We start from the raw sequence: 144,179 nt of genomic DNA, 5'->3' as shown, positions 1-144,179 counted from the left end.
TCTACAGATGCAGTGAAAAAAATATATTACAAGGGTTATTTGATAAAAACTGACAACCATGTCTAATATTTACATAGAAGTGCAAGTAATCTACAAAAGCCAAAATAGTGTTGAAAGAGAACGAAGTTAGAAGTCTCACACTACCTGAATTCAACACTTAATGTTAAGGTACAATAATAAAAGTGCTGTGTAAAGATAGACCCAAACATTAATTGAACAGGAAAGAATCCAGAAATGGACCCACAATATATGGTCAATAGATTTTTGACAGAGGTACCACACCAAAGTTGATGGTGGTGTCAAAAGAGGACAGTCTATTCAATAAATGGTACAAGAACTAGATATCTGTATGAAAAATAAATTAATCCCTTACTCATACATCATTTTCTACATAAAAATTAACTCAAACTTTGGATGTGAATGGGATTAAATGGTTTCCCAACATTGATTGACTTAAACAGTCACTTTTTGGACTAATTGTACCCAAGTAACTGCCTCCGTAGTGGTACTCTTTATTCTTCATTAATAGTTACTATTCAAAATGGCTATCATGTGCTCATCTCACCTCATGTCTTCATCCCATGCTAATGTGCTCATCCCACACCAATAACTTCTAGGTTGGTAGTCTTGAAACAACATTCCCATAACATCAATTATACTATCTTTGTCTGTTAACGTATTAGATTCTATTTGTGTCTCACCCACATCTTTACCATTTCTGAACATTCACAGCTCAATATTCAACTGCTGGCTTCTGGGTCTCTTTGCCTGAAAGCTTCATTTAACAGAACCCACTGGCATGGTTATCTATGAGTGTGATGAAATAATACCCCTTCCCCCAGGAATTCTATGTGGTCATAGTAGAGTCTATTCTTGGAATTTAGAAATTCAATAGCATTTTTGTAAGAGGGAGAATGGCCTGAGGCCTGCTTAGATAAGCTCTCTGCCTTCCTTCTATGCCCTGTACCAGAAAAACTATCTGGTCTCCTTTGATAAACAGCTGATTTTCCTTGGATTCCAGGTTAGTTGGTTATTCTCTGACCATAGCTGACAGGTTTTTTTAAAGTTATGGGTGAGTACAGTGGCTCATGCCTGTAATCTCAGCACTTTAGGAGGCTGAGGCAGAAGGATTTCCTGAGCCCAGGTTTTCAAGACCAGCCTGGGCAAAATAGCAAGACCTCATCTCTAAAAATTTTGTTTTTCAAGAACTACATGGATGAGTGGCACATGCCTGTAGTGCCAGCTACTCAGGAGGCTGAGGCATAAAGATTGCTTGAATCCAGTAGTTTGAAGTTACAGTGAGCTCTGATGATGCCACCACATTCCAGCCTGGGCAAGGGAATGAGAGCCTATCTCTAAACAAAAAAGGAGAGTGAGAGAAAGAAAGAGGAGAGATGAGTTAGGATATGTAGGATTTTATAGATTATTGGTATCTGTTTATTTCTTGTTAGGGTGTAGTAATGTACTTTCCAGAATTTAGTATCCCAAGTGGAAACTTGTATTTTTAACCTTCTATGTGATTTGAGAGGAAAGAGACAGCCAGAGAGAGTATTTCTCTAATACCTAGTAGAGAAACAGTATGATTTTCTCCTCACCATCCAATTTGATCCCTCACTATTTCATTCCTAAATTTTGAATAGCAAAGCTATTTGAGTTCAGAAAGCAAGTAATACACAATTACTTTGATTATCATTCTTATGAATTTTTAAACACATCAGTGGAGAACAGAAGAGAGTGGTCATGCTTACATTTAAAAGCATGTTTCAAGTCTCAAGCTTTAATTAATTTTTTTAAATTTCATGGTGCTCTAATCATTTGTCAGATGTATAGCTTGCATGCTGTGCATAACCAGAATTTAGAAGGAACTTAAATGAATCAGCAAGAAAAAAACCACAGTGGGCAAAAGACATGAACAGTTACTTTTCAAAAGAAGATATATAATGGCCCATGAGCATCTGAAAAAGTGCTCAACACTAATCATTGAGGAAATGCAAATTAAAACCACAAGGAGATATCACCTTACCCCTATCAGAATGGCCACTATTAAAAAATCATAAAAAATAGATATCAGCATGGATACACTGAAAAGGGAACATTTATACACTGTTGGTAAGATTGTAAATTAGACAACCTATTTTCAAAACAATATAGAGTCCTCAAAAAACTAAAAGTAGACCTACCATTCAATCCAGCAATCTTATTACTATTTATCTATCTGAAGGAAAAGAAGTCATTATATCAAAAAGACACTTGAACTTGTATGTTTACCACAGCAGAATTCACAATTGCAAAGATATGGAATCAACCTACATGCCAATCAACTGATGAGTAAATAAAGAAAATGTGATACACACACACACACACACACCAACCACAGAATATTACTCAGCCATAAAAAGAATGAACTAATGTCATGTGCAGCTACTGTGATGGAACTGGAGACCATTATCCTAAGTAAAATATCTCAGGAATGGAAAAACAAATACCATATGTACTCAGTCATAAGTGGGAGCTTAAGAATGGTGATACATGGTCATATGAGTGGTATAATGGACTTTGGAGAGTCATAAAAAGGGAGCATAGTGGGTGAAGGATCAAAAATTATCTACTGGGTACAATGTACACTATTCAGGTGAAGGATACACTAAATAAAATTTCTGACTTCACCACCATACAATTCATCCATGTATCGAAAAACCACTTGTATCCTCAAAATCTATTGAAATAAAGAAAAAAACAATTTTAAGCTAAAAGAAATTTCATAGTGTTAAATTTCTATTTGGATGTTATCTGATGATTAAGACTGGAGGATACAAGCATGCATTCTTCAGTGTTTTTTTTTTCAGCTTTGCTGCCATAACAAGAAATTCCAACATCACAGTGGATTCCTCATCATTTTGCATGTAGGTTGCAGGGTGTGGGTGGCTCTGACTAGGCTATAGTGAGTTATGATCATGTCACTATACTCTAGCTGGGTGACAGCATGTTTCATGCTGATCTTCATTTTAGGAATCTGATTGAGCAAACAGTCCCAATGTGAGAGGTGCACATTCTCATAACAGAGAGGAAGAAGAAGAGGAGGGAAAGATTTATCATAATGTATTGAGCATCATGCCCGCCCACACTCTACCAACCAAAGTATGTCATTTGTCCAAATCCAAAGCCAAATGGCAGGGAGGAAACACTCCTAACACATGAGGCTAGCAACTATTCATATCCAAGGCAATGGGGGGAAGGGAAGTGTCCAGTCCTACATAGAAAACAACTGGTAACTAATTATAAAATAGAAAACAAATTCTACCTGGGGCAGAAACAGAGAAGCAAGCATTTCAAACTTCTGTTGACACCCATTGTTTATGAATAACAGGCTATGCATTTACAGGAAGAAAGATGAGAAGTTGATGGAATAATTTGATGCCCCAAGAAACACCAATTTTATAGATATATTCCCAAGAGTAGAACATAGTAAAACAGTTTGAAAGAGTCTAAAAATTAGCCAGGTGCGGTGGCTCATGCCTGTAATCCTAGCACTTTAGGAGCCTGAAGTGGGTAGATTGCTTTAGCTCAGGAGTTTGCAAACAGCATAAGACAGAGCAAGACCCCATCTCTAAAAATAACTGGGTGTTGTGGTGGGTGCCTGTAGTCCCCACTACTTGGGAGGCTGAGGTGAGAGAATCATATGAGCCCAAGAGTTTGAGATTGCTGTGAGCTATGACCCCATGACACTCTACTGAGGGTGAAAAAGTGAGACTCTGTCTAAAAAAAATAGTCTAAAAATTCTTTTTTCTTTTTTGAAGACCATCTTGTTCTGTCACCCAGCTAGGGTACAGTGGCATAATCATAACTCACTGCAACCTCAAACTCCTGACCTCAAGCCTCAAGTGATCCTCATGCCTTGGCCTCCCAGAGTGCTAGGATCACTGGTGTGAGCCACCTTCCCTGGACTTAAAAATTCCCAATGGACCTATTTGTAGACTGCATGAAGAAGTCAGAGACAACAAAGCACAATTCTCAAGCACCCTGCTCCATCTGGGGTGCTGGGATGAAGTCTTCCCTCACAAACACACCTTGCTTTCTCCCTGGATCAGATGAACGCTAGACTCACTTTGTGGTATCACAATAAACTTAGTAAATGGGAAACTCACAATAAATTTAGTAAATGGGGAACTGAGGCATAGTCACAATAGCGTCTGTCCATTGAGCATCCTCTATGTGCTAGGCAATTTCCTATGAGCTTTAAAATATTACTTACCTCTCACATAATCTGCATAAATTAGGTAGAATTACTCAAGTTGACAGATAAGGAACATTATTATTATTATAAGATTCATTTCCCATGGTGAAAGAAGTATACAAAAGGCAAGGGTAAACTGGTTTAGGGAGAAGTTGAGCTACCAAGTCCAACATTTGAACACCTACCATCAAGCTTGATGAGGATGGTAGGATTCTTGGTGGAGAAGTTCTCAAAATCCTTACACCTCACTCTAACACTGGACCACAGCCTTGATTCTCAAAGAGTCGTCTATAGACCAGGGCCAAGAGCCTTACTATTACCTGGGAACTAATGACAAATGCAGAAGAATCTCTAGGTCCATGCCATGTTATAATTTGCATTTGAACAACATCCCCAAGTGATTCATATACACACTGAAGTCAGAAAAATTCTAAAGTAGTGTTTTTTGAACCTTCCCAATGTTAACTTTTGTGTTGGATAATTCTTTGAGGATCCTGTCCTGTGCGTGGTAAGATTTTGAGCAGTACTCCTGGATTCAACCTACTAGGTGACAACACTACCTCCCCAGTGGTGACAACTGAATGTTTCCCCAGACATTTCCAGGCTTCTCCTGAATGCATAATCACCCCCCCCCCTTGTTGAAAACCACTGATGGAGAGTGTGAGAACTAAAAACATCTTGATGAAGTGCCAACCAAAGTTCATCCATCAGTTCACACCTGTGGGCAGATCCCTTAACCTTTCTGAACCCCATTTCAGAAAGTACAGAACAAGTCCCTAACAATATTGGCCTACGTAATGGACATGTCTAAAAATTAGACAAGACAATCCAGTGGAAAGCAACTGGGGTGCAGTGATGAGGGGAGGGGAATAAACCAAACCTGACAGGGACTATGAACACTATTTGAGTGACAGGCACATCTACAGCCAGGACACAAGCATCACAAAAATGAATCATGTAATCTAAGACATTTGTACCCCATTAATATTTGGAAGTAATAATAAAAAGATTGAATGTGCCTGGTGAGATAAAGAAGGAAGACGTGAGTATGGTTACTCTTGGATTTCATATTAATACTAATCTTTCTAAGATTAAAATATTCACAAAAGAAAAAAAGTTTAGAAATGCAAAAATATATATATACTTGGAAACTTCAGGATGCAAGTATAGGAAGTATTCCATCACAAAAGTTTGAAAAGGAAAACACCTGGTGTCTAGATATTACATGATGATTTGAAGAAAGATTTCGAGGCTTGAAATAGGGAAGATAAGGCTTATCCATCCTATCAGAGATAATTAAGATTTGAATCATTACTATGGGGGCTTAGTTGTCTGCATTCGACAGAGTCCGCTGTATGTCTGCCACCAGCTTCTCTGAGTGGGTCTGTAGGAACCATGTGAGTCCTGCTTTAGAAAACCATTACTTCAGGAAAGTACCTTTGTCAATCAGATGCCATTGATTATGTACGGTATTTTAAATGGAAGACCTCCTTTAGTTTATATGTGATATGTGTAGAAAAGAGTTGAATTATAAAATTCCATAGAACAGAATAATACAGAGAGATTAAAAATCGTATTTTCTTAAGACACAAGGAAAATGATCATCATATCTGTAGTGAAAAAATCAGGATATAAAACTGTATCTGGACTCCAACTTCTTTTTAGCAAAGGACTCAAACACATACTTTGTATATAAGAGTGTAGAAGAGAAGATTTTTTAAAAAGTCAGAAAACATTAATAGTGTTTCTCCCAAAACAACTGCCAGTGATTTTTATTTTCTTTTCTATAATTATCTCTGTATTTCAAAATTTTAAGATAAGCCTGTGTTTTTTTTCAAGTCAGCAAAAAATGTTTAACACACCTTTGTGGGGAGGGACAATTAGAAGAGGGACTTTACCTAACAAATACAATCACTGTAAACTGGTTCTTTGTACCCTCAGTGATTTCCCAACAATAAAAAATATGTATTTTTTTATTTCTTTTGTTTTGCTCTTACTTTTTTTTTATTAAATCATAGCAATGTCCATTAATGCAATTATGGGGTACAATGTGCTGGTTTTGTATACTGTATCTTTAAAGATTCTTTTTTTTTTTTTTTTTAATGTTAGGGATTCATTGAGGGTACAATAAGCCAGGTTACACTGATTGCAATTGTTAGGTAAAGTCCCTCTTGCAATCATGTCTTGCACCCATAAAGTGTGACACAAACCCAGGCCCCACCCCCCTCCCTCCTTCCCTCTTTCTGTTTCCCCCCATAACCATAATTGTCATTAATTGTCCTCATATCAAAATTGAGTACATAGGATTCATGCTTCTCCATTCTTCTGATGCGTTACTAAGAATAATGTCTTCCACGTCCATCCAGGTTAGTACAAAGGATGTAAAGTCTCCATTTTTTTTAATGGCTGAATAGTATTCCATGGTATACATATACCACAGCTTGTTAATCCATTCCTGGGTTGGTGGGCATTTAGGCTGTTTCCACATTTTGGCGATTGTAAATTGAGCTGCAATAAACAGTCTAGTACAAGTGTCCTTATGATAAAAGGATTTTTTTCCTTCTGGGAAGAGGCCCAGTAATGGGATTGCAGGATCAAATGGGAGGTCTAGCTTGAGTGCTTTGAGGTTTCTCCATACTTCCTTCCAAAAAGGTTGTACTAGTTTGAAGTCCCACCAGCAGTGTAAAAGTGTTCCCTTCTCTCCACATCCACGCCAGCATCTGCAGTTTTGAGATTTTGTGATGTGGGCCACTCTCACTGGGATTAGATGGTATCTCAGGGTGGTTTTGATTTGCATTTCTCTAATAGATAGGGATGATGAACATTTTTTCATATGTTTATTAGCCATTCGTCTGTCGTCTTTAGAGAAAGTTCTATTCATGTCTCTTGCCCATTGATATATGGGATTGTTGGCTTTGTTCATGTGGATTAATTTGAGTTCTCTATAGATCCTAGTTATCAAGCTTTTGTCCAATTGAAAATATGCAAATATCCTTTCCCATTGTGTAGGTTGTCTCTTTGCTTTGCTTATTGTCTCCTTAGCTGTACAGAAGCTTGTCAGTTTAATGAAGTCCCATTTATTTATTTTTGTTGTTGTTGCAATTGCCATGGCAGTCTTCTTCATGAAGTCTTTCCCCAGGTCAATATCTTCCAGTGTTTTTCCTATGCTTTCTTGGAGGATTTTTATTGTTTCATGCCTTAAATTTAAGTCCTTTATCCATCTTGAATCAATTTTTGTGAGTGGGGAAAGGTGTGGGTCCAGTTTCAGTCTTTTACATGTAGACATCCAGTTCTCCCAACACCATTTATTGAATAGGGAGTCTTTCCTCCAAGGTATGTTCTTGTTTGGTTTATCGAAGATTAGGTGGTTGTAAAATGTTAATTTCATTTCTTGGTTTTCAATTCGATTCCAAGTGTCTATGTCTCTGTTTTTGTGCCAGTACCATGCTGTCTTGAGCACTATGGCTTTGTAGTACAGATTAAAATGTGGTATGCTGATGCCCCCAGCTTTGTTTTTGTTACAGAGAACGGACTTAGCTATACAGGGTTTTTTCCGGTTCCATACAAAACGCAGAATCATTTTTTCCAAATCTTGGAAGTACGATATTGGTATTTTGATAGGAATGGCATTGAATAGGTAGATTCCTTTGGGAAGTATAGACATTTTAACAATGTTGATTCCTCCGGTCCATGAGCATGGTATGTTCTTCCATTTGTTAATATCCTCTGCTATTTCCTTTCTGAGGATTTCATAGTTTTCTTTATAGAGGTCCTTCACCTCCTTCGTTAGGTATATTCCTAGGTATTTCATTTTCTTTGAGACTATGGTGAAGGGAGTTGTGTCCTCAATTAGCTTCTCATCTTGACTGTTATTGGTGTATACAAAGGCTACTGACTTGTGAACATTGATTTCATATCCTGAAACATTACTGTATTTTTAGATGATTTCTAGGAGTCTTGTGGTTGAGTCTTTGGGGTTCTCTAAGTATAAGATCATGTCGTCAGCAAAGAGGGAGAGTTTGACCTCCTCTGCTCCCATTTGGATTCCCTTTATTGCCTTGTCTTGCCTAATTGTATTGCCTAGAACTTCCAGCACTACGTTGAATAGTAAAGGTGACAGAGGACAACCTTGTCTGGTTCCAGTTCTAAGAGGAAAAGCTTTCAGTTTTACTCCATTCAGTAAAATTTTGGCTGTGGGTTTTGGCTGTGGGTTTGTCATAGATAGCTTCAATCAGTTTTAGAAATGTGCCACCTATGCCTATACTCTTCAGTGTTCTAATTAGAACAGGATGCTGGATTTTATCAAATGCTTTTTCTGCATCTATTGAGAGGATCATGTGATCTTTATTTTTGCCTCTGTTAATATGGTGGATAACGTTTATGGACTTGCTTATGTTAAACCAGCCTTGCTTCCCTGGGATGAAACCTACTTGATCATGATGAATGACTTTTTTGTGATAAGCTGTAATCTATTGGCTAGGATTTTGTTGAGAATTTTTGCATCTATATTCATGAGTGAAATTGGTCTGAAATTCTCCTTTTTGTTTGGGCCTTTTCCTCAGTTGGGTATCAGGGTGATGTTTCTTCATAGAACATGTTGGGGAAGATTCCTTCTTCCTCAATTTTTTGGAATAATTTCTGCAGTACAGGAATAACCTCTTCCTTGAAGGTTTGATAGAATTCTGGTGTGAAGCCATCTGGACCAGGGCATTTTTTGGTTGGAAGATTTTTTTATTGATTCTTTAATCTCAGTGCTTGAAATTGGTCTGTTCAGGAGCTCTATTTCTTCCTGGCTGAGTCTAGGGAGAGGGTGTGATTCCAAATATTGATCCATTTCCTTCACATTGTCAAATTTCTGGGCATAGAGTTTCTGGTAGTATTTAGAGATGATCTCTTGTATCTCTGTGGGATCAGTTTTTATTTCCCCTTTATCATATCTGATTGAGGTTACTAGAGATTTTACTCTTCTATTTCTAGTCACTCTGGCCAATGGTTTATCTATTTTAGTTATTTTTTCAAAAAAACAAGTCCTCATTTCATTAATTTTCTGAATGATTCTTTTGTTTTCAATTTCGTTGATCTCAGATTTGATTTTGGATATTTCTTTTCTTTTCTTCTACTGGGTTTAGGCTTAGATTGTTCTTATTTTTCTAATTCCATAAGATGGCTTGTGAGTTTGTTGATGCATGGTCTTTCTGTTTTTCTAATGTATGCATCTAAAGCGATGAATTTTCCTCTCAAAACTGCTTTCGCAGTGTCCCACACGTTTTGGTAGCTTGTGTCTTCATTGTTGTTATGCTCAAGGAAGTTAATGATTTCCTGTTTTATTTCTTCCTGCACCCATCTGTTATTCAACAGAAGGTTGTTTAATTTCCATTCGTTTGGGTGGGGTTGAACGTTTTTGTTAGAGTTGAGTTCCACCTTTAGTGCCTTATGGACTGAGAAGATACAAGGTAAAATTTCAATTCTTTTTGTTCTGTTGACATTTGCTTTGTGTCCCAGGATATGATCAATTTTGGAGAATGTTCCATGGGGTGATGAGAAGAATGTATATTCTTTATTTTTGGGATGGAGCGTTCTATATGCGTCTATTAAGGCACAGTTGTTCTAGGGTATCATTTAAATCTCTTATATCTTTGTTTAATTTCTATTTAGAGGATCTGTCCAGCTCTGTAAGAGGAGTGTTGAATTCCACTGTTATTATCGTATTATTGGATATCATATTGCTCAGACTGAGTAAGGTCTGTTTCAAGAATCTAGGGGCATTTAAATTGGGTGCATAAATATTTAGAATTGAAACATCTTCTTGTTGTATTTTTCCCTTGACCAATATAGAGTGACCATCTTTGTCTTTTTTGACTTTCGTTGCTTTAAATCCACATGTATCTGAAAATAAATCACAACTCCTCTTTTTTCCTGAATTCCATTTGCCTGAAAAATTGTCTTCCAATCCTTGACTCAGAGCTTTAATTTGTCTTTTGAAGCCAGGTGTGTTTCTTGCAGGCAGCAAATGGATGGCTTGTGTTTTTTAATCCAGTCAGCCAATCTATGTCTCTTCAGTGGGGAATTCAAGCCATTAACATTTATTGAGATAATTGATAAGTGTGGTAGTATTCTATTCATCCTATTTTGTGAGAGTCCATTGCTTAGGTTTATCTTTTGCATCCATGTGGAGGTTAGGTTATGTCCTTTAATTTCTAAGTTCTTACTTTCTGCTGATCCATTGTGATGGTCAGTGTGTAGGACATGTTGAAGTATGTCCTGTAGAGGTGGTTTTGATGTAGCGAATTTCCTCAATGTTTGTATATCCATAAATGATTTGATTTCTCCGTCAATTTTGAAGCTTAGCTCAGCAGGGTACAGAATTCTGGGCTGGAAATTGTTCTGTTTAAGTAGATTAAAGGTAGATGACCATTGTATTTTTGCTTGTAAAGTTTCATTAGAGAAGTCTTCAGTCACTCTGATGGATTTTCCCCAGTAGGTCAACTGGCACTTACTCCTGGCAGCTTGCAGAATCTTTTCTTTTGTCTTGACTATGGACAGGTTCATCACAATGTGTCTTGGAGAAGCTCGGTTAGAGTTGAGGCGACCTGCGGTCCGATATCCCTCTGAAAGCAGTGTGTCAGAATCTTTGGTGATATTTGGGAAATTTTCTTTTATAATATTCTCTAGTGTGTCTTCCATTCCTCTGGGGCATTCTTCTTCCCCTTCTGGAATTCCTATAACTCGTATGTTAGAACATTTCATAAAGTTCCATATTTCTGACAGGGAACGTTCTGCTTTCTCTCTCTTCTTTTCTGCCTCTTTAACTCTCTGAGTTATCTCAAGAACTTTGTCCTCTACCTCCAAAATTCTTTCTTCTACATGGTCTAACCAGTTGCTGATACTTTCTATTGCATCTTTAAGTTCCTTAATTGACTGCTTCAGTTCTTTCAGCTCTGCTATATCCTTTCTATATTCTTCATATCTTTCATCTCTTATTTGATTCTGTTTTTGGATTTCCTTTTGGTCATTTTCCACTTTATTAGCAGTTTCCTTCATTGTTTCCATCATTTTCTTCATTGTTTTCTTTCTTTTCTTTTTTTTTTTTTAGGAGCTGTAAACAGGAGTCATTTATTTGAAGCAAATAGGATCGTGATGCATGGCCCATGAGCACGCTGACTTCTCTTTTTTTATTTATTTATTTTTTTATTAAATCATAGCTGTGTACATTAGTATGATCATGGGGCACCATACACTTGGTTCATAGACTGTTTGACACATTTTCATCACACTGGTTAACATAGCTTTCGTGGCATTTTCTTAGCTATTTTGCTAAGACCTTTACATTCCACATTTACTAGGATTCACATATACCCTTGTAAGATGCACTGTAGGTGTAATCCCATTAATCCCCCTTCCTCCACCTACCTCCCCCGTCCCTCCCCTCCCTTTCCGCCTTCTCCCTATTCTTAGGTTGTAACTGGGTTATAGCTTTCATGTGTAGGTCCTACATTAGTTTCACAATAAGGGTGAGTATATTGGGTACTTTTTCGTCCATTCTTGAGACTCTTTACTAAGAAGAATATGTTCCAGCTCCATCCATGTAAACATGAAAGAGGTAAAGTCTCCATCTTTTTTAAGGCTGCATAATATTCCATGGTGTACATATACAACAATTTATTGATCCATTCGTGGATCGATGGGCACTTGGGCTTTTTCCATGACTTAGCAATTATGAATAGGGCTGCAATAAATATTCTGATACAAATATCTTTGTTATGATGTGATTTTGGGTCTTCTGGGTATATGCCCAGTAGGGGGATTACAGGATTGAATGGCAGATCTATTTTTAGATCTCTAAGTGTTCTCCGTATCTCTTTCCAAAAGGAATGTATTAATTTGAATTCCCACTAGCAATGCAAAAGTGTTCCCTTTTCTCCACATCCACAGCAACATCTCTGATCTTGGGATTTTGTGATGTAGGCTAGTCTCACTGGAGTTGGACGTGAAAGATCTATATAAAGAGAACTATGAAACTCTAAGAAAAGAGATAGCTGAGAATGTTAGCAAATGGAAAAATATACCATGCTCATGGTTGGGAAGAATCAACATTGTTAAAATGTCCATACTACCCAAAGCAACATATAATTTCAACGCAATCCCCATTAAAGCTCCACTGTCATACTTTAAAGATCTTGAAAAAACAATACTTGGTTTTATATGGAATCAGAAAAAACCTCGAATAGCCAAGACATTACTCAAAAATAAAAACAAAGCAGGAGGAATCACGCTACCAGACCTCAGACTATACTACAAATCGATAGTATCAAAAGAGCATGGTACTGGCACAAAAACAGAGAAGTAGATGTCTGGAACAGAATAGAGAACCAAGAGATGAATCCAGCTAATTACCATTATTTAATCTTTGACAAGCTAATTAAAAACATTCGATGGGGAAATGATTCCCTATTTAACAAATGGTGCTGTGTGAACTGGCTGGCAACCTGTAGAAGACTGAAACTGGACCCACACCTCTCACCATTAACCAAGATACACTCTCACTGGATTAAGGATTTAAACCTAAGACATGAAACTATAAAAATACTAGAAGAGATTGCAGGGAAAACCCTTGAAGAAATTGGGTTGGGCGAGTTTTTTATGAGGAGGACCCCTTTGGCAATTGAAGCTGCTTCAAAAATACACTATTGGGACTTGATCAAACTAAAAAGCTTCTGCGCAGCCAAGAACACAGTAAGTAAAGCAACGAAACAGCCCTCAGAATGGGAAAAGATATTTGCAGGTTATGTCTCCAACAAAGGTTTAATAACCAGAATCCACAGAGAACTCAAACGCATTAACAAGAAAAGAACAAGGGATCCCATCACAGGCTGGGCAAGGGACTTGAAGAGAAACTTCTCTGAAGAAGACAGGCACACGGCCTTCAGACATATGAAAAAATGCTCATCATCTTTAATCATCAGAGAAATGCAAATCCTTCATTGTTTTCATCATGTGTATTCTAAATCCCTTTTTGTCATTCCTAACATTTCTTTATAGGTAGAATCCTCTGCAGTAGCTACCTCATGGTCCCTTAGAGGGGTTGCTCTGGACTGGTTCTTGATGTTGCCTGGAGTTTTCTGCTGATTCTTCCTCATGAGTGATTTCTTTTATCTGTTTCCTTGCCCTAATTTTCCTTTCACTTCTTCTTGCTCTTCACGTTCCCGTGCCTGTGGATTAAGGTTTCAATGAGTCCTTTTGGTACAGAACCAGAAGAATGGGAAGGTTGAAGAGGAAGAAGGGATAGAAGAAAGAAAATGAAAGAAAGAATGAAAAGAAAATAGAGAAAGTAGAGGGTGTGGGTAAAAGGGAATATTGACAAAAAGAAGAGAGGCACAGAAAGAGGGAGATGAGACAGAGCAATATAGGTGTACAGTAGGGTACTTTGACACAATCTTAAAAAAACCCCAACCTCTGGGGGTGCCTGGTTGGGTGGTTCCCTTGAGGTCAGCGGCTCTTTGATAACCTGATCAGACACAGTACCCCACCTCCACCAAGTAGAGAGGAAAGTCAAAAATGCTATAAATCAAACCAAAACAAGCAAACAGAAAACTTTATGGGATAAAATTGGGTGAAAAACCAAATAATAGGGGTAGAAACACTAGCAAAAATGAAGTTGTAATTATTGAAAAAGGCAGCAATGGGAAATTGTATTTAAACCAAAAAAATGGAGAAAGAAAAAAAAGAAAAGAAAAATCTGCACAGAAAAGGTTGAAATTAAAAAACAAAACAACAAGAACAAAATAAACAAAAAACAAAAAAACAACAACAATGAAAAACAACCAAAAACAAAGCAGTATATATATCTTGTTGAATGTTGTCTGGGCAACAGGTGGTCTTCTGGGGTATGAGATGTTAATCACAGTGCTGATATGACTGGAGGCCTTCACTGATTTCTCAAACCCCACTGGGTGGACACCCTAAATCTCTCTTCAGCCCTCTTAAAAGGCACTTTAAACTTCTGAACTTGGCTAAGGAGAAGCTTTCCCAGGAAAGTGCTTGTCGCTGGGATCACTGCTGAAGTGGCTATCCACTTACCCAGTGTGCCAAACCGGTCTCACTCTGCCCCTAAGAGTTAAGGCTGTATGGCGGCTCAGTCCCCACCTTTAGTCTGCTTAGTCACTAGGTTACCAGTTCCCACCTGATCCTTGCTCTGCAACCCTGAGGGCGGAGCTTGCTGTGGCAGTTCTCTCACAATGGCTCCCTGTGGCCCAAAGCCAAACACTATTAGCTCCATTGGGCTCAGCGGCTCAGTCTGGGGCCCTAGACAACACCCAAAGTTCTCTGCACTGCTGCTCAAGCTCTTCCCAAGGCAGTTCAACTGAGTGCCAAGTCCAAAAACACCAAAACAGTTCACAGGTAAGGACTTTCTGGTTTGCAGTCTCACTGCTGCTGTACTTACAGCTGCCGGCAGGATTAGACTGATCGAACACATGCAACCACTTGCCAGTTTTCCACTGTTTTTGTCCTCCTCTTGGGGTCCAGAAGTCTCTCGCTGACTCCCTGTATCCTCAAAGGGATGATTATAGGCAGATCCTACCAGCCAGAGATGCCTGGAGTTTTATCTCTCCAGACTCACGGTTCCCAGTTGCAGGGAAGCTGTTACTCGGCCACCATCTTGCTCTCTGCTTTTTTTATTAATAAGTTTGAGTTCTCTGTGGATTCTGGTTATCAAATCTTTGTCAGAAGCATAACCTGCATATATCCTCACACCAGCTTGGCAAAAATTATATTCTACATGTCTCCACAGGGCATCTATACAACAGGACAGATTTGAATAAATGGTTTTGTAGTATGGCCCTGAGTCAGAGAGTAAATTCAATATAATGAAGTGAATTTTTAATCATACATTTTATTTTGATGAAAAACATTAATTTTTCATTCTTTATGTCTACTTATTGAACTATGGAAGACTAGTGTTCATGTATAAATAGGAATCATTATTTGTAGTGAAAGGCGGGTTGGATGCTTTTTTGCTTAATTGTTAAATTATCTTCTTTTGCTGCTAGAAAACTTCCAGTTCTATGAACCTATATGAGTCCTTCTATTGTTATCAATGAGCTATCACCCCTTTTCTAATCACTAAATGGATGGCAAATGAACCATTTCAATATCGTCTATCACAAGTCTCCTTATGCTAAGAAGTCTTTTTAAATTTTATGTCAAAGGATTCCTCACAAGAAAGTATGAATTTCTTTGTAGTAATTTAATTCAGGGTCACAATATTTCCCATACAAACATGCATATCCTTCCACCCTCCAACAATTACCTGGAGAGAAGCCTCCATTTGGCAGTAACTTTTTAATGCAATATTCCAAAATAAAGTTGATTAAGAGAATAATAAGAATAATCATAAATATAGCCTTCAAATATCAGAATAGATGTCAAAACTACAAACCAGCAAATTATTCTAATAGTTCTGTTCAGTTCAGTTATTGTATTAGAAAGCTGCTGTTATGTAACACATTATCCAAAAACATGTGGTTTAACATGATGCCTTTATTAATGGATGTGATCGTACGATGAGGAATCATTTTATGTTTCCCTGGCCTTCTCACGCATCTGTAATCAGCTGTGGGTCAGTTAGGGATGCTATGCTGATCTTGGCTGGGCTTTTAGATAGTAAGGCTCAGACAGTAGTTGGCTGATCTAGAGGTGTCTTGTCTGAAAAAAAAAAAAGTTCCTCTTCCACATATTGTTTTTGTTTATGATTTTGTCTTTTTGTTTTCATAGGGTTTTTTTGTTTCTTTCTTTTTTTTCTGTTTCTTTATTTCTAATTTTAAGGCTGCTATCTCTTATGCATGTTTTCCTACCATTTTTCTTCCTTTTTCTCTCTTTTCTCAAACTTTCCACTTTCATTCTATTTTGAACATTTTTCTATTTTTCCCTGCTTTTCCTCATATATTACTTAAATGACAGCCAAGATTTTTTTTTTGTTTCTTTATTTGGTTTGTTGGTTAGTTGGTTTAGTTTTTTTTTTTTTTCTTTTCTTTTCTGGTCTATTTTGTCCTGATTTGTTCTGTTTTCTATTTCTGAGACAGAGCCTTGCTGGGATGCTGTGGCATTGGTCTCATTCTTGGAGGCCTCAAACCCCTGGACTAGAGTGTCCCACCTACTTAACTTCCCCAAGGACTGCAGATGCAGGCCATTGCCATGTCATGCCCTGATTTTTTTTTTCTTTCTTTTGTTTTCCATATCTAGTGGTGGCAGGGTCTCACTTTTGATAAGGACAGTGGAAGCACCTGACCTCGGGGGATCTTCCAGCCCAATCCCCTAGAGTACTGTGATTCCAGGAGCAGGTCACCATGCTCTGACAGACACTATTTATTCCTCTTTCTTTCTTTCTTTCTTTTCTCCCTTCTTTTTTTGTTTCTTTTTATTGTTATTTTTTCTTTTTCTTTTCTTTTCTCCCATCTTGCTCTCTTTCCTTTTCATTCCTGTACCAAAAGGACACATCAGCACCCAGGTAGAGTGACAAGGAAATTTAAGGAGAAGGAAGAAGTGAGAGGACAAAGTAGAGGAAGGAAGTAAACAAGAAGAAAACACACTTGAGGAGGAACCAACAAAAAAATTTCTGGCAACATGATAAACCAGAGCAGATCCACTCCCCACCAGGGATCATAAAGTAGCTACTGCAGACGATACCACCTATAAAGAAATTATAGAAAAGACAGAAAGGGAATTTAGAGTATGAATGCAAAAAACAATAAAGGGAACTGAAGAGCAAGTGGATAAACAGCCAAAAGGAAATCCAAAAATGGACCCAAGAAATAAATGAAAGACATGATGAAATTAGCAAGGATACAATGAAGCTTAAGGAATTCAAGGAGTCCTTCAGAGAATTTAAAAGAAGCAGTAGAAAGTATCAATAACAGATTAACCCAGAATCTCAGAGCTAGAAGATAAGGTGCTTGAGCTAACTCAGGCATTTAAAGAGGAAGAAAAGAAGAGAGTAAAAGCAGAATAATCTCTTAGAGATTACAGGTATCCCTGAAGGAGAAGAAGGGAGACTCAAAAGTATGTAAGCTCTACTGGAGGATATCGTAACTGAACTTTTTCCAAGCATCATCGAGGATTCTGACATACTCCATTTAGATGGATATCAAACCCCAGTTCATCTCAATATAAAAAGAACACCTCCTAGACACATTGTAATGAACCTAGCCATGTTTCCAGGTCAAAATAAAAGAGAAAATTCTGGAAGCAGCCAGGAGTAAGCACCAATTGACCTACAGGGGCAGATCCATCAGGGTGACAGTAGACTTTTCCGCTGAAACTGTTCACAGAAGAGAGTGGTAATCTACCTTCAATTTTCTTAAATAAAACAACTTCTAGCCTAGGATTCTGTATCTTGCCAAAATAAGTTTCATATTTGATGCAAAAACACACATATTTTACTAACATGAAAACATTAAGGAAATTTGCCACAACAAGACGAGCTCTGCAGGAAGTACTCAGACCTCTTCTTCACACTGACCATCACAATGGACCACCAGCAAAGCAGACACCCAGAAACTAAGGGACCAAATATACCTTCCACAATAGTGGAAGGAACAAAACTGAGCGATAGGACTTCACAAAATACAACAACCAGCACTCCACCGTACTTATCAATTCCCTCTCTTTCTGTTTTTTAGATGTGAGCATCTAATGTGATAAATTTCCCTCTTAGGACTGCTTTTGGTAGCTGTGGTTTCATTGTCATTATATTCAATGAATCTAATGATTTCCTTCTTTACTTCTTCCTTGACCCAACTGTCATTCAGCATAAGGTTGTTTAGTTTTCATGACTTTGTTTGGGGATGAAGGTTTGTGAATGGCTTGAATTCCCCACTGAAGAGGCACTGTTACAAGTATGAATCTTTTCATTGTTTCAGCAAAAACTTCATGAAGCCAAGGCATTTGGTAACCATGGTTTTCCATTAAGAGAGCACAGTTCACTTCCTGGATGAAGAGGGGAATAGCAATTTTATGAAAATATCAAGATCTGTTAATGCTTTGGAGATCCAAAGGACATAGTTAAGATAGGTTCCTCCATTTAGAGTTTGGAGAAAATTTTCACTCAGACTTGGGTACAAGTGTTAACAGGTTAGATTGCTGGAAGGCAAACATGTCCATGGAGAAGAAATTTTAAAAAAACTGGATTCACCTCATGTTTATTCTGGTGTCTTGGGAACAGAAAATGCAGAGAGAATATTCCCTTTGGTGCAGGGCAAGGTCCCAGAGGAAAATGATGTGCACAGGGTTGGAATAACAAGCCAGAAATGTGCTAATGAGCAGAAATACAAAGCTGGAAATATCTCCCCTGCTGTTGTCCCTCTGCATATGCAGCCTTGTGCTGGGCAAGACATGGTTATTCCTTCTAGAGTCCTAACTCTGGCTCAGGTACCGATGCTCCACTTTTCCCTTTTGCCTTGTCTTAGGATTGAACTTCTGTCCCCATCATTGGCCTTCCAGGGTGGAATTCTTGGTTCCACCTGGAGACCTTCCTTTCAGACAACCCATCAAAGTGAGTCTGAGAATCCAATAGGTACTGTAAGAAAGGGTCAAGGAGAATGGACACCATAAACAACATGCCGTTTGGGTCACCTGAGAGTCATTCTAGACTATCCCAGAGTGGAGAGATTACTGTGGCTGTTTGCTTGTGTGCTTACTAGATTAGGTAATTGATTCTTATTTAGGAGGCTAAGAACAGGAGCAGACATTGAACCTGGCAATGAAGGGTGATAGTTGACAATTAAGTAATGGTAGTGAAAGACTGATTAGAAAGGAAATTGGGATATTTAAGATAGTTTCATTAAAAGTAGAACATATGACCCCAGGGTCTTAGCAACTAAGGGGAGAAGAGAAAAAAGATATTTGCTGTGGAGGGATATAAACAGAAGTGAGGGCATTTGCTTTTTATTTTAAACATGGGGCATATTTAAGTATGTTTCATATTGATTAGAGATCCAGACCAATGAATTCTTCCCAAATATTAATACTACCTGACAGCAGCAGTTTGGGAGACACACATATTGCAGTATCATCTCTCATGCTGGATATTCAGATGAAATATAAAATTTATATAGTAGGTGAAAAGTAATGTATTAATGACTTTTACATTGCAATTACTTACTTCACTGTGAGGCTGAATTTACTTATGTGTTTGTTAGACACCTAACACTCTATTGAATATTGTGTGTGTACTTTGCTTTTGTCTGGTAGTTTTTGAGTGTTTTTAATTCTTTTTTTTTTTTGCATTCTTTAAACATCTGAATTGCAGTTTTTCACCAATTTCAGCATTGTCATTAGCTCTTTTATGTAATTAGCAATTTATTTGAGGGGGCTGCATGAACATTTATACATTTGGTATAGCAAAATCCATCTATCAGGCATATTCTGTTCCCCTAATTGTTTTAACTTCTTTTTTTTCTCCCAAAGTCTCAAAAAATAGACAACTAATATTTATAAATAAAAATAGAAGACAATTTCAAAAAACAGATCATGCCAAATCTTACAGACAATAGAAAAAGAAGAAATACTTCAAAATCGTTCTTCTACATCTGGATATACCTGATATTAAAATTGGAAAAAATATATTATTATAAAGAAATTACAAACATGTTTCACTTATAAATAAGGATGCAATATCCTAAACAACATGCTAACAAGTTGAATTAAAAATTAATGTTCAAATAATGTACTTTGGTCAAAATTAAATGCAATTTATGTGAAAATTAGTCACTATTTTCTTTTCTTTTTTCTTTTCCTTTCCTCATCTCCTCCCTCCTTCTCTCTCTGTCTGCTCTCCCCTTCCCCTAACCCCCACCAAGTCATTAGGTGTCATCAATTGTCCTCATATCAAAGCTGAATACATAGGATTCATGCTTCTCCTTTCCTGTGATGCTTCACTAAGAATAATGTGTTCCACCTCCATCCAGGTTAATACAAATGCTGCACAATCTCCATTTTTTTAGTGGCTGAGTAGTATTCCATGGTATACATATACCACAGCTTGCCAATCCATTCCTGGCTTGAGGGGCATTTAGGCTATTTCCACATTTTAGCAATTATAAATTGAGCTGCAATACAGTCTAGTACAAGTGTCTTTATTACAAAAGGTTTTTTTTTCCCCTTTTGGATAGATGCCCAGTAATGGGATTGCAGGATCAAACAGTAGGTCTAGCTTGAGTTCTTTGAGGTTTCTCCATACTTCCTTCCAAAAAGGTTGTATTAGTTTGCAGTCCCACCAGCAGTGTAAAAGCGTTTCTTTCTCTCCACATCCCCTGATTGTTTTATAAATGTAGAAAGGTCTTCTGCATGATTTGGCTAAAAACATCCAGTCTTTTATACATACATTTACAATTTGTTTCCTTACCTCTGTTATTACTAATTGTGCCTTTTGACTTTTTGTGTTATTTCTAGAACATCTAGAACATCTTTGGCCATCATTTTAAAATCATCCAACTAAAATGATATGTGAGTTTTCTCTTAGGGGAGATTTGTCACCCAGGGGACATTGAACAATGACATACCTGGCTTTCATCCTGGTTGATAGAGAACAGGGAAGCTGAGAAACATAATACAATGCATAGGACAGACCCTATCACAATAAATGACCTGCCCAAGAATTTCAGTAGTGCCGAGATTGAGAACCTCAATTTAATGAATATATTTTTAGTATTTATGGCTGCATCTAGGTTGTTTTCCCAAGGTCTTGTAACACACGTATTTCTGCCAGCAAAATTAGAGAATACTGCTTTGTTACCTATTTAAAAGTTCCTTCACCACTCATCGTGGCAGCTAAATTAGTAAGTAGGTTGAACTGTTTGAAAGAGACTTCTTGTTTTAAATTATTACTGGGTTTGAGCACAGATTCACATATATGATCACTCCTCCTTGTTGGCTCCTACTGCTTCATTGTGTCCCCAGGGTGATGTTTTGGGTAGATTCCCCCAACCAGAGGTAGCCAAAGTCCTCTCTCCCCTGTCTCACTGAAAGTGGCTGGTAAGGAGATGTCTCTAGTCTGCCGTCTTGCTACCCTGCCCCATACAGTAGTTTTTCAATAATGTATTTAATGTGGCTTTATTGCCCTGACATTCTCTTTGTTTAGTGTCCTCGCATTGCTTTAATTTTGTTCTATAAATTGTGCACCTATTTATATGTGTTTGTGAAAATAGAAAAGTAATCAAAGCAGGTGAAGTTATTTCTCATTTGGATTTTTCATAGAATGGTGAAGACACAGTACAATGTAAGAAATGGGTGTTATGATACAATGTCGTCAGGGATAAATCACATGCAAGATTTTATTCACTCTAAAGGGTTAGAATTAAGGTGTGGGATTTTACAGAGGATGCTTTTGCATGTCAGATGACGACCAGAACACAGACTAGAGTGTGACCATTTGCTTTGTACAAAAGAGATCAAAACATAAAAAAACAAGAGAAACAAAAGAAAAGATACCATGCAAGAAAAATGAGAAAGGGGCCATCTCCTCTACTATCAGACCATATAAAGGTCAAATTGCCCAACAAAAAGTCTTCTATTATTTCATGCAAAATTTTAAAAGGCTCAAATTTTGTGGTTCATTCCATATTTCCTTTCTGAATTATTGGTTTATTCTATTTACTCATTTTTTCTATTGATGTTCTTAGTCTGTATGTGTCTTAACACAGAAAATGTACCATTATGTTTGTCATTTGGTAAATTTTTTTTGGTCTTTTATTTTTTCTGGACCTTAAGGGGAATATACCAGAAGTTGGAATATCTCCCAAACTAAGAAAGTTTTTCTTCCTTACTGCCTCTCGGGAACTACCTGAGTTTACTGGATTCTCCCCACCCTCTTCAGGTCCAATTAATTCCTCTCTCTCTCTCTCTCTCTCTCTGTTTATTGGGCAGATTTTTAAATATTTCTTTAAACATGAGGCAGAGAATAGCCATACCAAAATGGAGCCTTAAGCTTAAATGCATATGGGAGATTTCACAAAGCAACCAGCAAAAAACAAAGAGATGATGCAATGCAATTCCTGAGACCCCTTCATAACCAAATAAAGTATAAATGCCACAACTTCTGGACAGAGGAATTCCATATACATTCAAGTTTCAGTGGTTACAAGGCCACGTTCTTTCTTGACATCCTCTGACACCATCATCACTCTCTCTTGCTCATTCCCCTGCCACACTGGCTTCCTTGTAGCCTTGAACACCCGACAGAAGCACCTTCCCCAAGATGTCTCATTGATTGTTTCTTCTGCCTTGCACACAACTTCTCCAGGGAGCTTTGCAATTCCCTCTGTGTCTTCATTATGGTCTCAGTTCAATTTTCACCTTTCCTTTAGCTCTTACTTGAATGTCCAGTAAAATTTTTTAAAACACCCCATTCATGCTTTTCTTTTTACCTTCTTTCTTTTTCTTTATAAGATTATTCACCATCTAACATAGCATGTGTTTTATTTTAACTTTGTTATTTGCTTATATTTTGTCTTTGTCATTAGATTGTAGACATTTTTTGTTTTATAGCACCATTCACCCATTGCCTCTAAACAGTACCTGGAACATGTCAAAATTTACTTTATATTCCTCAAATGAATGAAATATTTTCTCATTAAAACTTTAGAGTACAGGTTGGGTGCTCATGCCTGTAATCCTAGTACTTTGGGAAACCGAGGTGGAATGATTGCTTAAGGCTAGGAGTTTGAGACCAGCATAAACAGGAAGGAGACCCTGTCCCTACAAAAAACAGAAAAATTAACTGGGCATGGTGTCACATGCCTGTAGTCTCAGCTACTGAGGAGGCTGAGGCAGGAGAATAGCTGAAGCCCAGGAGTTTGAGGCTGCAGTGAGCTATCATGACACCAATACCCTCTAGCCTAGGTGACAAAGAGAGACTCTGTTTCAAAAAAAAAAAAAAAAAACCACTTTAGAATACATACCATCTGGGAAAGGCTGAGAGCAGGAAAAGAAAACAAATTAAATAAATTAAATGAACTAATAAATAAGCTAATGAACCTATAAAAAAAAAAAGAAATTCCAAATGATCCCCTAACAGGGACCAAATTCATACCCAAAATAAAGAAATAAACTTCTTGTAGAACAGATGTTACCAGAAATTGGGATGGCTGAGTTGAGGGGTGGGGAGATAGAGGTCAAAATTATGGTTTGCTAGGAGGAGAAAGCTTAAGAAATTTATATTCACTTGTGTGAACTTCTGGCCCAGTACAATAGAAGGGTAGGTAGTAAGAGATGGCTACATTCTAGGTCTGCCTCCTGACTTTGCCAAAGTCCTCACATTGGTTAAGGAAAATGCAAAATGATGCTCATTCTGAAAAACTTAATCAAAATATATTTAAGAATGTGTGTATCCTAAAACCTATGGTCTTCTATGTTTCTATATTAATTTGTCACATAGGTTCAAAAAAAAAGAGAGATTCATAGGACAGCATGATGACTACAAGTTGATGATACATTTTTTAAAAGGGAATGTTTTATGTTCTCATCTCAAAAATGATGACTACATAAGGTAATGTAGACTGTCAATCAGCTAGATGTAGGCCTTACACAATGTATATATACTTCAGAATATCATATTGAAAAAGATAAATACTTACAATTTCACCTGTCAACTTAAAAATAACAAAAGTTTTAAAGTAGAAATTAATGTTCTTACTAAGAAGAATATGTTCCAACTCCATCCATGTAAACATGAAAGAGGAAAAGTCTCCATCTTTCTTTAAGGCTGCATAATATTCCATGGTGTACATATACCACAATTTATTAATCCATTCGTGGATCGATGGGCACTTGGACTTTTTCCATGACTTAGCAATTATGAATTGGGCTACAATAAACATTGTGTTACAAATATCTTTGTTATAATGTGATTTTTAGTCTTCTGGGTATATACCTAGTAGAGGAATTACAGGATTGAATGGCAGATCTATTATTTTTTTATTTTTTTTATTAAATCATAGCTGTGTTCATTAATGCGATCATGGGGCACCATACACTAGTTTCATAGACCATTTGACAGATTTTCATCACACTGGTTAACATAGCCTTCCTGGAATTTTCTTAGTTATTGTGTTAAGACATTTACATTCTACATTTACTAAGTTTCACATATACCCTTGTAAGATGCGCCGCAGGTGTAAACCCACCAATCACCCTCCCTCCACCCCCCTCCCCGCTCCCCTCCCTTTCCCCTTTTCCCCTATTCTTAGGTTATAACTGGATTATAGCTTTCATGTGAGAGCCATAAATTAGTTTCATAGTAGGGCTGAGTACATTGGATACTTTTTCTTCCATTCTTGAGATACTTTACTAAGAAGATCTATTTTTAGATCTCTAAGTGTTCTCCAAACATCTTTCCAAAAGGAATGTATTAATTTGCATTCCCACCAGCAGTGCAGAAGTGTTCCTTTTTCTCCACATCCATGCCAACATCTCTGGTCTTGGGATTTTGTGATATGGGCTAATCTTACTAGAGTTAGATATCTCAAAGTAGTTTTGATGTACATTTCTCTGATGATTAAAGATGATGAGCATTTTTCATGTCTGTAGGCCGTGCGCCTGTCTTCTTCAGAGAAGTTTCTCTTCAAGTACTCAGCCCTACTATGAAACTAATTTGTGGCTTTCATATGAAAGCTATAACCCAGTTATAACCTAAAAGTAGGGAGAAGGGGGAGAGGCAGGAGAGGGAGGGGGAGGATGGGCAGAGGGAGGGTGATTGGTGGGATTACACCTTTGGTGCATCTTACAAGGATACATGTGAAACTTATTAAATGTAGACTATAAATTTCTTAACACAATAACTAAGAAAATGGCCAGGAAGGCTATGTTAACCAGCGTGATGAAAATGTGTCAAACGGTCTATAAAACCAGTGTATGGTGCCCCATGATCTCATTAATGTACACAGCTATGATTTAATTTAAAAAAAAAGGAAATTAATGTTTTTACTTTAAAACATAAGTAATAGCACTTCTGACAGGTTTGGAATGCAAGTTTGTGTCATGTTCTCTTTCTCATTTTTGGTCTTCTCATCGACCAGATGGAAGGAGAGAATGATACACAGATTTCAGAATTTCTTCTTCTGGGATTTTCAGAGAAACCAGAATTGCAGCCCGTCCTTTTTGGGCTGTTCCTGTCCATGCACCTGATCACCATGTTTGGGAACCTGCTCATCATCCTGGCCACAGTCTCAGACTCCCACCTCCACACCCCCATGTACTTCTTCCTCTCCAACCTGTCCCTTGCTGATATTTGTTTGGTTTCTACCACTGTCCCAAAGATGCTAGTGAATATTCAGACACGGAGAAAAACCATAACCCATGCAGGCTGCATCATCCAGATGTACTTTTTTGTACTCTTCGCAGGGTTGGACAGCTTACTCCTGACAGTCATGGCCTATGACCGATTTGTGGCCATCTGTCAGCCCCTTAACTACACGGTCATCATGAACCCCAGGCTCTGTGCACTGCTGGTTCTGGCATCCTGGATCATGAGTGCCCTGAATTCCCTGTTAGAAAGCTTAGTGGTGCTACGGATGTCCTTCTGTACAGACTTTGAAATTCCCCACTTTTTCTGTGAAATTAATCAGGTGGTCCACCTGGCCTGTTCTGACAGCTTTTTTATTGACATGGTGATGTATTTTTCAGCTATGCTGCTGGGTGGTGGTTCCCTGGTTGGGATCCTTTACTCTTACTCTAAGATAGTTTCTTCCATACATGCAATCTCCTCAGCTCAGGGGAAGTACAAAGCATTCTCCACCTGTGCATCTCACCTCTCAGTTGTCTCCTTATTTTATTGTACAAGCCTAGGGGTGTACCTCAGTTCTGCTGCCACCCACAACTCACACTCCAGTGCAACAGCCTCAGTGATGTACACGGTGGTCACTCCCATGCTGAACCCCTTCGTCTACAGTCTGAGGAATAAAGACATAAAGAGAGCCCTGAACCAATTCTTAAGGAGGAAGCTGTAAAATAGATCATTTTGTCAAGAAGTGCCTGTGATTTCAATGCTCTAAGCCCTAGACCGAAAAATTGTGATTCATTAATCAGATTGTGGAGGTAGAATTTTCTCCTTCTATTTATTTCCCGATTTTTCAATTTCTTTGATCTTAACTGCTTTAGATAATTTAATCTGTTCCTTTATAAAGATTTTTGCTTTATGATATCCAACTGATTTTCCCATAGTTATTTTCACAGTATAGTCAAAAACTTTTTGGAGATTGCTATTTATCTTACACTGTATTAACCCTACAGAATCAACCAAATTTAGCAACAACAAAATCGTTTATATAATTTTATTGTATGTGAATATCTAATACCACAGATTTTCACTTTTGAGTTTGTCATTCCTTTCACAATAACTACCTTAACTGCTCTTCCTATGTTTTATACATAGTCATGGAATTTTATTCCCCTTATTAACACCCTGTCCTTGATTCAGCTCTGTATCCATAGTGCCTACTATATTTCCTAGCACAGAATAAGAAGACAAAATTTACATATCAAATATATATTCCAAGTGTAGTCTACACAGAAAGAAACACTTACATAAATCAATTGACTTCATAAGGCCCTAGTTTCAGAAATGATGTTAAAAATGATGAGTAAAAGTTACACTCAGACACAGAATTATTATGGAAGATTTGTTTTGCTTATGTGTATTATTCATTTCAATGTGGAAGCTTGGTATCCACATATAATAAGGTTTGTTCATCTGAGTGAATGTTTTGGTGTCATAGTCTACATTGTTTCATTGTATCATCTTCCTGTTTCCACTTAATATTTTCCACTGCTACCCACAAACACGGCTTCTTCCATTGTTCTAACAAATATATCCCCCTTTAAAAATTTTTTTCAAAAGCATTTAAGTGCAAGTATGTTAAAAATATGTGTATTCACACTATCATCAATTGCTTTTTCTCTTTTAGTCTCTAAATTCTCTTGAATTTTCATGATCAAATTATGACTTATGCAATAGCTTTAATTTCCATCCATTGTTGACTCTGGGAAGAGAGAAGTGTCTCAGGGTCACAATTTGTTCATACAAAAACAGATATGTTCTTTCAAATTCTTCTCAACACCTCTAAGAAATCTAAAAGGTAATTTCATTGCAATTCAGTCATCTGAAGTAAATATAAGTATCCAGGTAATTATGTTTTCAAATATCAGAAAAATATACCAAAAAATAAAGAGTAAAAGAGTCTTCTAAATGTCTTTATTTCTGTTTCCTTTTATTACTGTATCAGTAAGCAGTTTCTGGGATGGTAATAAATCATCCCAATACTAAATGTTTTAATGTCATGATATTTTTTTATTACATCAAAGCTTATGTTGAGGCAGTTTGCATACTGGAGGTTAAGACATATAATTTCAAGGAGACCAAAATATTCAGTCCAGAAGACTATCTAAATCTAGTTAGTTATTGAGTTTTTGACACCAAGAGCAATTTTAGAGAGAGGAAGATCAAGAGAAATAGTGTGATCTCACAATGCCTCTTGCAGACAATGAACATCATATGACTGTTCACATTCTGTCAGGCAAGTCATGTCACATGTTCAGGCTCAATGTCCATCATTCTAGGAAAATACACTCTTTCTGATTTAGGGCTCATCAAGATCCAGATCTAAGGGTGGAGAAGTATAAAATTCCTAAAGACAATAGAGGCATTAATAAGTAAATAAAAAGTAAAATTATGTAGCTATAGGAGAAAGATACATTCAAGTATTCTATAACATTTGTTAAATACATGCTATAAACTTGTAGAAAGGAACATGAGGGTTCCAAGAAGTATTAGAGGAGTTCCCAGAAGATTTGGAGGAAATATTTTGTGCACCGTGAAACATCAAATTTATGGATATTCGAATGAATAGAAGATAGTAGAAGAGCTTAAAAGAGTGGAAAATTCTGAAACACCATGTCCCCCTCAGGTGACAGAGAAAATATCCCTATATATTCAACACAGTATATAATGATAGATTCTCAAGCACTCTCTTCCCTTGCAAGGACCTGGGAGAAGATCTTCACTTCAAGATTACAACTTGCTGTCTCTCAAAAGCAAGGTAATTTTAAACTCATTTCCCATCACACACGCATGCCTTTCTGGTATCACCATGAGTTTACTGATGATGAACATGGACATAGTCACAATACCTGCTAGCCACTTAATATCTGATCTTTGCCAGGTAATTTCTAGTGAGCTTTAAATTATTACTCAATCCTCACATAAACTCCATAAGGTAAGCAGAATTTCTAAAAACTTTAACTTGCTGTCATGAGGGAAACACTCAAAGGGCAAAGTATATTTGTTTATGTAAAAGTGAGTTACCTCATCCAAAATTTGACCACCTAAAGTCAGACATGAGCTGGGTGTGGTGGCTCACGCCTGTAATCCCAGCACTCTGGGAGGCCAAGGTGGGTGGATTGCTTGAGCTCATGAGGTTGAGACCAGCCTGAGCAAGAGCAAGACCCTGTCTCTAAATAAATAGCTGGAAAATAAATAAATAAACATTAGCTAGACATTGTGGCAGGCACCTCTTCCCAGCTACTTGAGAGGCTGAGGCAAGAGGATTGCCGAGTCCAAGATTTTGAGTTTGCTATGAGCTATAAAGCCACAGCACTCTACCCAGGGTAACAAAGTGAGACTCTGTTTCAATAAATAAATAAAGTCAGACATGAGGTGCATGATAGGATTCTTGGTGGAGAAAGCCTCAAAATGCTTATCCCTTCCTCTAACACTGGACCACAGCCTTTACTATCAAAGAAATTAGGAAACTGAGGTTCAGGGACATTAAATATTTAACAGTTATATAAAAAAAACTTATTGAACACTTTTCGAATTATGTATGAATGAAACCATGAAGTATATGATACGCTGTTTATGTATGGATGCTTTATTTTTTTTTCTTTGAGACAGAGTCTCACTTTGCTACCCCCGGTAGAGAACCATGGCATCACAGCTCACAGCAACCTCAGACTCTTGGGCTCAAGCCATTGTTTTGTATCAGCCTCCCAAGTAGCTGGGACTATAGGCACTTGTCACAATACCCAGATATTTTTTAGAGGTAAGGTCTTGCTCTGACTCAGGCTGGTCTTGAACTTGTGAGCTCAGGCCGTCTACCCACCTTGGCCTCCCAGAGTGCTAGGATTACAGGAGTGAGCCACCATGCCCTGTATGGATGCTTTAATCCAGCACATTGTACACTTTAAATCTGTACAGTTTATTATATATATTTATACCTAAGTAAATTAATTAAAAGAAAAATATGTGTGTATAATGGTGCATTACTCAGTGTACAATCCAGGGCACAGTGATCAGAGTTACACCTAACATGGATGGGGAAGAAAGCAAAGTGTCATTCATAGATAGGAACAGTTCAATTATATTAAGGCAGTTCTTATTTGACAAGCTTAATTTTCTGTAAAGTAGAAATTAATCTCAACATAGAAATGGAGTAAACTGATCATTAGTTGAGTCAGGATAGATGTGCACAGAAGTGCCACATGCAACACCATGAATGAGCCTTAGCAACATGATTCGGATCCATAGCTGGATACAGTCTCCTGGGGAGGCCAGCAGAGCTCAGAATAACTCCCCACTGCACAGTCTCATTGGACTCTAATGGCAGTATATTAAACCATTCAATTTCAGGATGTCTTCAAACACACTAATAGTTAACTATTAATAATATGATAATTGAAGTGAGCAGAACTGAGGGCCATTATAATAATCTGCTATTTTTATTTTTGGCATCTGTTCTGATATTTAAAGATGGCAATCATAGTTACTCTGTGATTCAATTTTATTTCCAATAACTGTATTCAAAAGTGACTACACCAAGGTTCCCTTCTAGGTAACAAGGAGTGGTTAGAGGAAAATACATGTTTGTGCAATAAAAGTTGTGACCCTGAAACATGTGAATTCAAAGTCTTTTGTGAGCCATACTTTACTCACGAAAACTGAAGAAATGTTTGAGGATAAACAAGAAATATAATGGGTAGTATTGGTTTTGTGTATTCTCTGCTACATTAGTGATGATGACAAAATTTAGAAAAGGGGATTATATTTCTGAGAGGTCAAGGACCAAAAATGAGAGGATATTCTAAAACATGAACAAAAGGAAGCAGAGCCCAGGTTCTGTGTGGGCAATGTGCCCTTTATTCATTGGATGCTAGTGGGCTGAGTTTGAAAAAGAAGTCAGCACGTGGGTTAAGGTGGGGGTGGGGGTTGGGTAGGGATTGGCACAATCATTCTTTCCTGGGCAGGACAATTCTATTTGGGGGGTTTCTATATTTGGCCCTATCAATTTCACTGATAGCAACACAAACAGCCACTTTTGTAGACAGAACTGGGTGTTTTCAAGCAGAAATAAGAAGTTAATTCTTAAAAAATTTAAATATACCAACCAAACCTGCACCCCACAGGACACCACACACGGACACCAATCCTTCATATAAGTGGATGTACAGCTTGAAAAATATTTTGCATAATAATGCAACATATAATTTAAAACTTTGCTTCTCATGTTTGAGGTCATCTGTCACTCTACAGCCACATTGGGTGAATCTGCTGGTACAAATTTGTCTTTTGTGTAGACTCCACTTGATGTCATGTACATGTAGTTGAGAATCAATTTTTGCCAGTGACTGTTTTGAGCTCTGTGAATGAGAGCTTTATAAGAGCACAAGAGCCTGATGAGAGATAAACCTCAACAACTCATCATAAAATAAACTTGTATGTTAAAGTCTACATTTCAGGAAGAGCAGTCAAAATGGTAATATAGAAAATGATGATAGAAGTGCAAGTAAAAACCTATGGTCTCGGATTTTCTTATACTCTAAAATTACATAAGTGCCCTTAGTCACTAAGTGTAATTTTTCCAAAGGAGCAGTAAAACACATGAATATTCCTTTTGTAAAACTTAAAGAAGAAATGTGCTGTTACAGATGCCATGTGAGATGAAATTATGCTAAATAAATCCATGCTATCCTTTGATGTGAATAGATGCGAATAGGAATTTCCAGGTATTTCTGATCCAAGGTTGGGAATAACATTGTGAAAAATAGGAAAACAACAAAAGAAAAAAGTGTCTGATAACAGAGTGAGCCTAGTTGTGGGAAGTAGATAGGTTGACTTCTCAGTGGGATGCCCCACTTCAATCCAGGGGTATCCGGGGAAAGCTTGCAAAGGCACAATCCTGAGGGCTCATCAAGACCAGGGAAGATGAAAAGAGTCTGGACTTCTCCAGACCAATGGACTATCCCTGTCTGCTGAGAGTCAACAGGTGGGGCAGGACTGAAAGGAAGCTAAATCCTTTGAACTCCTGATATGCAGTTACATTAGGGAGCCTGGCTTACTTTCCTGTGGGGACAGAACTGATTTTCCCCTTCCCCTTTCTAATTACACCACGGGCTGTTTGTTAGTAATCCCCTACCTTTTTATCCAGCCGCTCTCTCTCCATCCAATCTTCTTGGGGACTTGGGATTCTTTTAACCCTATCTTTTGGCATTTTTGCATTTTGCATATGAGCTTTTGTTAGAAATCAATAAAAGCCTTCTGAAGAAGCCAGACAATTGCTGCATTGTCTTGGTCTGCTGCTTGGCTTGTGATAAGGTCCACCTTTCTCCAGGCATTCTCAGACTCTGTGTTTTAAACTGGACTAGATTATGTTTCCTCATCATCATTTCCAACTCAGTTCTCAAACCAGGTCGGGGTCCACACATCATGACCCCCTAGCACCTAGTGAAGTTAATTAAATCATATAGATAAGGTCATGTCAAAAAAATGGAGATTGCAGAAAATAAATAGAAGGAGTAGGCTGTACTTCCAAAGTCTGACTAAAGAATCACAATTTCTGGTTCCAAGGCTTTGAACCCTACAATCACCAATGGTTCTTCAATTGCAATACAATTGGTGCTTTTATAGCTTCCCTCCCAAAGAGTCTTTTCAGAGCCCTCTTTATGTCTTTATTCCTCAGACTGTAGATGAAGGGGTTCAGCATGGGAGTGACCACTGTGTATATCACAGAGGCTGATGCACTGGAGTGTGAGTTGTGAGTGGCAGCAGAACTGAGGTACACACCTAGGCTGGTGCAATAAAACAATGAGACCACTGAGAGGTGAGATGCACAAGTAGAAAATGCTTTATACTTCCCCTGAGCTGAGGAGATTCCATGTATGGAAGAAACAATCTTAGAGTAAGAGTAAAGGATTCCAGCCAGTGGAAAACCAGCTAGCAACACAGCTGCAAAATAAATCACCATGTCATTGAGAAATGGATCAGAACAGGCAAGGTGGACCACCTGGTTAAGTTCACACAAAAAGTGGGGGATTTCCAAGTCTGTACAGAAGGATAGCCGTAACACCATTAAGCTTTGTAACAGAGAATGCAGAGCACTCATGATACCGGATACCAGAACCAGCAGTCCACAGAGCCTGGGGTTCATGATGACCATATAGTGCAGGGGGTGACAGATGGCCACATACCGGTCATAGGCCATCACAGTCAGGAGGAAGTCATCTAATCCTGCAAAAAGCAATAAAAAGTACATCTGGGTGATGCAGCCTGCATAGGTAATGACTTTACTCTGCATCTGAATGTTCACCAGCATCTTTGGGATGCTCGTGGAAGTGAAACAGATGTCTACAAAGGACAGATTGGAGAGGAGGAAGTACATAGGGGTGTGCAGGTGGGAGTTTGAGATTGTGGCCAAGATGATGAGCAGGTTTCCAAACACAGTGATCAAATACATGGACAGGAACAGCCCAAACATGATGGGCTGTAATTCTGGTTCCTCTGAAAATCCCAGAAGAAGAAATTCTGAAATTCGTGTATTATTTGTTGGTTCCATGTGGTTGATGTGGCTATCAGTGAAGAGAAAAATAACATGACTGATCTTCATATAGATAGATAATACTCACATATGTATATACATTTAGTAGTCAAGAAATTCATTCATTTATTTTGTGTGTGTGTATGGATCTGGTCCCCTTTAGAAGATTCTCAGGTATCGCTGCTAGTCATTTTTTTATTTTTTTTATTTTTATGGATACACAATAGTTATACAAATTTGTGGGATATATGTGATATTTTAATACAAGCATACAATGTTTAATGATCAAATTCAGATGATATCCATCACCTCCAACATGTCAATCCATCTTTTCCCCCAAGAGGTCACTATTTTACATTTTTAAGGACACATTGTTCTATGCATTTGAAGAATTTATATTTAGTGTAGACCATGTTCCAGACAGTGTCTAGAGGATAACTGCAGGGCACTGAAAAACAAAAGTCCCTACAATCTGATGATGAAAAAATATATAAGCATATAAATAAATAGTCATTGCTCTAAAGAAAACAGAATTGGTAAAAAACAAAGAGTGGGCAGAAGTGATGTTTTTACATTTTGACAGAGACTTCCAGTAAGAGAGGGTGAGACCCATGAGTTTATCTGGGGATATATGTGCCAGCCAGGAGCTTCAGACTGTGCAAAGACTAAAAGGAAAATGCTTGTTTCAGATGCTCAAGTCCAAAAAGAAAGCCAGTGCACAAGGTGAAAGAGAAAGGGAGGTGATGAGAGGTGATGTAAGATGCTGAAAAACAAGGAGGTCTTGCTGCTGCTTCAAAAAACTTAAAAGACACAGGGAGTCTCTTGTGCACACATTGTTCCTTCCACTTTGTTTCATGTCAAAGGCCATCTTTGAATCAAGATAAACTACTGCATTTATTGGGTAACATTCAGATATGTGTATCCTAAGAGTTATATTTTGGAATATATGACATCAAGTACCCCTACTTTGAGGACTGTTCATGCACCACAAAACACACATACATGCACAGCCCACAGCCTCCTGTAGCATGTTCCTGCCATGTTGTTCTCACTCTCGGCGACACTCATGAAAAAAGTAGGTAGAAGGCAAACTGTCAACATCAGATGACATTTCCCTTAAAGATTACACAAAAACTCCAGATGGTAAGCCTCCCACAGATGTCCTATCAATGCTCCATTATCTTATGACCATAAGAAATATTTTTTCTTTTCTTTCCTTTGATTTTTTTTGTATTAAATTATAGCTGTGTATATTAATGCAATTATGGGGCACCATGTGCTGGTTTTATATACAATTTGAAATACTTTCATGAAACTGGTTAACATAGCCTTCACCACATTTTCTTAGTTATTGTGTTGCTCAAAAACAGAGAAAGCTGAAATGAGCGTGAAGGGAGGAAAAATACTTATAGTCGGATGATCCCTGAGAGACTGTGAGGAAGAGAGAGCTTCCTCAATTTGGGAGGCATTCCAACTCTGGTTTTATTCCCTTGATGTGGAAAATGAGTAATGAAGTGACCAAAAAAATCATATCTGAAAGAGAAAAGAGGAATGTCTATACAATGTCAAGACATCTTATAAACTGAACAACCCAGTAGAAAAATGAGCAAAGGAAAGAAACGCACAGTTCACAAAAAGGAAATATACAAAGAATAGCAAAAGTGGAGAATTTGAAAAGATGAAACAAGGACTTTAATAAATGATATTAACTGCAAATCTTACAGGAATCAGAAAACCTGTAAGGCTTTGAATCTTAGATCTACCACCTATTGGGAGTTTTAAGTTGGAGACCAGACACACTATTCTAAATGTGAGTATCTTCTCCTGTTCAGCGGGGATAGCTGTATTCATCCCCCTAGGGTGGTCAACAGACTTAATCATCATATCTAAAAAGCTTAGCATGGTTTCTTCCTGTTGGTAAACAGTTATCTCTGGTGATAAGATGAGATAAGATTCTGCCCCCTCCACTTATCAAATGTCTTCATTCCTTTCCCACATCTCAGGCTCCAATTTCATGTCTTTTTCAAAGTTATACTTTAATTGATATATGAGAATTATACATATTAATGGGGTACATACTGAAGTCTCTATGCATGATCAGATCAAGGTCATTGGTATATCCATCATCTCAAACAATTTTTTGTGGTGGGAATACCCAATATCCTCCTTCTAGCTATTTGAAATTATACAATATAATACATTATTGTTAACTATAGTTATCCTACAGTGTTATAAAGCACCAGGACTTGTGGGATGGGGAGGGGGTGGCAGAGATAGTAGGGGATAGTAGGGGGACCACAACTATGGAGCACATTGCAAGTACAAGTTGGTTCTATCATGTGTAGAACACAAATGTCCTAATGCTATAATTGGGTAAATGAGGTGAAAGCTACATTGATTAGTATGATGTAAGCACTCCAATTTGTACAAATAATCAACACACTGAAATGGGCATAAAAATATTTATGATCTATGTACAAAAGACTTAATAAAAATAAATAAATACATAAATAAATAAAATACTGATGTACATTAAAAAAAATAAATAAAACACCAGAACATGTTCCTCCTATCTATTTGCAATTTTGTATTCATTAAGTGTCCTCCCCCTCTGCTTCCCGATCTCTACTGAATCTTCTGTTCTACTTTTTACTTCTATGAGATGAACTTTTTTTTTTAACGTCCACATGTGAGTGAGAATATGAGTTTAACTTTTCGTTCCTAGCTTACCTCACTTAGCAGTGTCCTTCAGTTCAATCTATGTTGCTGCAAACAATAAGATTTCACTCTTTTATGGCTAAATAGTATTCCATTGTGCATATAGACCACATTTTCTTTATCCATTCATCTGCTGTTGGACACTTGGGCTGATTTCCTATCTGGACTCCTGTGAATAGTGAGGCAATACACATGGGGATGCAGATGTCTCTTTGATACTATGATTTCCTTTCTTTTGGATAAATGCCCAGTAGTGAGATTGCTGGGTCATCGGATAGTTCTGTTTGTAGTTTTTGGGGAAACTTTTGAATGATTTTCCACAATGGCAGTAACAGTTTACATTTGTACCAACAGTATGTAAGACCTTCCATTTCTCCACATCTTTGACAGCATTTGTTCTTTTTTTTTTTATCTTTTTGAAAATAGCTATCCTAACTGGGGTGAGATGATACCTCATTGTTGTTTTGATTTGAATTTCCCTAATGATTAGTGATGCTGAAGATTTATTTTGTATATCTGTTGGTCATTCTTCTTTTGACAAATGTCTCTTCAGATTACTTGTCTATTTTTTAATTGGATTATTTGTTTGATTCTCTTCCAACTACCCCAGGCCGGTACTCTATCTGGTGCCAATGTGATAGGTATTCACATTGACCCAGAGTGACCTTCTATATTACAAAGATGATCACCAAAATTCTAGACATAAACTCCCCTCGTGACTCCCCACGGGAGAATGAAAGTAATATTCTGTAGCTTCAAACGTAAGGCTCCATTTTCCATGACTGACTTGTCACTGGAACTTCACAATGCTCTGCCCTTGCTCAAATTGATTTCTCAAGTATTGAACTTGACTTTCAGCTTCAAGAGACCCCAGAGTTTCAATGTTCAGTGCTTTTATAACACTCACTTTTTTATACTGATTCTCACCTACTGGTCAATTTGGAATTTTTCATTTTAATACCCCACAGTTAAATACTTCCTGCAAGGCTTAATGTAGCTAAATGGATTGTGTTTACTTAATTCCATTTCTTTTATCACTTCTAGACTGAGCGCTAGGAGTGATATTTAAGTAAATAGTGTTTACTTAATTCCATTTCTTTTATCACTTCTAGACTGAGTGCTCCACTGCACATAGAAATGTACATCTTTCTCCCTTTTGTTTCATTGTCAAAGTTAAATGAATATTGTATGAACAATTGTATGAAAAAATGAGAGAATGTAGCAGTGTCTCAGAAATTTCTGATGAGAGAAAGAATCAAGCAGGTTCTAACATAACTGTGGAGAGTATGCTAGAAAAATGTTTCCCATATTTAGGGAGTCAGACAATAGTCTGTAAGAATTAAACAGAATACAGTGAATAAAATGCAAATGAAAATATTTGAGTGCATCACACATAGTAAAGGTGCACACAGAATTGTTTTGTGCTACTCTTTTTGTTCAACCTGTGTGCATGTGTATTTGTGTGTACATGCATGCTTGATCACAAAGTAAAAGGTATTTTTTAGTCTGAGACATAGTCACAGTTTGAAATCCAAAGGAGAGAAAGCAAGACTGGTTTAAAAAGAGGTCTAATACATTCCTTTTGGAAAGATATATGGAGAACACTCAGAGATCTAAAAATAGATCTGCCATTCAATCCTGTAATTCCTCTGCTGGGCATATACCCAGAAGACCAAAAATCACAACATAACAAAGATATTTGTACCAGAATGTTTATTGCAGCCCAATTCATAATAGCTAAGTCATGGAAAAAGCCCAAGTGCCCATCGATCCACGAATGGATTAATAAATTGTGGCATATGTATACCATGGAATACTATGCAGCCTTAAAGAAAGATGGAGACTTTACCTCTTTCATGTTTACATGGATGGAGCTGGAACATATTCTTCTTAGTAAAGTATCCCAAGAATGGAAGAAAAAATACCCAATGTACACAGCTCTACTATGAAACTAATTTGGGACTCTCACATGAAAGCTATAACCCAGCTACAACTTAACAATAGGGGGAAGTGGGAAAGGGGGGGGGAGAGGGAGGGGAATCGGTGGGATCACACCTGTGGTGCATATTACAGGGGTATTTGCGAAACTTGGTAAATGTAGAATGTAAATGTTTTGGCACAGTAACTGAGATAACGCCGGAAAGGCTATGTTAACCACTGTGATAAAAATGTGTCAAATGGTTTATGAAGTGAGTGTATGATGCCCCATAATCATATCATTGTATACAGTTATGATTTAATAAAAAATAAATAAATAAATAAATAAAAAGAGGTCTAGTCCCTGATAATGAGAAACAAGTAACACAAATAAAGAGCCCAAGCAAAGAGCCCAGATGTCAGGAGAACAGTCAGCCAGAGAGGAGCTGAAGTCACCTCCAGACTTCAATGGGCAGACTTGTTGGTCCACTTGCCTCATCATGGAATCTGTATCAGGCCCTGATCTAACTGATATGCCTTTATTCCATATTTTTTTGATCAAAAGTGTTTTCATATGGTCCAATTAATAATAATAATGAATAACAAATATGGGTACTTGTTATCATGGTAATTACTGTGCTAACCACATATCATATATCACATGAGGCAGTCTCTTTTCTCACTTTTCTTTCTAGTATTTTTTTTTTCTGTGTTATTCTTGAGCTTTGAACTTTGGTATCTTTTCTGGCAAATCTAGCAGGCACACTGTACTTGTGGTTCTGTCTCTCTTTCAGCATGCAAAATCTCCTCAGACTACACTTTGTAAAATCCTGCACATAATGGAACAATATGTCTTCTTTATCCATATTATTAACAGCTAGTGACATTATACCACACTCGTGTTTATTTCATTATACTCTGCCTTTTCATTATCACATAAAATCCAAGTGAGCTAGGAACTTCACCTGCTTTGTTCACTGTGGTTGTTTCACAAAGTTGTACATTTCTACAGAAACAAACTTTAAGAAATTAAGACTATATTAAATAAAATAAGTGGAAGGGAAAATAAAGCCTAATAAAATACAGTGAAATCAAAGCTGTATTAAATGATATTGAATGAAAATCTAAAATAAATGATGAAAGAAAAGATATAAAGTAACAATTCATCACATCAACATGGGTCTCTAACTCAAGATTAAGGTGGCAAAGACTTGGAAATAAAAGAATATAAATATATACTACTTAGTAAAATATCTCAAGAATGGAAGAAAAATATACAAGGTACTCAGTACTACTATGAAACCAATTTACAATCACTCACACTTCCATATGAAGAATAGATCACGACTATGGCCCAAGATGAAGGAGGGAGGAGGGGGGATGGGAGGCAATGATGGAGGTCAAATTGAGGGAGGGTAAATTGTGGGATCACACCTATGGTACATAATGCAAGGGTTGGATCTATTATTATGGAGTATAAATGTCTTAACACAATAATTAAGTAAATGAGATGAGGTATGTATTAACCAGTGTTATGTAAGCATCCCTAATTCTATATGAAATCAGCATGTTGTATCCCACAAATGCATTAATGTATACCTGATCTATGTGTTTATGATTTAATAAAAAAATTATAAAAGGAAAAAATAAAGTTATAATTTCATCTAATATAATCTTAAATGAATTAAAAATTGCTCATAAAGAACATATAGGGAACTTGAATGCAAAAGAATTAATGCCATATAGTGGCAGAAGATGACCACTATTTAAAAAAAATCTGATCTCAAAAATGAGAAAAAAATTCGTAATACCATGTTTTAAAAATGGTATGTGAAGCAAGATGGAAATACATATAAAAGGAAATTTATTGCCACTAAGGATATAGAAAGCTTTTAAAACTATTCTAAATTATCTAAAAAGTAATGAGGCAGGGAGGTATATAATATGACCAACTGGTAGACCTGACCACAAAAAATTGATATACTTTCACACATCCCCCCTCGAAAAAAATCCATAAATACAAGAAAGAAAGAAATGGCAAATTAGTTGATAAAAACCCAGCTGGCGAAAAACTCCAATTTTTGCATTTGAAAGAATGTAATCAAAAACTGGACTAAAAACACTGCAAACCCACTTTATAAAAGCAAATTACAGAGCCTGAACATAGACTATTTGCAATAGAGAAAGGAAAGGGCTAACAAACGCCACTTGGATTTACAGCACTTTTCCCAAAACTGTTAGGAATTCCATAACTGTAACAAGAGCTTAATTTCAAAAATTAAGGGGATTAAAAGTGATTTTTGTTACATGGATGCATTGTGTTACACTAAAGTCAGGGCTGTCATTGTTCATATTCCCTTCACTAGAATTGTGAACGCTGTACTCAGTATGTAGTTTTTGTTGTTGTTGTTGTTGTTGTTTCTGTAGAGACAGAGTTTCACTTTATGGCCCTGGGTAGAGTGCCGTGACATCACATAGCTCACAGCAACCTCCAACTCCTGGGCCTAGGCGATTCTCCTGCCTCAGCCTCCCGAGCAGCTGGGACAACAGGCACCCGCCACAATGCCCGGCTATTTTTTTGTTGCAGTTGGCCGGGGCCGGGTTTGAACCCCCCACCCTCGGTATATGGGGCCGGCGCCCTGCTCACTGAGCCACAGGCGCCGCCCAGTATGTAGTTTTTTATCCTTGCCCACAGACTATTAACGATAGAGAAAGGGTAAGGCTAACAAATCCACAAAAACATTCAGCCTCACAAGAAAGGAAATAATTGCAAAGTAGAGGTTGTTATTATACCCCTTTCCAATTATTAAATAAATATTTTTTCATCTGAATGCCTAGCATGAGAACAGATACTGCAAATGGATGTATGACTCATGAGCTGCTCCTACAAAATACCGTTTCCCCCAAAATAAGACAGTGTCTTATTTTAAGGTGTGCTCCCAAAGATGCGCTAGGTCTTATTTTCAGGGGATGTCTTATCTTTCCTGTAAGTAGGTCTTATTTTCGGGAAAACAGGGTAGTATTTATTTGCAAGCAATACATTGGTCTGGATCTTTTCAATGAATACAGGAGCATACGCAAATACACACAAAAACACATAGAGTTTTTTTTAAAGTAAAAGCTCTCACTTCACTGCATATCTCTCCATACTCAGTTTTTTTACTTCCCTGAACAGCAACACTCCTTTGATATGATCTAATTTTACCAACACCACAATATGACTCCCATTTCTTCTTTAGTCTCACCAGTTGGGGACTTAATATACCCATCCTTAATCGTCAATAATGATTCCTGCATAGCTGAGTCTGACACACACTTCACTTCCTAGTACATTAAATAAATTAAATATGAATTAATTCATTAACCAAGGAAAGAAATGCAGCAATCTCTTGGTTCTCACCTCAGTTGGATTGGCTCTCAGTTAACCTCAGGGAAACATTGTCAACTTCCATTCTCTCTTAACATTTCCTGTAGAAACTCAGACTCACCTGGTTAGGGTTTCTGAGAGAAAAGTCTCTGTGTGGAAGTCTGAATTCTATCCTGGATGGTCGATGATAGAAACTGAAGCTCTACTCCCAAACAAGACAGCAAGAAGGAAAAAGGAGTAGATCCTCTAGCCAGAGATAAGACTCCAGAAGAAGCCACTGTGTCTCATCCAGCCCAAGGTTGTATGCTCTGAAGGGTGACAACCCTATGTTGGCTCATTAGGTACATTTTTCCCTCTTGTCGCTCCAGTCTGGAAGCACCTGATTTCCCTGTGGACACTGGTCTGGACAGAAAGAGAATTTTTCCTGCTCCAATTTTTGTCTGTTCCCAAGAGATTGGGTCCTAAGTTAGGTGAATCTAGTTGTGATTTTTTATTTGCTTTTTTTTCTTCTCTAATAACTTACCTGTCTTCCAGATGTCCATCCTCTCTAAAGTCTGAGACCATTTTGACTAGGTCCTTAGTATCTTCAAAGCATCAACTGATGGTGGGAACACAGCCCCTGATAACTCCAGAAAATTGCCTTTCCCCTCTTCAACAAAGGAAAATCAGTGTTCTTTTGCTATGACACCATGGGTATCCCCTTACTTAGATTTATGACACCTTTGCCAAAACATTTAGGAATTCTACAACAAGTTAAGAGCTGTTATATTGGTGCTTCATAATTTTTTTAATTTCAAAAATTAAGAGGGTACAAGTGATTTTTGTTACATGGAAGAATCATGTCATGCTAAAGTTAGGGCTTCCAGTGTACCCTTCACCAGAGTAGTGAACACTGTGCCCAAGGTATAGCTTTTTATCCCTCACCCCTCTCTCAGCCTCCCTCTCCTTAGTTTCCAGTGTCCACTATACCTATTTATGACCCTATATATTCCCCATTTAGCTCCCACTTATAAGTGAGAACATGTGGTATTTGTTTTTTACATTTCTGAGATACTTAACTTAGTGTTATACTCACCATTTGCTCCCAAGTTGCTGCCAAAGGCATTATTTCATTCCACTTATGGTTGAGTAGTATTCCATGATGTATATTATAGACACTACATTTTCTTTATCCACTCATGGGCACTTTGGTTCCCTAGCTTTTCAATTGTGAATTGTGCTGCAATAAACATTTGAGCGCATTCTTATTTTTTTTTTCTTTTTTTGGAGACAGAAGCTCACTTTATCACCCTGGGTAGAGTGCCTTGGCATCACAGCTCACAGAAACCTCAAACTCTTGGGTTTAAGCAATTCTCTTGTCCCAGCCAAGAAGCTGGGACTGTAGGCACCCACCACAACACCTGGCTATTTTTAGAGACAGGCCTCACTCTGGTTCTGGCTCAGGTTGGTCTCGAACCTGTGAACTCAAACAATCCACCAGCCTCGACCTCCTAAGTGCTAGGATTACAGGCATGAGCCACAACACCTGGCCACAGATGTCTTTTTGATAAAATTGTTTCTTTTTCTCTAGGTAGATAGCCAGGAGTGAGATTGCTAGATTGAATGGTAGGTCTACTTTTAGTTCTTTAAGGAATCTCCATTCTGCTTTCCATCATGATTGTACTAGTTTGAAGTGACACCATCAGTGTGTAAGTATTCCTTTTTCACTGCATCCACATCAGCATCTATTGTTTTTTACTTTTTAACAATGGCAATTCTGACAGGGTTAAGAAGAAATAACATTGTGGTGACACTTGGGCTGAATGCAATGACACTTGGGCTGAATGCAAAATTGATAGAAAGGACAAATTTCTTCCTAAAAAGAAAGCGGATGAGGACAAGTAATTTATAAAAATGCAAGAAACAGAAAAATTTGCATCTCCTGCTAATTGGTAATGCTGAGTATTTTTTCACTTTTTTAAAAAAAATTTTATTAAGTCATAACCACATATATCATGTATACATTAATGCATTTATGGGGTACAGTGTGCTGATTTTATATAGAATTTGGCATGCTTACATCAAACTAGTTAATATATCCTTCACCTCATTTACTTAATTATTGTGTTAAGACATTTATACTTTATACTTAATAGATTAGACATATACCCTTGCAATATGCACCATAGGTATAATCCCACCATTTGTCCTCCCTCCATCAAACTTCCTCCCTCCCCTCCCATCCACCTCCTCTTTTCTCCTTCATCCTGGGCTATAGCTGTGATTTATCTTTCACATGAAAGTGTGAGTAATGGTAAATTGGTTTCATAATAGTCACGCTACCAGACTTCAGACTATACTATAAATCTATAGTGATCAAAACAACATGATACTAGCAAAAAAATAGAGAGGTATACGTATGGAATAGAATAGAGAACAAAGAGATGAACCCAGACACTTATCATCATTAGATCTTTGATAAGCCCATCCAAAATAAAATGGGGGAAAGATTCCCTATTTAACAAATGGTGCTGGGTGAACTGGCTGGCGACTTGTAGAAGACTGAAAATGGACCCATACCTTTCACCATTAAAAAAAATTGACTCACTGGATAAAATATTTTTCATATGTTGAACATTTATTTTAGCACATTTTTCTATATTCTTTGAGAAAAATCTGTTCATGTTTTTTGCTCATTTTTTTCCCTGTTGATTTGTTTGAGTTCCTTGTAGATTCTGAACATTAACCCTTTGTCATATGTATAGTTTGTGAATATTTTCTCCCATTCTGCAGGTTGTCTATTTACTCCTTTTCTGGGAAGAAACTTTTTACTTTAAGTCCCATTTATGTATTTTTATTTTTGTTGTTCTTGTACTTGCTCTTGTGGTCTTACTCATAAGTTCTTCGTCTAGAACAGTATCTAGAAGTGTTTTTCCTGCATTTTCTTCTAGAATTTTTATAGTTTCAGGTCTGATATTTAAGTCTTTATTCATCTTGAGTTAATTTTTGTGTGCGGTGAGAGACAGGGATCCAGTTTCATTCTTCTGCGTATGGCTATCCAGTTTTCCCAGCACCATTTACTGAATAGGGCATCCTTTCCCCCAATGTATGTTTTGTCTGCTTTGACAAAAATCATAGATATTTGATTTTATTCTTGGATTCTCTATTCTGTTCCATTTATGTATCTACCTTTATACAAGTACCATGCTGTTTTAGTTAGTTATGGTATAAATAGCAATCAAGTAATGTAATACCTTCAGATACCTTCTTGTTTCAGATATCGGGTAATATGATTCCTTGTGATACCTTCTTGTTTAGGATTGCTTTAGCTATTTTGGAGTATTTTTATTTCCATATGAAGTTTAGGTTTATTTTTGCTACATCCATGGAAAAATGATGTTGAAATTTTTATGGTAATAGAATTGAATCTATAAATCATTTCTGGCAGTATGGATATCTTAACAATCCAAACATTGGAATAGCATGGAATGTTTTTCCAATTTTTGTGTCTTCTGTGATTTCTTTCCTCTTAATCATATGTACTCTTATATTAGTGAAATAAAATAAATAAATAAAAGAATCTTAGAAATCTGGTGTGCTTGTTACTACTTTGCTGCAATGACACTTGGGCTGAATGCAAAATTGATAGAAAGGACAAATTTCTTCCTAAAAAGAAAGCGGATGAGGACTAGTAATTCATAAAAATGCAAGAAACAGAAAAAGGTATTATATGATGTGAAGAAAACTGTTTCAAGTTACAACCACATAAGTCACTGTAGGGTTTTAGAAGTTATACAAGTTACAACCAAATAAGTCACTTTAGAGGTTAAGATGCTATGCTCATGGACTGAAACTGAAAAATGGCCTACTCTGACACAAGGATTATTAAGTATACAAATATCTTTGTCTCTTTTAGCATACTATGTTACTGAGAGGTTTGTCATAAATGTTAATACTTTTTTTTAAATGTATTTCACAAAGCTTCCATTTGTTTTTCTCTCTTTAAAATATTTTTCATACAAAGTTGCCTTTGATTATTAATCTGATTATTTCCCTTGATACACTTCATTGTTATTTGACTAGAATTAAGAAATAGTGTATCTTACAACTGATTCTTAAGAGCAGGAGAATTAAAAAAGGCTTTATCTCTACTAAAGAAAAATGTAAGATATAAGAGGTGTTTTGCTTTGCTTTGTTTGTTGAAAAAAATTTTGGTAGATTGTGCAGCATGGAGAGCCTTTAGGGATTACCGTTATTGGGAGTGGGGGCACATTTCTTATCTGAACTAAATTCTGTAAGTCCTCAAGTTTGGGTTTCATGTATTCAATCAATACAGTTAAAAAATATAAAAGAAAAGCTTTGGAGTTTGAGAACAGCCTGAGCAAGACTGAGATCCTGTCTCTACTGAAAATAGAAAAACTAGATGAGTATATTGGTGGGTGCCTGTAGTCCCAGTGACTCAGGAGGCTGAGGCAAGAGGAGTGCTCAAGCTCAAGAGTTTGAAGGTACTGTGAACTTTGATGCCACAGCACTCTACCAAGGGCAACAGAGTGAAGCTCTGCCTCAAAAAAGAAAAAAAAGAAAGAAGACTATAATTGATCTTTGGAATAATTGGTGAAATATCATTAACACACACACAAAAAAAACAAACCATTTTCAAGAAAAAGCACTATCAATCTACTATTTATAGAGCTATTTAATACCAAAAATATTAGATCAAGCTAAAATTTTATGGTTTTTTATCCATATAATGATATCATATAAATGATTTATTGTAAGTTTTATTATGCAGAATTTATGTATCTTATGCAGATTTGTTCCTTACTTTTCAAAAGTAGGACTGTTCAACATCAGATTTGTCTGTGTTAGAAGAAACACCTCTTTGAAAAATTTGTCTGATACTTAATCATTATGCAAAGTAGTAAAACATAAATTTCACATACCTGGAAATTTACATAACTCAGACTTTGTATGAATTGTTTGTATTGATAAAAATGTTTATAGGTAGCATGATTTAGCATTCTTATGTTTAATCAAAGATAGAAAATTGTAGCAGTGTACACATTATTTTTATAAAATATTAGTAAAAGTCATAAAATTTTAATTTTAAAAGGGGGAATGTTAGAACATCAGAAAGGAAGAAAGAACAACAGAAAGAGTAATAATATGTTTTCAACTGTCTCTGAGGCAGCATCCTTCTTTCTACTTTATGCATGACCTCTGCTGATTTGACCAATGCAAAGAAAGCAATTCACCCACATACCTCGGTGATCTATAGATTCAATGCAAGCCCTATCAAAATTCCAATGACATTTTTCACAGAAGTAGAAAAAATAATCATAAAATTTGTGTGGAATCACATAAGGTCCTAAATAGCCAAACAAATTGTGAGCTAAAAGAACAATGCTGGAGGCATCATACTTTCTGAATTCAAATTATATTATAAAGCCATTGTAATCAAAACAGCATAGCACTATTGGAAGCCTAGAATTAAACTGTGAATAAAACATTCAAATAACCCTCAATGAAGGTGCCAAAAATAAACAATGGGGAAGGAATAGTCTATTCAATAAACAGTGTTGGGAAAACTGAATATTTACATACAAAGAAATTAAACTGAACCCCTATATTACAACACTTAGAAAACTAACTCAAAATAGATTAAAGATGTAAAACTATAAAAATTTTGGAAGAAAACACAGAAAACAATCTCTTTCACATTGGTTTTGGCAATGATTTTGAGACTCTGACAAAAAAAGCACAAACAATAAAAGCAAAAATGAGCAAGTGGGACTGCTTCAGAGTAAAAAACTTCCGCACAGCAAAGGAAAGATTCAGCAAAATGAAAAGGCAACTTACAGATTGTGAGAATTTTTTTGCAAACCATACATCAGATTCAGGTTAATATTCAAAATATATAAGGAACACATATAACTCAATAGTAAAAAAACACACAAAAAAACAAATAACCTTATTTTTAAATTCTAAATGTTTAAAGGATCTAAACAGATGTTTTCCCAAAGAAGACATATGAATGATCAACATGTACATTAAAAGGTGTTCAATGTCAGTAACAATCAAAGAAAAGTGAGCCAAAACCACAATGAGACATTACCTCATACTTATTAAGACTAATATTATCAAAAAGACAGGTGGTAACAAATATTGGAGAGGAAATGAAGGAAAAGAAATTATGGTGCACTCCTGATGAGAATATGGTGCACTCCTGATGAGAATGTAAATTGGTATGGTAAAACAGTATGTAGGTTCCACCAAAATTTAAAGTAGAATTACCACATAATAATTTTATCAAAGAGATATCTGTACTCCCATGCTCATTGAAGCATTATGTAGAATAGTAAAGACATGGGGCAACCTTAGTGTTCATCGACACATGAATGCATAAAGAAAATGTGGTGTACACATACACAGTGGAATATTATTGAGCCACAAAAAAGAAGAAAATCCTTCTTTTTGTGACAACTTGGGTGAACCTTGAGGGCAGCATGCTAAGTAAAATAAGTCAGAGAAAGACAAATATTACATAATTTCACTTATATGTGGAATCTAATAATGTCAAACTCATAGAAATAAATTAGAGTGGTGGCTGACAGGGGTTGGGAGTTGGGGAAATAGAGAGATGTTAGTCAAATGGTACAAACTTTCAGTTATAAGACAAATAAGTTTGGTGGTCTAATGTGCAGATGGAGACTATAGTTAATATTGTATTGTATACTAGGTATTTGCTAAGATAGTAGATCTTAAGTGTTCTCACAACAAAAAAATGTAACTCTGTAGGTGATGGATATATTAACTAAGTTGATTGTAATTGTCATTTTACAATATACACACATTTCAAACCACCACATTTTATACCTTAAATACATTCAATTTCATTTGTCAATTATATATCACTAAAGCTGTGCCACCTTCATCTCCCCAAAATACAATTATGAGCTCTATGAGGCTTTGTGGGGCCAGATTATTTTTGTAAAACCCTAGGATATCAGCAAATGATGTGCAACTGTTGTTCTATAGCTCTTTGAAAAAGGAAATGCATCCCAGAGATGGGTAAGGCAATCATTAGGGGATACTTTGCATGCTAGAGATCACACTGAAAGAAAGATTGCCTCCTGCTGGGAAGAAGGAGTCTAGTAGAATAAGGATGTACATGGGGCTCCCAAAGATATCCTCAATGGTTAATACTAGCTCATGTTTATGTTCTGTTTTTCTCTCCTACCTCCAGAGAACTGAAATCTCTCAGGCAGTGGACAGCTGAAAGAATATTTTGTTAATGAAGCTCATGGGAATTCAGCCCTTAAAGCCACAGAAATTGTAAATGCTTCTGATACACCTTCTAGTGTCTACTTTGCTAATCTCAGGTGAGAAGAAAAGTTAACAGCGTCCTCCAGAGGCCTCAAGAGTGATTCAATCTTCCTGCCCTTCCTGGGGTTAGAGCTTTCAACTTCATCCAAAAACCAAGGAAGAAACTACATCAGTGAGTTCAGATAGTTCCATGATAATATCTGGGTGAGTCAAAGCATCTTCATAGGTGCTAGGAGATGTGGCATTACATAAGGGACCCTTTTCATTGGTAGTAGCTTTAGGGGTGTCAATAATGACATAAAGCCCTACCATGTTTTTATGCCTGGTTGTGGAGGGATATTCTTGATATGCTAAAATATCTTTTTTTGTTTGTTTGTTTGTTTTATCTGCCTTCTCTTATTTTGCCTCTCCATCATGGGTTCCCCTCCTGTCAAAAGCACTTCTTGTTTCACAGCTTCTTTTCTACTCCCTTGATGGAAATACCTATCTATCTTCATTCTGCAGTCTTTTCAGTCATTCAATAATTCATGAATGGTAGACACTAAACCATGTTCTGGGGTTGAAGACATTGTACCTTCTGTCAAGAAGCTCACAGTTAAACAGAGGGAGGAGACATGGGAATAAATAAAGGTGACATCTGAGTCAGCACTACGATCTAGGTGAAGTGATTTCAAAAGTTGAAGGGAGGTAAGTGAAAGCTTTACAGACAAACTTAATATTTCCCTGGGCTTTGAAGTAGGAGTGGAATCCTTCCAATGGAGAAGCGATAATAGGTAACAACAAATATAGGAACTAATTAAACTGTCAGGTATGTTTAGGCAATTACAAATGCTTTTCAATATCTGATCAATAATGAAGGCCAACAGGATGGAAAATGAAACATCAGGTGGGTACCAGCCAGATGACCGAGACCTTATATGTAGTATTTTGGCTGTTGAATTAATGCTGGATTCCAAAATTGTGGCATTGGTGCGAGGTTAATAGCATGTGATGTCTTGAGCAGACTTCCTCCCTGGAAAGATCACCCCATTCAAGGTAAAGAACAGAGTACTGCTGCTGTCAAAGCCATGGAGAAATGCTGAGATGTGGTAATAGTGCAGTGCACATAAAGACAGGACAAAAGGAGTAATCTGTGAGAGGTTGAAATATGTATCTAAAAATCAATTGGTTAATACAAGTCACAAGAGAGCATTTTATATTCATTATTTTATTTACTTATTTCATTAACTCTATAAAATTGGTAGCAATTATTTGAATTTTAAGGGTAAAGAATATGAGACTTAATGGCACTAATGTTGCTTGTCTCATGCAAGGATAGAGCTGGATTCAAACTGAACATACACTGGCTGATTGGATAAAAATAAAAATAATAAGCCATCCATTTGCTGTCTTCAGGAAATACACCTAGCCTCAAAGGACAAATTAAAACTCAGAGTAAAGGGACAGAAGAAAATTTTTCAGGCAAATAGAATTCAGAAGAAAAGAGAAGTTATAATCTATTTTCAGATACAAGTGGATTTAAAGCAATTAAAGTCAAAAAAGACAAAGATGGACACTTCATATTGGTCAAGAGAAAAATACAACAAGATGACATTTCAATTCTAAATATTTATGTACCCAAATTAAATGCTCCCAGATTCCTGAAACAGATCTTAATTAGTCTGAACAATATGATATGCCATAACACCATAATAGCAGGGGACTTTAACATTCCTCTTACAAAGCTTGACAGATCTTCTAAACAGAAACTAGACAAAGATACAAGGAACTTAAATGTAACCCTAGAACAGCTGTGCTTGATAAATATATACAGAATACATCATCCCAAAGCTAAAGAATATACATTCTTCTTATTGGCCCATGGAACATTCTCCAAAATTAATCATATTCTAGGACACAAAACAAACCTCAACAGAATGAAAAGAATTGAAATTTTATCTTGTACCTTCTTAGACCGCAAGGCATTAAAGGTTGAACTCAACTCCAGCAAAAACAGTCAACCCCACACTAAGGCATGAAAATTAAACAATCTTATGCTGAATGAAAGTGGGGTGTAGGAAGAAATAAAAGAGGAAATGATTAACTTCCTTAAGCATGACAACAATGGAGACTCAAGCTACCAAAACCTGTGGGATACAGCAAAAACCATCCCAAAAGGAAAATTTATTGCTTTAGATGCCTAAGAAGATGCAAAGAAACAGAAAGAGAGCTCATCAACAAACTTACAAACCATCTTATGGAATTGGAAAAAGAAGGACAATCTAATCCTAAACCCACCAGAAGAAGAAAAATATCCAAAATTAAATCAGAGATTAATGAAATTGAAAACAAAAAAATCATTCAGAAAATTAATGAAACAAAAAGTTGGTTTTTTGAAAAAAAAAACAAATAAAATAGATAAACCTTGGCCAGACTAACTAGACACAGAAAATTAAAATCTCTACTAACCTCAATCAGAAATGATAATGGGGAAATAACAACTGATGCCACAGACATATAAGAGATTATCTCTGAATACTACAAGAAACTCTATGCCCAGAAATTTGACAATGTGGAGGAAATGGATTAATACTTGGAATCACACCATCTCCCTAGACTTAATGAGGAAGAAATAGATTTCTTGAACAGACCAATTTCAAGCACTGAGATCAAAGAAACAATAAAAAATCTCCCAACAAAAAGTGCTGTGGTCCAGATAGCTTCACAACAGAATTGTATTAAACCTTCAAAGAAGTATTTATACCCAAACTGCAGAAATTATTCCAAAACATTGAGAAGGAAGTAATCTTCCCTCAGCACTCTATGAGGCAAACATCACCCTGATACCAAAACCAGGAAAAGATCCAACTAAAAAAAAGAACTACAGACCAATTTCACTAATGAATACAGATGCAAAAATTCTCAACAAAATCCTAGCCAATATATTACGGCTTCTCCTTAAAAAAGTTATATATCACAATCAAGTAGTAGGTTTTATCCCAGACATACAAGGGTGGTTTAACATACACAAGCCCATAAACACAATTCACCATATCAACAGAAGCAGAAACAAAGACCATATGATCCTCTCAATAGATGCAGAAAAAGTATTCAATAAAATTCAACATCCTTTTCTAATTAGAACTCTGAACAAGGTAGGAATTGGTGGCACATTTCTTACACTGATTGAAGCCATCTATGACAAACTCACAATTGATATTATACTGAATGGAGTAAAACTGAAAGTTTTTCTACTCAGAACTGGAACAATACAAAGTTGTCCTCTATCACCACTACTATTCAACATAGTGCTGGAAGTTCTAGCCAATACAATCAGGCAAGAGAAGGTAATAAAGAGCATCCAAATGGGGCCGGAGGAAGTGAAACTGTTCCTCCTTTCTGACAATATGATCTTATACTTCAAGAACCCCAAAGACTCAACCCCAAGACTCCTGGAAGTGATCGAAAAATATAGTAATGTCTTAGGATATAAAATCAATGTACACAGATCAGTAGCCTTTGTATATCCCAATAACAGCCAAGATGAGAAGTTAATCAAGGACACAATTCCTTTCTCAGTAGCGTCAAAGAAAATGAAATACCTAAGAATATAACTAACAAAAGAGGTCAAGGACGTCTATAAAGAAAACTATGAAACCCTAAAAAAAGAAATAGCAGAAGATATTAACAAATGGAAGAACATACTATGCTCATGGCTGGGAAGAATCAACATTGTTAAAATGTATATACTTCCCAAAGCAATCTACAGATTCAATGCAATCTTTGTTAAAATACCAACATCAAACATTAGCTGATAAATCATTCAGAAAAAAAAATTTCTTAAATATCCTTCTACAGATGTTTTATCATAAACAAATAAATTATGTACATACACTAAAAAAAAAAAATACCAACATCATACTTTCAAGATTTGGAAAAAAGCTTTTTCATTTTGTATGGAACTGGAAAAAAACCATTTAGCTAAGGCAATTCTTAGTAATAAAAACAATGCTGAGGGTATTAGCCTACCAAACTTTAGGTTGTACTACAAGGCCACAGTGATCAAAAGAGCATGGTATTGGCACAAAAATAGAGACATAGACACCTGGAATTGAATAGAACACTATAAGATGAAACTAAAATCTTATAGCCATCTGATCTTTGATAAACCAAACAAGAACATTCACTCAGGGAAAGAATCCCTACTCAGTAAATGGTGCTGGGAGAACTGGATAACCACGTGTAAAAGACTGAAACTGGACCCACACCTTTCTCCACTCACCAAAATTGCTTCAAGATGGATAAAAGATTTAAATCTAAGTCATGAATCAATAAAACTCCTTGAAGAAAGTGTAGAGAAGACATTTGAAGATAGCAGCCTGAGGAAAGACTTTATGAAGAAGACTTCAATGGCAATTGCAACAACGACAAAAATAAACAAACGGGACTTAATTAAACTGAAAAGCTTCTGTACAGCTAAGGAGACAACAACCAAAGCAAATAGACAACCTTCAGAATGGGAAAAGATATTTGCATATTATGAATTGGACAGAAGCTTGATAACTAGAATCTACAGAGAATTCGAATTAAGCAACAACAACAACAAAAAAATAAATAAAGCCAAGAACCCCCCTATATCACTGGGCAAGAGAGATGAATAGAACCTTCTCTAAAGAAGATGAATGGCTAACAAGCATATGAAAAAATGCCCATCATCCCTAATTATCAGAGAAATGCAAATCAAAGTCACCCTTAGATATCCCCTAACCAAAGCCACAGAGTTGGTGTGGATGTAGAGAGAAGGTAACATTTTTACCCTGTTGGTGGGACTGCAAACTAATACAACCCTTTTGGAAGGAAGTATGGAGAACCCTCAAAGAACTCAAACTAGACCTCCCATTTGATCCTGCAATCCCATTACTGGGTATCTATCCAGAAGAAAAAAATCATTTTACCATAAGGACATTTGCACTAGACTGTTTATTGCCGCTCAATTTACAATTGCCAATTATGAAAACAACCTAAATACTCACCAATCCAGGAATGGATTAACAAGCTGTAGTATATGTATACCAAAGAATACTATACAGCCACTAAAAAGGATGGTCACTTTACATCTTTTGTATTCATTTGGATGGAGTCAAAATACATTCTTCTTAGCAAAGGATCACAAGAATGGAGAAGCAAGAATCCAATGTACTCAATTCTGATATGAGGACCATTGATGTAGTCCATGGTGGAGGGGGGTGGAATGGGGGAGGGAAGAGAGGAAAGGACAGAGGGGGATGTGAGGACATGGGGTGTGACACACCTCTTGGGAGCTGGACACTATTAACAGAGGGCCTTCACCCAGCAAGTGTAAGCAGTATAATCTGGCTCATTGTACCCTCAATCATTCCCTAATTAAAAAAAAAAAAAACAAGAAGAAGAAGAAGAAGAAGAGAAAAGGAAAAGAAGACAATATCTTTTGCCAAGGGCATAGGTTTCTACCAATAATACTTCAGGCATCAATGATCAAGTTATGATGAGGTACCAGGGAGACCCACTAGAATGTCTGAAATCATAGGTTGGAAAGGTCATCTTCATAGCATATATGCCCTGTGGAACAGCAGTATATGTCCAGGTTTCTCCTCACACTGACCAACAAGTTTTTCCAACGGGATCACCAGTTTGAAAACAGCTGGAAATTTTTGTACATATTAATGAATTAAAACAGGAGAGATAGGAAGTTGGGGAATTTTAGAATTTGGGTATGGAAGCCAGTCCCAGGATGGCTGTAAATCATACTTCCCAGCTGGGATTCACACCTGTGGACAGTCTACTTCCCCTGTACTAAGGTTAATCTGTATGGTCAATAGCATATAGCAAAGCGACAGTATGTTGCTTCTGCAATTAGGTTATTAAAAAATACTATGACTTTCATCTTGGACTCTCTCTCCCCCTTGGCTCACTCTCTTTGGGGGAATCTAGCTGCTATGCTGTGAGGACACTCAAGCAGCCTGTGGAAAAGACCACATAATGAGAGACTGAAGAACCACCAACAGATAGCAAGGAACAGAGGCCTGCCAGCAATGCAGATGAGTATGGTCATGGATCTGCCAGTCCCAGTCAAGCTTTAAGGTGACTGTAACCCCAGGCAACAGTTTGTCTGAAACTTCATAAAACACCCTGAGCCAGAACTATGCAGCTAATCCATGCCAAGGTTCCTGACTCACAGAAACTGTATAAGATAATAAATGTTTGTTGTATTAAGCTGCTAAAGTTTGGAATAATTGTTATACATGAGTAGATGATACAATGGTGTATTAGTATAATTGTGTAGATAATAAGATAATAAAAAAGTTCACTATATCAGCAGAGGCAAAAACAAAAACCATATGATCCTCTCAATAGATGCAGAAAAACCATTCGATGAAATTCACATTTTTCTGTTTGTACTTTTCTGATTTCTTTCCTCAGAATTTCATTGTTCTCCTTGTAAAGATCTTTCACTTCTTTGGTTAAGTATATTCCTAGGTATTTTATTTTCTTTGCTGCTATTGTGAATGGTATTGTGTCTTTGATTTGACTCTCTTTTTTTAATGTATTTTATTTTATTAATTTTATTTTTTTATTAAGTCTTTTGTACATAGATCATAAACACATTTATGCCCATTTCAGTGTGTTGATTATTTGTACAAATTGGAGTGCTTACATCATACTAATCAGCATAGCTTTCATCTCATTTACCCAATTATAGCATTAGGACATTTGTGTTCTACACATAATAGAACTAACTTGTACTTGCAATGTGCTCCATAGTTGTGGTCCCCCTACTATCCCCTTCTATCCCTCCCACACCCTCCCCACCCTCACCCTCCCCTTCCATCCTTCATCATAGCCTAAAGTTGTGTTTCAATTTTCATATGCAAGTGTGAGTTGTTATAAATTGGTTTCACAGTAGTACTAAGTACATTGGATACTTTTTTTTTTCCATTCCTGAGATACTTTGCTAAGAAGAATATTTTCCAGCTCCATCCATGTAAACATAAAGGAGGTAAAGTCTCCATTTTATTTTTACTGCTGCATAATATTCCATGGTACACATATACCACGATTTATTTTATTTTATTTTTTTTGTGGTTTTTGACCGGGGCTGGGTTTGAACCCGCCACCTCTGGCATATGGGACCAGCGCCCTACTCCTTGAGCCACAGGCGCCGCCTATACCACGATTTATTAATCCATTCATGGGTAGATGGGTACTTGGGCTTCTTCCATGACTTGGAAATTATGAATTGAGCTGCAATGAACAATCTGATGCAAATATTTTTATTGCCAAATGATTTTTGGTCCTTTGGGTATACACCTAGTAGAGAAATTGCAGGATCAAACATTAAGATCCCTGAGTGTTCTCCAAACTTCCTTCAAAAAGCAACGAACTAGCTTGCATTCCCACCAGCAGTGCAGAAGTGTTCCCTTTTCTCTACATCCATGCCAACATCAGTTGGTTTGGGATTTTGTGATGTGGGCTACTCTAACTGGAGTTAGATGATATCTCAGAGTGGTTTTGGTTTACATTTCTCTGGTGATTAAAGTTGATGAGCATTTTTTCATGTGTCTGTAAGCCATGAGCCTGTGTTCTTCAGAGAAGCTTCTGTTCATGTCTCTTGCCCACAATAAAATGGGATAACTTGTTTTTTGCTTAGTAATAAGTTTGAGTTCTCTGTGGATTCTGGTTATTAGACCTTTGTTGGTAGTATAACTTGCAAAACTCCTCTCCCATTCTGAGGGCTGTCTATTTGCTTTACTTAGTGTGTTCTTGGCAGTGCAGAAGCTTTTTAATTTGATCAGATCCCAGTAATGTATTTTTGATGTTGCTTCAATTGCCCGGGGTGTCTTCCTCATGAAGTATTCTCCCAGGCCAATTTTCTCAAGGGTTTCCCCCGCAATCTCTCTAAGAATATTTATAGTTTCATGTCTTAAGTTTAAGTCCTTTAACCAGTGAGAGTCAATTTTTGTTAGAGGAGAAAGGTGTGGGTCCAGTTTAAGTCTTCTACAAGTTGCCAGTGAATTCATCCAGCACCATTTATTGAATAGGGAATCTTTCTTCTAATTTATATTTTTAATAGGCTTATCAAAAATCAAATGACGATAAGTGTCTGGGTTCACCTCTTGGTCTTCAATTCTGTACCATACATCTACCTCTGTATTTTTGTGCCAGTACCATGATATTTTGATCACTATCAATTTATAATAAAGTCTGAAGTCTGGAAGTGTGATTCCTCCCAATTTGTTTTTATTTCTGAGTAATGTCTTGGCTATTCAAGGGTTTTTCTGTTTCCATATAAAACGAAGTACTAATTTTTCCAGGTCTTTAAAATATGAGAGAGGTGTTTTAATAGGGATCGTGTTAAATCTGTAAATTGCTTTAGGTAGTATAGACATTTTAACAATGTTGATTCTTCCCAGCTATGAGCATGGTATATTTTTCCATTTGTTAACATCTTCAGCTATTTCCTTTCTCAGAGTTTCATAGTTCTCTTTATAGAGATCTTTCACATCCTTAGTTAGATACACTCCCAGGTATTTCATCTTCTTTGGGACTATTGTAAAGGGAATAGAATATTTGATTGTTTTTTCCTTGAATATTGTTGGTGTATATAAAGGCTACAGATTTATGAGTGTTAATTTTGTATACTGAGATGTTACTATATTCCTTGATCACTTCTAGGAGTTTTGTAGTTGATTCCCTGGGGTTTTCCAGATATATAATCATATCGTCTGTGAAGAGTGACAATTTGATCTCCTCTGGTACTATTTGGATCCCCTTGATTGCCTTTTCTTGCCTGATTGTGGTGGCTAAGACTTCCATTACAATGTTATAAAGCAGTGGAGACAGTGGGCATCCTTGCCTGGTTCCTGATTTGAGTGGAAATGTTTTCAATTTTATTCCATTCACTATGATATTGGCTGTGAGTTTGCTGTAGATGGCCTCTATCAGTTTAAGAAATGTTCCTTCTATACCTATTTTCTTAAGCGTTCTGATCAAGAAAGGATGCTGGATATAGTCAAAAGCTTTTTCTGCATCAATTGAGAGAATCATATGGTCTTTGTATTTTAATTTGTTTATGTGATGTATTATATTTCTGAATTTACTTATATTGAATCATCCTTGGGACCCTGTGATGAAACCTACCTGGTCGTGGTGTATAATTTGTTTGATGTGTTGTTGGATTCTGTTTGCTAGGATCTTATTGAATATTTTTGCATCAATAGTCATTAGAGATATTGGTCTATAATTTTCTATTTTTGTTGGATCTTTTCCTGGTTTGGGTATCAGGGTGATATTTGCTTCATAGAATTAGTTGGGAAGTATTCCTTCTTTTTTTATGTTTTGGAAAAGATTAAGTAATATAGGTATTAGTTCTACTTCAAAGGTTTGGTAGAATTCTGATGTGAAGCCATCTGGTCCTGGGTTTTTCTTTTGGGGGAAATTTTTTATAGTTGATGCTATTTCAGAGCTTGTTATAGGCTTGTTCAACATTTCCACTTCTTTCTGGCTGAGTCTGGGAGGGTGACATGTTTCCAAGTATTGATCTATTTCTTTCAGATTTTCATACTTCTGAGAGTAGAGTTTTATGTAGTATTCATTAAGGATTTGCTGAATTTCTGAAGAGTCCATTGTTATTTGGCCTTTATCATTTCTGATTGATGAAATTAGGGATTTTACTCTTCTACTTCTGATTAGGTTAGCTAACGGTTTATCTATTTTATTGACTTTTTGTTTTTATTGATTCTTTTGTTTTCAATTTCATTAAGTTCTGCTCTAATTTTAGTTATTTCTTTTCTTCTGCTGGGTTGGAAAGTTCTTCCCTTTCCAGTTGCTTGAGATGACCCATTAAGTTATTGACTTCCTCTCTTTCTGTTCTCTTGAGGAAGGCTTACAACACTATAAATTTTCCTCTTAGGACTGCCTTTGCTATATCCCAGAGGTTCTGATAGTTCGTTTCTTCATTATTGTTTTGTTCCAAAAATTTGGTAATTTCCTTCTTAATCTCGTCTATGACCCAGCTACATTCAGCATGAGGTTATTTAGTATCCATGTTTTTGTATGCGTGTGGAGATTTTTTTTGTTACTGAATTCAACTTTTATTTCATGATGGTCTGAGAAAATACAAGGAATGATTTCTATTCTTTTAAATTTGCTGAGGTTAGACTTGTGGCCTAAGATTGAACTATTTTGGAGGATGACCCATGGGCTGATGAGAAGAACGTGTATTTGGTTTTGTTAGGATGAAATGTTCTATAGATGTCTATTAGATGCAAATGTTGAATGGTTAAGTTTAATTCTACCATTTCTTTGCTTAGGTTCTTTTTTGAGGATCTATCCAACACTGCCAGAGGAGCGTTAAAGTCTCCAACTATTATGATGCTGGGGGAAATCAAATTGCTCATGTCAGTTAGAGTTTCTCTTATAAATTGAGGTGCATTCTGGTTGGGTGCATAGATGTTGATAATTGAAATCTCATCATGTTGAGTGTTGCCCTTAACAAATAAGAAGTGACCATCATTGTCACTTTTCTTACTTTGATTGGTTTAAAGCCTATTGTATCTGCTAATAAAATTGCAACACCTGCTTTTTTCTGATTTCCATTTGCCTGAATTATAGATGATCATCATTTCACTCTGAGTCTACATTTATCTTTTAAGGTAAGGTGAGATTCTTGAATGCAACAGATGTCTGGCCTTAGTTTTTTTATCCAGTCAGCCACCCTGTGTCTCTTTAGATGGCAATTTAAGCCATTCACATTAATTGAGAGTAATGATAAACCCAACGGAGTTTTGGGTATCGAGTTCTTTGAAAGTCCAGTGGACATTTTTATTCCTTTTGCCACTATGGAAGTTAGAATTTGATCAAAAGTTTCTGAGTGATTTTACTTTGGTGTTGGAGGATTGTGTTGTTCATTGTAGAGCATAGGTCTGAGAATTTCCTGAAGAGCTGGTTTATTTATGGCAAATTTCTTCAACATGTGAATGTCATTAAAGTATTTAATTTCTCCATCATAGGTGAAACTCAGTTTAGCTGGATACAGAATCCTGGGTTGAAAGTTATTTTGTTTAAGGAGATTAAAAGTTGATGACCACCCTCTTTTGGCTTGAGAGGTTTCAGTGAAGAGATCTGCAGTTATTCTAATGCTCTTCCCCTTGTATGTAATGGTTTTACATCTTACAGCTTTCAGAATTTTCTCCTTCATATTAACTTTAGCAAAATTAATTATAATGTGTCTATGAGAATTTTTATTTGGGTTGAGTCATGCCAGTGTTCTGAAACTCCTATCTGAATTTCAGAATCTCTGGGCATGTCTGGGAAATTGTCTTTAATTATTTCATGAAGCAAAACATCTGTATTCTTTGCAGCAACCTCATCACTTTCAGGTATTCCTATAAAGCGAATATTAGACCTCTTCGAATTATCCCAGAGCTCTCTGAGAGAATGATCCATTTTTGTTCTCCACTTTTTTTCCTCTTTGAGTATTTGGGAGCGTTCCAAAGCTTTGTCTTTAATATTGGAGATTCTTTCTTCTTCCTGCTCCATTCTGATATTGAGGGATTCTATTGTATTTTTTAGATCTTTGAGGGCTGCAAATTCTTGCTTTAATGTGTCAAAATCTTTGGTCATTTTGTCTTTAAATTCATTAAATTCTTGAGACATCTTTTGAATTTCTGCTTTAAATTCAAATTTCATCATTTCCTCTATTTTGTTGATCCTATTTGCTATCCAAATTCTGAACTCTATTTCTGTCATCTCAGCTATTTGTTTGGGAATAGGATCTTGTGCTGTATCTGCTTTATCATTTCTTTGGGAAGTTGATCTACTCTGATTGTTCATGTTGCCAGAGTTTTTCCACTGATTCCACCTCATGATTGTTTTTCACTGTTGACTAGGTGGTCTGGTAAGGTGAGATTGGATTGGGGTTTCCTGGGGTTGTGGTTAACCAGCTCTTTGTTAAGGATCTGGGACTGGTGACTGCAGCTTTTTCCCCTTTAGCTTTGCAAAGGAACTGTACAGTATTACAGTTTGAGGCTGGGGAAACCTGCTTAGTGTAGTGGAGTTAGGTGGCTCAGTCTTGTATTCAACTGGTTCTTGTCCAATCCTGGTGGATCAGTGACTCTGTTGAAGTTTTAGCTGTGAAGAAATACAAGCAATTAAGAAAGCCCACCTCCCCAGACAACAACTGGAATGGGAAAATCGACCCTTCCTGTTAATATGCAACCAGGGTATCCCCCTAGAGAGTCACTGGGTGATTGTTCCAAGTTAGGGGTTCCAAACCAATTGACTCTGTCAGTATGAACTCTCAGGTGGAAGAGTTTGAAAGGTCTCCAGCAGCTAGATAGCAGAGGTCTACTGGCTGCTCAGATTTGGCTCTCTCTGGTGCTCTATGGAGTCAGAAAGGCCCGCCCGGTAGCACAGTAGGACCAGGGGGCTGAGTCTCTTTCTCCACTTTGTTCCTTTTTCACACCTAATCACTGGTGAACCCGCAGGGCTGCAGTCCTGTTGCCTCCAATAATGTGAAGTGCCAGGGCTTAGCGCCTGTGAGAGTCAAAGGAAGGTCAATGTCCCCAAGGCCCGGCCTTTGCCCTAGGCTACCAGGCAGCTGTGGGAGCTGAGGCCTGCTTGCCTCGGGTGTTCAATTTCCACTGGCAAGTGTTCCACTTGGGCTCAGTCTAATCCTGGGAATACCAGGCCTGAAAATGCTTATCTCCCTCAGCCACTGCGCCTTTGTCCCTGCCGCTCTGCAGCACCAGTATACCTATAGAGTGATTTCTACTTTCCTGTGGCAGAGCACAGAGTTGGGGGGGTGTTTCTCCAAGATTGGACCCTGGCATGATCATTCTATTACTGCTGGTTCTTTGTGGGAAGTGCCCCTGCACAGTTCCACTACCGCTGCCAAAGCCAGAGAATTCTGGCTGTAGGAGCAGCACTAGGAGTGTGCTGCACATGGATCTGGCAGCAGGGTGGGGTACACTACATGGATTCTGGCAGTATCTAGCCCCAGGTGACATCAGCAAGAACACTACTCCACTGGCGATTCTGGTCGGGCGGGGGCCTGGCACGGAGGCAGGGCAGGAGCAGCGCACAGCTTCAATGGTCTCAGGATATGTGGGGCATGGCTTTCAGCCTCAGTGGTCCAGGTGAGTGGGGTGGTGCTAGACCTTGGCCATTTCCAGGTGTGTGAGGCAAGGCCCCAGTTTTGGTGGTCTGGGGGTTGGGGGGCAGGGGGTGTGGGCACAGCGCCAGGCCTTGGTGGTCTCTGGGTAGGCGGGTGCAGCACAGAGCCAGGGAGGGCACCAGGGGCAAGGCATGGCTTGGAGACAGGGAGGGAATGGGGGACTGACCAGGCAGGGGGCAGGGTACTCGTTCAGGCAGGCTTGGCGGGGGACCGCTGTTCATAAGCCTCCTCCCTCAGTCTCTGGAGCAGTTAAGGATATGGTTTATCTGTTTAGGGAGGATGGGTGTACTGAAAGTTCAGAATGGCAGGGAAAAGTACATTTAGTTTTTCTGTCTGGTAAGAGAATGATCAAAGTCAACTCAGGGTCCCTCTGGAGGAAGAAGTCCCCACTTCTTACTGCTCTCACCCGTGGGTTGAGACAAGAGATCCTCAGTTCACTACTCACCTGTAGAAATCCCACAGGAGCAAACAAAGAAAGGAAAAGGGAAAAATAACCCACAGCTTTTTGGGGGAAGGGGTTGGGCATTTTTCCTTTTGGTTGAGTTTTGTACCTGGAAATTGTTGTCTTAGAATAGCAGCTTGCCTCAGCCATGGTGACCTGTAGTTATCTCTCTTCTCTCTCAGCTGGGCTTCCTGTCTTCAGCTCAGTTGGATACCCTCTGGACATTATCCTTCTCTCTGCACAGGAGCCTATGTTGGAGGCTGCATCCAGTCAGCCATCTTGCCCCCCTCCCTTCTGATTTGACTCTCAATTTGACGGTTACTGGTGTATACAAATGCTACTGATTTATGTTCATTAATTTCGTATCCTAAAATTTTGCTGAATTTATCAATTCCAGGAGATTCTTGGTGGAATCATTGGCGTTTTCTAGATACAGGATCATATCATTAGTGAAGACCGATACTTTGACTTTCTCTCTCCTAAATTAGATACCCTTGATGTTTGTCTCTTGTCTGATTGCTCTGGCAAGGACTTCTAGCACTATGTTGAATAGTAGTGGTGACAACTGGCATCCTTATCTTGTTTCAGTTCTTATAGAGAATGCTTTCAATGGGCTTCCAATGCCCCATTCAGTATGATGTTGGCTGTGGGTTTGTCATATACAGATTTTATGTTGGTGAGAAATAATACTTTTATGCCTAGTTTGTTGAAAGTTTTTATCATGAAAGGATGCTGTATTTTATTGAATGTTTTCTCTGCATCTATTTAGATGATCATACGGTCTTTGTTTTTGCTTCTGTTTATGTGGTGAATTACATTTACTAATTTGTGTATGTTTGTTTTCCAATTCATTTAGTTCTCCTCTTTGATAGACCTTTTATATTTATTTTCTTCCACTGACTTTGGATTTGGTTAGTTCTTCCTTTTCTAGTTCCTTGGGGTGTGACATAGGGTCGGTACTTTGTGATCTTAATGTCTTTTTTAGTAGGCATGTAAGGCTATTGATTTTCCCCTGAATAATGCTTTTGCTGTGTCCCATAGAGTTCCAGAGTTTGTGCCCCCTTTGCCATTAAGTTCAAATAATTTTTTGATTTCCAGCTTTATTTCATTCTTGCCCCAATAATTATTCAGCAGTGCTTTAATTTTCATGACTTTGTATAGGTTTGAGTGTTTCTCTTAAAATTGATTTCTATTTTTATTCCTCTGTGGTATGAGAAGGTATGTGGTATGATTTTGGGTTTTTTGAATTTGTTAAGACCTATTTTGTAGGCTGAGAGATAATCAATCCTAGAGAATGTCACATGTGCTACTGAGAAGAATGTATATTCTGTAGTTTGGGGAGTAGAATGTTTTGTAAATGTCTTAGGTCCATTTGATTTAGAGTTTAGTTTAGGTCGACTGATTATTTTCTGCTTCGATGGTTTGTCAAAGTGGGGTGTTGAAGTCCCTGGCAATTACAATGGTGCTATTATTTCTTTGCTTAGCTCCAGTAAAATTTACTTTATGATCCTGAGAGCTCCTCGATTAGGCATAAATATATTTTGTTATGTCTTCTTATTAGATAGATTCCTATACAAGTATATAATGACTCTCTTTGTCTTTCTTTACCTTTGTTTGCTTAAAGTCAACTTTATCTGATATAGGAATGACTACTCCTGCTTTTGATTTCCATTAGCATGAGACATTTTTTCCATCCTTTCACACTGAGTCTATGTGCGTCATTATAGTTTAGATGTGTTTCCTGGAGACAGTAGATACATGGGTTATGTTTTTTCATCCATTCAGCTAGCCTGTGTCTTTAAAAGCAGCATTCTGTTTGTTAACACTGATTGATAACATTGATATGTGGGATGTTCGTCTGTTCATCCTATTGGGTAGTCCCTGATTAATTTGTTTACCTTTGTTCTATTTTTTACAGGAGTTGTGAGTGTGGGGTTTTTCTTAGGTGAATTTACACTGGGGGTATCTGTTGTGCTGATTTGTATATAGTGGTGGTCAGGGTTATTTCATGCATAGCCGATGTGGTCATGGAAAATTCCCTCAGTTTGGAAAAGAATTTCTCCATCTATTGTGCAGCTTAGCTTTTCTGTATACAAAACTTTAGAATGGCAGTTGTTCTAGTTAAGCCAATTAATGACAGGACCCAAATCCCTTCTGGCTTGTAAGTTTTCCATTAGGAAGTTGGCAGTAAAAATTTCTAATGACTTGAAAGCCATTTATTAAGTGTATGGAATTAAAATATTTTGACAGTAAGTTGGAAAAAGAAAGCCAAATTCTGCTGGACATCATTTAGACAAATACTCATTTATATTGTGACATATAAGCATATGATTTAGTTGTGATATTTTTCAGACCTATAATTCTATAAGGTCTCTATTTTTTAAATTAATAAATTTAACAAATTTTTATCTCTGTATCTATTTTCCTATGTAGCCATCATACACTTCACATCATCTTCTAGGTACTTCTGTATCCTTGGGTTGCTATTAATAAGTTGTATTTGTAATTTTTAAAATATTTGACAAAAGTTCTTTCCATTATAATCTGTTTCATTTCTCACTCTAGTCTTCTATTTCACCAAAACAGAGTGTTTCGTAATGTTGGGATTTGATTGTAAAATACTTGTTGCAGTAACCATGTTTTGTTGGCCAAATTATTTAAATATTGAGTGACACTGTGAAGGATACAGGTTGGTTTCTCTCATTTTTTCTAAGTGTTCTTTTATATCTTTCATTTTCTCACAATATTCTTTACACCTTGACTTCACTGCATAGTTGATTTATAAAATGACACAGCTGTACCTAAGCATTTTTTACCACAATTTCAAATATTACACTGTCTCTAGAAAGAAAAATCCAAAAATAACTTTGGATCCATCATTCATTTATGTGTTTTCAAAACTCATAAATATTAGCAACATTTTATTTTATTCTACTTAGCCTTTTATTTAGCAATTTACAACTGGATCATTCCCAAAAGTCAAGAAGGAGATATTGTGATTGGCAGAATAGACATCCATGATCTTACCTTCCTTTGCCTTCTTGATTGTGTTTACTAGAGACTTACTGAATTTTTAAAATGGCAGATTCCAACACTGTAGTCTTATTTCTAAAAATTGTATGTGCTGCTAATTATAACCACTATAATAGTGACAAAGGTACTCTTTAAAATTGAAAAATAACAAAAAGTATACAAGAGATAGAGCCTCTTTATTATATCACAGTTTTGCCCATGAGTGAGTTGAGAGTGGGAGCTGATAAGTTTCACCTGAACAATTTCATTTTTTATTTCTCTGCTTTGTGTGTTTTCTTAAATGTATATACTTAAGTTGTACATTTGATCATTATATATATTTAAATATACAGTAAAACAATCACCACAATTAAAATAAAACACACTAATATACTATTTCTCTCTGATTAAAGAAAGCTAATTTCACCTAAAAAAAAAAAAAGAGAGAGAGAGAGAGAAGTCTGCATTAAGCCTGATGAGGTTTTCCTTATAGGTTATTTGATACTTTCACCTGGCTGCTTGCAGAATTTTCTCCTTAATTTTGACTTTGGCCACATCGATTACTATGTGTCTTGGAGACGACGTATTTACTATGAATCTTTCCACTGTTTGATGTCCATTTTGTATCTGTATGTTTGAATTTCTGGTGAGTTTGGGGGTCTTCTTAGGTGAAGTTACACTTGTGGGTATCTGTTGTGCTGATTTGTATTTAGTAGTGAGGTTTTCACCAGCGTAAAGACTGCTTATACCCAGTCACAGAGTAGCAATGGCCCAGGGTTTGTGTAGATAGGCCAGTGCTGCTATTAGGCCCAGATTCTCCCCACCCTAACACCCAAGAAGGCAGTTGATTCAGGCTTCCCAAGTGGGGCCTGTGACATCTGGGTGCCCCTGTTTGGTTCCGCCAGCAAGGAGGTGTGCTCAGCCCCCAGTCACAGGGCATGACACAGATGAAACTGTTCTCTTACTGGCTACACAGGGGTGAGGCAAAGACTATTCCTGGAATGGTGAATCCCCTATAGACCTTGTTCCATGCACCACATTGATCAGGATGGCATCAGTTACAGAAACTTGGGATGGACAGGCACTAGATCTCTGCTGCACATGCTCTGTAGTGGAATGTCTCTGCACAAACTCTGAGAAGCTCCCCAATCAGCCCAGAGATATGAGTGGAGGAGAGAGACCCCTCACAGGTTGAGCTGCCTATAACTTTTGTTTCTCTCCTATAAGGAATGCCCCTCTGGTTGCTTCTATCTGTCTTCTTCTCTTCCTGGCAGTGTGAATTGTATTGGGACCCCTACCTTACTGTCCAAGATGGTGGGTGATGCTTCTGAATAAAACTCAGACACACCCTATTTGACTGAGTTGGTAGATGCTGTAATGAGCTACAGAGTTGTTCTCTCTGTCAATAGTTGATGTTTGTAGGAGACAGCCGACTGCTGAGATGTTCTTTTGTGCCTTTGATAAGCTCTAACTAGTCTCTCAGGGGGAACGCTTGAATGTCCCAGGCTTTGAGAGGAGCCTTGTAGCTCCCAGGGAGTTCCTTGATCTACCCAAGGGCAGCGGTGGGTGGAGGGGTAATGCCGGGTGCAGTTAAGTTGTGCTAGCCAGGAAGGCTTTGCAAAGCTTTGGCAGGGCTCAAAGGTCATTTTTATGGCAGCTAGGGGGAGCTGCTGAGATAGGGTCCTGGCTGGCTGTCCCAACCAGGAAGGCAGCTTGTGAGCAAGAGTCTGCAATTCAAAGTATCCAATGTAATGAAAATGTGTCAAACTGTTTATAAATTCAATGTATGGTGCCCCATGATCGCATTAATTTATGATTAATAAATTATGCTATGATTTAATATTAATTTAAAAAAGTATCCAATGTACTCAGCCCAACTATGAAACCAATTTATAAATACCCATACTTCATATGAAAGCTATAACCCAACTATAGCCCAAGAAGAAGGGGAAAGAGGAGAGGGAGAGGGGAAGATGGGTGAAGGGAGGGTTATTGGTGGGAACACACCTACGGTACATTTTACAAGGGTACAAGTTAAATCTACTAAGTGTAGAATATAAAGCCTACGGTGAAGGCTATGTTAACCATTTTGATGAAAGTATTTCAAATTGTATATAAAACCAGCACATTGCACCCCATAATTGCATTAATGTACATAGCTATTTTGTTTGTTTGTTTGTTTGTTTTTTGCAGTTTTTGGCCGGGGCTGGGTTTGAACCCACCACCTCTGGTATATGGGGCCAGCACCCTACTCCTTTGAGCCACAGGTGCCGCCCCACAGCTATGATTTAATTAAAAAAAAAAAAAAGTCCACAATTCCCAGACTGGCTGTGGGGAATGAGCTCTGCCCCCTTGTGTTGCCCCAGTCCTTGGATGTCTGAATGCCTACACTCTTGCTATGGCCATGGGCTGGAATCCTCCCAGCGGAGGACCCACCCTAGGCTGACAGTGACTTACCTGAGGGACAATTGAGTGCTTGCCTAGATCACAGTGTCTCAGACCCCCACAGTATTCTCCCATCAGGTCTGCCCGTGTGGGCTCCCTCACCTTTTTAGGGAAGCTCCCAAACCTCTCCCCCATACTCCCAAGCAACCCCATGGGAGTCCTGGGGCATGGGATACAGCCTGTGTGTCTGACCCATTGGTGTGCATCTCCATAAAAATGTCAGTGGGCAGAGAGCTCTCAGATGGGGTCCCCTGGGTCCCCTGCAGGTCCTCAAGGGAAAAGGTGTGGGCCCCAGTCTCTATGGAAACCTCAGACTGTAGAATAGACACTCCAGCTGAGGACAGGGAGCTGCTTAATGAGTTCTCAGATCAAACTGCTCTACATATTCTCTGGGTGGGAGAGGGGTGGGAAGGGATGAGAGTCTGAATGGAAGAAAGCCAGGTCTCCAGCCTCTTCGGTCATTGCCCTTGGAGGGGAATCCCACACAGAATTTCCAAGCTCTGGGATCATGCACATTGTCCCCACAATTCCATGGTTGCTGCAGTGCTTGGGCCTATGAGAGTGGAAAAGCTTCCTAGTAACTTGGTACTCTGCTGATCACTGAGGTATCATGAGAGGGAGAAAGAGATCCCCCCTTACCCCTTCGCTGGGCTCCAAGCCTGTGTGGGTTTGGTCCTCACCAATGTTTTTTCCTTTACTCTCTTCTTTCTCTGCTTCACAATTTTCCTCTGTGAGGTCCCTGGAAGCCTCCAGCACTTCTCTCACTGATCTTTACCTGAGCTATGTCCTTTCTCCCATTTCCTTTGTTGGAAACCTTTCCTTACCTCAGAAACAGTCTGCCAAGTGATGTTTCTAGTCAGCCATCTTACCCCTTCATCCTCGAACATTTTTCCACAAGCAAAGCTCAGGACCTTCTGGCTTCACCACTGACTTCTACCAAACATTATATGAAGAATTTCACTCTCCCAAAATACTAAAAAAGAGGTAACACTCCCAAGCTCATCCTATTAGACCAGCATTACCCTGATATCTAAATTATACAAAGATCCTAAAAGAAAGAGAAAGACAGACCAATATTCCTGATGGGTATTAATGCAAAAATCCTCCACAAAATATTGGTATACTGCATTAAATAGTACATTTAAAGGATTGTAAATCATGGAATTTATTCCTAGAATGCAACCACAGCTCAACATACAAAAATCCATAAAGATAATACAGTACATTAACAGAATGAAAGAGAAAAATTATATGACATACAGAAAAATCATTTGACAAAGTTAAATCCCCTCTCATGATTAATAAAAGATCAACAAACTAGAAACTGAAGCAAACTACCTAAAATAATAAAGACCATGTGTAAAAGGCCCACAGTTAACATCATACTCAAGTGTAAAAGATGAAAACTTTCCCCCTAATATCAGAAGCAAGACAAGGTTGCCTGCTCTCACTGCTTATATTCACCATAGTATTGAGATTCCAACCCAAAGCAATTAGGCAACAAAAATAAATTAAAGATATCCAAACTGGAAAGTTAAAAATAAAAAAGTACATCCTTTTGCAGGTGACATAATCTTATATGTAAAAAACTGTAAAGATGTCACACAAAAAATACTGTTAGATCTAGGAAACAAATTCAACAAAGTTGCAAGATAAAAAAAATCAATATACAAATATCAATTGTGTTTCTACATACAAACAATGAAAATCCAAAAAGGAAATTAATAAAACAATTTTATTTATAATTGCATTAAAAAATACTTAGAAATTAACTTAACCAAGTAGATAAAAGACTTGTCCAATCAAAACTACAAAATATTGCTGAAAGAAATTAAAGAAGACACAAATAAATTGAAAGACATCCCAAGTTGGTGGGTTGGAAGATTAATGTAATCAAGACGCCAATACTACCCAAAGCCATCTACAGGTTTAATAAAATTCCCAGGAAAATCCTAGAAGTATTTTTTTTAAAGAAATAGAAAGATCTATCCCAAAATATATATGGAATTTATATTTAGATAAGAAATTCAAAATAGTAAAAATATCTTTCAAAAGAACAGCAAAGTTGGAGGTCTCATACTTCCCAATTTAGTAACAGATTACAAAATACAAAAATCAAAACAGTATGGTGCTGTGATAAACAGAAACATAAAGACCAGTGGAACAAAATAGAGAGCCCAGAAATAAACCCTCACAGACACAGTTAATTGATCTTCTATGTGAGAACCAAGACCACTCAATATTGGAAAGAACAGATGCTTCAACAAATAGTGTTAGGGAAATTGGACATTCACATGCAAAAGAATGTAGTTGGACCTCTGCTTTTCACCACATATAAAAATTAAATCTGAACAGATCACACTCCTAGATGTAAGAACCAAAACCATAAAACTGATAGAAGAAAACATATGATTAAAAATTCATGACATGGGCAGCACCTGTGGCTCAAAGGAGTAGGGCGCTGGCCCCATATGCTGGAGGTGGCGGGTTCAAACCTAGCCCTGGCAAAAAAGTGCAAAAAAGAAAAATTCATGACATTGGATTTGTCAATAATTTCTTGGACATGACATCAAAAGCATAGGCAATAATAGAAAAAATATAAAAAATGGGACTATATCAATCTTAAAAATGTCTTGTATCAAAGGCACAATCAACAGAGTAAAAAGGCAACCTATGAACCAGGATAGGTTTCATGCAAATACATGACATACTTGCAATACTTGCAAATAATATGTCTGATAAGGGGTTGATATTCCAAATACATAAGTAACTCCTACAACTCAACAATAGCAACAAAAAAATGTCGAATTTAAAAAGTAAGTAAAGTTCTTGAGTAAGCATTTCTTCAAAGCTGATACACAAATGGCCAACAAGTATATGAAAAGATGCTAAACATCACCAGTCATCAGAGAAGTACAAATAATAACACAAATACAATAATACAAATACAAATACAATCCACAATTACATATCACCTCATTCCCATTAGGATGGCTAGTAAGAAAAAAAAAGAAGAAGGAGAAGGAGGAGAAGGAGGAGGAGAAGGAGAAGAAGAAGAAAGAAGAAAGAAGACCAGAAAGTGACATGAGCTGGGGAGGATGTGAAGAAATTGAATTGAAACTTCGTATGCTGTAGATAGGAATGTAAAATGGTACATCTACTATAGTAGATATATGACATGGTAGCTCACACCTATAATCCTAGCACTTTGGGAGGCCCAGGTTATAGGTGTTTGAGACTAACCTGAGCAAGCAGTGAGACCCCTATCTCTTCAAAATCAAACGAACAAAAAAGAATAGAAAAATTAGCTGGGAATAGTGGCTCATACCTGTAATCTTAGCTACTTGGGAAGCTGAGATGGAAGGATCTCTGAAACCAAGGAGTTCAAGGTTACAGTAAGCTATAAGGAGGCCCTTGCACTCTAGCTTGAGTAATAGAAAAAGACCCTATCTCCAAAGGAAAGAAAAATAGGACTGCCATATGATACAGCAATTCCACTTCTGGATATATACAAAAGAATTAAAATCAGGATATCAAAGAGATATCCAAGTTCATAGCAGCATTGGATGAATGGATAAACAAAATGTGGTACATAAAACAATGAAATATTATTTAGCCTTAAAATGGAACGCAGTCCTGTCACACGCTACAATGTGGATGAACCTTGAGGACATTATGCTAAGTGAAAGAAGCCAGTCCCAAAAAAGACAAATACTATATGATTTGCTTATTAATTAAATTAATCCAATTAATCAAATTAACAATTAAATTAACAGAAACAAAAAGTAGAATGGTGATTGCCAGGGGTTGGGGAGAGATAAAATGGAGAATATTGTTTAATGGGTATAGGAAGAGTTTCAATTTTTCTTTTTTTTTATTTTTTATTAAATCATAGCTGTGTACATTGATATGATCATGGGGCATCATACACTAGTTTCACAGAGCGTTTGACACACTTTCATCACAATCTTTGACATAGCCTTTGAGTTTCAATTTTTCAAGATGAAAAAAATTTTTAAATACATTGCACAGAACTGTGAATATAAGTAACACTACTAAATTCCATGTTTGAAAACAGGCTAAGGTGGTTTTAAAAAGGTTTTCAAATTACATACTTCAAATATGTACAATTGGCTTGGCACCTGTAGCACACTGGTTGCAGCGCCAGCCACATCACTGAGGGTGGTGAGTTTGAACCCGACCTGGGCCAGCTGGACAACAATGACAACTGCAACAGAAAATGGCTGGGCACTGTGTGGCCACCTGTGGTCCTAGTTACTTTGGGGGCTGAGGCAAGAGAATCACTTGAGCCTGGGAGTTTGGGGTTTTTGTGAGCTGTGATGCTACAACACTCTACAGAGGGCAAAATAATGAGACTCTGTCTCAATAAAATAAAATAAAATAAAAATAAAGAAATAAATAAAAAACAAGTATGTGAAATTTACTATAATGTCAATTATACCTCAACAAAGTTGTTTTTTAAAAAATACAACCACAAAAGAAAATGTCAATAAATTTATTAAGAAGAAGAACTTTGTTTGTTTGTTTGTTTGTTTTTAGACGATTATGGGGTACAGAGGTTTTGGTGACATGAATTGCTTTTGTATAGTTTATGTCAAAGTTATAAGTGTGCCTAAATAGTATTCATTGTACCTATTAGGCGTGAATTTACCCATCCCTTGTCCACCCTCCCACCTGCTTGATTTCCATTGGGTTTTGCTACATGTGCACATGAATGTTGATCAGTTAGTCCGAATTTAATAGTAAGTACATGTGATATTTGTTTTCCTATTCTTATGATACTTCACTTGGAAGAATGATCTCCCATTCCATCCAGGTTGTTGCAAAAGATATGAGTTCACCATTTTTTATTGCTGAGTAGTACTCTGTGGTATACATATACCACATTTTATTAATCCATTCATGTATTGGTGAGCACCTGGATTGATTCCACATCTTTCCAATTGCGAGTTGTGCTGCAATAAACATTCAAGTGCAAGTGTATTTTTGATAGAAATGACTTTTCACTTCTATTCATCAAAACATGCCACTGGGAGACTAAAAACAAGAAGATAGTTTCAATACAAGTGTCTTACAAAACTCTCATATACAGAATACACAAAGAACTCTCATAAGCAGAAAAGAAATGCAACCAAAAAGAAAGTCAGGAAAAGACTTGAGCTTCACAAAGGAGGATATTAAAAGTTATCACTACAAATATGAAAAGTATACAACATCTTTAGTCATCAGAAAAGCCTAAATGAAAATCATGAGAAGGTTTAAATGTAATGAAGTATCCAGGATCAGACTTGGAACAGAAAAAAGCATTAGTGGTAAAAACTGTGAAATGCAAATAAAATCTGTAATTTAACTAATGGTGATATACCTCTCATAATTTTAATCAATGTTAATATTTTAGTCTTAACAAACTTATTGTGGTCATACAAGATGTTAATACAGGGAACTTGAGGTGAACAGCATATCGGAATTCTCTGTGATAATCTTTTCAACTTTTCTTTTTTTCTTTTTTAATTTTATTTATTTATTTTTTATTATTATTAAATCATAGCTTTGTACATTAATGTGATCATGGGGCACCATACACTCATTTTATAGGGCATTTGACACATTTTCATCAAACTGGTTAACATAGCCTTCCTGGCATTTTCTTAGTTATTGTGTTAAGACATTTATATTCTACATTTACTAAGTTTCACATGTGCCCTTGTAAGATGCACCACAGGTGTAATCCCACCAATCACCCTCCCTCTGCCCATCCTTCCCCTCCCTCCCCTGCCTCTCCCCCTTCCCCCTACTCTTAGGTTATAACTGGGTTATAACTTTCATATGAAAGCCATAAATTAGTTTCATAGTAGGGCTGAGTACATTGGATACTTTTTCTTCCATTCTTGAGATACTTTACTAAGAAGAATATGTTCCAGTTCCATCCATGTAAACATGAAAGAGGTAAAGGCTCCATCTTTCTTTAAGGCTGCATAATATTCCACGGTGTACATATACCACAATTTATTAATCCATTCGTGGATCAATGGGCACTTGGGCTTTTTCCATGACTTAGCAATTATTCCAAAATGATAAGTTTGTTTACTTAATGAGAAATCACAACAAACCTATCAGGATAACTAAAATTGAAAAGATGGAAAATAGTAAGCCCTGCAGAGAATGTGGCCAACTAAAATTCATACATTAATAATGGAAAAGTAAACTGGTTAGGAGCACTTTGGAAAAATGCTTAGCAATGTCTACAAAAATTACATCTACCCTGTGACCCATAAATATCATTCTTGTATATCTCAAAGAACTGAGTGCATAAATGCAGCAGAATGTCTAAGAATGTTCATGCAGCTTGATTCATAGTAATAACCAAAAAATTTTAAAACAACCTAAGTGACCACTAAAAACAAAATGAATGAATAATTGTAGTGTCTTCATACAATAAATACTACCCAGAAATAAAAAAGAACAAACTGTAGTTACATGCTAACATATGGATGAATCTCAAAAGCATAACATTGACAGAAATTATACGCAGGAAAAAAATCATATGATTTGCTTTCATTTACATAAAGTTCAAAAGTAGCCAAAGTTAGTCTATGGGTTTAGAAATCAGGATAGTGGTAACTCTGTGCAAAATTAACAGACTAGGAGGAAAGTGAGGGAAGAGGTAAGGCTTCTGAAGTAATGTTCACTTTCTCCTCCTGACAGGAGGGTTGATTAAGTGGGGAAGTTCACTCTGCAATAATATTATCTCGTATGCTTAAGGTATGTACAAAATTTCCAAATGGAGGTTACATTTGCATCAAAATGTATTTTGAAAACAAGTTAAGATAGAAGAACTATTCTTAACCATCAAACACATCATTAATTTATCAATCTAAAAATAACTTTACCTTAGAAACACAAGCAAGTAACCTAATCATTCATACCCTCATATTAATATGAGTTAAAAAGTAAATAAATAATTTTTTTAAACAAAGAAGAATGAGGACAAGCTGTTTGAGAAGAGGGAAAAGGAAGTTTATTAATCTGCCAGCAAATAAGGAAGATGGAGACTCTCATCTCAACATTCATCACCCTATGAGCAGAAATAAAGCTTTTAAAAGGCAGCTTTTCAGCTCCAGACTGTTGCTGTTTAACTATAGTTGATGAGTCCAATCAACCTCATCTCCACGGAAGACAATCTCCTGCAATCTCATGATCTCTGCCCAGAAAGTTGAACCTGCTCCTGTAATACAAAGAACAATGGACTCCCTCCTGCCCTCTGATTACCAGCTTTGGGCAGGGATGCAGGTTTTGATCCCCAAAAGGGAAGTTGGGGAGGGTGTTAAAGACACAGCTCATAAAACATTTTACCCTTAAAAAAATGAAATATCTTTGTTATAAAGTGATTTTTAGTCTTCTGGATATATACCTAGTAGAGGAATTGAAGGATCGAATGACAGGTCTATTTTTAGATCCTTAATGGATCTCCAAACATCTTTCCAAAAGGAACATATTAGTTTGCATTCCCACCAGCAGTGCAGAAGTGTTCCATTTTCTCCACATCCACGTCAACATCCCGGAAGAAACCCAAGTGCCCATCGACCCATGAATGGATTAATAAATTGTGGCATATGTACACCATGGAATATTATGCAGCCTTAAAGAAAGATGGAGACTTTACCTCTTTCATGTTTACATGGATGGAGCTGGAACATATTCTTCTAAGTAAAGTATCTTAAGAATGGAAGAAAAAGTATCCGATGTACTCAGTCCTACTATGAAACTAATTTATAGCTTTCATATGAAAGCTATAACCCAACTATAGCCCAGAAAGAGGGGGAGGGAGGCAAGCATGGGGAGGGGAGAGGGGAAGATGGGTGGAGAGAGGGTAATTGGTGGGAACACACCTACCATGCATTTTAACAGGGTACATGTTAAATTTACTAAGTGTAGAGCATATATGTCTTAATACAATTACTAAGAAAATGCAGTGAAGACTATGTTAACCAGTTTGATGAAAATATTTCAAATAATATATAAAAGCAGCACATTGTGCCCCATAATTGCATTAATGTACACAGCTATGATTTAATTAAAAAAGAATCAAAAGCAGATACAGTACTAATGTTCACCAGAACAGAAGAAATATTAGCGTAAATATTAATTAGATTTCTGACAAACATTAATCATTAGTCATCAATTGTACTGTCTTTATTCCCTTCAGTAAATGAGAATTCTATTTTTAGATGCCTACTTTAATTCATATCTTAGGCAATATATTTACATACTCAGTTACAATTAACACAAATTAATTCTTCATGATTAAGAATAATTGATGAAATGTTCTTGCTTAGATATTAGAGAATAATAAGCATACTTCAGTAGTTTATGATGGCTTTATTTCCTTATTGAATATTCATTAATTTATAGTTTTTAAACATAATGATTCTTTCTACAATATTTGTTGACTACTTTCTATGTATCACACAATGTGTTATGCTTTCTTTTAAATTTTTACCAAAGTAATTTGGGTAAATACTTAATGGCTACATGGTACTGTTAATATTAATAAATTGTACCAGAATATTTAATAAAAATTAAAAAATAAAAAGAAGATATGAAACTTTTAAATCATCCGAGTGACTCACATATTAGATATAAATACTAGCTCTATTTATCTTGGGATTATGATATGGAGACAATTGAGTAATTTTAAGGTTTAAGAAAATTAAAAGCACAATTCAATATACAATGTTATAATGGTAGAATAATAGAAATAACTAATATTTGCACAACTGATTACTTTTTACAAAGGAGGATTTGAAAGTTACTAATGTTAGGCATTTCCAGTAGACTAGGTAAGAACACCTGATGCTTTATATATTTTATCTCATTGAATCCTTCCAACGAGGTGAGATAATTATTTCCATCTTACAAAGAGATTAAGGGATGTGCCTTATATCATAACAACAGTATCTGCAAGCTCTCTAACTTTCCCACCCCAACACATTCTTTTTTTATTATTATTATTGTTGGGGATTCATTGAGGGTACAAAGAACCAGATTACATTGATTGCATTTGTTAGATAAAGTCTCTCTTATAATTGTGTCCTGCCCCCAAAAGGTGTGTCACATGCCATGACCTGCCACCACCACCACCACCCTGCCTTCCCTTTCTCTGCTCTCCCTTTCCCTTACACTCCTTCCCACCGTGTACTAGGTCATTAATCGTTCTCATATCAGAAATGAGTATATAGGGTTCTTACTTCCCCATTCTTGTGATGCTTTACTAAGAATAATGTATTCCACTTCCATACAGGTTAATACAACACATTCTTTTCTAATTGGAAACACCAAGAATATGTACCATTCCTATGGTTCATATTGCCTGGGTACATGTCAGATCTATTAAGTATAAAGTATAATGTCTTAACATAATAATTAAATAAATGTGGTGAAGGCGATATTAACTACTTTGATGTAAACCTTCCTAATAGTATATAAAAGCATCACATTGTACCCTATAAAGGCATCAATGTATACATGATCCATGTGTTTATGACTTAATTCTAAAAAAAAGAATAATATATTCTCTTACTGATACTAGATGTAAGAATGCCAGGCTCAAGACCCAGGATATACATGGTAATCAGTCTTACTGTTAAAAGTCCCTGAGGATACAGGGAGTCAGCAAGAGACTTCTGGACCCCAAGAGAAGGACAAAAACAGTGGAAAACTAGCAAGTAATCACGTGTGTTCAATCGGTCTAATCCCGCTGACAGCTGTAAGTGCAGTAGAAGCGAGACTGCAAACCGGAAAGGCCTTACCTGTGAACTGTTTTGGTGTTTTTGGACTTGGCACTCAGTTGAACTGCCTTGGGGAGAGCTTGAGCGGGATTGCGGAGAACTTTGGGCATTGTCTGGGACCCCAGACTGAGCCGCTGAGCTGGACGGATGGAGCTAATAGTGTTTGGCTGTGGGCCACAGGGAGCCATTGTGAGAGAACTGCCCCAACAAGGTCTGCCCTAGGGGTTGCAGAGCAAGGATCAGGTGGGACCTAGTAACTTAGTGACTGAGCAGCCTAAAGGAGGGGTCTGAGCTGCCTGACAGCCCTAACCCTCAGGGGCAGAGTGAGACCAGTTTTGGCACACTGGGTAAGTGGATAGCAACTTCACCAGTGATTCCAGTGACAAGAACTTTCCTGGGAAATCTTCTGCTTAGCAAGTTTAAAAGCTTAAAGTGCCTTTTAAGAGGGCTGAAGAGAGACTTAGGATGTCTACCCTGTAGGGTTTGAGAAATCAGTGGAGGCCTCCAGTCATATCAGCATTGTAATTAACATCTCATACCCCAGAAGACCACTTGTTGCCCAGACAATATTCAACAAGATATATATATATATATATATATATATATATATATATATATATATATATATATATATATACCGCTTTGTTTTGGTTGTTTTTTTTTTTGTTGTTGTTGTTTGTTTGTTTTTTGTTTATTTTGATGTTGCTGTTGTTGTTTTGTTTTTTAATTTCAACCCTTTCCATACTGATTTTTTTCTTTTCTTTCTCCAGTTTTCTAGTATAAATACAATTTCCCATTGCTTCCTTTTCCAATAACTTAAAGATGCAATGGAAAGTATCAGCAACAGGTTAGACCATGCAGAAGAAAGAATTTCAGAGGTACCCTGTTTCCCTGAAAATCAGACAATGTCTTATTTTAAGGTGTGCTCCCAAAGATGTGCTAGGTCTCATTTTCAGGGGACGTCTTATCTTTCCTATAAGTAGGTCTTATTTTTGGAGGATCTTATTTTAGGGGAAGCAGGGTAGAAGACATAGTTCTTGAGATAACTCAGATGGTAAAAGAGGCAGAAAAGAAGAAAGAGAAAGCAGAACATTCACTGTCAGAATTATGGCACTTTATGAAGCGTTCCAAAATACAAGTTATAGGAATCCCAGAAGGGGAAGAAGAATGCCGCAGAGGAATGGAAGCCATACTAGAAAATATTATAAAAGAAAATTTCCCAAATATCACCAAAGATTCTGACACACTGCTTACAGAGGGATATCGGACCTCAGGTCACTTCAACTCTAACCAAGCTTCTCCAAGACACATTGTGATGAACCTGTCCAAAGTCAAGACAAAACAAAAGATTCTGCAAGCTGCCAGAAATAAGCGCCAGTTGACCTACAGGGGCAAATCCATCAGAGTGACCGCAGATTTCTCTAATGAAACTTCCAAGCAAGAAGACAATGGTCATCTATCTTTAATCTACTTAAACAGAACAATTTCCAGCCCAGAATTCTGTACCCTGCTAAGCTAAGCTTTAAAATTGACGGAGAAATCAAATCATTTATGGATATACAAACATTGAGGAAATTCGCCACAACAAGACCAGCTTTACAGGAAATACTTCAACCTGTTCTACACACTGACCATCACAATGATCAACAGCAAAGTAAAAACTCAAAAATTAAAGGACAGAACCTAATCTCCACAATGATGCAAAAGATAAAACTAAGCAATGGACTCTCACAAAATAAGATAAACACTACCAGACTTATCAATTATCTCAATAAATGTTAATGGCTTGAATTCCCCACTGAAGAGACATAGATTGGCTAACTGGATTAAAAAACACAAGCCATCCATTTGCTGTCTGCAAGAAACACACCTGGCTTCAAAAGACAAATTAAAGCTCCGAGTCAAGGGTTGGAAGATAATTTTTCAAGCAAATGGAATTCAGAAGAAAAGAGGAGTTGCCATCTTATTTTCAGATACATGTGGATTTGAAGCAACTAAAGTCAAAAAAGACAAAGATGGTCACTTTATATTGGTCAAGGGAAAAATACAACAAGAAGATGTTTCAATTCTAAATATTTATGCACCCAATTTAAATGCTCCCAGATTCTTGTAAGAGACCTTACCCAGTCTGAGAAATATCATATCCGTAAATACCATAGTAACAGGGGACTTTAACACTCCTCTTACAGAGCTGGACAGATCCTCTAAACAGAAATTAAACAAAGATATAAGAGATTTAAATGAGACCCTAGAACAATTCTGCTTGATAGATGCATACAGAACATAGCATCCCAAAGATAAAGAATATGCATTCTTCTCATCACCCCATGGAACATTCTCCAAAATTGATCATGTCCTGGGACACAAAACAAATATCAACAGAATAAAATGAATTGAAATTTTACCTTGTATCTTCTCAGACCATAAAGCACTAAGGTTGCAACTCAGCTCTAACAAAAACATTCGACCCCACACAAAGACATGGAAATTAAACAATCTTCTGTTGAATAACAGATGGGTGAAGGAAGAAATAAAACAGGAAATTATTAACTTCCTTGAGCATAACAACAATGAAGACACAAGCTACCAAAACCTGTGGGATATTGCAAAAGAGGATATTTTGAGAGGAAAATTTATCACTTTAGATGCCTACATTCGAAAAACAGAAAGAGAACACATTAAAAAACTCACAAGCCATCTTATGGAGTTGGAAAAAGAAGAACAATCTAAGCCCAATGTCAGTAGAAGAAAAGAAATCTCCAAAATCAAATCAGAGATCAATAAAATTCAAAACAAAAAAATCTCTCAGAAAATTAATGAAACAAGAAGTTGGTTTTTTGAAAAAATTAATAAAATAGATAAACCATTGTCTCATTAGAGAAATAGAAAAGTAAAATCTTTAGTAAACTAAATCAGAAATTATAAAGGGGAAATAACAACTGATCCCACACAGATACAAGAGATCATCTCTGAATACTACCAGAAACTCTATGCCCAGAAATATGACAATGTGAAGGAAATGAATCAATATTTGGAATCACACCCTCTCCCTAGGATTAGCCAGGAAGAAATAGAGCTCCTGAACAGACCAATTTCAAGCACTGAGATAAAGAAACAATAAAAAAGCTTCCAATCAAAAATGCCCTGGTCCAGATGGCTTCACTCCAGAATTCTATCAAACCTTCAAGGAAGAGTTTATTCCTGTACTGCAGAAATTATTCCAAAAAACTGAGGAAGAAGGAATCTTCCCCAACACAGTCTATGAAGCAAACATCACCCTGATACCAAAACCAGGAAAAGACCCAAACAAAAAGGAGAATTTCAGACCAATCTCACTCATGAATATAGATGCAAAAATTCTCAACAAAATGCTAGCCAATATATTACAGCTTATCATCAAAAAAGTCATACATCATGGTCAAGTAGGTTTCATCCCAGGGATGCAAGGCTGGTTTAACATACACAAGTCCATAAATGTTATCCACCATATTAACAGAGGCAAAAATAAAGATCATATGATCCTCTTAATAGATGCAAGAAAAGCATTTGATAAAATCCAGCATCCTTTTCTAATTAGAACACTGGAGAGTATAGGCATAGGTGGCACATTTCTAAAACTGATTGAAGCTATCTATGACAAACCCACAGCTAATATTTTACTTAATGGAGTAAAACTGAAAGCTTTTCCTCTTAAAACTGGAACCAGACAAGGTTGGCCTCTGTCACTTTACTATTCAACATGGTGCTGGAAGTTCTAGCCAATACAATTAGGCAAGACAAGGAAATAAAGGGAATCCAAATGGGAGCAGAGGAGGTCAAACTCTCCCTCTTTGCTGATGACATTATCTTGTACTTAGAGAATCCCAAAGATTCAATCAGACTCCTAGAAGTCATCCAAAAATACAGTAATGTTTCAGGATATAAAATCAATGTTCATAAGTCAGTCGCCTTTATATACGCCAATAACAGTGAAGATGAGAAGCTAATTAAGGACCCAACTCCCTTCACCATAGTTTCAAAGAAAATGAAATACCTAGGAATATACCTAACAAAGGAGGTGAAGGACCTCTATAAAGAAAATTATGAAATCCTCAGAAAGGAAATAGCAGAGGATTTTAACAAATGGAAGAACACACCATGCTCATGGATGGGAAGAATCAACATTGTTAAAATGTCTATACTTCCCAAAGCAATCTACCTATTCAATGCCATTCCTATCAAAATACCAACATCGTACTTTCAAGATTTGGAAAAAATGATTCTGCGTTTTGTATGGAACTGGAAAAAACCCCGTATAGCTAAGGCAGTTCTTAGTAATAAAAATAAAGCTGGGGGCATCAGCATACCAGATTTTAGTCTGTACTACAAAGCCATAGTGGTCAAGACAGCATGGTACTGGCACAAAAATAGAGACATAGACACTTGAAATTGAATAGCAAACCAGGAAATGAAACTAACATGTTACAACCACCTAATCTTCGATAAACCAAACAAGAACATACCTTTGGGGAAAGACTCCCTATTCAATAAATGGTGCCGCACCCTCGGCACCAAGCCGCAGCGAGGTGGCGCTGTCCGCGTTGTAAAACGACGGAAAGGAGGTCTGTGCTCCCCGGAGCGAAGCCCCCAGCACCCCCAGTGTGCGCAGCGACAGAGATGTTGCCCAGCATGCTGTTTTTTGTCGCATTAACCTAAGGGTATGGCTTTCTGTTACAGTGTACGTGTATGTTAAGCTGAATGTCTGTTTGTCCTGATAAGTAAGCAATAAGTCCTTGTCAGAATGAACACAATGATAGTTGATCCAGAAACAGCACTAGAAGTATGACTGTGCCAGACTCAGTGGCTCCAAGTAAGCCTGCACAAAAGCAAGTCCCCACCATAAACGCCAGTGGGCTAAGACAATGCAGGCACAGCAAACAAGATGTTCCAACACGACATGCACCATCACCACCCACAGTAAAACTTTCCTTAAAAAACATCTTACTTCACTACATTTCTAATCAATCAAATCACAATAGAATAAGCACATATGATTAATAATAAGCACATAATAAAAGTATATATAACCAACATTAACTTAAAATTTATATATCTAATAAGAGCCTTAAAACAAATTATGCCTTTACTATTACTTAAACACAAATGTAAAGAATTACACTATACTAACATTCCACAGATAAGAGGAAGCAAGAGGAAGCAAGTAGTTTTCGCTGATAACCACTAACCTTTGTTCTCCTTAAGGGCAGGATATTGAAAAATAGTAATGGATAACTACCCACGTTTGCAAACTTAAAATATAACTTGTAAAGGTCAGCAAGTTGTAAAAAAGCTTTGTGTAACCTGTAATGCTTTGTGTAAAATGTATAAAAACCGTACTTAAAACTCAGTAAAGCGCAGCTGCATACTTCACCAAGTGCTGTGTGGCAGACTGTCATTCCTGCGTCGACCTTTCAACCAACCTGACTCCGTTTCCCTGCTTTCCCTCGGACTGAAGCCCACCGACAGGGTGGTCCGCGGCAAAATGGTGTTGGGAGAACTGGAAATCTACATGTAAAAGACTGAAACTGGACCCACACCTTTCCCCACTCACAAAAATTGATTCAAGATGGACAAAGGACTTAAATTTAAGGCATGAAACAATAAAAATCCTCCAAGAAAGCATAGGAAATACACTGGAAGATACTGGCCTGGGGAAAGACTTCATGAAGAAGACTGCCATGGCAATTGCAACAACTACAAAAATAAACAAATGGGACTTCATTAAACTGAAAAGCTTCTGTACAGCCAAGGAGACAACAACCAAAGCAAAGAGACAACCTGCACAATGGGAAAGGATATTTGCATATTTTCAATCAGACAAAAGCTTGATAACTAGGATTTATAGAGAACTCAAATTAATCCACATGAAAAAAGCCAACAATCCCATATATTGATGGGCAAGAGACATGAATAGAACCTTCTCTAAATAAGACAGACAAATGGCTAATAAACATATGAAAAAATGTTCATCATCCCTATCTATTAGAGAAATGCAAATCAAAACCACCCTGAGATACCATCTAATCCCAGTGAGAGTGGCCCACATCACAAAATCTCAAAACTGCAGATGCTGGCGTGGATGTGGAGAGAAGGGAACACTTTTACACTGCTGGTGAGACTGCAAACTAGTACAAGCTTTCTGGAAGGAAGTATGGAGAAACCTCAAAGCACTCAAGCTAGACCTCCCATTTGATCCTGCAATCCCATTACTGGGCATCTACCCAGAAAGAAAAAAATCCTTTTATCATAAGGACACTTGTACTAGACTGTTTATTGCAGCTCAATTTACAATCGCCAAAATGTGGAAACAGCCTAAATGCCCACCGATCCAGGAATGGATTAACAAGCTGTGGTATATGTATACCATGGAATACTATTCAGCTATTAAAAATAATGGAGACTTTACATCCTTTGTATTGACCTGGATGGAAGTGGAAGACATTATTCTTAGTAAAGCATCACAAGAATGGAGAATCATGAATCCTATGTACTCAATTTTGCTATGAGGACAATTAATGACAATTAAGGTCATGGGGAGGAAAGGAAAAGCAGAGAGAGGGAAGGAGGGAAAGGGGTGGGGCCTTGGTGTGTGCCACACCTTCTGGGGGAAGACATGATTGCAAGTGGGACTTTACCTAACAAATGCAATCAGGGTAACCTGGCTTATTGTACCCTCAATGAATCCCCAACAATTAAAAAAAAAAAAAGTCAATGATACTGAACTGTGTTTACCAGGAGCAGAAGATTTACTCCTTTAGAAAGACCCCCTTCTGGCTCGGCACCTGTAGCTCAAGTGGCTAAGGTGCCAGCCACATACACCAGAGCTGGCCGGTTCGAATCCAACCTTGGTCTGCCAAACGACAATGACAGCTATAACCAAAAAATGGTTGGGTGTTGTGGCAGGCACCTGTAGTCCCAGCTACTTGGGAAGTTGAGGCAAGAGAATCACTTGAGCCCAGGAGTTGGAGGTTGCTGTGAGCTGTGATGTCACGGCACTCTACCCAGGGCAACAGCTTGAGGCTCTGCCTCAAAAAAAAAAAAAGAAAGACCCCTTCAGTACAGTCAGTGTTACTCATTCTTTCATTGTCAGAAATTATGAAAGACCAGCAAGGGGGCTGGAAGTTCAAATGGCTAATAATAGTAAACAAAAACTAAAAAGCAGAACACAAAGATCTGATAAGCTTAAATTGGGTGAAGGAAGGAGAATAAAACATCCAAGTGAGCTTTTCCCCAAGTCAGTTCTTCTAGGGCTCACGAAATCTACTTAATAGGAAATGCTAATGTTTCATCGTCCAAGATCAAATTCTCCCATCCCTGGAGCTTCATGTTGCTGCACTACAAGGAGCAGACATTTTGCATTTCTTCCAGGTATGTAGAATTGTGAGGATCTTCAATCAAACCATTTGGACTTCTTTATCCCTTTTGAGAAACTCCTCTGCCCTCTGTTTTATTCATAACTTGTTCTTGCCACTATCGCTCAGAAGGATGATAATGAAAAAAGGGCACTGTTCAGTTCTCTTAAGTTCTCGAAGAAGGAAGTGGTTTGAACTCACAACCACAAAGAAAACACGGGGCTTGTTTGAGGATTTCTCAATGTATTACCTATCAATATTTTGTTTTAGGAATACATCCTGTGAAATAGTATGATGCCTTGAAATTTCTTACAAATGATCCTGTGGGGGAAAGAGGAATAGCAGCATAGATGAAAGAAGAGTGACTGTAAGTTTGTCATTATTATTATTATTATTATTATTATTTTTTTGTAGAGACAGAGTCTCACTGTACCGCCCTCGGGTAGAGTGCCGTGACGTTACACGGCTCACAGCAACCTCTAACTCTTGGGCTTCCGCGATTCTCTTGCCTCAGCCTCCGGAGTAGCTGGGACTACAGGCGCCCGCCACAACGCCCGGCTATTTTTGTTGTTGCAGTTTGACCGGGGCTGGGTTTGAACCTGCCACCCTCGGCATATGGGGCCGGCGCCCTACTCGCTGAGCCACAGGCGCCGCCCAGTTTTTCATTATTATTGCATGGTGATTTGCACCCAGGGATTCAGTCAACTATTTTTCTACTTTTTAGCACATTTTAAATTTTCTATAAAACAATAAAAAATTAAACTAAAAGAGTGTAGATTGGATGCCAACAAAGCCATAGCGCCCGTGAGCGGCAGAGCTCGGTAGGGTTCAAATTTGTGTTCATCTCTCAGTTCTGCCTGGAAGTGAAAATGGATTTAAGCCATTGTGGAAAGAGAAAGGTCCTGAACTATAAAGAACTAATATGAATCCATGGATAAAGACAGAAAGATCTGGAAAATCTCTTCATAAGTAGTATTTCCTAAAATAAATGGGAATCAACGTTCTGAGTGCCTGTTATTTTCCAGAAGTGTAAATTTTGATACCCATACTGAAAGCCTATTGTTATTGATTCTTTATGAGGATTCTGGAACATAAAAGGGAAAATCATGTTCTTCCAAGGTCCTGTGGGCTTGACCAGAAGGAAACACTAAAATGCTGCTAGAACCTGCAGAGTAGAGGATAATCCACTTAACAGGTGGTGGGAGCTACTCATGCAGGTGCCTTGAATTTTGCTCCTCAGCTATGTTTACATTCTTGTTCTCTGTTCTAGGGCTCTGTGTCCTACTAATATCATTGGGAGCTATTGCCCAGAAGGCTGGAAGTAAGTATGTTCAAACAAGGCTCATCTAAAAAGCTGGGGGGAAGAATGTCAAACTTAGCAAGGGTTTATTTTTGAGGAGTGAGTCTCAAATATGGTCTTCTTAGGCATTGAGACATTGGTCTTGCTCCTTCCCCAAGCAATCAGTTTATTACCAAAAACTCCTCCTTGTATGAAGGCAGGTATCTTCGTCTATCTCCTCCCCTCTATCACCTTGCTGCCAACTGGCAGGTGACATCTTCCAAGAGCCTTCAAACTCTCACACTCGATCCCTGTAGCATCCTGTGCCCGGTGCCCAAAGAATGCTCACTGTGTCAATGCCACTGCCTGCCTCTGTGACCCTGGATTCACCTCGTTATCTGGAAAGGCCATCTTTAGCAATGCTTTGGAGCTCTGTACAGGTAAATAAGCTGAGGAATGGGGGAGGAAGTCATTAGCAACTGGGAAAAATCCAGAAATATCAGCCCTTCAACCCACAGAAATTCTCTGCTAAAAGAGTAAATAATTGGTATAAGGGATTATTTGGAATAAGGAGACAGGACTGTCAGGTCTCATGGTCAAGGTGGCCAGTGTTAAGAGCTTGGTATTTGGTGCCAGACTATCCAAATTCCAGCTGCATGGCTGAACAGCTATGTGAGCCCAAGCAAATTGTTTCACCTTCCAGCAACTCAACCTCCTTAGCTGTAAATTGGGCTTAATAAAAATATCCACACACCTGTTATTATACATATAAATGGAATCCATAAGGACAGAAAGCTAAATGGTGTTTGCCAGATGCCAGGGAGGAATGGGCACTGGCTACTTAATAGGTAAGGGGTTTTCTTTGGGGGCGATGAAAATGTTTTGGAACTAGACAGAGGTGTTAGTTACAAGACATTGTGAATGTGCTTAATATCAGTAAATTGTTGGCCTTAAAACAATTGACTTTGCAATGTGAATTTTACCTCATGTATGCACCAAAAGATCACATTGTACCCCATAACTAAATTTTAAAGACTGTTAATTAACTCAGTTAAAATACTTATTATGTGTTAACATAACATTTTTATGAAAAAAATCATTTTCCAAAATAAAAAATTAATGAGAAAAATATATATATGTACATTAATATACATAAAATACCACAAATAGTGCCTGGTGCTTACAAAGAAGTCAATGCATTATAGTTCTTGTTGTTATTTAATGAATTGTAGATGGAAGGAGGAGGAGAACGATACAGTGATCAGAGATTCTGAATGTTCCACCAAACCTAGCACTAGCTTTCAGGGAACTCCCTTTAAGCCCGGATCTCAGTTCCTCTGTCTAAAAATAACCACATGGAATCTCATACCAGGATGGCCATTTGCTGTTTGTAAAATACCATCTGAATAATTATAACACCATCTATATAAATTTAAAATATATAACAACTAAAGGAGTAGATGCTATTATTATCTCAGGTTCCAAAAGCTAGTCATATGGCTGGAATTCAGATAGGACCAATTTGTAGTTCACTGAGGTCTCAGGCAAATTCTAGCCCTTGAGAGACTCAAAGTATCCTCTTAAGAAAGGCAGTATACATGCCATATTATAAATGAGGAAATGGCCCCTAAGAGATGAAATGACTTCTCCAAGGTCACATGGCAGGAAGAGAGAGAACCTGTTATCTACTTGTCAAAGTACAGCATTCTGGTTCTTGTACTTGAGCATGAATTGATTGAAATATGAAAGATTCCTACTATGAAATATTCTACAGGATTAAAGTTATTTGTTATTTGGATATGGAAATGTATTTGCAAACTATTTTAAAGTCCTAGAAAAATTTGTGTGTACTAGAAGGTTAAGAGTTGTGGTCTGACTCCATGGAAGATAGAGAATAGATGAAAGAAAAGAATGGCAAAGTCTCTGTAATTTATCATTTATTATTCAATGCTCTCTGAAAAAGATTGTTGTAGTCTCCTTGGTTGGATTTTTGATGTTTTCTTTGCATTTTCTGCTTTCCCAGTTTTCTGCTGTAAATACTGGGGTTTTTTTAGAAAGAAAATGTAAAGGGAGTAATCATTTAAATGTGGTTGCTACTAACCCTAATCGTAATTTTAGAGGTTCCCAGCATTTCCCACTTGTGTTCCAGATATCAATGAGTGTGGCTCTCCCATCTACATGTCTTGTGGAAGCCTGGCAGACTGTCACAATGTGGAGGGGAGCTACTACTGCAAGTGCACCTCTGGGTATGAGCTCCTTTCAGGGGAAACAAAATTCAAAAGTGAGAAAGAGAACACTTGTCAAGGTAAGTCATTTCCCACGCCAAGTGTTCCCTCCACTCCTTTCCCCACAATGCTCCCACCTCATCCTGTCGTCCTTGAGGACTATCTTGGCGCCATTACCACCAGGTCTGACAGCCCAGGGGAGAGAATCCTTGAGTCTTTGTATTGGCTTTTTCTCCCCTTTGGGTGGCCAGTTCTATGAATTTTAACACATGTACTGATCTGGGTTACTATTACCACAATCAGGATAAAGAGCAGTTGGTTCCACTATTTTAAAACACTTCCTCATCTTGTTCCATGGCCACCTCTCTCCCTCCTTGTGACCTTATAACCTGTTTTTTTTCTTATAGTATTCTCTTCTGAGAGTTCATAGTGATGGAACAATGCAGTAACTGGCCTCCTGAGCCAGGCTTCTTCCACTCAGTGTATTGTTTTTGAGGTTCATCTATGTTGGTTTGTGTCAATACTTTGTTCTTTTTCATTGCTGAGTAGTTTCCCAGGTTTTGGTTTATTTGTTTGCTTGTTTGTTTTCTGTTTTTTGGTACGGATGCACCACAGTTTGTTTATCCCTTCACACACTGAACAATATTTGTGTTGTTTCCCAGTTTTAGCATAGAGAGGAATGAGAAAGCCTTAATAAACTAAACTGGAATGTTTCCCAAGTTCTGTTTTCAATAGAAAAGCATTCTGCAACATGATGCCATACAATCACATGGCTGATAGCATTTCTTCTCTGTTATATTCCTTTTTATTTATTTCAAGCATTTTCCCATAACTATATTTTAACCTCAAAACTCTTGAAATCCCTTTTCATAGCATTTAAATAATTTCACAATAGGAATTGTTTGATTGTCCACCATTGCTCCAATGTCTATCTCAGGGACTGTGATTCCAACTATAAATAAAGCATAGCCCCCATTTCCTGGGGGTCCTTCTTCACTGGGCAGACAGACCTGTACACAAAGTCAATATAAATCAAAGAATTGTAAAAAGGAACAGTTGCTGTGCATAAACCATCCATTTCATTACCATACCCAAATGCCTGGTACATGAGTCAACCAAAGGAAAACATCAGGCTTTTAAAAATTAAATTTAGTTTTATTCAGAATCTAATGGGGGATTTCAACTTAAGATAGTCTTTCCAAGAGTCTCTGTTAATCTATTCCAATGCAGGGTTTCAGCCCACAGCTTATCTGTCAGGGGGTGAAGGTTCTGCACATGCTCAGAAGTTACAAACTAGAGCAAAATCTCATCAAAGTTTGGATGTGAGATTACATCTGGGTATAGATGACAGAGACATAAGCATTAATCCTGTCTGATGTTATCTTATGTAGAGGAAAGGGCTGGGATCGCTGAATTTATCTTGTTAAAGAGTGCAAGCAAGAAAACTGGCAACCTGTATGTGTTCTATCCCTTCTCCTATCTTCAGGCATTCTTCCAGAGAACCGCACACAGTCACTGAGTCAGAGGCTTTGTGAAAGTCTGTTGGCAAGAGATTTTGTGAAATTCTTCTGGCAAATATAATGAGTAAATGTGGTTGTTTTTTTTTATTTGTTATTTTGGCTCACACGTGGAAGGCAGTCCAGAAACATGCAATGAAGGATCACAGGAAAGCACTTTGTTGTTATAGGAATCAGAGCTGTGGTCACACCTTGGTCCTGAAACTTGGTCTTGATTTTGGCCAAGTGTTTTTAAGTCTCTTAGTTTCCTCATCCATAAGGCAAGAACAATAATACCTGCTCTCAAAGATATTAACAAAGTTTTTAAAACTTGCCATATCAAGTTTTTTATCTTAGAGTATAATATTACATTTAAGAGAAGCTTAATAGCTTCGATTAATTCACTTTTCAATACATAAATGGTTTTCACACTAACCATTCTTCATTATTTATACGGTTGTTTTAATGATATTTTAAAGCATTTGAAATGACTAAGCAGTAAGAAGTGTATAATATCCACAAAAGTAAAATCTTAAATCTTTCAACATTAAGTAAAGTAACAGCAATGTATTTGCTTTGAAATGATTACACTTTTTTTTTTTTTAGAGACAAAGTCTCATCTTACTGCCCTCGGTAGAGTGCCCTGGCATCACAGCTCACAGCAACCTCCAACTCCTGGGCTTAGGCAATTCTCTTGCCTCAGCCTCCCTAGTAGCTGGGACTACAGGTGCCCACCACAATGCCCGGCTATTTTTTGTTGCATTTTGGCCAGGACCAGGCTCTAACCTGCCACCCTCGGTACATGGGGCTGGTGCCCTACCAGTGAGCCACAGGCACCGCCCTAAAATGGTTACATTTTTAAACATCAATTTTGCTGGAAAGTATTATGCCATTTAAAGGCTATTGTCCATCCATAAAGGAGAAATCCTTTTATGTTAAGAGGGACTTCTGGCTGGGCAAGGTGACTCAGGCCTGAAATCTAAACACTATGGGAGGCCAAGGCAGGAGGATTGCTGGAGACCAGAAGTTAGAGATCAGCCTGAGCAAGAGTGAGACTCTGTCTCTACTAAAAATAGAAAAATCAACTGGATGTAGTGCCGTACACCTGTAGTCCCAGCTACTCAGGAGGCTTGATCTCAGAAGTTTGAGGCTACAGTGAGCTACGGTGATGCCACTGCCCTCTAGCCTGAGTGACAGAGCAAGATTCTGTCAAAAAAAAAAAAAAGGCGGAGGATTTCTCCTGTACCACTGTGTTGGTTAGAGATAGATTAAGCTGTAGCAAATACTATCTGAGCTCTGTTCCACTGATCTAGGAGTTAGACAAAAGAGGACCAAGTATATGGCTATCTTTTCTCTCTTAACTAGAAAAGACAGAAAGATAAAAGCTAAATAGATTTGAAGACACCCATTTACTCAACACTATGACACAATCATGTGGCTTCCTTCCTTTTTTCTCATCTGTAAACTGCTCTAAGAAGAAGGAACTTCCCCTGGGTGGGGAGACAGCAGAAATCCTTAGATATGCTGATCCCAGAACAAGTTCACTCTCTGGGTGTGGCATTTAGAAAAGATCCTACTGCCCACCCCACACTCTGTGAGCAATAGAGAGAGCCTGGTGAGCCCAAGGCCCTGGAGGGTGGAGCAGGGGCTAGAACCACAGATGTAGAAGGGAGCAGTAGCCAGTGGGTGGGTGGTGGGCTGGGAGGGGCACCGCTCCCTGTTGTACATGGAACTCCTGCAGTGACACTAAGGACTGATAGCCATGTTTCTTTTCTTTTTCTTTTTCTTTTTTTTTTTTTTTTTTGCAGTTTTTGGCTGGGGTCGGGGCTGGGTTTGAACCCACCACCTCCAGCATATGGGGCCGGCACCCTACTCCTTTGAGCTACAGGTGCCACCCCCAAAATAAGCATTTTGACCCCAGAACTCTACAGAATTTATTCTGTAGAAATAATCAACAATCTTGCAGAGATGCTCGGGATATATATATATATTTTGCATTTTTGGCCAGGGCTGGGCTTGAACCCACCATCCCTGGTACATGGGACCAGCGCCCTACTCCTTGAGCCACAGGCACCACCCAGTGATGCTTCTTAGCTAGCAGAAGTTCCCACATTCCTGAAGGAACCACTGTATTTATTCCTTATTGCTAATATAAGAGATTACCACCTGGGCCAGGTGCAATGGCTCACACCTGTAATCCCAGCAGTCTGGGAGGCCGAAGTGGGTGGATTGCCTGAGCTCAAGAGTTCAAGACCAGACTGAGCAAGAGCAAGACCCCATCTCTAAAAATAGCCGATGTTGTGGTAGGTGCCTGTAGTTCTAGCTACTCAGGAGGCTGAGGTAAGAAGTTGAATCCAAGAGACTAATGTTGCTATGAGCTGGACAACACAGTGAGTCTCTGCCTCAAAAAGACAAAAAAAGAAAAAGAAATTACCACATAGTGGTTTAAAATAATTCAAATAAATTGTCATTTTGGAAGTCGTGGGTTTTGGACGGTTCCCTCTAGGCTCTAGCAGAGAATCTGTTTCCTTGCCTTCTGTGGCTTCTAGAGCAGTGTTTTTCAACCGTTTTTATGTCGTGGTACACTTGAACCTATAGTTAAACTTCTGTGGCACACTTAAAAGATCATTAATGTACACAGCTATGATTTAATAAAAAATAAATAAATAATAAAAAATAATGAAAATAATTTATATTGGCTTGGAGCCCGTAGCTCAGTGGTTAGGGCACCAGCCACACACACACAATGGGGCTGGCAGGTTCGAACCTGGCCCAGGCCTGCTAAACAACAATGACAACTGCAACAAAAAAGTAGCCAGGCATTGTGGCGGGCACCTATAGTCCCAGCTACTTGGGAGGCTGAGGCAAGAGAATCGCTTAAACCCAAGAGTTGGAGGTTGCTATGAAGTGTGACACCACGGCACTCTACCAAGGGCAACATAGTGAGACTCTGTCTCAAAAATAATAATAATAATTTATGTTGACAAATAAAAAGAGTTAAAAAAATGGAATATACTTACTGTGTATTGAATTTCTTTTGAAAATGATTTAATTGGGGCGGCGCCTGTGGCTCAGTGAGTAGGGCGCCGGCCCCATATGCCGAGGGTGGCGGGTTCGGACCCAGCCCCGGTCAAACTGCAACCAAAAAATAGCCGGGCGTTGTGGCGGGCGCCTGTAGTCCCAGCTGCTCGGGAGGCTGAGGCAAGAGAATCGCGTAAGCCTGAGAGTTGGAGGTTGCTGTGAGCCGTGTGACGCCACGGCACTCTACCCGAGGGCGGTACAGTGAGACTCTGTCTCTACAAAAAAAAAAAAAAAAAGAAAATGATTTAATTGATGATCTTTAAATTTTTCATGGCATACCTAAGATCCTCTAACAGCACACCTGTGTGCCATGGCACACTGGTTGAAAATCATTGTAGAGGCTGCCTACATTCCTTGGTTCAAGAGCCCTTTCTCCATCTTCAAATTCAATAATCCCTCCCTTAAATTAATAATCCCTCAAGATCATTCATTTAATCACATCTGCAAAATTCTATTTGAGTAAAAGTTCCAGAAAACAGGGGTTATGACCTACACATCTGTGGGAGGTCTACCACATCCACTAAGCAGCTCTGACCTAAGAAAATGGGCACACGCACACACACGCACACATCCAGTAACACAGTTTGTGACTTATCCATCTTGCTTGAATGTAGTGGGCAGCCTACTCAGACACCACAGATACTTAGTTAATGACTAAACTTCATAGTCCAGATAGTCTCTGTCCCAACAACTCAATGCTGCCCTTACCAGTGTGAAAGCAGCCACAGACAGCACACAAATAAGTAGCTATGACCAAGTTCCAATACAATTTTATTTATGTGTACTAAAACAAGAGCTTCATGTAATTCAAAACCACAATGAGATCCCACTTCATATATTTAAATGGATATAATTTTTTAAAGGGAAATAATAAGTTTACCATAATATATAGTTTCAAAATACCTAGAAGGAGGATATTGAATGTTCCCAACATAAAGAAATGGTAAAGGTTTCTGATGATGAATATGCTAATTACTCTGATCTGATCACTATACATTGTATGTATCAAAACATCACTATGTACCCCCATGAAAACAGATAAAGTTTGTCAATTTAGAGAAAAAAGTTTAAGGAAAATAACAAATGTTGATAAGGATGAGGAGAAATTAGACTCTTCCTATGTTACTACTGGAAAGGTAAAATGGTGAAGCCACTGAGAAAAACAGTTGGATGGTTTCTCAGAAAGTTAAACATGGGATTATGATTTGACTAAACAATTCCATCTCTTAGGTATGAACCCCAAAGAATTGAAAACAGGGACTTAAATAGAAGCTTGTACACCAATGTTCATAGCAGCATTATCCAAAATAGCCAAAAGGTGGGGAAAAAACAATATCCATCAATAGATAAATGGATAAACAAAATATTATATATTCATAATAGAATGTTATTCATAAATGAAAAGAAATGAAATATTGATACATACAACAAATGTGAACCTTAAAGGCATCATGCTAAATGAAATAAACCAGATATAAAAGGGGAAATATGGTTTGATTTCACTCATATGAAATATCTGGTATAGGCAAATTCATAGGGACTGGAGGGAGGGAAAAATGGGGAGTTATTTCTGAATGGTTATAAAGTTTCTGTTTAGAGTGACAAAAACTTTTGAAAATAGTGGTAATTATGAGAGTAAATAATGCCACTGAATTGTACATTTCCAAATAGTTAAATGTGACAAATTTTGCAATATAAATTTTCTAACAAAATAATTACATTTGCTCGCGGGAGGTGATTGGTTACTATAGTTTCGAGAAACATTCACTGCTGCAGAAAGGCTCTAAAGGAGATACTCCAGTTACCTTTATTTGTGTAGAATTCAATCAAGTGGTTCTGGGAGACTCTGCAAAAATTACTGTTTCTCCAGATGGAACTGCAAAATACAAATTCACTTGCAGTTTTGAGTTTCATCCTGAAGGAGGAATCACTTTAGACGACCTCACTCACAAACCTATGTTCTTCAAGTCCACAGGCACGAGAACTTAAAGAGCAAGAGGAAGTGAAAGGAAAATTAGGGCAAGGAAACAGATAAAAGAAATCACTCATGAGGAAGAATCAGCAGAAAACTCCACGCAACATGAAGAACCACTCAGAACAACCCCGCCAAGGGAACATGAGGTAGCTACTGCAGAGGATTCCACCTATAAAGAAATGTTAGGAATGACAGAAAGGGAATTTAGAATACACATGTTGAAAACTATGAAAAATATGATGGAAACAATGAAGGAAACTGCTAATAAAGTGGAAAATAACCAAAAGGAAATCCAAAAACAGAATCAAATAAGAGATGAACGATATGAAGAATATAAAAAGGACATAGCAGAGCTGAAGGAACTGAAACAGTCAATTAGGGAACTTAAAGATGCAATGGAAAGTATCAGCAACAGGTTAGACCATAGAGAAGAAACAATTTCAGAGGTAGAAGACAAAGTCCTTGAGATAACTCAGATAGTAAAAGAGGCAGAAGAGAGAGAAAGCAGAACGTTCCCCATCAGAATTATGGGACTTTATGAAGTGTTCCAACATACCAGTTATAGGAATCCCAGAAGGGGAAGAAGAATGCCCCAGAGGAATGGAAGCCATACTAAAGAATATTATAAAAGAAAATTTCCCAAATATCACCAAAGATTCTGACACACTGCGTTCAGAGGGATATCGGACACCAGGTCACCTCAACTCTAACCGAGCTTCTCCAAGACACATTGTGATGAACCTGTCCAAAGTCAAGACAAAAGAAAAGATTCTTCAAGATGCCAGGGGTAAGCACAAGTTGACCTACAAAGGCAAATCCATCAGAGTGACTGCAGACTTCTCTAATGAAACTTTCCAAGTAAGAAGACAATGGTCATCTACCTTTAATCTACTTAAACAGAACAATTTACAGCCCAGAATTCTGTACCCTGCTAAGCTAAGCTTAAAAATTGACGGAGAAATCAAATCATTTACGGATATATAAACATTGAGGGAATTCGCCACAACAAGACCAGCTCCTTCAGGAAATACTTCAATCTGTTCTGCACACTGACCACCACAATGGATCAGCTACAAAGTAAGAACTCAGAAATTAAAGGACAGAACCTAACCTCCACACTAATGCAAAAGATAAAACTAAGCCATAGACTCTCACGAAATAAGATGAATAGAATACTACCACACTTATCAATTATCTCAATAAATGTTAATGGCTTCAATTCCCCACTGAAGAGACATAGATTGGCTGACTGGATTAAAAAACACAAGCCATCCATTTGCTGTCTGCAAGAAACACACCTGACTTCAAAAGACAAATTCAAGCTCCGAGTAAAGTGTTGGAAGACAATTTTTCAGGCAAAGGGAATTCAGAAAAAAAGAGGAGTTGCAATCTTATTTTCAGATACATGTGGATTTAAAGCAAATAAAGTCAAAAAAGACAAAGATGGTCACTTTATATTGGTCAAGGGAAAAATACAACAAGAAGACATTTCAATTCTAAATATTTATGCACCCAATTTAAATGCTCCCAGATTCTTGAAACAGACCTTACTCAGTCTGAGCAATATGATATCTGATAATACCATAATAACAGGGGACTTTAACACTCCTCTTACAGACCTGGACAGATCCCCTAAACAGAAATTAAACAAAGATATAAGAGATTTAAATGAGACCCTAGAACAACTGTGCTTGATAGATGCATATAGAACACTCCATCCCAAAGATAAAGAATATACATTCTTCTCATCACCCCATGGAACATTCTCCAAAATTGATCATATCCTGGGACACAAAACAAATATCAACAGAATCAAAAGAATTGAAATTTTACCTTGTATCTTCTCAGACCATAAGGCACTAAAGGTGGAACGCAACTCTAGCAAAAATGCTCAACCCCACCCAAAGGCATGGAAATTAAACAATCTTCTGTTGAATAACAGATGGGTGCAGGAAGAAATAAAACAGGAAATCATTAACTTTCTTGAGCATAACAATGAAGATACAAGCTACCAAAACCCGTGGGATACTGTAAAAGCAGTTTTGAGAGGAAAATTTATCACTTTAGATGCCTACATTCGAAAAACAGAACAGAGCGCATCAACAATCTCACAAGAGATCTTATGGAATTGGAAAAAGAAGAACAATCTAAGCCTAAACTCAGTAGAAGAAAAGAAATATCCAAAATCAAATCAGAGATCAATGAAATTGAAAACAAAAGAATCATTCAGAAAATTAATGAAACAAGGAGTTGGTTTTTGAAAAAATAAATAAAATAGATAAACCATTGGCCAGACTAACGAGGAATAGAAAAGTAAAATCTCTAGTAACCTCAATCAGAAATGATAAAGGTGAAATAACAACTGATCCAACAGAGATACAAGAGATAATCTCTAAATGCTACCAGAAACGCAATGCCCAGAAATTTGACAATGTGAAGGAAATGAATAAATATTTGGAATCACACCCTCTCCCTAGACTCAGCCAGGAAGAAACAGAGCTCCTGAACAGACCGATTTCAAGCACTGAGATCAAAGAAACAATAAAAAATCTTCCAACCAAAAAATGCCCTGGTCCAGATGGCTTCAGTCCAGAATTCTATCAAATCTTCAAGGAAGAGCTTATTCCTGTACTGCAGAAATTATTCCCAAAAATTGAGGAAGAAGGAATCTTCCCCAAAACAGTCTATGAAGCAAACATCAACCTGATACCAAAACCAGGAAAAGACCCAAACAAAAGGTAGAATTTCAGACCAATCTCACTCATGAATATAGATGCAAAAATTCTCAACAAAATCTTAGCCAATAGATTAAGCTTATCATCAAAAAAGTCATTCATCATGATCAAGTAAGCTTCATCCCAGGGATGCAAGGCTGGTTTAACATACGCAAGTCCATAAACGTTATCCACCGGGGGGGAGGGGAGGCAGAGCAAGATGGCAGCCGAGTAACAGCTTCTTTGCATCTGGGCACCGTGAGTCTGGGGAGATACGACTCCAGGCATATCTGGCTTCTGGGATCTGCCTATCATCACCTCTGAGAGGATACAGGGAGTCAGCGAGAGACTTCTGGACCCCAAGAGGAGGACTAAAACAGTGGAAAACCGGCAAGTGGTTGCGTGTGTTCAATCCATCTAAACCCGCCCGCAACTGTAAGTTCAGTAGCAGCGAGACTGCAAATCAGAAAGGCCTTACCTGTGAATTGTTTTGGTGTCTTTGGACTTGGCACTCAGCTGAACTGCCTTGGGGAGAGACTGAGCGGGAGTGCGGAGAACTTTGGCCTTTGTCTAGGGCCCCAGTCTGAGCCGCTGAGCCAGACAGAGCTAATAGTGTTTGGCTCTGGGTCACTGGCGGCAGTCATTGTGAGTGATCTGCCCAAGCAAGCTCCACCCTCAGGGTCGCAGAGCTAGAATTGGGTGGGAGCTGGTAACCCAGCGACCAAGTAGCCTAAGGGTGGGGTCTGAGCCGCCTTGCAGCCCTAACCCTCGGGGGCAGAGGGAGACCAGTTTTGGCACACAGGGTATGTGCATAGCACTTCAGCAGTGATTCCAGCGACAAGCACTTCCCTGGGAAAGCTTCGGCTCAGCAAGTGAACAAGTTCAAAGTGCCTTTTAAGTGGGCTGAAGAGAGATTTAGGGTGTCTACCTGCTGGGGCTTGAGAAACTAGCAGCCTCCAGTCGTATCAGAACTGTGATTAACATCTCATACCCCAGAAGACCACGTGTTGCCCAGACAATATTCAATAACATATACATACTGCTTTGTTTTTGGTTGTGTTTTTTATTTATTTATTTTTTTTTTTTGGTTTGGTTGTTTTTTTTTGTTTATTTTGAAGTTGTAGATTGTTGATTTGTTTTTTAAGTTCAACCTTTTCCATACAGATCCTTTTTCTTTCGCAATTTTTCTAGTTTAATTATAATTTCCCATTGCTGCCTATTTCAATAATTAGAACTTCATTTTTGTTAGGGTTTCTACCGCTATTATTTGGTTTTCCACCCAATTGTATCCCGTAAAGTTTTCTGTTTGCTTCTTTTGGTTTGATTTATAGCATTTTTGTCTTTCCTTTCTACTTGGTGGAGGTGGGGTAGTGTGTCTGATCAGGTAAGCAAAGAGCTGCTGACCTCAAAGGAACCACCCAACTGGGCACCCCCAGAAGGTGTTTGTTTTTCTTTAAGGTTGTGTCAAAGTACCCTACTGTACACCTATATTGCTCCGTCTCCCTCTTTCTGTGCCTCTCTTCTTTTTGTCAATATTCCTTTTACTTACGCCCTCTCCTTTCTCTATTTTTCTTTTTTTTTCTTATCACTCGGTCCTCCTTTCTTTCATCCCTTTTTTGCTCTTCAACCTTCTCACCCTTTTGGTCCTGTAACCCTTAGTCCACAGGCAGGAGAACTTAAAGAGCAAGAGGAAGTGAAAGGAAAATTAGGGCAAGGAAACAGATAAAAGAAATCACTCATGAGGAAGAATCAGCAGAAAACTCCAGGCAACATGAAGAACCAGTCCAGAACAACCCCGCCAAGGGACCATGAGGTAGCTACTGCAGAGGATTCCACCTATAAAGAAATGTTAGGAATGACAGAAAGGGAATTTAGAATACACATGTTGCAAACAATGAAAGAAATGATGGAAACAATGAAGGAAAAAGCTAATAAAGTGGAAAATAACAGAAAGGAAATTCAAAAAACAGAATCAAATAAGAGATGAATGATATGAAGAATATAAAAAGGATATAGCAGAGCTGAAGGAACTGAAACAGGCAATTAGGAAACTTAAAGATGCAATGGAAAGTATCAGCAACAGGTTAGACCATGCAGAAGAAAGACTTTCAGAGGTAGAAGACAAAGTTCTTGAGATAACTCAGATAGTAAAAGAGGCAGAAAAGAAGAGAGAGAAAGCAGAACGTTCACCGTCAGAATTATGGGACTTTATGAAGCGTTCCAACATACGAGTTATAGGAATCCCAGAAGGGGAAGAAGAATGCCCCAGAGGAATGGAAGCCATACTAGAGAATATTATAAAAGAAAATTTCCCAAATATCAACAAAGATTCTGACACACTGCTTTCAGAGGGATATCGGACCCCAGGTCACCTCAACTCTAACCGAGCTTCTCCAAGACACTTTGTGATGAACCTGTCCAAAGTCAAGACAAAACAAAAGATTCTGCAAGCTGCCAGGAGTAAGCGCCAGTTCACCTACAGGGGCAAATCCATCAGAGTGACCACAGACTTCTCTAATGAAACTTTCCAAGCAAGAAGACAATGGTCATCTACCTTTAATCTACTTAAACAGAGCAATTTCCAACCCAGAATTCTGGACCCTGCTAAGCTAAGCTTCAAAATTGATGGAGAAATCCAGTCATTTACGGATATAAAAACACTGAGGAAATTTGCCAGAACAAGACCAGCCCTACAGGAAATACTTCAACCCGTCTGCACACTGACCACCACAATGGATCAGCAGCAAAGTAAGAACTCAGAAATTAAAGGAGAGAACCTAACCTCCACACTGATGCAAAAGATAAAACTAAGCAACGGACTCTCACAAAATAAGATGAATTGAATACTACCACACTTATCAATTATCTCAATAAATGTTAATGGCTTGAATTCCCCACTGAAGAGACATAGATTGGTTGACTAGATTAAAAAACACAAGCCATCCATTTGCTGTCTGCAAGAAACACACCTGGCTTCAAAAGACAAATTAAAGCTCCGAGTCAAGGGTTGGAAGACAATTTTTCAGGCAAATGGAATTCAGAAGAAAAGAGGAGTTGCAATCTTATTTTCAGATACATGTGGATTTAAAGCAACTAAAGGCAAAAAAGACAAAGATGGTCACTTTATATTGGTCAAGGGAAAAATACAACAAGAAGACATTTCAATTCTAAATATTTATGCACCCAATTGAAATGCTCCCAGATTCCTGAAACAGACCTTACTCAGTCTGAGCAATATGATATCTGATAATACCATAATAACAGGGGACCTTAACACTCCTCTTACAGAGCTGGACAGATCCTCTAAACAGAAATTAAACAAGGATATAAGAGATTTAAATGAGACCCTAGAACAACTGTGCTTGATAGACGCATATATAACACTCCATCCCAAAGATAAGGAGTATACATTCTTCTCATCACCCCATGGAACATTCTCCAAAATTGATCATATCCTGGGACACAAAACAAATATCAACAGAATCAAAAGAATTGAAATTTTACCTTGTATCTTCTCAGACCATAAGGCACTAAAGGTGGAACGCAACTCTAACAAAAATGCTCGACCCCACCCAAACGCATGGAAATTAAACAATCTTCTGTTGAATAACAGATGGGTGGAGGAAGAAATAAAGCAGGAAATCATTAACTTCCTTGAGCATAACAACAATGAAGACACAAGCTACCAAAACCTGTGGGATACTGCAAAAGCAGTTTTGAGAGGACAATTCATCGCTTCAGATGCCTACATTCGAAAAACAGAAAGAGAGCACATCAACAATCTCACATTAGATTATGGAATTGGAAAAAGAAGAACAATCTAAGCCTAAACTCAGTAGAAGAAAAGAAATATACAAAATCAAATCAGAGATCAATGAAATTGAAAACAAAAGAATCATTCAGAAAATTAATGAAACAAGGAGTTGGTTTTTTGAAAAAATAAATAAAATAGATAAACCATTGGCCAGACTAACGAGGAATAGAAAAGTAAAATCTCTAGTAACCTCAATCAGAAATGATAAAGGGGAAATAACAACTGATCCCACAGAGATACAAGAGATCATCTCTGAATACTAAAAGAAACTCTGTGCCCAGAAATTTAACAATGTGAAAGAAATGGATCAATATTTGGAATCACATCCTCTCCCTAGACTCAGCCAGAAAGAAATAGAGCTCCTGAACAGACCAATTTCAAGCACTGAGATCAAAGAAACAATAAAAAATCTTCCAACCAAAAAATGCCCTGGTTCAGATGGCTTCAGTCCAGAATTCTATCAAATCTTCAAGGAAGAGCTTATTCCTGTACTGCAGAAATTATTCCAAAAAATTGAGGAAGAAGGAATCTTCCCCAACACATTCTATGAAGCAAACATCACCCTGATACCAAAACCAGGAAAAGACCCAAACAAAAAGGAGAATTTCAGACCAATCTCACTCATGAACATAGATGCAAAAATTCTCAACAAAATCCTAGCCAATAGATTACAGCTTATCATCAAAAAAGTCATTCATCATGATCAAGTAGGCTTCATTCCAGGGATACAAGGCTGGTTTAACATACGCAAGTCCATAAACGTTGTCCACCATATTAACAGAGGCAAAAATAAAGATCACATGATCCTCTCAATAGATGCAGAAAAAGCATTTGATAAAATCCAGCATCCTTTTCTAATTAGAACACTGAAGAGTATAGGTATAGGTGACACATTTCTTAAACTGATTGAAGCTATCTATGACAAACCCACAGCCAATATTTTACTGAATGGAGTAAAACTGAAAGCTTTTCCTCTTAGAACTGGAACCAGACAAGGTTGTCCTCTGTCACCTTTACTATTCAAAATAGTGCTGGAAGTTCTAGCCAATACAATTAGGCAAGACAAGGAAATAAAAGGAATCCAAATGGGAGCAGAGGAGGTCAAACTCTCCCTCTTTGCTGATGACATGATCTTATACTTAGAGAACCCCAAAGACTCAACCACAAGACTCCTAGAAGTCATCAAAAAATACAGTAATGTTTCAGGATTTAAAATCAATGTCCATAAGTCAGTAGCCTTTCTGTACACAAATAACAGTCAAGATGAGAAGCTAATTAAGGACACAACTCCCTTCACCATAGTTTCAAAGAAAATGAAATACCTAGGAATATACCTAACGAAGGAGGTGAAGGACCCCTATAAAGAAAACTATGAAATCCTCAGAAAGGAAATAGCAGAGGATATTAACAAATGGAAGAACATACCATGCTAATGGATGGGAAGAATCAACATTGTTAAAATGTCTATACTTCCCAAAGCAATCTACCTATTCAATGCCATTCCTATCAAAATACCAACATCGTACTTTCAAGATTTGGAAAAAATGATTCTGCATTTTGTATGGAAGCGGAAAAAACCCCGTATAGCTAAGGCAGTTCTCTGTAACAAAAATAAAGCTGGGGGCATCAGCATACCAGATTTTAGTCTGTACTACAAAGCCATAGTGCTCAAGACAGCATGGTACTGGCACAAAAACAGAGACATAGACACTTGGAATCGAATTGAAAAGCAAGAAATGAAACTAACATCTTACAACCACCTAATCTTTGATAAACCAAACAAGAACATACCTTGGGGGAAAGACTTCCTATTCAATCAATGGTGTTGGGAGAACTGGATGTCTACATGTAAAAGACTGAAACTGGACCCACACCTTTCCGCACTCACAAAAATTGATTCAAGATGGATAAAGGACTTAAATTTAAGGCATGAAACAATAAAAATCCTCCAAGAAAGCATAGGAAAAACACTGGAAGATATTGGCCTGGGGAAAGACTTCATGAAGAAGACTGCCATGGCAATTGCAACAACAACAAAAATAAACAAATGGGACTTCATTAAACTGAAAAGCTTCTGTACAGTTAGGGAGACAATAACCAAAGCAAATAGACAACCTACACAATGGGAAAGGATATTTGCATATTTTCAATCAGACAAAGGCTTGATAACTAGGATCTATAGAGAACTCAAAGTAATCCACATGAAAAAAGCCAAGAATCCCATATATCAATGGGCAAGAGACATGAATAGAACTTTCTCTAAAGATGACAGACGAATGGCTAACAAACACATGAAAAAATGTTCGTCATCTCTCTATATTAGACAAATGAAATCAAAACAACCCTGAGATATCATCTAACCCCAGTGAGAATGGCCCACATCACAAAATCTCAAAACTGCAGATGCTGGCGTTGACGTAGAGAGAAGGGAACACTTTTACACTGCTGGTGGGACTGCAAACTAGTACAACCTTTCTGGAAGGAAGTATGGAGAAACCTCAAATCACTCAAGCTAGACCTCCCATTTGATCCTGCAATCCCATTACTGGGCATCTACCCAGAAGGAAAGAAATCCTTTTATCATAAGGACACTTGTACTAGACTGTTTATTGCAGCTCAATTTACAATCGCCAAAATGTGGAAACAGCCTAAATGCCCACCAACCCAGGAATGGATTAACAAGCTGTGGTATATATATCCCATGGAATACTATTCAGCCATTAAAAAAAAATGGAGACTTTACATCCTTCGTATTAACCTGGATAGAAGTGGAAGACATTATTCTTAGTAAAGCATCACAAGAATGGAGAAGCATGAATCCTATGTACTCAATTTTGATATGAGGACAATTAATGACAAGGTTATGGGGGGAAAGCAGAAAGAGGTATTGAGGGAGGGGGTTGGGGCCTTGGTGTGTGTCACACTTTATGGGTGCAAGACATGATTGCAAGAGGGACTTTACCTAACAATTGCAATCAGTGTAACCTGGCTTATTGTACCCTCAATGAATGCCAAACAATAAAAAAAAAAGTAAAAGAAAATCAAATTAATTACATTTGCATTTCATGTAATTTTCGTGTATCACAAAATATTATTCTTACTTTGATTTTTTTTTATCACTTAAAAATATAGAATCAGCCAGGCATGGTAGCTCCATGCCAGTAACCCTAGCACTTTGGGAGGCTATGGTGGGAGGGTCATCTGAGGTCAGGACTTCAAGACCATCCTGAGCAGCAAAGCAAGACCCCATATCTACAATAAATAAATAAATAAATTAGCCAGGCATGGTGGTGTACACCTGTAGTCCTAGCTATTCCGGAAGCTAAGGCAGAGGAACATTTCAGTCTAGAAGTTTGTGACTGAAGTAGGCTACGATTACATCACTGCACATAAGCATGATGACAGAATTCCCGACCTTGAAATGTGTCCAAGAGTTCCATAAAAACCACACTGCTAAACAAGTCAAATTTACTGCAGAGTCCTTTTATTGAAGTGCCAGCCGGCAACTGCCTCAGTGTCCCAACATGGAGTTTCTGAGAGCAAGCTCTGAGTGCTTAAGGGTCAAGTTTTTAATGCTTGGCCTGCATCCTGGTTGGTGCACAGGCTGTCCAGGTGTATTTGGGTGGGGTAGCAAGCAAGCATTGTACAGAAGCAGAATTTTGCAGTTAGTTAGCCATACAGCATACATTTTTGTTTTCAGTACTTTCCCCCCATACATCTTAGTTTCAGTAATTTTTTCACTTGGTATTGTTTAAAGGTCAGTCAGGGGACAGTTGGTACTTCCTGGTCTGTTTCCCAGGGAGTTAGCCAAGCAAGAAAGTGGGAGTGAACTAGAAGCAAGAAATCAATCAGTACTTTCTCATTTATCTTGGGGTGAACTAGACTTATTTCATCTCTTTTTTCTTAAAGCTTGCAGTCAAGAAATTTGCCAGAAGTTAACTGGTATTTTCCATTATAGCCTAGGTCTAACAGAAGGAGATGGAGAAAGGTAGCAAAGCTGGAAGAGGGATGGGGGCCTAGCCAGGGGACTGACCTTGTCATTTATTTCTCCAGATGTGGATGAATGCAGCTCTGGACAACACAAATGCCACAACTGCACCCTCTGTTCAATGTAAGGGAAAGCTACAGATGCCACTGTCCTCATGGCTGGGTGGCCAAGTCCAGGCATCTAAATGGCCAGATCTCCACCATTTGTGAAGGTATATGGCCCTGAAACACACATATGTGTGCTCGAACCCACACGGACACACATGTATACATTGTACACATGAGTACACATGCATAACACACCTGCGTGCAAACACACATGCATGCAGGCATTCACAAAAGACAAGCGCACACACACACACACACACCCTAATAGTGCCCTTGCTTCTTTTGCCGCCAGAAACCTTCTTCTCCCCATTGACACCATCTCCTGGCATCAACAGCCAGGTAAGAAAAACCTAAGCAGAAGACCAGGAAGGAGAAGGACTTTCACCAGCACCACCCTCTGCCCCAACATCTTCATCTCCTATCTTCCCAGAGTCTCTCACGCTTCTTTGACAAAGTCCAGCAGTTTTCCCAAAACTTCACACCAGCCTTGACCAAGAACACCATGCAGGTAAAGTTGGAACCAAGAAAGACGCAAATACATGAATCCCACAGAGACCTGGGGTACTCTGGTGGAGGTGGAGACAAAGCCCCATGTAGTAGATTCTGCAACTGGCCCTTCAACAAGGTAGAGAGAAATCTGGGACCCTGGGACTCTTAAAGGCACCCAGGTGAAGAATACATCCAAGAGATCTGTTTTACATCATGGCAAATACGGCCAATAATAATGTATATTCGAAATTTCCTAAGAGAGTAGATTTTAAGTGTTATCACATGCAAAAAAAAAAAAAGAAGAATGTGATGAAATTTATATTAGCTTAATTTAATCATTCCACGGTATAGACATATTTCACAACATCATGTACCCCATAAATATATACAACTTTTACTTCCCAATTTAAATAAATTAATGAATGAATAACACACCCCATATACTAATCCATGGTTCTTTCCCTGTTGTCAGTGCTGGACTTGCGGTTATGTCATCCTTGTTATTTAAGACCCAGGTTGACTTCTAACTAGGTGAGATCCAAGCAGTAAGGGCCACCCAAGGAACATAAATCAGTGCCATTGTTATCTTCCGAGACTGACTCTAAGGTCCATTCTCTGTGACTGAGTGGTAAGGTCTTTATGCAGTTCTCCTGGCCTTTTGTCCACTAGTTCTCTGTCTCCATCCCCCTAGGACCTCATGCAGGAGGTGGATGAGCTACTGGGGACCCTAGGAGACCTGGAGACTCTAACCCGCTCACAGCAGCACTGTGTGGCCACTCACCTGCTGGCTGGCCTGGAGGATGTCCTGAGAGGACTGAGCAAGACCCTGCCTGATTGGCTGTTGACCTTCAATTACTCTGCAAGCACAGGTAAGCACCTCAGTGTGCTCTGGGCTCCTGCTATAACTGTTCATTGCCTGTTTCCTCACTCTTCCTTAGAGACTGCCCCATTAGAGCTCAGTGACCACACTCCTATCTCAGGATTTTGTTTAAAAGAATTCAGAATTCATACAAGAAAATAAAGCTTGGACAGCTCCTGTAGCTCAGTGGGTAGGGTGCCGGCCACATACATCGAGGCTAGGGGGTTCAAACCCAGCCCAGGCCAGCTAAACAACAATGACAACTAAAAAAAAAACTAGCCAGGCGGTGTGGCGGGCACCTGTAGTCCCTGCTACTAGGGAGGCTGAGGCAAGAGAATTACTTAAGCCCAAGAGTTGGAGGTTGCTGTCAGCTGTAATGCCACAGCACTCTATCGAGGGCAACATAGTGAGACTCTGTAGAAGAAAAAAGGAATGAATGAATGAATGAAGGAAGGAAGGAAGGAAGGAAGGAAGGAAGGAGGGGGAGGGAGGAAGAAAGGAAGGAGGAAGGGAGAGAGGGAGGGAGGGAGGGAAAGAAAAAGCAAAGAAAGGAAAAAAATAATGCTCCACAAAGCCAAATCCTAATTTATTTCAAGCACAAAAATTTATGAACAAAAAGAGATATTAAAATTTAATATACATGGCTGGGCACCATGGCTCACAACTCTAATCCCAGCACTTTGGGAGGCCAAGGTGGGAGGATCACCTGAGGCCAGGAATTTGAGACCAGCCAGGCAACACAGCGAGATCCCATCTTTACCAAAAATTTAAAAATTTGCCAGGCATAGTGGTGTGTACCCATAATCCTAGTATTTGGGGAGGCTGAGGCAAGAGGATCACTTGAGCCCAGGAGTTTAAGGTTGCAGTGAGCTCTGATGACGCCAGTGCCCTCTAGCCTGGAGAGTGGAGTGAGACTCTGTCTCAAAAAAAAAAAAAAAAAAAAAAAAAAAACCTCAAACAACAGTATTAAGTCAACCTCATACTCTCATTTCAGTTCTTAAAATTTGTGTGGTTTACCAGTATACTGAAAAGATCTAATCCCAGTATTACAAGCAATAACTGAACTTCCCTCATCTCTCACTTTCCTCTCCCACTACAGAACTCTTCCTGAAGGTACAGAAGCAAGGACACTGGGATGTCACCTTGAGCCAGAGTCATGCAAAGATGCAGCTGCACTGGGAATCAACATTGTTAAAATGTCTATACTTCCCAAAGCAATCTACCTATTCAATGCCATTCCTATCAAAATACCAACATCATACTTTCAAGATTTGGAGAAAATGATTCTGCATTTTGTATGAAACTGGAAAAAACACCTGAATAGCTAAGGCAGTTCTTAGTAATAAAAATAAAGCTGGGGGCATCAGCATACCAGATTTTAGTCTATACTACAAAGTCATAGTGGTCAAGACAGCATGGTACTGGCACAAAAACAGAGACATAGACACTTGGAATAGAATAGAAAACCAGGAAATGAAACTAACATCTTACAACCACCTAATCTTCAATAAACCAAACAAGAACACAGCTTGGGGGAAAGACTCCCTATTCAATAAATGGTGTTGGGAGAACTGGATGTCTACATGTAAAAGACTGAAACTGGACCCACACATTTCCCCACTCACAAAAATTGATTCAAGATGGATAAAGAACTTAAATTTAAGGCATGAAACCACAAAAATCCTCCAAGAAAACATAGGAAATACACTGGAAGATATTGGCCTGGGGAAAGACTTCATGAAGAAGACTGCCATCGCAATTGCAACAGCAACAAAAATATACAAATGGGACTTCTTAATCTGAAAAGCTTCTGTACAGCTAAGGAGACAATAACCAACGCAAAGAGACAACCTGCACAATGGGAAAGGATATTTGCATATTTTGAATCAGACAAAAGCTTGATAACTAGGATCTATGGAGAACTCAAATTAATCCACATGAAAAAAGCCAACAATCCCATATATCAAAGGGCAAGAGACATGAATAGAAACTTCTCTAAAGATGACAGACAAATGGCTAACAAACACATGAAAAAATGTTCATCATCTCTCTATATTAGACAAATGCAAATCAAAACAACCCTGAGATATCATCTAACCCCAGTCAGAATGGCCCACATCACAAAATCTCAAAACTGCAGATGCTGGCGTAGATGTGGAGAGAAGGGAACACTTTTACGCTGCTGGTGGGACTGCAAACTAGTACAACCTTTCTGGAAGGAAGTATGGAGAAACCTCAAAGCACTCAAGCTAGACCTTCCATTTGATCCTGCAATCCCATTACTGGGCATCTACCCAGAAGGAAAAAAATCCTTTTATCATAAGGACACTTGTACTAGACTGTTTATTGCAGCTCAATTTACAATCGCCAAAATGTGGAAACAGCCTAAATGCCCACCAACCCAGGAATGGATTAACAAGCTGTGGTATATGTATACCATGGAATACTATTCAGCCATTAAAAAAAATGGAGACTTTACATCCTTCGTATTAACCTGGATGGACGTGGAAGACATTATTCTTAGTAAAGCATCACAAGAATGGAGAAGGATGAATCCTATGTACTCAATTTTGATGTGAGGACAATTAATGACAATTAAGATTATGGGGGGGAGCAGAAAGAAGGACAGAGGGAGGGGGTGGGGCCTTGGTGTGTGTCACACTTTATGGGGGCAAGACATGATTGCAAGAGGGACTTTACCTAACAATTGCAATCAGTGTAACCTGGCTTATTGTACCCTCAATGAATCTCCAACAATAAAAAAAAAAAACTCTTGTTCATGTTAATTTAACCTTGCTCACTTTTCAAAATTCCCAGTTACTATTTTCTTTAAACTGTGTTTTAATCAGAAACCATTCTTCATATTGCCTTCTTAAATTTTGCCTTCACTACTCTAAATTTTTTTGTCCTTCCATTTATTAACTGAGCTTTTGTAATATAGTACTTCTAACATATCTCTTCTCTGGGGTCTTTCGTCTTTTATTTTATGTCATAAAGGTAACTCATTCCTTAACTCATTTTACAAAACGCAGCATCATTTTCTTCAAATCTTGAAAGTATGATGTTGGTATTTTGATGGGAATGGCATTGAACAGGTAGATTGCTTTGGGAAGTATAGACATTTTAACAATGTTGATTCTTCCCATCCATTAGCATGGTATGTTCTTCCATTTGTTAATATCCTCTGCTATTTCCTTTCTGAGGATTTCATAGTTTTCTTTATAGAGGTCCTTCACCTCCTTTGTTAGGTATATTCCTAGGTATTTCATTTTCTTTGAAACTATGGTGAAGGGAGTTGTGTCCTTAATTAGCTTCTCATCTTGACTGTTATTGGTGGATACAAAGGCTACTGACTTGTGGACGTTGATTTTATATCCTGAAACATTACTGTATTTTTGGATGACTTCTAGGAGTCTTGTTGTTGACTCTTTGCGGTTCTCTAAGTATAAGTTCATGTCGTCAGCAAAGAGGGAGAGTTTGACCTCCTCTGCTCCCATTTGGATTCCCTTTATTTCCTTGTCTTGCCTAATTGTATTGGCGAGAACTTCCAGCACTATGGTGAATAGTAAAGGTGACAGAGGACAACCTTGTCTGGTTCTAGTTCTAAGAGGAAAAGCTTTCAGTTTTACTCCATTCAGTAAAATACTAGCTGTGGGTTTGTCATAGATAGCTTCAATCAGTTTTAGAAATGTGCCACCTATGCCTATACTCTTCAGTGTTCTAATTAGAAAATGATGCTGGATTTTATCAAATGCTTTTTCTGCATCTATTGAGAGGATCATGTGATCTTTATTTTTGCCTCTGTTAATATGGTGGATAGTGTTTATGGACTTGCATATGTTAAACCAGCCTTGCATCCCTGGGATGAAGCCTACTTGATCATGATGAATGACTTTTTTGATGATAAGCTGTAATATATTGACTAAGATTTTGTTGAGAATTTTTGCATCTATATTCATGAGTGAGATTGGTCTAAAATTCTCCTTTTTGTTTGGGTCTTTTCCTGGTTTTGGTACCAGGTCGATGTTTACTTCATAGAATGTGTTGGGGAAGATTCCTTCTTCCTCAATTTTTTGGAATAATTTCTGCAGTACAGGAATAAGCTCTTCCTTGAAGGTTTGATAGAATTCTGGAGTGAAGCCTTCTGGACCAGGGCATTTTTTGGTTGGAAGATTTTTTATTGTTTCTTTGATCTCAGTGTTTGAAATTGGTCTGTTCAGAAGCTCTATTTCTTCCTGTCTAAGTCTAGGGAGAGGGTGTGATTCCAAATATTGATCCATTTCCTTCACATTGTCAAATTTCTGGGCACAGAGTTTCTGATAGTATTCAGAGATGATCTCTTGTATCTCTACGGGATCAGTTGTGATTTCCCCTTTATCATTTCTGATTGAGGTTACTAGAGATTTTACTTTTCTATTCCTCGTTAGTCTGGCCAATGGTTTATCTATTTTATTTATTTTTTCAAAAAACCAACTCCTTGTTTCATTAATTTTCTGAATGATTCTTTTGTTTTCAATTTCATTGATCTCTGATTTGATTTTGGATATTTCCTTGGTTTTTTTTTTTTTTTTTTTTTTTTTGTAGAGACAGAGTCTCACTTTATGGCCCTCGGTAGAGTGCCGTGGCCTCACACAGCTCACAGCAACCTCCAACTCCTGGGCTTAAGCGATTCTCTTGCCTCGGCCTCCGGAGCAGCTGGGACTACAGGCGCCCGCCACAACGCCCGGCTATTTTTTGGTTGCAATTTGGCCGGAGCCGGGTTTGAACGCGCCACCCCCAGTATATGGGTCCAGCGCCTTACCGACTGAGCCACAGGCGCCTCCCTGATTTTGGATATTTCTTTTCTTCTACTGAGTTTAGGTTTAAATTGTTCTTCTTTTTCCAGTTCCATAAGATGGCTTGTGAGAGAATGCAGAAGCATGAATCCTATGGACTCAATTTTGATATGAGGACAATTAATGAAAATTAAGGTTATGGGGGGGGAAGCAGAAAGAGAGACGGAGGGAGGGGGTTGTGGCCTTGGTGTGTGTCACACTTTATGGGGGCAAGACATGATTGCAAGAGGTACTTTACCAAACGATTGCAATCAGTGTAACCTGGCTTATCGTACCCTCAATGAATCCCCAACAATAAAAACAAAAAAAACTATTTCTGGTAAAAGTACTAGCTTTTAAAAGCATTATATATTTAAAAAAAAAAAAGATGGCTTGTGAGATTGTTGATGCACTCTCTGTCTGTTTTTCTAATGTATGCATCTAAAGCGATGAATTTTCCTCTCAAAACTGCCTTTGGAGTATCCCACAGGTTTTGGTAACTTGTGTCTTCATTCTTGTTATGCTCAAGGAAGTTAATGATTTCCTGTTTTATTTCTTCCTGCACCCATCTGTTATTCAACAGAAGATTGTTTAATTTCCATGCCTTTCTGTGGGGTCGAGCGTTTTTGTTAGAGTTGAGTTCCACCTTTAATGCCTTATGGTCTGAGAAGATACAAGGTAAAATTTCAATTCTTTTGATTCTGTTGATATTTGTTTTGTGTCCCAGGATATGATCAATTTTGGAGAATGTTCCATGGGGTGATGAGAAGAATGTATATTCTTTATCTTTGGGATGGAGTGTTCTATATGCGTCTATCAAGCACATTTGTTCTAGGGTCTCATTTAAATCTCTTATATCTTTGTTTAATTCCTGTTTAGAGGATCTGTCCAGCTCTGTAAGAGGAGTGTTAAGGTCCCCTGTTACTATGGTATTTACGGATATCATATTGCTCAGACTGGGTAAGGTCTCTTACAAGAATCTGGGAGCATTTAAATTGGGTGCATAAATATTTAGAATTGAAACATCTTCTTGTTGTATTTTTCCCTTGACCAATATAAAGTGACCATCTTTGTCTTTTTTGACTTTAGTTGCTTTAAATCCACATGTATCTGAAAATAAGATGGCAACTCCTCTTTTCTTCTGAATTCCGTTTGCCTAAAAGATTGTCTTCCAACCCTTGACTTGGAGCTTTAATTTGTCTTTTGAAGCCAGGTGTGTTTCTTGCAGACAGCAAATGGATGGCTTGTGTTTTTTAATCCAGTTAGCCAATCTATGTCTCTTCAGTGGGGAATTCAAGCCATTAACATTTATTCAGATAATTGATAAGTGTGGTAGTATTCTATTCGTCTTGTTTTGTGAGAGTCCATGGCTTAGTTTTATCTTTTGTATCATTGTGGAGATTAGGTTCTGTCCTTTAATTTCTGAGTTCTTACTTTGCTGCTGATCCATTGTGGTGGTCAGTGTGCAGAACAGGTTGAGGTATTTCCTGTAGAGCTCGTCTTGTTGTGGCAAATTTCCTCAATGTTTGTATATCCGTAAATGATTTGATTTCTCCATCAATTTTTAAGCTTAGCTTAGCAGGGTACTGAATTCTGGGCTGGAAAGTGTTCTGTTTAAGTGGATTAAAGGTAGATGACCATTGTCTTCTTGCTTGGAAAGTTTCATTAGAGAAGTCTGCGGTCACTCTGATGGATTTGCCCCTGTAGGTCAACTGGTGCTTACTTCTGGCATCTTGAAGAATCTTTTCTTTTGTCTTGACTTTGGACAGGTTCATCACAATGTGTCTTGGAGAAGCTTGGTTAGAGTTGAGGCGACCTGTGGTCCGATATCCCTCTGAAAGCAGTGTGTCAGAATCTTTGGTGATATTTGGGAAATTTTCTTTTATAATATTCTCTAGTATGGCTTCCATTCTTCTGGGGCATTCTTCTTCCCCTTCTGGGATTCCTATAACTCGTATGTTGGAACGCTTCATAAAGTCCCATAATTCTGACGGTGAACGTTCTGCTTTCTCTCTCTTCTTTTCTGCCTCTTTTACTATCTGAGTTATCTCAAGAACTTTGTCTTCTACCTCTGAAAGTCTTTCTTCTGCATGGTCTAACCTGTTGCTGATACTTTCCATTGTATCTTTAAGTTCCCTAATTGACTGTTTCAGTTCCTTCAGCTCTGCTATATCCTTTTTATATTCTTCATATCGTTCATCTCTTATTTGATTCTGTTTTTGGATTTCCTTTTTGTCATTTCCCACTTTATTAGCGGTTTCCTTCATTGTTTCCATCATTTCTTTCATTGTTTTCATCGTGTGTATTCTAAATTCCCTGTCTGTTATGCCTAACATTTCTTTATAGGTGGAATCCTCTGCATTAGCTACCTCATGGTCCCTTGGCAGAGTTGTTCTGGACTGGTTCTTCATGTTGCCTGGAGTTTTCTGCTGATTCTTCCTCATGAGTGATTTCTTTTATCTGTTTCCTTGCCCTAATTTTCCTTTCACTTCCTCTTGCTCTTTAAGTTCTCGTGCCATTTTTCCACTGTTTTAGTTCTTCTCTTGGGGTCCAGAAGTCTCTTGCTGACTCCCTGTATCCTCACAGGGGTGATGATAGGCAGATCCCACTTGCTAGAAATGCCTGGAGTCCTATCTCCCCAGACTCACGGTGCCCAGATGGAAGGAGTCTGTTACTCGGCCACCATCTTGCTCTCTCCCCAGACTCTTTCAGCAATCACCCTAAGTATCCGATTCCTTACATTTTTTGATTCAAAGTGAATAATGTCATGATTTTCATCTGGTCCATTTTTTGCATTAGTTTATGGGGTACAAATATAATTGTGTTACATGCATAGACTGCATAGTGTTGAAGTTATAGCTTTTAGCGTATTCATTACCCAAATAATGCACATTGTACTCTTTAAGGAATTTCTCAACATCCCCCTCTCCTACCACCTCACCCTTCAGTATAAAACTCCACTGTCTACCATTCCACACTCAACATCTATGAGTACACATTATTTAGCTCCCTCTTATGGGAATATGAGGTTATTTGTCTTTCTGTGTTTGACTTGTTTCACTTAAAATCATAGCCTCCAGTTCCACCTATATTGCTGCAAAAGATATGCTTTCATTGTTATTATGGCCAAATAGTATTCCGTTGTATATACACACCACATTTTCTTCATCCAAACATACATTGATGGACACTTAGGTTGATTCCATATCTTTTCTATTGTAAATAGTGCTGCAGTAAACATACAAGTGAACTCTTCTTTTCTGGATCCCAGGAAGAGGATCCAGTGCTGACCATCATCACCTACATGGGGTTGAGCCTCTCTCTGCTGTGTCTCCTCCTTGAAGCCCTCACCTTCCTCCTGTGCAAGCCCATCCAGAACACCAGCACCTCCCTGCACCTGCAGCTCTCCATCTGCCTCTTCCTGGCCCACTTCCTCTTCCTCACAGCAATTGATCAAACCAAACCCAAGGTACTGACAGTGTCCCAGAGAACTTCCTGCTGTGCCGCCAGGGAATGCAGAGCTCATGGAGCAATGTAGCTCTGTGATTTTGGGCCTCAAAGGAAATTCCAGTGGAAGGTGGGCAAATGAGCATTGTTTGGTGGAAGGGGCAAGTAGCTACTCTGGTACCTGTTCTTTCTTATCACATAATGACAAAGTAACAGCGAAGTCCTAGGGAAGTCCTCACCTACAAAAATCCTCTCATGACTCTTCTCCCCAGGTGCTGTGCACCATCATCACGGGTGCCCTACACTATCTCTACCTGGCCTCCTTCACCTGGATGCTGCCGGAAGGCCTGCACCTCTTCCTCACTGTGCGGAACCTGATGGTGGTCAGCTACTCCAGTAGGAGCAGAATCATGAGGAGGCTCATGTTTCCTGTGAGATACGGAGTCCCAGCTGTGATTGTGGCCATTTCTGCAGCATCCAGTCCTCACCTTTATGGAACACCTGCCCAGTAAATGCAAGTTCCACTCACCCCTACCTTCTCCAGCATGTCCACATCCAGCACTAGAACCAACAAAGCCATTCATTTTCACCAGAATGGAATGTGACAGGCAGAGAAAAGCAAACTAACCACTCCAACATCTTCCTGATAGAAGACTATTAATTATGGTGACTGTTTTTAAATCCTTAAGACTTAACTAATTTAAATGTTAATAATATATATAATTAATGGCATTAATAATTAGATACTAATATACTAATAATTATAATTATAGAATTATAACTATAATTATACATTATTATAGCATTATAGTAATACATTATTATATATTAATATAATGTTACATGTTATGTTAATATTATGCATAAAACAGGGTAGACAAAGTTTGTGTGCAATTTAAATATTGAACTTTATGTCCACCCTGTATATATAATTACAATATTATATAATGAGATGACAATTCTTGTTGATCTTTTGAAGTTTTAGTTTAGTTTAGTTTAGTTTTGCTTATGGAGACAGAGTTTCACTCTGTCACCCAGGCTAGAGTGCAGTGGCATTACCATAACTCAGTGCAGCCTAAAACTCCTGGGCTCAACCATCCTCCTGTCTCAACCTCTTGAGTAACTGGAACTACAGGCATGTACCACTATGCCAAACTAATTTTTCTCAGTACAGACAGGGGTCTCGTGCTCATTCAGGTTGGTCTCGAACTCTTGACCTCAAGCAATTCTCCCATATTGACCTCCAAGTGCTAGGATTATAGGCCTGAGCAACTTGTGCCCAGGTGATCCTTCAGACTTAATTGTTTTAAATGTTATATATTATCCAATTTTAAATGTTATGTATTATATTAATGATTACACATAATTTCATTTCTATATTTTATGTATTAGTAAATGTATAATGACACAATTTTAATTGCATTAATTGAGAGGACTGTTTTAAATTATCTAGAAAACGGAGTCTGGAATGGAAGGTTGTTTTTGGTTTGTGTCCTCTACTTCTCTCTAGGTGTAAAGGAAATGAAAGATGATTTATATAATGAAATGATTATCACCAGAGATAAGATTTATAAAAATATAAGCCTTCTGACATACCATCACTGTCCCAAACATTTTACACATATTAGCTCAAATCACTCTCCCCTCCATTCTGAGGTAGAAACTAGAATTATGCCAATTTCAGTAAGGAGGAAACTGAGACACAGGGAGACTAACTGATGCACCCAGAGCACACAGCTAGACAGTGACAGAGCTGGGATTCGAACCCAGACAGCCTGTATCTAGCACTCACACTGAAAACATTCTCTACTACTGATAAAATTAATGTTCACCTGCATGCTATGAGCCTCAGCCAGCTGGCCTCCCTATATGTTTTAGTATAGCGACCAGCAAACTTTGTGAAGAGTTGCCCAGTAAATATTTTCTGTCTTGTGGGCCATATAGTCTCTGCTGCAACTATTTAACTCTGCAGTTGTAGGACAATACGTAAAGGAACGAGTGTAACTAAGTTCCAGCAAGACTCTGACAAAATCGGGGGCAGCCCAGCATTCTCTTCTTCCTGCCGGATCCATCAAACACTCTCCAGTTCCTCACCCCTACCAGCTCGTTCACACCTCCCCTCACTTGGGATCAATTTCCAATGCTGACATCTCTATCAATGAGGCCTTAAGTTACTGCTTCTGTTTTGTCAGATACCTGACCTGTGACCATCCCAGTGCCCACCCTGTCACGAGAGATAAATTACATAAGGCAGGTAAATCCTGCCTTAGCTCTGTGTTGGGCTTAACATTAATTTTTGGATTTTCTTACACTTTTCTCTCCTGTACTAACATTTTTACCATGTCTACACCTATTCATCTTTCACATCTCAGCTTAAAACACAACTCCCTCAGGGAAAACTTCCCAATAATCTGATTCTCCTACACTCCAGACTAGGTTATGGAATGAGCTACGTATGCTCATAGTTCCTCATGCTTTGATCGTAAAAGTCATCACCTTGATTGCTTCCATGTCTACTTATTGGCCTTCCCCACAGCTGTGAAGACTGAGACGAGTCTATCTCATTCTTACTTGAATCTTTGAACCCACTCACATATCCTGGCATTGAGGAAATGCTCAATATTTGTCCAATAAATCATAAATTAATTCATCAATTCTTTTTTTTTAATTAATTTATTTATTTTGGGGGATTCATTGAGGGTACAATAAGCCAGGTTACACTGATTGCATTTTTTAGGTAAAGTCCCTCTTGCAATCCTGTCTTGCCCCAGGAAGGTGTGGCACACACCAAGGCCCCACGCCCCTCCCTCTGTCCCTCTCTCTGCTCTTCTTTTCCCCACCTCTCCCTCCTTCTTTCTGTTTCTGCTCTCCCCTTCCCTCACCCCCACAATGACCTTAATTGTCATTAATTGTCCTCATATCAAAATTGAGTACCTAGGAGTCATGCTTCTCCATTCTTGTGATGCTTTACTAAGAATAATGTCTTCCACTTCCATCCAGATTAATACAAAGGATGTAAAGTCTCCATTTTTTTAATAGCTGAATACTATTCCATGGTATACATATACCACAGCTTGTTAATCCATTCCTGGGTTGGTGGGCATTTAGGCTGTTTCCACATTTTGGCAATTGTAAATTGAGCTGCAATAAACAGTCTAGTACAAGTGTCCTTATGATAAAAGGATTTCTTTCCTTCTGGGTAGATGCCCAGTAATGGGATTGCAGGATCAAATGGGAGGTCTAGTTTGAGGGCTTTGAGGCTTCTCCATACTTTCTTCCAGAAAGATTGTACTAGTTTGCAGTCCCACCAGCAGTGTAAAAGTGTTCCCTTCTCTCCACATCCACGCCAGCATCTGCACTTTTGAGACTTTATGATGTTGACCATTCTCATTGGGGTTAGATGGTATCTCCAGGGTGGTTTTGATTTGCATTTCTCTAATAGATAAGGATGATGAACATTTTTTCATATGTTTATTAGCCATTTGTCTGTCTTCTTTAGAGAAGGTTCTATTCATGTCTCTTGCCCATTGATATATGGGATTGTTGGCTTTTTTCATGTGGATTAATTTGAGTTGTCTATAGATCCTAGATATCAAGCTTTTGCCTGATCCAAAATATGCAAATATCCTTTCCCATTGTGTAGGTAGCCTATTTGCTTTGATTGTTGTCTCCTTAGCTGTACAGAAGATTTTAAGTTTAATGAAGTCCCATTTGTTTATTTTTGTTGTTGGAATTGCCATGGCAGTCTTCTTCATGAAGTCTTTTCCCAGGCCAATATCTTGCTGGGTTTTTCCTATGCTTTCTTGGAGGATGTTTATTGTTTCATGCCTTAAATTTAAGTCCTTTATCCATCTTGAATCAATTTTTGTGAGTGGGGAAAGGTGTGGGTCCAGTTTCCGTTTTTTACATGTGGATATCCAGTTCTCCCAACACCATTTATTGAATAGAGAGTCTTTCCCCCAAGGTATATTCTTGTTTGGTTTATCAAACATTAGGTGGTTGTAAGATGTTAGTTTCATTTCCTGGTTTTCTATTCAATTTCAAGTGTCTATGTCTCTTTTTTTGTGCCAGTACCATGCTGTCCTGACCACTATGGCTTTGTAGTACAGCCTAAAATCTGGTATGGTGATGCCCCCGGCTTTCTTTTATTACTAAGAACTGCCTTAGCTATACGGGTTTTGTTCTGGTTCCATACAAAATGCAGAATCATTTTTTCCAAATCTTGAAAATATGATGTTGGCATTTTAATAGGAATGGCATTGAATAGGTAGATTGCTTTGGGCAGTATAGACATTTTAACAATGTTGATTCTTCCCATCCATGAGCATGGTATGTTCTTCCATTTGTTAATATCCTCTGCTATTTCCTTTCTGAGGATTTCATAGTTTTCTTTATAGAGGTCCTTCACCTCCTTTGTTAGGTATATTCCTAGGTATTTCATTTTCTTTGAAACTATGGTGAAGGGAGTTGTGTCCTTAATTAGCTTCTCATCTTGACTGTTATTGGTGTATACAAAGGCTACCGACTTGTGGACATTGATTTTATATCCTGAAACATTGATGACTTCCAGGAGTCTTGTGATTGAGACTTTGGGATTCTCTAAGTATAAGATCATGTCGTCAGAAAAAGAGGGAGAGTTTGACCTCCTCTGCTCCAATTTGGATTCCCTTTATTTCCTTGTCTTGCCTAATTGTATTGGCTAAAACTTCCAACACTATGTTGAATAGTAAAGGTGACAGAGGACAGCCTTGTCTGGTTCCAGTTCTAAGAGGAAAAGCCTTCAGTTTTACTCCATTCAGTAAAATATTGGCTGTGGGTTTGTCATAGATAGCTTCAATCAGTTTTAGAAATGTGCCACCTATGCCTATACTCTTCAGTGTTCTAATTAGCAAAGGATGCTGGATTTTATCAAATGCTTTTATGCATCCATTGAGAGGATCATATGATCTTTATTTTTACCTCTGTTAATACAGTGCATAACGTTTATGGACTTGCTTATGTTAAACCAGCCTTGCAACCCTGGGATAAACCTACTTGATTATGATGTATGACTTTTTTGATGATAAGCTGTAATCTATTGGCTAGGATTTTGTTGAGAATTTTTGCATCTATATTCATGAGTGAAATTGGTCAGAAATTCTCCTTTTTGTTTGGGTCTTTTCCTGGTTTTAGTATCAGGTTGATGTTTGCTTCATAGAATGTGTTGGGGAAGAATCCTTCTTCCTCGATTTTTGGAATAATTTCTGCCATACAGGAATAAGCTCTTTCCTTGAAGGTTTGATAGAATTCTGGTGTGAAGCCATCTGGACCGGGGCATTTTTTGGTTGGAAGCTTTTTTATTGTTTCTTTGATCTCAGTGCTTGAAATTGGTCTGTTCAGGAGCTCTATTTCTTCCTGGCTAAGTCTAGGGAGAGGGTGTGATTCCAAATATTGATTCATTTCCTTCACATTGTCAGATTTCTGGGCATAGAGTTTCTGGTAGTATTCAGAGATGATCTCTTGTCTCTGTGTGGGATTAGTTGTTATTTCCCCTTTATCGTTTCTGATTGAGGTTACTAGAGATTTTACTTTTCTATTTCTCATTAGTCTGGCCAATGGTTTATCTATTTTACTTATTTTTACAAAAAACAAACTCCTTGTTTCATTAATTTTCTGAATGATTCTTTTGTTTTCCATTTCATTGATCTCTGATTTGATTTTGAATATTCCTTTTCTTTTCTTCTACTGCGTTTAGGCTTAGATTGTTATTATTTTTCTAATTCCATAAGATGGCTTGTGAGTTTGTTGATGCTTTCTCTTTCTGTTTTTTGAATGTAGGCATCTAAGCGATGCCTAAAGTTTTTCCTCTCAAAACTGCATTTGCAGTATCCCACAGGTTTTGGTAGCTTGTGTTTTCATTGTTGTTAAGCTCAAGGAAGTTAATAATTACCTGTTTTATTTCTTCCTGCACCCCTCTGTTACTCATTGTTTAATTTCCATGCCTTTGTGTGTGGTTGAATGTTTTTGTTAGAGTTGAATTCCACTTTTAGTGCCAAGATACAAGGTAAAATTTCAATTCTTTTTATTCTGTTGATATTTGTTTTGTGTCCCGGGATATGATCAATTTGGGGGAATGTTCCATGGGGTGATGAGAAGAATGTATATTCTTTATCTTTGGGATGGAGTGTTCTATATGCGTCTATCAAGCACAGTTGTTCTAGGGTCTCATCTAAATCTCTTCTATCTTTGTTTAATTTCTGTTTAGAGGATCTGTCCAGCTCTGTAAGAGGAGTCTTAAAGTCCCCTGTTATGATGGTATTATCAGATATCATATTGCTCAGACTGAGTAAGGTCTGTTTCAAGAATCTGGGAGCATTTAAATTGGGTGCATAAATATTTAGAATTGAAACATCTTCTTGTTGTATTTTTCCCTTGACCAATATAAAGTGACCATCTTTGTCTTTTTTGCCTTTAGTTGCTTTAAATCCACATGTATCTGAAAATAAGATTGTAACTCTTCTTTTCTTCTGAATTCCATTTGCCTGAAAATGTCTCTTCCAACCCTTGATTCGGAGTTTTAATTTGTCTTTGAAGCCAGGTGTGTTTCTTGCAGACAGCAAATGGATGGCTTGTGTTTTTAAACCAGTCAGCCAATCTATGTTTCTTCAGTGGGGAATTCAAGCCATTAACATTTATTGAGATAATTGATAAGTGTGGTAGTATTCTATTCATCCTATTTTGTGAGAGTCCATTGCTGAGTTTTATCTTTTGCATCAGTGTGGAGGTTAGGTTCTGTCCTTTAATTTCTGAGTTCTTACTTTGCTGATCCATTGTGGTGGTCACTGTGTAGAACATGTTGAAGTATGTTTTTTAGAGCTGGTTCTGTTGTGGCACATTTCCTCAATGTTTGTATATCCATAAATGATTTGATTTCTCTGTGAATTTTAAAGCTTAGCTTAGCATGGTACAGAATTCTGGGCTGGAAATTGTTCTTTTTAAGTAGATTAAAGGTAGAGGACCATTGTCTTCTTGCTTGGAAAGTTTCATTAGAGAAGTCTGCGGTCACTCTGATGGATTTGCCCCTGTAGGTGAACTGGCGCTTACTCCTGGCAGCTTGCAGAATCTTTTGTTTTGTCTTGACTTTGGACAGGTTCATCACAATGTGTCTTGGAGAAGCTCGGTTAGAGTTGAGGCAATCTGGGGTCCGATATCCCTCTGATAGCAGTGTGTCAGAATCTTTGCTGATATTTGGGAAAGTTTCATTTATAATATCCTCTAGTATGACTTCCATTCCTCTGGGGCATTCTTCTTCCCCTACTGGGATTCCTCTGGATTTCCATCATTTCCTTCATTGTTTTCATTCCTAACATTTCTTTATAGGTGGAATCCTCTGCAGTAGCTACCTCATGGTCCCTTGGAGGGGTTGCTCTGGACTGGTTCTTTATGTTGCCTGGAGTTTTCTGCTGATTCTTCCTCATGGGTGATTTCTTTTATCTGTTTCCTTGCCCTAATTTTCCTTTCACTTTCTCTTATTCTTAAAGTTCTTGTGCCTGTGGACTAAGGTTTTGATGAGTCCTTTTGGTACAGGAGCAGAATGATCAGAAGGTTTTTGTTTTTTTTTTTGTAGAGACAGAGTCATACTGTACCGCCCTTGGGTAGAGTGCCATGGCATCACACAGCTCACAGCAACCTCTAACTCTTGGGCTTACATGATTCTCTTGCCTCCGCCTCCTGAGCAGCTGGGACTAGAGGCACCCACCACAATGCCCGGCTATTTTTTGTTGTTGTTGTTGTTGTTGCAGTTTGGCTGGGTTTGTACCCACCATCCTTGGCTTATGGCGCCGGTGCCCTACTCACTGAGCCACAGGTGCTGCCCAATGAGAAGGTTGAAGAGCAAGAAGGGATAGAAGAAAGAAAAAGAAAGAAAGAATGTTTGAAAAGAAAATAAAGAAAGGAGAGGGGGTGGGTAAAAGGGAATATTGAGAAAAGGAAGAGAGGCACAGAAAGAGGGAGATGAGACAGAGCAATATAGATGTATAGTAGGGTACTTTGACACAATTTAAAAAAAAACCCAACCTCTGGGCGTACTTGGTTGGGTGGTTCCCTTGAGGTCAGCAGCTCTTTGCTAACCTGATCGGACACAGTACCCCACCTCCACCAAGTAGAGAGGAAAGACAAAAATGCTATAAATCAAACCAAATCAAGCAAACAGAAAACTTTATGGGATAAAATTGGGCAAAAACCCAAATAATAGTGGCAGAAACACTAGCAAAAATGAAGTTGTAATTATTGAAAAAGGCAGCAATGGGACATTGTATTTAAACTAGAAAAATGGAGAAAGAAAAAAGAAAAGAAAAAATCTGTACAGAAAAGGTTGAAATTAAACAACAAAACAATAACAACAACAAAATAAACATAAAAACAAACAATCAACAACAACAAGAACAAAAAAAAAACAACCAAAAACAAAGCAGTATATATGTCTTGTTGAATATTGTCTGGGCAACTGTTGGTCTTCTGTGGTATGAGATGTTAATCACAATGCTGATACAACTGGAGGCCTCCACTGATTTCTCAAACCCCACAGCGTGAACACCCTAAATCTCTTTTCAGCCCTATTAAAAGGCACTTTAAACTTCTAAACTTGGCTAAGCAGAAGATTTCCCAGGAAAGTGCTTGTTGCTGGGATCACTGATGAAGAGGGTATCCACTTACCCAGTGTGCCAAAACCGGTCTTACTCTTCCCCGAGGGTTAAGGCTGTAAGGCGGCTCAGTCCCCGCCTTTAGGCTGCTTAGTCACTAAGTTACCAGCTCCCACCTGATCCTTGCTCTGCAACCCTGAGGGTGGAGCTTGGCCATGCAGTTCTCTCACAATGGCTCCCTGTGGCCTACAGCCAAACATTATTAGCTCCATCTGGCTAGCGGCTCAGTCTGGGGCCCTAGACATCACCCAAAATTCTCTGCACTCCTGCTCAAGCTCTCCTCAAGGCAGTTCAACTGCCAAGTCCAAAAACACCAAAACAGTTCACAGGTAAGGCCTTTCTGGTTTGCAGTCTCACTGCTGCTGTACTTACCGCTACCGGCAGGATTAGACCGATTGAACACATGCAACCACTTGCCAGTTTTCCACTGTTTTTGTTCTCTTCTTAGGGTCCTGAATTCTCTAGCTGACTCCCTGTATCCTCAAAGGGATGATTATAGGCAGATCCCACCAGCCAGAGATGCCTGGAGTCTTATCTCCTCAGACTCATGGTGCCCAGTTGCAGGGAAGCTGTTACTCGGCTGCCATCTTGCTCTCACCCAATTCATCAATTCTTTATCCACAGGAGCCAGTATATCCTCTTTTATTTTTTATGAATTGGCAATTTATAACTATATAGTTATGAGATATGCAGTAGTATTATAATTAATGAATGCATGTGGAATAATTAAATCAACGTGATTGACTTATACACCACATCAAATATGTATTATTTCTTATAGTGAGTATTTGAAATTTACTCTCTAAGTAATTTTAAAATATACAGTACACTGTTACTAACTGTATTCTCCACACTGTACACTAGATCTCAAAAAAGAAAAAAAAAAACACCTTATTCCATCCAGGCATGGTGGCTCACACCTGTAATCCCAGCACTCTGGGAAACCTAGGTGGGAAGATTGTTAGAGCAAGAGTGAAATCTCATCTCTACTAAAAATAGAAAACAATAGCAGGTCATGATGGTGTGTGCCTGAAGTCCCAGATACTTAGGAGGCTGAGGCAGCAGGATCACTTGAGCCTAGGAGTTTGAGGTTACAGTGAGCTGTGATGAAGCCACTGCATTCTACCCTGTCCCAAAGGGGAAAAAAACTTTATTTCTCCTGTCTAACTTAGATTTTCCATTCCTTAACCATCTGAATACTATTCAATTGTGAGGCCAAGTGCAGGCTAAGTGGCTCATGCCTATAATCCCAGCATTCTGGGTGGCTGAGCTGGAAAGTTCCCTTGAACTCAGGAGTTCAAGATCAGTCTGAGCAAGAGTGAGACCATGCCTGTCTCTACAAAAAATAGAAAAAAAAGCTGGATGTGGTGGCACATGCCTGTAGTTCCAGCTACTCAAGGGCCTGAAGGATTAAGCAGAAGGATTGCTTAAACCCAGGAGTTTTAGGTTGAAGTGAGCTATGATAACATGACCCACTCTAGCCAGGGTGCCTGAGCACAACTCTCTCTCTTAAAAAAAAATAAATTCTATGACATATATGTACCACGTTTTTTAATCTATTCATCTGTTGATGGACATTTAGGTTGATTTCATACCTTGGATGCTTGGAATAGTACCTTAATGAACACAGGAGTACAGACATCTCTTTGTTAAACATATTTCAAATATTTTGGATAAATAGGTTAATATATTCTGGAATATTTTTCCAACTCTCCCTCTCTCTCAGGTGCTGGCTTCACACACACAAAGGATTTATATGGACCTTCCTTGCCCATCTGTGCCATCTTCTCTGTGAGTGATGGATGACAGAGTGTCCTTACCCAGTTCAGAGTTGTCACAAAAGCAGGAGTATAAAAAGGGTGACAGGCAAGATGACCAATCATCCCAGTTTTCCAGAACTGCAGAGCTTTCCAGGATGCAGAATTTCAGCTTCAACACCAAGTCTGAGGAATTTCATGAAATGTGGGATTTTCAATGCTATAATGTGGCAATCTCATGAAAAGTGGGACAAATTGGTCACCCTAGTCACAGGACAAGAGTTACTGAGTATTTGATCTTGTTTTCTGTGACCTCTGTGACATGCTAGGTTAGATGTTGGGTGGGCTGGGAGGAAGATTTTGCAAATGTAGAATTTATTCAATATGCCTTGTGGGGTTTCTGCAGATTAATTTGGTTTTGTTTCTGATGACCTTGTGGATTTTGAAAAACAAGCTCTCCTCACTCAACAGTGATGTGTCCACCCTTCAGAACACAAGGTGAGATGGAACAGAGGGTCTATTCCACCCCATACAAAGCACGGACCAGGAGCAAAGCCACATGGACCCAAATTCCAGATGTCCTTTTACACAGAGGGATTCTAAGGGAGCCCAAAGGAGAAAGAAGTGCAGCCACACCTCCCTGGCAGCCAGCTCTGATACTGTTTTCTATTGACATGCAAACAAGAGACATTCCATCCATTCTTTTTTTTCTTTCTTTCTTTTTTTTTTTTTCTTTTTTAATGTTGGGGATTCATTGAGGGTACAAGAAACCAGGTTGAGGCTGATTGCATTTGTTAGGTTAAGTCCCTCCTACAATTGTGTCTTGGGGGCAAGACACAATTCCATCCATTCTTACCACAAACATGAGACACCCTCAGCTGTGAAGAGAGTTGACTTTACTCAAATAAAGAGGGACTATGTAGCCCTATGATAAAGATCCAAAGAATGTTTATATCTTAAACACTTAGGAAATTACATAACTGCTCTCAGAACCTCTGTGCCCTTTCATGCCCCACACCCTCATGCAAGCTCTTCCCATACCCAGCAACTGCCATATTCAGGTTTACAAAACCTTTTATCATGCAAGCTCATCCTGTCCTACATGGATAGTGTAGGACATCTAAGAGACTGGCTGTCTTGCTTTTTCAACTTTGCACATATAAATGTCCCCTCTTCTAGGCAAAGCATGCTCTAGGTCAGTTCATGGAGGGAGAGAAGACTGCAATAGTCTTTGATGAGAACTAAGCAATGCACTTCACAAATATTGTAACTGTTCTCATCTTTCCACTAGATTGTAAGATATGTGAAAACAGAAATATTGTCTTTGTTATTTTTGATTCTCAGGCTGTAACACAGAGCCAAGTGCACAGTGTGTCCTCATTGGTTAAATGAAATTAAGGATATTCATAGAGCACCATAAAACTTTTGAAATGTGGCTGATAAAATATCACTGCCCTCTTCCAGGGCTTGGGGGCTTGGGTGTTGGGTGGGGAAGGGAAAACAAAAAAACAAACAAAAAGTATCACTGCCCTCCTTAGTAAAAGTCAAAATACCATCCTAGACCCAAGTGGCATTTCTATTGTTGGGTACCATAGATAGAAAAGGTCTAAACTGATCACAGCTTAGCCTGACAACATTGATGGAAAAGATCAAAGTTGATCAGAGACATCACTGGGGTGAAGATGAGAACAGCCCTCATCCTGCTTCTCTGTGTGTATCACCTGCCTCCTTTCTCACCCGACCCAGGATGCTGACATTTAAAGCGACAGCTCAGCTCTTCATCCTGGGCTGCACGTGGTGTCTGGGCATTCTGCAGGTGGGTCCAGTGGCCCAGGTGATGGCCTACCTCTTCACCATCATCAACACGCTACAGGGTGTCTTCATCTTCCTGGTCTACTGCCTCCTCAGCCAGCAGGTACCACTGCCCACCTCCCACCCAGGACCTTTCCCATCCTCACCCCTCTCAGTGAGCTGACTCAGAACACGTGTTGCCTCTGCAGGTCTGGGACCAGTACAGGACATGGTTCAAGAAGATCAGGAAATTGAGACCTGAAGCTGAGACGTACACATTCTCCAGCAGGGCTATTTCTGACACGTCCTAACCCAGCACGGTAAGATCATGCATTTCTCCCTGAGCATTTTGACTACTGATCCACAGCAGCAGCATACAACTGTCCCACTGGGTAACCCGGGTGTACGGCAGGTGATGCCCCAGGATGGCACCTGCTAGGATGGCTGTTGGACTCATTAACCATTAGGAACATCTCAGTTGAAATGTATGCTCTTTAAAAATCCTTTACTTTGACCATGAGTCTGGGGAGATAGGACTCCAGGCATCTCTGACTGGTGGGATCTGCCTATCATCACCCCTGTGAGGATACAGGGAGTTAGCAAGAGACTTCTGGACCCCAAGAGGAGGACTAAAACAGTGGAAAAATGGCAAGTGATTGCATGTGGTCAATCCATCTAAACCCGCCCGCAACTGTAAGTTCAGTAGCAGCGAGACTGCAAACCAGAAAGGCCTTATCTGTGAACTGTTTTGGTGTCTTTGGACTTGGCACTCAGTTGAACTGCCTTGGGGAGAGCCTGAGTGGGAGTGTGGAGAAATTTGGCCGTTGTCTAGGGCCCCAGTCTGAGCCGCTGAGCCAGACGGAGCTAATAGTGTTTGGCTGTGGGTCACAGGAAGCCATTGTGAGCAAATCTGCCCCGGCAAACTCTGCCCTCAGGGTCGCAGAGCTAGAATCAGGTGGGAGCTGGTAACCCAGCGACCGAGTAGCCTAAGGGTGGGGTCTGAGCTGCCTTGCAGCCCTAACCCTCAGGGGCAGAGTGAGACCAGTTTTGGCACACTGGGTAAATGGATAGCCACTTCAGCAGTGATTCCTTTCCTGGGAAGGCTTCTGCTCAGCAAGTTTACAAGTTCAAAGTGCCTTTTAAGTGGGCTGAAGAGACATTTAGGGTGTCTACCTGCTAGGGTTTGAGAAATCAACAGCCTCCAGTCGTATCAGAACTGTGATTAACATCTCATACCCCAGAAGACCACGTGTTGCCCAGACAATAGTTAATAACATATACATACTGCTTTGTTTTTGGTTGTGTTTTTTTTTGGGGGGGTTGTTTTTTTTGTTTATTTTGACATTGTTGATTTTTTTTTTTTTAATTTCAATCTTTTCCATACAGATCCCTTTCTCTTTCTCAATTTTTCTAGTTTAATTATAATTTCCCATTGCTGCCTTTCTTAATAATTAGAACTTCAGAGGAGGGGAGACAAGTTGGCGGACTGAAGCCAGCTTTCAACAAAGGCTCCCGTCCAGAAGGAGAGTTAAGGGACAGGAATTTAGTAAGTATCCTGGTGGACTTGAGCCTCACCAAGAGAGAAGGCTGAAGAACGCACATCAACACCGCTGAGGCAAGTTGTGATCACAAGGACGCAAACAAAAGGTACAAAATCCACCACCAAGCGGACGGGAGTCCCCCTCCCCCATGAGACCGGCTCTGGAGCCCCACAATTGAACAAGCGGGCAGAAATTAAAGCCCCTCCCACTACACTCCACGGGAGAGACCTTCTAAAAACTGGACCTACCTCCCCTACTGGGGTGCCGTGGCGTTCTCCTGCCGGACATAGGGCTGAATAAAACTTTGGGAATCCTTTGCCGGCAACCCTGAATCCCCGGCGCTCCCCTCCCGCCCACTGAGGTCTGGAGGCCTGTCCCCCAGGACTTCGGATCCTTGGGTGATTTCTCAAGGGGAGTGGACAGTCCCCGAGTTGTAACTGGTCAGCATTGACTCTGAGGCGCGCCGAGTGAGGAGAGGGCACCGGGCTGAGGGGGAGTCACGCCTCGCGGCACTTCCCTGCGGTGCAGTGCACCAACCCTCCCCGGGCATAGGGGGCCCAAGACTGAATCAGACTCTGGCCTCCCCGCTGAGAGCTGAGAACCCCTACTCTCACTCGGGGTCTGAGGGCCTATCCCCCAGGAGTTCGGCTCCTTGGGTGATTTCTCGAGGGGAGTGCACAGTGCCTGAGCTGCGTCAGGTCAGCACTGACTCTGGGACACGTGAGCGAGGAGAGGGAACTCCGCTGAGGGGAAATCAAGCCTTGGCGGCACTTCCCTGCGGTGCAGTGCAGGAGCCCTCCCCAGACCGTAGTATTGCGTGAAACTGAATGAAACTCTAGCTTCCCCCCGCCCCACTCCCAATCCGGGTCTGGGGGCCCATCCCCCAAGAGTTCTGATTCTTGGGGGATCTCTTAAGGGGTGTGGACCCAGCACAAACTGCGGCCGCTCAGTGCTGACTCTGGGGCGCGGGACAGAGGAGAAAAGGGTCGCCTGAGTGCCCACACCAGAGCAGCAGTTCCCTGGAGGTAGATCAACAGCCCTTTTTTCTTTAACGGCAGAACGCTCACTTCTGGATATTCTGAGGCCACACCCCCTGTCTCCCTGGGCAACCAGAGGAGGCCACCGGTGACACGGCTCACAAACCCAGAAGCCTCCAGGGCGGGCCGACCCAGAGAGGTGGTCAGACGCAATTCTCCAGCAGCAAAGACGTTTGAACTCAAAACAGCCCGTCTCCTGTAGGCGACGACAGGAACAGCAACAGAACCTCACAAAGTTGTCTGCTCTGTTCTGTTCTGTTAGCAGCATCCATCAGGGACGGGGCTAAGCCTGAGTGAACACCTCCTTCCCATCACCTGCATCAAACACTCAAAGATGTCAGGCCCCATCTCCTCCTGCTAGATAGCGGCAGTCTGCGGGGGCCTGGCAGACTTCCTTGCGATTCAGGCAGGTGCAAACCCCTGGAGTGTCTGTTCACTGCAGGCAACTGGGTTAGCCATCTGCAGAGATACCAGTGACTGGGTCCGACGGAGGGGCAAAGTGGGGAAGGAGACGTCAACCTTCCCAGACTGCTCTGTTTGCGGGGTGGCTCCTCCTGACTCCACGCTGCACTGGGGTGAGCTGTCTCAGAGGAGTCACCAGGCCCCTGTGATCCAGTTCCCAGAGAACTCTTGAACCCTTCCACCTGAGACAAGTGCCGATTGAGACAGTTGATTCGGACCTTTTGAACTGGGCTAATAGACTGAGGACTTTTCAGGTGGTGCCCTGGGTGTGCGATTGTAGGAAGGTTTGATTCTCCTTTTCCAACTGGGGCCAGTGTGGGCAGGCGGGGTGACTTAATTGCTGATTTTTCCACACAGCTGAGACTTCAAGCCAGAGTAGAAGTTGCAATAGGATTGAACAGAAACCAGCTGAAAACAAGACAGAACCACTTTGCTCCACCACACCAGACAGGGCCCCAGTTTCTCAGGCCACAACACTGTACGGGCCCTCGATAAAACCCCAGGGGAAAAACCAAAGGGAGTAAACCATGGGGCAGAATCAGCGGAAAAACTCTGGTAACATGAATAACCAGAATAGATCAACCCCCCCAAGAAAAGATACGGTAGATGTGATTGAATATCCCATTCATAAACAACTGGCTGAGATGTCAGAAGTCGAATTCAGAATTTGGTTTGCAGACAAGATTAATAAAATGGAATTAGGAATTCGAGGAGAAATTCAAAAACTGTCTCAAGAATTTAACGAATTTAAAGACAAAACCACCAAAGACTTAGACACACTGAAACAAGAACTTACAGCCCTCAAAGATATGAAAAATACAGTAGAATCCCTCAGTACCAGAATGGAGCAAGCAGAAGAAAGGATTTCTGACATTGAAGATAAAGTCTTCGAACGCTCCCAATCTCTCAAAGAGGAAGAGAAATGGAGAGCAAAAACGGATCACTCACTCAGAGAGCTCTCAGATAATTCGAAAAAAAATAACATAAGGGTTATAGGAATTTCGGAGACTGATGAAGTGGCAGCCAAGGGCACAGAGGCCCTTCTACATGAAATTATGAAAGAAAATTTTCCAGACATGCCTAGAGAATCTGAAATTCAGATAGCAGACAGCTTCAGAACCCCAGCACGATTCAACCCCAATAAGCCATCTCCCAGACATATCATAATTAGCTTCACTAAAGTTAACATGAAAGAGAAGATTCTCAAAGCAGCCCAGCGAAGAATATTAGAATAACTGCAGATCTCTCTGCTGAAACTTTTCAAGCAAGAAGAGGCTGGTCATCAACTTTTAATCTCCTAAAGCAAAAAAACTTTCAACCCAGGATCTTGTATCCAGCTAAACTGAGTTTCATCTATGATGGAGAAATTAAATACTTCAATGACATTCATATGTTGAAAAAATTTGCCATAAGTAAACCAGCTCTTCAGGATGTTCTCAGACCCATCCTCCACAATGACCAACCCAATCCTATACCACAAAAGTAAACTCACTCAGAAACTTCGGATCAAACTCCAACTTCCACACTGGCAAAAGGATTAAAAATGTCCACTGGACCTTTGAAAAACTCGATACCCAAAATTCCACCAGACTTATCCTTACTCTCCATCAATGTGAATGGCTTAAACTGTCCTCTAAAGAGGCATAGGTTAGCTGACTGGATACAAAAACTTAAGCCAGATATTTGTTGCATACAAGAGTCACATCTCAACTTAAAAGACAAATACAGACTCAGGGTGAAAGGATGGTCATCCATATTTCAGGCAAATGGTAATCAGAAAAAAGCAGGTGTTGCAATTTTATTTGCAGATACAGTAGGCTTTAAACCATCAAAAGTAAGGAAGGACAAGAATGGTCACTTCATATTTGTTAAGGGTAATACTCAATATGACGAGATCTCAATTATTAATATCTATGCACCCAACCAGAATGCACCTCAATTTATAAGAGAAACTCTAACAGACATGAGTAACTTGATTTCCTCCAGCTCCATAATCGTTGGAGATTTCAACACTCCCTTGCCAGTGTTGGATCGATCCTCCAGAAAGAAGCTGAGCAAAGAAATCTTAGATTTAAACCTAACCATCCAATATTTAGATTTAGCAGACATCTACAGAACATTTCATCCCAACAAAACTGAATACACATACTTCTCATCAGCCCACGGAACTTACTCCAAAATTGATCACATTTTAGGTCACAAGTCTAACCTCAGTAAATTTAAAGGAATAGAAATTATTCCATGCATCTTCTGGGACCATCATGGAATAAAACTTGAATTGAGTAACAACACGAATCTGCATACCCATACAAAAACATGGAAGTTAAATAACCTTATGCTGAATGATAGCTGGGTCAGAGATGAGATTAAGAAAGAAATCACCAATTTTTTGGAACAAAATGACAATGAAGACACAAGCTATCAGAACCTCTGGGACACTGCAAAGGCAGTTCTAAGAGGGAAATTTATAGCACTGCAAGCCGTCCTCAAGAGAACGGAAAGAGAGGAAGTTAACAACTTAATGGGACATCTGACGCAACTGGAATAGGAAGAACATTCCAACCCCAAACCCAGTAGAAGAAAAGAAATAACCAAAATTAGAGCAGAATTAAATGAAATTGAAAACAAAAGAATAATACAACAGATCAATAAATCAAAAAGCTGGTTTTTTGAAAAGGTCAATAAAATAGATAAACCTCTGGCCAACCTAATCAGGAAAAAAAGAGTAAAATCTCTAATCTCATCAATCAGAAACAACAAAGACAAAATAACCACAGACTCATCAGAAATCCAAAAAATCCTTAATGAATATTACAAGAAACTTTATTCTCAGAAATATGAAAATCTGAAGGAAATAGACCGATACTTGGAAGCACGCCACCTTCCAAGGCTTAACCAGAATCAAGTGGAAATGTTGAACAGACCCATATCAAGTTCAGAAATAGCATCAACTATACAAAACCTCCCTAAAAAGAAAAGCCCGGGACCAGATGGTTTCACGTCAGAATTTTACCAAACCTTTAAAGAGGAATTAGTACCTATATTACTCAACCTGTTCCAAAATGTAGAAAAAGAAGGAAGACTACCCAACACGTTCTATGAAGCAAATATCACCCTGATCCCCAAACCAGGAAAAGACCCAACAAGAAAAGAAAATTATAGACCAATATCACTAATGAATATAGATGCAAAAATATTCAACAAGATCCTAACAAACAGAATCCAGCAACACATCAAACAAATTATACATCATGACCAAGTTGGTTTTATCCCAGGGTCTCAAGGCTGGTTCAATATACGTAAATCTATAAATGTAATTCAGCACATAAACAAATTAAAAAACAAAGACCATATGATTCTCTCAATTGATGCAGAAAAAGCTTTTGATAATATCCAGCATCCCTTCATGATCAGAACACTCAAGGAAATTGGTCTAGAAGGGACTTTTCTTAAACTGATAGAGGCTATCTACAGCAAACCCACAGCCAATATCATATCGAATGGAGTTAAATTGGAATCATTTCCACTCAGATCAGGAACCAGACAAGGCTGCCCATTGTCTCCATTGCTTTTCAACATTGTAATGGAAGTTTTAGCCACCGCAATTAGGGAAGAAAAGGCGATCAAGGTTATCCATATAGGGTCAGAAGAGATCAAACTCTCGCTCTTCGCAGATGAAATGATTGTGTATCTGGAAAACACTAGGGACTCTACTACAAAACTCCTAGAAGTGATGAAGGAATACAGCAGCGTCTCAGGTTACAAAATCAACATTCATAAATCGGTAGCCTTTATATACACCAACAACAGTCAAATTGAAAAAGCAGTTAAGGACTCTATCCCATTCACAGTAGTGCCAAAGAAGATGAAATATTTGGGAATTTACCTAACAAAAGACGTGAAAGATCTCTATAAAGAGAACAATGAAACTCTAAGAAAAGAAATAGCTGAAAATGTTAACAAATGGAAAAACATACCATGCTCATGGCTAGGAAGAATCAACATTATCAAAATGTCCATACTACCCAAAGCAATATATAATTTCAACGCACTCCCTATTAAAGCTCCACTGTCATATTTTAAAGATCTTGAAAAAACATTACTTCGTTTTATATGGAATCAGAAAAAACCTCGAATAGCCAAGACATTACTCAGAAATAAAAACAAAACAGGAGGAATCACACTACCAGACCTCAGACTTTACTACAAATCGATAGTGATCAAAACAGCATGGTATTGGCACAAAAACAGAGAAGTAGATATCTGGAATAGAATAGAGAACCAAGAGATGAATCCAGCTACTTACCACTATTTGATTTTTGACAAGCCAATTAAAAACATTCAGTGGGGAAAAGATTCCCTATTTAACAAATGGTGCTGGGTGAACTGGCTGGCAACCTGCAGAAGACTGAAATTGGACCCACACCTTTCACCATTAACTAAGATAGACTCTCATTGGATTAAAGATTTAAACTTAAGACATGAAACTATAAAAATACTAGAGGAGAATGCAGGGAAAACCCTTGAAGAAATTGGTCTGGGTGAGTATTTCATGAGGAGAACCCCCCGGGCAATTGAAGCAGCTTCAAAAATACACTACTGGGACTTGATCAAACTAAAAAGCTTCTGCACAGCTAAGAACACAGTAAGCAGAGCAAGCAGACAGCCCTCAGAATGGGAGAAGATATTTGCAGGGTATAACTCTGACAAAGGTTTAATAACCAGAATCCACAGAGAACTCAAACGCATCAGCAAGAAAAAAACAAGGGATCCCATCGCAGGCTGGGCAAGGGATTTGAAGAGAAACTTCTCTGAAGAAGACAGGCGCACGGCCTTCAGACATATGAAAAAATGCTCATCATCTTTAATCATCAGAGAAATGCAAATCAAAACTACTTTGAGATATCATCTAACTCCAATGAGACTAGCCTATATCACAAAATCTCAAGACCAGAGATGTTGGCGTGGATGCGGAGAAAAGGGTACACTTCTGCACTGCTGGTGGGAATGCAAATTAATACATTCCTTTTGGAAAGATATATGGAGAACACTCAGAGATCTAAAAATAGATCTGCCATTCAATCCTGTAATTCCTCTGCTGGGCATATACCCAGAAGACCAAAAATCACAACATAACAAAGATATTTGTACCAGAATGTTTATTGCAGCCCAATTCATAATTGCTAAGTCATGGAAAAAGCCCAAGTGCCCATCGATCCACGAATGGATTAATAAATTGTGGTATATGTATACCATGGAATACTATGCAGCCTTAAAGAAAGATGGAGACTTTACCTCTTTCATGTTTACATGGATGGAGCTGGAACATATTCTTCTTAGTAAAGTATCCCAAGAATGGAAGAAAAAATACCCAATGTACACAGCCCTACTATGAAACTAATTTGGGACTCTCACATGAAAGCTATAACCCAGCTACAACTTAACCACAGGGGGAAGTGGGAAAGGGGGGTGTGGGTACAGGGAGAGGAATCGGTGGGATCACACCTGTGGTGCATATTACAGGGGTATTTGCGAAACTTGGTAAATGTAGAATATAAATGTTTTGGCACAGTAACTGAGATAACGCCGGAAAGGCTATGTTAACCACTGTGATAAAAATGTGTCAAATGGTTTATGAAGTGAGTGTATGATGCCCCATAATCATATCATTGTATACAGTTATGATTTAATAAAAAAATTAAAAATAATAATAATAATTAGAACTTCATTTTTGCTAGTGTTTCTACCGCTATCATTTGGTTTTTCACCCAATTTTATCCCCGTAAAGTTTTCTGTTTGCTTGTTTTCGTTTGATTTATAGCATTTTTGTCTTTCCTCTCTACTTGGTGGAGGTGGGGTACTGTGTCTGATCAGGTTAGCAAAGAGCTGCTGACTTCAAGGGAACCACCCAACTGGGCACCCCCAGAAGGTGGGGTTTTTTAAGGTTTTGTCAAAGTACCCTACTGTACACCTATATTGCCCTGTCTCCCTCTTTCTGTGCCTCTCTTCTTTTTGTCAATATTCCTTATACCCACCCCCTCTCCTTTCTCTATCTTTCATTTTTTTCTTATCACTCAGTCCTCCTTTCTTTCATCCCTTTTTCACTTTTCAACCTTCTCACCCTTCTGGTCCTGTAACCCTTAGTCCACAGGCACAAGAACTTAAAGAGCAAGAGGAAGTGAAAGGAAAATTAGGGGAAGGAAACAGATAAAAGAAATCACTCATGAGGAAGAATCAGCAGAAAACTCCAGGCAACATCAAGAACCAGTCTAGAACAACCCCACCAAGGGACCATGAGGTAGCTACTGCAGATGATTCCACCTGCAAAGAAATGTTATTAATGACAGAAAGGGAATTTAGAATACACATGTTGAAAACAATGAAAGAAATGATGGACACAATGAAGGAAATTGCTAACAAAGTGGAAAATAACCAAAAGGAAATCCAAAAACAGAATCAAATAAGAGATGAATGATATGAAGAATATAAAAAGGATATAGCAGACCTGAAGGAACTGAAACAGTCAATTAGGGAACTTAAAGATGCAATGGAAAGTATCAATAACAGGTTAGACCATGCAGAAGAAAGAATTTCAGAGGTAGAAGACAAAGTTCTTGAGATAACTCAGACAGTAAAAGAGGCAGAAAAGAAGAGAGAGAAAGCAGAATGTTCACTATCAGAATTGTGGGACTTTATGAAGCATTCCAACATACGAGTTATAGGAAATCCAGAAGGGGAAGAAGAATGCCCTAGAGGAATGGAAGCCATACTACAGAATATTATAAAAGAAAATTTCCAAAACATCACCAAAGATTCTGACACACTGCTTTCAGAGGGATATCTGACCACAGGTCGCCTCAACTCTAACTGAGCTTCTCCAAGACACATTGTGATGAACCTGTCCAAAGTCAAGACAAAAGAAAAGATTCTGCAAGCTGCCAGGAGTAAGCGCCAGTTGACCTACAGGGGCAAATCCATCAGAGTGACCGCAGACTTCTCTAATGAAACTTTCCAAGCAAGAAGACAATGGTCATCTACCTTTAATCTACTTAAACAGAACAATTTTCAGCCAAGAAATCTGTACCCCGCTAAGCTTAAAAATTGATGGAGAAATCAAATCATTTACAGATATACAAACATTGAGGAAATTCGCCACAACAAGACCAGCTCTACAGGAAATACTTCAACCTGTTCTGCACACTGACCACCACAATGGATCAGCAGCAAAGTAAGAACTCAGAAATTAAAGGACAGAACCTAACCTCCACACTGATGCAAAAGATAAAACTAAGCAATGGACTCTCACCAAATAAGACGAATAGAATACTACCACACTTATCAATTATCTCAATAAATGTTAATGGCTTGAATTCCCCACTGAAGAGACAGAGATTGGCTGACTGGATTAAAAAACACAACCCATCCATTTGCTGTCTGCAAGAAACACACCTGGCTTCTAAAGACAAATTAAAGCTCCGAGTCAAGGGTTGGAAGACAATTTTTCAGGCAAATGGAATTCCGAAGAAAAGAGGAGTTGCCATCTTATTTTCAGATACATGTGGATTTAAAGCAAATAAAGTCAAAACAGACAAAGATGGTTACTTTATATTGGTCAAGGGAAAACTACAACAAGAAGACATTTCAATTCTAAATATTTATGCACCCAATTTAAATGCTCCCAGATTCTTGAAGCAGACCTTACTCAGTCTGAGCAATATGATATCTGATAATACCATCATAACAGGAGACTTTAACACTCTTCTTACTGAGCTGGACAGATCCTCTAAACAGAAATTAAACAAAGATATAAGAGATTTAAATAAGACCCTAGAACAACTGTGCTTCATAGATGCACATAGAACACTCCACCCCAAAGATAAAGAATATACATTCTTCTCATCACCCCGTGGAACATTCTCCAAAATTGATTATATCCTGGGACACAAAACAAATATCAACAGAATCAAAAGAATTGAAACTTTACCTTGTATCTTTTCAGACCATAAGGCACTAAAGGTGGAACTCAACTCTAACAAAAATGCTCCACCGCACCCAAAGGCATGGAAATTAAACAATCTTCTGTTAAATAACAGATGGGTGCAGGAAGAAATAAAACAGGAAATCATTAACTTCCTTGAGCATAACAACAATGAAGACACAAGCTACCAAAACCCGTGGGATACTGCAAAAGCAGTTTTGAGAGGAAAATTCATCGCTTTAGATGCCTACATTCGAAAAACAGAAAGAGAGCACATCAACAATCTCACAAGAGATCTTATGGAATTGGAAAAAGAAGAACAATCTAAGCCTAAACTCAGTAGAAGAAAAGAAATATCCAAAATCAAATCAGAGATCAATGAAATTGAAAACAAAAGAATCATTCAGAAAATTAATGAAACAAGGAGTTGGTTTTAAAAAAATAAATAAAATAGATAAACCATTGGCCAGACTAACGAGAAATAGAAAGGTAAAATCTCTAGTAACCTCAATCAGAAATGATAAAGGGGAAATAACAACTGATCCCACAGAGATACAAGAGATCATCTCTGAATACTACCAGAAACTCTATGCCCAGAAATTTGACAATGTGAAGGAAATGGATCAATATTTGGAATCACACCCTCTCCCTAGACTTAGCCAGGAAACAATAGACCTCCTGAACAGACCAATTTCAAGCACTGAGATCAAAGAAACAATAAAAAAGCTTCCAACGAAAAAATGCCCTGGTCCAGATGGCTTCACTCCAGAATTCTATCAAACCTTCAAGGAAGAGCTTATTCCTGTACTGCAGAAATTATTCCAAAAAACTGAGGGAGAAGGAATCTTCCCCAACACATTCTATGAAGCAAACGTCACCCTGATACCAAAACCAGGAAAAGACCCAAACAAAAAGGAGAATTTCAGACCAATCTCACTCATGAATATAGATGCAAAAATTCTCAACAAAATCCTAGCCAATAGATTACAGCTTATCATCAAAAAAGTCATTCATCATGATCAAGTAGGCTTCATCCCAGGGATGCAAGGCTGGTTTAACATACGCAAGTCCATAAACGTTACCCACCATATTAACATAGGCAAAAATACAGATCACATGATCCTCTCAATAGATGCAGAAAAAGCATTTGATAAAATCCAGCATCATTTTCTAATTAGAACACTGAAGAGTATAGGCATAGGTGGCACATTTCTAAAACTGATTGAAGCTATCTATGACAAACCCACAGCCAATATTTTACTGAATGGAGTAAAACTGAAAGCTTTTTACTCTTAGAACTGGAATCACACAAGGTTGTCCTCTGTCACCTTTACTCTTCAACATAGTGCTGGAAGTTCTAGCCAATACAATTAGGCAAGACAAGGAAATAAAGGGAATCCAAATGGGAGCAGAGGAGGTCAAACTCTCCCTCTTTGCTGATGACATGATCTTATACTTAGAGAACCCCAAAGACTCAACCACAAGACTCCTAGAAGTCATCAAAAAATACAGTAATGTTTCAGGATATAAAATCAATGTCCACAAGTCAGTAGCCTTTGTGTACACCAATAACAGTCAAGATGAGAAGCTAATTAAGGACACAACTCCCTTCACCATAGTTTCAAAGAAAATGAAATACCTAGGAATATACCTAACGAAGGAGGTGAAGGACCCCTATAAAGAAAACTATGAAATCCTCAGAAAGGAAATAGCAGAGGATATTAACAAATGGAAGAACATACCATGCTCATGGATGGGAAGAATCAACATTGTTAAAATGTCTATACTTCCCAAAGCAATCTACCTATTCAATGCCATTCCTATCAAAGTACCTACATCGTACTTTCAAGATTTGGAAAAAATGATTCTGCATTTTGTATGGAACCGGAAAAAACCCCGTATAGCTAAGGCAGTTCTTAGTAATAAAAATAAAGGGGGGCATCAGCATACCAGATTTTAGTGTACTACAAAGCCATAGTGGTCAAGGCAGCATGGTAGTGGCACAAAAACAGAGACATAGACACTTGGAATCAAATTGAAAACTAAGAAATGGAACTAACATCTTACAACCACCTAATCTTCGTTAAACCAAACAAGAACTTACCTTGGAGGAAAGACTCCCTATTCAATAAATGGTGTTGGGAGAACTGGATGTCTACATGTAAAAGACTGAAACTGGACCCACACCTTTCCCCACTCACAAAAATTGATTCAAGATGGACAAAGGACTTAAATTTAAGGCATGAAATGATAAAAATCCTCCAAGAAAGCATAGGAAAAACACTGGAAGATATTGGCCTGGGGAAAGACTTCATGAAGAAGACTGCCATGGCAATTGCAACAACAAAAATAAACAGATGGGACTTCATTAATCTGAAAAGCTTCTGTACAGCTAAGGAGACAATAACCAAAGCAAAGAGACAACCTACACAATGGGAAAGGATATTTGCATATTTTCAATCAGACAAAAGCTTGATAACTAGGATCTATAGAGAACTCAAATTAATCCACATGAACAAAGCCAACAATCCCATATATCAATGGGCAAGAGACATGAATAGAACTTTCTCTAAAGACAACAGACGAATGGCTAACAAACACATGAAAAAATGTTCATCATCTCCATATATTAGAGAAATGCAAATCAAAACAACCCTGAGATATCATCTAACCCCAGTGAGAATGGCCCACATCACGAAATCTCAAAACTGCAGATGCTGGCGTGGATGTGGAGAGAAGGGAACACTTTTACACTGCTGGTGGGACTGCAAACTAGTACAACCTTTGTGGAAGGAAGTATGGAGAAACCTCAAAGCACTCAAGCTAGACCTCCCATTCGATCCTGCAATCCCATTACTGGGCATCTACCCAGAAGGAAAAAAATCCTTTTATCATAAGGACACTTGTACTAGACTGTTTATTGCAGCTCAATTTACAATCGCCAAAATGTGGAAACAGCCTAAATGCCCACTGATCCAGGAATGGATTAACAAGCTGTGGTATATGTATACCATGGAATACTATTCAGCCATTAAAAAAAATGGAGACTTTACATCCTTCGTATTAACCTGGATGGAAGTGGAAGACATTATTCTTAGTAAAGCATCACAAGAATGGAGTAGGATGAATCCTATGTACTCAATCTTGATATGAGGACAATTAATGACAATTAAGGTTGGGGGGGGGAAGGAGAAAGTGGGATGGAGGGAGGGGAGTGTGGCCTTAGTGTGTGTCACACTTTATGGGGGCAAGACATGATTGCAAGAGGGACTTTACCTAACAATTGCAATCAGTGTAACTGGCTTATTGTACCCTCAATGAATCCCCAACAATAAAAAAAAAAAAAGAAAATAATTAAAATAAATAAAATCAAAACAGGATAATGACCACAACAATAGATAATTATAATCACATTTAAATGAAAAGCTTCCATCACCATTTTAAGAATGTGACTAATAACAACAGTATGATAAACTTTTTATTTTTTTTTTATTAAATCATAGCTGTGTACATTAATGCGATCATGGGGCACCATACACTGGTTTTATAGACCATTTGACACATTTTCATCAAATTGATAGCCTTCCTGGCATTTTCTTAGTTATTGTGTTAAGACATTTACATTCCACATTTACTAAGTTTCACATATACCCTTGTAAGATGCACCGTAGGTGTAATCCCACCAATCATTTCCTTCCGCCCAACTCCCCCCTCCCTCCCTTCTCTATCCGTATTCCCCAATTCTTGGGTTATAATGGGGTTATAGCTTTCATGTAAAAGCTATAAAGTAGTTTCATAGTAGGGCTGAGTACATTGCATAATTTTTCTTCCATTCTTGAGATACTTTATTAAGAAAGATATGTGCGAGCTCTATCCATGTAAACATGAAAGAGGTAAAGTCTCCATCTTTCTTTACTGCTGTATAATATTCCATGCTGTACATATACCACAATTTATTAATCCATTCGTGGATTGATGGGCACTTGGGCTTTTTCCATGACTTAGCAATTATGAATTGGGCTGCAATAAACATTCTGGTACAAATATCATTGTTATGATGTGATTTTTGGTCTTCTGGGTATATGCCTAGTAGAGGAATTATAGGATTGAATGGCAGGCCTATTTTGAGATCTCTAAATGTTCTCCAAACATCTTTCCAAAAGGAATGTATTAAGTTGCATTCACACCAGCAGTGTAGAAGTGTTCCCTTTTCTCCACATCCACACCAACATCTCTGGTCTTGGGATTTTGTGATATAGGCTAATCTTACTGGAGTTAGATGATATCTCAAAGTAGTTTTGATTTGCATTTCTCTGATGATTAAGGATGATGAGCATTTTTTCATATGTCTGTAGGCCACATGCCTGTCTTCTTCAGAGAAGTTTCTCTTCAAGTCCCTTGCCCAACCTGCGATGGGATCACTCATTCTTTTCTTGCTTATACATTTGAGTTCTCTGTGGATTCTGGTTATGAAACCTTTGTCGTAGACATAACCTGCAAATATCTTCTCCCATTCTGAGGGCTGTTTGCTTGTTTTACTTACTGTGTTCTTGGCTGTGCAGAAGCTTTTTAGTTTGATCAGGTCCCAGTACTGTATTTTTGAAGCTGCAATTGCCCAGGGGGTCCTCCTCATAAAATACTCACCCAGATGGATTTCTTCAAGGATTTCTCCTGCACTCTCTTCTAGTATTTTTATAGTTTCATGTCCTAAGTTTAAATCTTTAATCTAGTGAGAGTCTATGGTGAAAGGTGTGGATCCAGTTTCAGTCTTCTACAGGTTGCCAGCCAGTTCACCCAGCACCATTTGTTAAATAGGGAATATTTTCCCCACTGAATGTTTTCAATTGGCTTGTCAAAGATCAAATAACAATAAGTAGCTGGATTCATCTCTTGGTTCTCTATTCTGTTCCAGACATCTACTTCTCTGTTTTTGTGCCAGTACCATGCTGTTTTGATCAGTATCGATTTATAGTATAGTCTGAGGTCTGGTAGCGTGATTCCTCCTGCTTTGTTTTTATTTCTGGGTAAGGTCTTGGCTATTCGAGTTTTTTTCTCATTCTATATAAAACGAAGTATTGTTTTTTCAAGATCTTTAAAGTATGACAGTGGAGCTTTAATAGGGATTGTGTTAAAGTTATATATTGCTTTGGGTAGTATGGACATTTTAACAATGTTGATTCTTCCCAGCCATGAGCATGGTATGTTTTTCCATTTGTTAACCTTTTCAGCTATTCCTTTTCCTAGAGTTTCATAGTTCTTTTTATAGAGATATTTCACATCCTTTGTGAGATAAACTCCGAAATATTTCATCTTCTTTGGCACTACTGTGAATGGAATAGAGTCCTTAATTGTTTTTTCAACTTGACTATTGTTGGGATATATAAAGGCTACCGATATATGAATGTTGATTTTGTAACTTGAGACATTGCTGTATTCCTTCATCACTTCTAAGAGTTTTGTAGTAGAATCCCTGGTGTTTTCCAGTTATACAATCATATCATCTGCAAAGAGTGAAAGTTTGATCTCTTCTGACCCTATATGGATACCCTTGATCGCCTTTTCTTCCCTAATTGCTATGGCTAAAACTTCCATTACTATGTTAAAGAGCAGTGGAGACAATGGGCAACTTTGCCTGGTTCCTGATCTGAGTGGAAATGATTTCAATTTAACTCCATTCAATAAGATATTGGCTGTGGGTCTGCTATAGATGGCTTCTATCAGTTTAAGAAATGTCCCTTCTTTCTTAAGTGTTCTGATCCTGAAGGGATGCGGGATATTATCAAAAGCTTTTTATGCATCAGTTGAGGATATCATATGGTCTTTGTTTTTTAATTTGTTTATGTGGTAAACTATACTTATAGATTTATGGATATTGAACCAGCCTTGAGACCCTGGGATAAAACCAACTTGGTCATGATGTATAATTTGTTTGATGTATTGCTGGATTCTGTTTGTT

The 144,179-nt window shown here is 38.4% G+C and overlaps 3 protein-coding genes across 3 annotated transcripts; 2 read left to right on the top strand and 1 right to left on the bottom strand.

The window, feature by feature from the left end:
- The first annotated feature begins 25,302 nt into the window (after positions 1 to 25,302).
- LOC128581470 (olfactory receptor 7A17-like) lies at positions 25,303 to 26,232 on the top strand. The gene has a single exon (XM_053584344.1). The coding sequence runs from the start codon at positions 25,303 to 25,305 to the stop codon at positions 26,230 to 26,232; it is 930 nt and encodes a 309-aa protein (XP_053440319.1).
- Positions 26,233 to 32,139: 5,907 nt separating this feature from the next.
- LOC128580998 (olfactory receptor 7A17-like) lies at positions 32,140 to 33,108 on the bottom strand. Its single transcript, XM_053583462.1, has one exon. The coding sequence runs from the start codon at positions 33,106 to 33,108 to the stop codon at positions 32,140 to 32,142; it is 969 nt and encodes a 322-aa protein (XP_053439437.1).
- A 16,141-nt stretch (positions 33,109 to 49,249) lies between these two features.
- Positions 49,250 to 127,549, top strand: LOC128580997 (adhesion G protein-coupled receptor E2-like). Its single transcript, XM_053583460.1, is given in 16 exon segments — positions 49,250 to 49,373; positions 85,959 to 86,009; positions 86,285 to 86,407; positions 88,117 to 88,272; positions 105,660 to 105,706; positions 105,798 to 105,875; positions 106,548 to 106,725; positions 107,815 to 107,913; positions 114,329 to 114,336; positions 114,801 to 114,998; positions 115,249 to 115,484; positions 125,384 to 125,425; positions 125,427 to 125,448; positions 125,821 to 125,912; positions 127,161 to 127,329; positions 127,415 to 127,549. Coding segments are annotated over 16 exon segments (1,758 nt in total).
- Positions 127,550 to 144,179: the final 16,630 nt, after the last annotated feature.

This window comes from Nycticebus coucang, chromosome 3, assembly GCF_027406575.1.
Source record: "Nycticebus coucang isolate mNycCou1 chromosome 3, mNycCou1.pri, whole genome shotgun sequence".
NCBI lineage: Eukaryota > Metazoa > Chordata > Mammalia > Primates > Lorisidae > Nycticebus > Nycticebus coucang.
This window is presented reverse-complemented; position numbering and strand designations above follow the sequence as displayed.

What these genes read in the sequence shown, in the direction of transcription:
- LOC128580998 (XM_053583462.1), bottom strand. Translation starts at nt 33,108, where the DNA reads ATGGAACCAACAAATAATACACGAATTTCAGAATTTCTTCTTCTGGGA.
- LOC128581470 (XM_053584344.1), top strand. Translation starts at nt 25,303, where the DNA reads ATGGAAGGAGAGAATGATACACAGATTTCAGAATTTCTTCTTCTGGGA.